General features: G+C 32.9%; 2 protein-coding genes across 4 annotated transcripts; both read right to left on the reverse strand.

Annotated features, from left to right (window-relative positions):
* Positions 1-8,428: 8,428 nt before the first annotated feature.
* Positions 8,429-84,836, reverse strand: LOC134697690 (uncharacterized). The gene is made up of 14 exons (XM_063559974.1): positions 84,758-84,836; positions 66,780-66,900; positions 49,077-49,346; positions 48,711-48,797; positions 31,530-31,604; positions 27,886-27,890; positions 26,977-27,070; positions 23,144-23,218; positions 21,747-21,821; positions 19,685-19,747; positions 17,269-17,349; positions 10,625-10,696; positions 9,972-10,127; positions 8,429-8,622 (listed from the first exon to the last, which is right to left on the reverse strand). Exons 2-12 carry the CDS (start codon positions 66,802-66,804, stop codon positions 10,644-10,646), a joined length of 903 nt encoding a protein of 300 aa, XP_063416044.1. The 5' UTR covers positions 66,805-66,900; positions 84,758-84,836; the 3' UTR covers positions 8,429-8,622; positions 9,972-10,127; positions 10,625-10,643.
* Positions 84,837-121,517: 36,681 nt separating this feature from the next.
* LOC134696391 (uncharacterized) lies at positions 121,518-132,518 on the reverse strand. Of its 3 annotated transcripts, none has more exons than XM_063558139.1 (3): positions 132,470-132,518; positions 123,774-124,149; positions 121,518-121,816 (listed from the first exon to the last, which is right to left on the reverse strand). In XM_063558139.1, the coding sequence occupies exons 2-3, from the start codon at positions 124,119-124,121 to the stop codon at positions 121,676-121,678; spliced, it is 489 nt and encodes a 162-aa protein (XP_063414209.1). In that variant the 5' UTR covers positions 124,122-124,149; positions 132,470-132,518; the 3' UTR covers positions 121,518-121,675. The 3 variants fall into 3 exon arrangements, with proteins under 3 accessions (XP_063414209.1, XP_063414210.1, XP_063414208.1); XM_063558140.1 differs by lacking the exon at positions 132,470-132,518 and adding an exon at positions 127,216-127,457; XM_063558138.1 differs by lacking the exon at positions 132,470-132,518 and adding an exon at positions 127,220-127,456.
* Between the last annotated feature and the right edge of the window lie 1,019 nt (positions 132,519-133,537).

Below are 133,537 nucleotides of genomic sequence, written 5' to 3' on the forward strand. Positions count from 1 at the left end.
TGTTTGGTGCTTGAACTACACAAAACTGAAGTAAAAGTTTAACATATTTATTAATGTTCTGTAAAAAATATATTACTACATTGCAGTAAAAGATTAACGTGTTTATTGACGTTGGATAAATTGCATGAATTCTATAAATTAATTGGTATGATTTCAAGATTATTGTAAAGATATGTTCTTAAACCTTTTGTCGTCTCTCTCGTTAAGTTCAGCAGATTCAAGAGTTCGTAATTGCTGCATCCAAAATCCCTCTCTATTTTGTCCTCCTTGTTAAACCCAATTTCGTTTTTTTCAATTATTTGAAATTTGACGTTTTCAAAATCATGCCCTGCTCTTATGCGGAGAGGCAATTGTAAGTGCTACAAAGACGCCAACATCGAATTCTTCATCACAGTCACAAACAACAAAATCACTATATTTATTACATCAAATTGCAAAACGCAAAATAGTATTTATGTTCTGACGTGTAGAACTTGCAAGTTGCATTACGTTGATAAAACAGAAACACCATGAAGCATCTGACTAAATAACCAACGGTCATTTTATACAAACAAAAGAATATACCCAAACAGAAGACATATTTTAAGAGTAGAACATGATATCGAAAACGCCACATTTCACATCATTGAGAATAACTTAAGTATTTTTTATATCTGGTATTGAGTTTACGCTATATATCCAGATTCATTTGCATTACTAGTTGAGTATACATATTTTGGAATGCAGTCCAGTCTAAACATTTCTCTGCATTTAATCTTTGTATCCAAATGTTTTGGTTGTTACTATTCATCTTTGTAAACATGATAAATTGATAATTTTAATCCCTATTTAATGTCATAACTTAGTACAGAGCGTTAACATTTTCCGTTTTGTTTTTTAATAAAAAAAATCATATTTCATTTTTTAAAACTAGTTTAAATACTCTTTGTCTATGATTGAGACAGATGCTTAAACTTTAATATTAGAAATAATTAATGATTTAGTAATTGTGATCTTCTCTATTATGATTTTAAAGGTTCTTTTTTTTCACCTAGGAATAGTTTTTGCTGATTTTTTAAAAATGTTTTCAGCATTTGATTTTTGACACTCTTTTTTTTATTATGACCAAAATAAACACCTCGGCTTTTTACAGGTTTAATAGTCGGATAAATGTTTTCAAAACTATCGTACCAGTTCCTTTTTTTTTCAATACGAAATAATTAGATATTAGTGCATTTGTATAAGCGTTGAGCATTGTTCGAATACCAAAAATGTCAATAGATTACTGTTTTTAGCATTTTAGCTGCATAATTTTATGTACAAAAATATTAAATTTACTGGCTATTTATTCATGATAATTATAATATACATGATGAAAAGTTCGAAGAATTATGAGTTATATGACTAGTGAAAAAGATAACGCAGTACAATCGGAAATATGGACAAACAAGTTTACAATATGCACTGCCCAGCGTAGATCAGCGTACTAGTATCCCTTTAATTAAGCAGTACACCCTGTTTGGTATTTTCATATCTATTCTGTTCTGATTGATATATACGTAAAACTTAATTAATATCAAATATTGTGACGATTCCTCATAAAAAAAGGCACCCATGTACACACTGATATTACTATATAATAAAACTATCCTTTCGGCTAGACAAATACCATCAATCTTTTTTTATTCTTAAACCTTCACCTTAGTCACACAAACACATACACACAGTTCTGTTCCGTTCATACTATTGTAACAAAATTCAAGAAATTCGTATGTCTTTATATCCTCTACTGTAAAATCCCTACCTGCTTAGGAATTTGGACAAAAAAAAACCAAATTTACAATAAATACAACAGGGAGCTAGGTCCTGTAATAGTTGTCGTCCAGGATGAAGGTCTGGAAATTTGAGAATGCAATGCATTTGAAAATGAGGGATTATTGGATAGAAGCAGACATTTTGCCTTTCAGTAGACCAACAACGAACTCTCAAAAGAGTGGCATTCTCTCTTCAACTAGGCATCGAATTTAATGTCCCCATTCTGACCTGAAGTATACTCTCTTAAACAAGACTCCATGTTTGCATTTCCATTGATGTTTGAATTTTTAATCAAAAATTTATAATAAAGCATTGTAACGCTTTTAGAATAAAACAAGAATGAGTCAAAAGTACATAGATGTCCCACTCGCACTATCATTTTCATTGCATAACGGACCTTGAAATTGGATAAAAAAAATCTAATTTGGCATTAACATTATGAAGATCATATTATAGGCAACACGTGTACTAAGTTTCAAGATGATTAGACTTCAACTTCATCAAAAACTACCTTGACCAAAAGCTTAAACCTGAAACTCCCAATTTAATTTTCTATGTTCAGTGAACAGTGAAATTGGTGTCAAAAACACAATTTGTTTTTAAAATTAGAAAGATCATATCGTAAGCAACAAGAGAACTAAGTTTTCAGTTGATTGAACTTTAGCTGCATCAACAACTAAGTTTACCAAAAACTTTAACCTGAAGAGGGACGAACGGATGGACACACAGACAAATGAACGGACGAAAAGACGGACGCACGGACCAGAAAACATATTGCCCCTATACTATCGTAGATGGGGCGTAATAATCTATAGTTGATAATATAGTTTTATAACAAATACAATTTTCCTCATATGACATTAAATATAAGGTTCTAAAAAGGTGGTTTGTTTGTTAACATTGGTGATCAAATTCACTTAAAAAACGTGGTCACATTTTACAAACCAACCCGAACAAATCACTCAAAAAAAATAAATAAAATACACGACTCCATCCAGATACTATACCAACCCTGTAATTGTTGATGACTGTTAACATTCACGTACTGCCGTGTCTTGGTGATAGTAGTATCAATACAAACGACAATCAAACCATATTTCCGTTTTTTTAATATTTAATCGAGCCTGTATATTCACTATAAACATGCTGATTAGCATTAACCATACCAATATATTTTTTATTGAACATTGATTAATTAAGGAATATTAGGAATCTCGGGCCATCAGTGCTTTAAACTTCGTTCTTTATTTGGCCTTTTTTTATACCATTTTCGATTCAGCATCAGTGATGAGTTTTTTGTAAACAACATGGGCGTCTAGCGTTCACAATTTGAATACTAAAATACTGAAGAAATTATTTACCTTAGATATGTTTTGTCTTAGTAAAATGTTTCATTTGTTCTACATTTATGTGTGTTTGTTCGAGGTTCCGGTGTCGAAAGAGAATCGTTCTAGCTGTGTACGAACGTAAACATCGAACTCTTTTCTTTTACTCCATCAATCACTGCCACCGGCTTTCGAAATTCGTTCCAAATTTTGGAACGAATATCTACGCAAATAGTTTCCTCAGAACCATTAGTTACCGGTTTAAAAAACGTCAATTTTTAAAAATTTAAACAACTTTTCCTAGATTTTATAAATGAGCATTAAATTGACGTCCACGACAGGACCTTTATTATGTGTGCATTCTTATCTAAGTTCTCCTCCCCAACCCTTTGGAAAGTAAACATGGGGGAAATGTTAGGCGTTTATTCCCTCCTATCTCCAAAGGGCAAACAAGCTCAAACGCTGCAACATTTAAATGAACAGGTACACATGTTTTTATTTGAATATGCCAATAGAGAAAGTTCGGTCTACAAAGTTATGCAAGCCTTTTCATGGCGTTTGCTTTTCTCACACAACATTATGAATATAAATGGAAATCGTTTATCCATTCATCAGCTCATATTCAGATCCAGGGTGGCCCAGCCCCCTCTCTAGAAAATGTTTGTTTTATATAGGGAATCTTTGAAGCATGACTTGAGCCCCCTCCCCCTTTTCATCTTTTTAGGTCAGTAAGTCCCTTCCTGTATTAATATAATACTTTGTAAGTTCATATCATTTAATTCAAGGTTTTACACTTATAGTAAAAAATATAAGATAGAAGTATGGTTCTCTGGGAAAAGTTTTTGCAAATAATATAGAAATATCCCATTGAAAGGCATTTTCACTCTTATTCTTTCTCATTAACAAGACATTCTCAGTATGAATTCAAGAGGTTGTCAGTTAGACTACAACCCTACATATATAAACCTTTAAGGTTGTATCATTGACAGATAGTGATACATATAGAGACCAATAAGCAGTCTTTTAACTTCACACATTTTATGACTAATTAACAAATGACCATTTAACTTTTCCTTCAATATGTTACCTAACTGGTGACGTAATACATTCTCGTTAACATGATTAATTACATAATATATTACCCTTTTGATTTTTACACAATTATTTGAACAGAACCTCTTCAGGTATGATTGCTAATGTGACTATCCACTAAAGTTCACATGATATTAATTTCAGCAACTAAATGTAGTATAATATAAACTGCATGTGCAGCATTCTGCAATAGCAAAGTAACATAGTTAGTAATCTCAGTCATTCTGTTATGTCAAGCCTTACAAAATGACAAATTTCCCCATTTCCAGATTTCTGTACAATAACAATTATAATGTTCATTCAATTTTATTTCATTTTTGAACATCCAGCCATCCAAGAGTTATTGCAGGCTTGAACTCTTTTATGACATCACCAAGTATGAATATTATGGTCTGTCTTTCATTTCATCAATCATGACACAGGTGTAATACAGTGTTTATTTACATTGTATCTATAACAATTTCAAAATTTTGATAAATGCTCTGTTGACATGGTTGGGTTGCAGCTAGGTACTAACCCATAGGGTGGAACCCTGAACAAAAATGGACACAACATTCAAGCATAGCACAGCACTTAATTTGGATTTCTGGCACATAAGGAATATGGACTAAGAACTTTGAATTTTAAAACTGAATATTTCTCTAATATGTACATGTACATGAGATATGGTATATAATATCCAAAATATAAATACATGCTGAGACTCAGCATATCAAAGAACCATGAGAAATTAACCCACGATTGATGAAAACTAATTAAGTTTAGTTTTTGACCCTCAGGACTTCAATTCAGACTAACTTTATAATGGGGCTAAAAACCTAAATTCATGGTTACTTAGATTAATATATTCAGCATAACAAAAAAATTCAATGTAAAAAATAGATAAAAAGTTTTATTTTGGACTGGTTGGACCATACTGTACAGATCCGTTAACTTATACTTTTAGTTATTGTATAGAAACTAAAGTTTCTTCAGAAGATGCCATCACCAGACAATTATACAGCCAAACATTTATAGCATTGTTTAAGCATTTTACCTAGACAGCTATAAATTCTCTGAAATTTTGAAACTTGCTGCATTAATTTTTATTATGTTTTGTATTACTGTTCATCACAACTAGAGGTTTCATGTGTAGCTCACCTGATATTATTAGTTATCTTTGTGTAATTAGGGGTGTACAGAATTTAGCATTGGGCCGGGTGAGATAAAAATTATCTTGACCCTTCTCTCTTACATATACTCTTCATTTTTACTGCACATTAAAATCAATTTTTTAATATACATTATTTGGGACTGGGTTTGAAGCTAACATATACCTTGGTAGCTGTTACACCCAATTTATATTCTGATACTCTTGGCATTAACAATAATTGTTATTGTAGTTGTGTGCCTTAAACCAGGGATGAATATATGTACTTTAAATCAAGTTGAAGAGGACTCTGGTCCAAGTGTCTGTGTCACTTCTAATTTTTTGTCTCACTAGCAACTTACACATCTCATAATGTTTATTCAGTAAGGAAACAAGAGCGCAGAAACTTAAATGTCTCACCTTCTTTACTTATAATTGATATTAATGATGTTTATAGTCCTTAATAGAAAGCTTTATTACAACTTACATTAACTTAACATTAACCAACAAAACTTAACATTGTCCAATGAACCATGATAATGAGGTCCAGGACAGATGAACCATGCCAGGCAGACATGTACAGCTGTCAATTGTTCAAATTTCATACAACAAAATAGTTGACCTATATAATTGCTTATATTTTAAGAAAAACAGACCAAAACAAAAAAAATTAAAACTCACCAATGAACTTTGAAAATGAGGTCAACGTCAAATTAAACCTGCAGGACTGACATACAGATCATAAAGTATTTTCATCATTGTCCATATACCTAAATTCAAAAACTTAACCTTGACGACTGAACATTGAAAATGAGGTCAAGGTCAGATGACACCTAAGGGCTAAACATGTACACCTTACAATAATTCCATACATCAAATATAGTAGACCTATTGATTATAGTATCTGATATATGAACTTGACCATCAAAACTTTATCTTGTTCACTGATCCATGCAATGATGTTAATGTCAAGTGAAAACTGTCTGACCACATAAGGACCTTGCAAGGTACGCAAATACCAAATTTAGTTATCCTATTATTACTTATAATAAGAGAGAATTTATCATTTCAAAAAATCTTTCTTTTTTTTAAGTAGTCTCTTTTAAATACCAAAAGACTGGAATAAAGGACTGATAGTTAAAATAGTTGAGAAAGGGAGATCGAACATGATGCGATAACTACAGAGGCATAACATTACTTTCAGTACCAAGTAAGGTTTTCACTAAGATCATCATCCAAAGAATACAAGAAGGAATAGATGAAAAACTGAGACAAGAACAGGCTGGCTTCAGAAAGGATAAAAGCACTACAGAACAACTTTTCACGTTAAGAAACATCATAGAACAATGTTCAGATTGGAATGTTCATGTATACGTCAACTTAGTAGACTTTGAAAAGGCGTTTGATTCCATCCACAGGAAAAGCTTATGGTCCATTTTAAAAGCTTACCACATCCCAAGCAAACTCATCACAGTTATAAAACTATTTTACAACTCATTTGAGTGTGCAGTCATAGCACTACTGTCTTCCAAATTCCAACACATACAACTGAAAACAGATAAACTTCAAGAGAATGCCAGAAAAATAGGACTTAAGATTAACACCTCTAAACAACAGTAATGCGGATGAACACCACAAATAACAACCCAGTGAAGTTGAATGAGAAAGACCTAAATGATGTCGATACCTTCACTTACCTAGGAGGAATAGTAACAACAAAAGGTGGCTGTGACAATGACATGGACAACAGGTTGAAGAAAGCTAAAGGCCAATTTAGCAGGCTAAAAAAAATATGGAGATCGTCGGTACTGTCATTTAAAACGAAGGTCCGGTTGTTTAACAGCTTAGTCACATCAGTCCTACTATATGGATGTGAAACCTGGAAAACAACAGAACAAGACAAGAAGAAATTAAACATCTTCCAAAAACAGATGTTTAAGACAGATACTGAAAATAAGATTGCCTGATACAATATCCAATGAAAACCTTCACATAAAAGCTGGAACCAAGAAGCTAAGTGATGATATCATAGAACGAAGATGGAGATGGATTGGCCACATACTCAGGATGGATACCAACAGAATATGCTCAGTTGCACTGACATGGAAACCTGAAGGACAGAGGAAAATTGGACGTCCCAAAACCACCTGGAGACGCACTGTAGAAACGGAAAGAACATCACTTGGATGGAACAACTGGGCTACAGCAAGAACAGTAGCTAAAGACCGTGTAAAATGGAAAGAGTGTATCAGGGCCTTAAATGCCGACCGGCATGAAGAGGATAGGTGAGGTGAGGTGAGTCACTGAACCACGAAAACTAGGTCAAGGACATTGGACATATGACTAACAAAGTAATAAGCATCCAGGTTTTCCATCTTCTTTAATATAAACCTTTTGAGAAGTTTGATATCCCTAGGTCATGCTTTCTGCGACACATGAAGCAGACTCGACAACAAAAACTGGAAGCTACATGGAGCTTGAGTTTCTCATATGGTAAGTTATGCCATATGTATTTTAACATCAAATTTAGGACAAAAATAAATGTCATTGTAGTAAAAACGTTTATAATACTGGATTATCTTATGCATAAATTCATCCACTGAACGTGGACATAGTGTAACAATTTTTAAAACTGGTTTTAACCCTGTTTGCACAATAATAATGCATTTGTAACTTGTAAGATAATTTTATGACTGTTTTGTTGTTGTTGTAAAACTTTATTTGTTGGGCTATACATTTTAATATATTCACCCTTTTTTAATTTTAATGAAAGACCATTTAAAAGTTTATACTAGTCTGATTTTGAAATATGTATTCAAATTAAGTCTTGTGTTTTGTGTTGTTGGGATGCTATCCAATGGACCTATACCCGACATCTCCAGTTATTCATATGCTTATATATTTGTAAATTAAACTATATTATTTCCATTCTACGTGGCAAAAACTAAGAAAATTTTCTTCTTTATTTCTGTTTTAATTATTAACAACAATATGTTCATGATATAATTATGAAGACACACAATTTTTAAAAAACAGCACTCAATAAAATGGAAATCAATATTTAAAAATGCACACACATTTTCATGTGCAGCTAGAATGCGCTCCAATGCACTGATTGATACAAGAATCATCCTGGTTTGAGAATACATTAGTCTTGTCTGAAAGTTTTTTTTAAAGTGTGAGTCTATTCCATTTGTGTAAACATGTAGAATCTCTGCAGGGATTCAATGCTTCTCATGTAACTTGGAAAACTTCCAATGATCAGATTGACATAATTGTGATCTGAAAATATAATAACACATTTTTTTTACTTTGAAACTTCTGGTACAGTAGTTAAGGGATGTTTATGGTATGCCATTGTTTGTCCAACCATCCTTTCAAAAGACAAGACTTTGTTCAATATCTCAAAGTAGAAGGGGCTAAATAAAAAAAGTTTGTATTTGGCCCAGATACTACTGATAGTTTAACAGTTATCCTAAATATTTCAAAATTTGTCCAAACTAGATTAAGGTTCACCATTTTCAGATTATTTTTTTTAACAATTCAAGAGTTACTATGGCAATAAACTTGGACAAAATTTCTTGATTTTCCTTGTTTTTTGTCAAATAAAAATATATTTTAGACTTTATGTGTACACCCAAGAAACATAATGTGTCTTTTAGAATAGTTGACAAACATTTTATATTCTTAGACCAAAATAGTCCTTAAAATATTATAAAATTGAGAATGGAAATGGGGAATGTGTCACAGTTTTCCTCTTTGCTTTGACCAATTTCTCATAAAATTTTAACACAAAATTTAGATTGAGTTCTCTTTTAATTTTGATTTTTTGGAATCTGTTGTTCAAAGTTGCAGGGCCGATCAGATTTAGGGTTATTTTTCACATCTCATATTAAGCTTGAGTTTGCTTAAAGTCAATAATCTCAGACCTTTTCTAAATGTCTTTCAGTGGTTTGTATACTTGAACCCGGCCATGTCCCCTTTTTTTTGGTTAAATGTATTTCTATTTGTATCCATCTGATGATTTAAGATTTTTTCAACTGATTTTTTTAATTTCTTCTTATTTTGTATTGTAACACCACTGTTTCGGGTGAGGGGAGGGTTGGGCACCAGCTTTCGTGTTTAACCCTGCCACATATCTATGTCTGTCCCAGTTCAGGAGGCTGTAATTCAGTGGTTGTTGTTTGATGTAACACATATTTGTTTTTTGGTCATTATTTTTTACATATTAAACTAGGCCCAATTTCTTGTTTCAATTGTTTTACATTTGTCATTTCAGGGTCTTTTATAGGTCTCTGTGTGGTGTGGGCTTTCCTCACTGTTTAAGGCTGTATGGTGTCCTACTTTAGGCTACAGTTGTTTATTGCTGTCATTTGGTCTGTCATTGGACGAGTTTTCTCATCCAATCTCCTCTGTTTTATAGTCACAGTGTAGTTGTATCTAACAATTTGATCATATAATTATTATCACCATAGGATATATTAGTAAATTTTAGGAAAACTTTTGTATTTGTTTTAATATATAGTTTGGTCTTGTATTTTATACACAAATTAAATAAATCTAGCATTTTTCTAGTAAAAACTAAATTTTGTAAACAACCAATTTATAACTTTCATAGAAAATAAACTTACGGCGTATTAGTTGATTTTCATTGAAGCTACATGTACACTGTATGTAAATTTTCTCACAGTTTCAATTTGTCTGGTTTCTAGTCTTAACAGTTACTGTAAAAATCTCCAAGGAAACTAATTCAATAATTGTGTTCAAAGTTCTTCTTGTTGACATAGCTGAAATTAATAAAGAGATAATAAAATAAGTTTAACCAAAATCAAATTGTTGCATTATTCATCAAACATATATAAACAGTTTGAAAAATATGGGGGAGGGAAGTATAATTGAAAATTAAAAACTGAACCCAACCTTTTTTTGAATTCATTCACCGGCATCAATCTGTACCAATGTATTATCTCACTATACTTATAAAAGAAAGTTATTGAGTGTTTAACTGTCACATACATTTGTAACTACAAAAAAAAATTTGTCTATGTCTATCGATTTAATAAAATATGGCTTCAGTTTTCATTTTAAGCATTAATTTTACACATTGAAGTATTTAAAATGTGAAGTCACCTTTTTTACAAACAGTTTTTTGATGATCAATGTATTGAGTAATATATTTATTCCATATGACTGCAGCAAGTCAGGATAATTGAACACTTTGTTTTATAATTTGATAAAGTAATTAAATAATAAATGCAAAAAAAATATAAAATTAAACCAACACCTTATATACACTTTTTGTTTTATTCATTCTGATTCAGTCTAAACATTGTGCTGTCATCTAGTTTATCACCATCTGTAAGATAAAAATATTTTTTTTTAGAACTGATTACTGGCATCCTAGAATTATAGTCAACAGTTCATTTTTTGCAGGAATAAAAGATTTATTAAGAGTACATGTATATATATATATATATATATATATATAAGTACGTCTGAGTCAGTGACAACCCTACAACAGATGTATCCATCGGATCGCCATCAATGATGGTGATACATGGCTGTGTACATAATGTATATACAACTCGTCTAAACATCAACCCAACAATGTTAGATCTGTAAATTTGCTTTCGCAAATTTTTGGTTCTTCCCTCGCCGGGATTCGAACCCATGCTACTGTGATATCGTGACACCAAATCGCCTGCACTGCAGCCGTCCCGCTAGACCACACGACCACCTGGGCTCTCAAAAAAAGAGCTTTCGGTGGCCATATGTTACCTTTCCACGTCAGTTTTAATCCAGCGGCGTACTACAGTACATGATATATAAGGCATGAAGATGTTATTGTTACAGATCAGCTAAATTATCTATAGTAAAGGATCCTACAAATTAATGTAAGATACAGTCACAGAAAATAATTATATTCATAAGTACGTCTGAGTCAGTGACAACCCTACAACAGATGTATCCATCGGATCGCCATCAATGATGGTGATACATGGCTGTGTACATAATGTATATACAACTCGTCTAAACATCAACCCAACAATGTTAGATCTGTAAATTTGCTTTCGCAAATTTTTGGTTCTTCCCTCGCCGGGATTCGAACCCATGCTACTGTGATATCGTGACACCAAATCGCCTGCACTGCAGCCGTCCCGCTAGACCACACGACCACCTGGGCTCTCAAAAAAAGAGCTTTCGGTGGCCATATGTTACCTTTCCACGTCAGTTTTAATCCAGCGGCGTACTACAGTACATGATATATAAGGCATGAAGATGTTATGATAATTTAGCTGATCTGTAACAATAACATCTTCATGCCTTATATATCATGTACTGTAGTACGCCGCTGGATTAAAACTGACGTGGAAAGGTAACATATGGCCACCGAAAGCTCTTTTTTTGAGAGCCCAGGTGGTCGTGTGGTCTAGCGGGACGGCTGCAGTGCAGGCGATTTGGTGTCACGATATCACAGTAGCATGGGTTCGAATCCCGGCGAGGGAAGAACCAAAAATTTGCGAAAGCAAATTTACAGATCTAACATTGTTGGGTTGATGTTTAGACGAGTTGTATATACATTATGTACACAGCCATGTATCACCATCATTGATGGCGATCCGATGGATACATCTGTTGTAGGGTTGTCACTGACTCAGACGTACTTATGAATATAATTATTTTCTGTGACTGTATCTTACATTAATTTGTAGGATCCTTTACTATAGATAATTTAGCTGATCTGTAACAATAACATCTTCATGCCTTATATATCATGTACTGTAGTACGCCGCTGGATTAAAACTGACGTGGAAAGGTAACATATGGCCACCGAAAGCTCTTTTTTTGAGAGCCCAGGTGGTCGTGTGGTCTAGCGGGACGACTGCAGTGCAGGCGATTTGGTGTCACGATATCACAGTAGCATGGGTTCGAATCCCGGCGAGGGAAGAACCAAAAATTTGCGAAAGCAAATTTACAGATCTAACATTGTTGGGTTGATGTTTAGACGAGTTGTATATATATATATATATATATATAATGACTGAATAAATAGTCAACGATCAATCTTACAGGGCGATGGATCATGTAATATGATTCTGTACACTACAAAATATAATATATAACAAGTCAAAAAGGGTACAACATCACCATAAAATAACTATAAAATATACAAATATTAGATATTTCGGATAACAGATATCCTTCTTCAATAATAGCACGATGTCAAATGAATCGTGTCAATTCAAATTGAGACTATCAAAATCTTGATTTATACAATTTAAGCGAACGCTGGAACAATTTTAAAATTTCCAAACACACCGCAAAGACTACAGAAATATGCCAAAAATAAAAATAGTTATTTACGATGTGAAATGGCACAACTTTAGATTTCCAAAGGATGTGACAGTTGAGATGTAATAACTGCATTGAGGGCAGTCCTCAAACAAAAAAATCTAAATAATAAAAAATGTCCTTACCGATCCAGGATGGTATAAATTAGACAACGGTAGGGCAATTACAACGGAAACTACATATTAAAGCCTTTCAAACGAATAGCAGTCTAATAGTGATTGAAAAAATAAGTTTTGTATATTGAGCGTAAATAGTTGAACGTGGCAACGTACTTATACATCATCCCGAATCAATGAAAACCTGTAATTTAAACGGTAATTTAAAAAATAATTTCGAACTGTAAAGCCAGTACTAAATCCGGCGTTGTTTGAAACAGGTGGTCACAGAAAATGAGGGACTCGTTCTATGTTTTTTCATTTATGCCCTCTGGGGAGACTGTCCGTAACTTTCTTATCCAAAATCTTTCCCGAGCGACTCTGTCGACCTTCGACCAACACTCGTTGTGGTCTATGATCGTGATGGTAAGGTTTTTGAGATCAGCTTGTGTGTGTCCAGGTGATCTCAAATGACGACTTACGGGTAGGTCGGGTTTGCAAGTGTAGTCACTTCGATGACCATTCATGCGTTTGTTAAATGGCTGCTCTGTCTCGCCAACATACTGCATGCCACATCGACACTGAAGGAGGTATACAACATTCTGGGTTTTGCAAGTTACATTGCAATATATAGTGTACACAGACCCAGTCGAGTGGCAAGTGAATGTTTGAGTATTCAGTATTTGTTGACAAGTCAGGCAACGTCTGTTACCACATGACCTGCACCATCCTGCAGTTGAACAGCTTTTATTTGAGGAAACGTCAGCTCTAACAAATAAGTCTTTCAGACTTGCTGGTCTCCGAAAAGCTAAGACAGGAGGATTGGGAAAGATCTTGGATAATTTAGGGTGTTTGGCAATAGTTTGCCAATTGGCACGGATCAAACGTGAAAGGTTATTAAAGGCTGGATTGTATGTAAGAACAAACGGGACTATTTTGCTGCGCCTCTTCCGTTTGTACTGTAAGAGGTCATTGCGGCTGTTATTGTTAGCGCGCGCAAACCCCTTATCTATGTCCAATTTCTTATAACCTCGTTTTGTCAAAAATCCGCGAAGTTCCTGTAACCGTTTCGTGACAGCCTCCTCAGAGGAGCAAATCCGCTTGACTCTGAGAGCTTGACTGTACGGGATACTTTTTGTACAGTGTTTTGGGTGACAGCTTTGGGGAGAAAGGTATTGATGTTTATCTGTGGGTTTACAGTAGAGGTCTGTTGATATGACACCGTCCTTTATAGATGTGGTTGTGTCTAAGAAAGATATCTTAGAGTCGGAAATTTCATACGTAAATTTAATTGAATGGTGGGCGTTGTTTGCATGTCTGATGAAATCATCCAGTTTTTGTTGAGATTCATTCCATTTCATGTCAACATCATCAATGAAACGGAACCAAGACAAAGGTTTGGATAAAGATGTTGAAATAATTTGTTTTTCTAATTTGCCCATGAAAATATTGGCGTAAGACGGTGCCATTTTCGTCCCCATCGCTGTCCCGTTAATTTGAAGATAATGCTCACCATTAAAGGTGAAATTGTTGCATTTCAGGACCAGAGTAAGCAGCTGGACTAAACATTCAGTAGGTGGTTCTAAAATGTGGCGCGAGTCCCATATTTCCCTACAAGATTGTATGCCGTCATCAACAGACCTCTACTGTAAACCCACAGATAAACATCAATACCTTTCTCCCCAAAGCTGTCACCCAAAACACTGTACAAAAAGTATCCCGTACAGTCAAGCTCTCAGAGTCAAGCGGATTTGCTCCTCTGAGGAGGCTGTCACGAAACGGTTACAGGAACTTCGCGGATTTTTGACAAAACGAGGTTATAAGAAATTGGACATAGATAAGGGGTTTGCGCGCGCTAACAATAACAGCCGCAATGACCTCTTACAGTACAAACGGAAGAGGCGCAGCAAAATAGTCCCGTTTGTTCTTACATACAATCCAGCCTTTAATAACCTTTCACGTTTGATCCGTGCCAATTGGCAAACTATTGCCAAACACCCTAAATTATCCAAGATCTTTCCCAATCCTCCTGTCTTAGCTTTTCGGAGACCAGCAAGTCTGAAAGACTTATTTGTTAGAGCTGACGTTTCCTCAAATAAAAGCTGTTCAACTGCAGGATGGTGCAGGTCATGTGGTAACAGACGTTGCCTGACTTGTCAACAAATACTGAATACTCAAACATTCACTTGCCACTCGACTGGGTCTGTGTACACTATATATTGCAATGTAACTTGCAAAACCCAGAATGTTGTATACCTCCTTCAGTGTCGATGTGGCATGCAGTATGTTGGCGAGACAGAGCAGCCATTTAACAAACGCATGAATGGTCATCGAAGTGACTACACTTGCAAACCCGACCTACCCGTAAGTCGTCATTTGAGATCACCTGGACACACACAAGCTGATCTCAAAAACCTTACCATCACGATCATAGACCACAACGAGTGTTGGTCGAAGGTCGACAGAGTCGCTCGGGAAAGATTTTGGATAAGAAAGTTACGGACAGTCTCCCCAGAGGGCATAAATGAAAAAACATAGAACGAGTCCCTCATTTTCTGTGACCACCTGTTTCAAACAACGCCGGATTTAGTACTGGCTTTACAGTTCGAAATTATTTTTTAAATTACCGTTTAAATTACAGGTTTTCATTGATTCGGGATGATGTATAAGTACGTTGCCACGTTCAACTATTTACGCTCAATATACAAAACTTATTTTTTCAATCACTATTAGACTGCTATTCGTTTGAAAGGCTTTAATATGTAGTTTCCGTTGTAATTGCCCTACCGTTGTCTAATTTATACCATCCTGGATCGGTAAGGACATTTTTTATTATTTAGATTTTTTTGTTTGAGGACTGCCCTCAATGCAGTTATTACATCTCAACTGTCACATCCTTTGGAAATCTAAAGTTGTGCCATTTCACATCGTAAATAACTATTTTTATTTTTGGCATATTTCTGTAGTCTTTGCGGTGTGTTTGGAAATTTTAAAATTGTTCCAGCGTTCGCTTAAATTGTATAAATCAAGATTTTGATAGTCTCAATTTGAATTGACACGATTCATTTGACATCGTGCTATTATTGAAGAAGGATATCTGTTATCCGAAATATCTAATATTTGTATATTTTATAGTTATTTTATGGTGATGTTGTACCCTTTTTGACTTGTTATATATATATATATATATATATATATATAAGGCCAAATAAAGTAATATCTATGCAAAAATATGATAGGGAATTTATTTTATTCAACATTATTTTTTTACATTGAGTCTATGTGAGAGATATTTTGACTTAAAAAATGCTTATTGAAAAGATGACAAAAAAAAACCGTTAAGGCAGGCAGTTATTTGTAACCTTAAAACATAGGGTAAATAGGAAACACATATTTTTTTATTTGGCCTAATTAATTTTACTTGGGGGAGGGTAATATTACATTGTATAAATTAACTAGATAATAATTCAATAAAATATTCTTGATTTCGAGCTCATCTAACGAAAGATATCGGACACTTTTTAAACACTTAAGAGTCTATTTCAATTAATTCAATAAGTTTAAAGGACAGATTTTAACTAATTTAATCATTGAAAACGTTCCAAACCAAGCTAAAAAAATAAAATCCATCAAATATGACAAAAAACGTCACTTTTCAGATGGTTTTTGTCAAAAATGAAAGTGGCCGCATCCGTTTTCATCCTCAACCCCTATATATTTTATGTATTTTCATAAAATACAACTTATTATACATTTCGAAATTATGAATGGACATGAATGCGGCAACTTTCATTTAAGACAGAAACCGTCAGCCCATATTTATGTAGCAGAAGCCTTCTACTTTCCAGTAAATATCTAAACGATTGCATTATCACAATTTTGTAAAACTGCTATATTTTGGGGCCAAAAAAAGGTCGTACTGAACCAAATCTTTTAACCACTCGCAAAACATTTTATGCAAAGTCGATACAGTTTTCAAGCCATAATTGATATTTTTTACCTAACGATACATAATTTTGCAAAGTTATTATTTTGTAAAAGTATTGGGATTGAGTGTATTTTTACTTACAGTTTTCTTTTTTATTCATATATACTGGTAAAGTTGGTAACAAATATCCTCATTCATTAATGTTCAGCCATATTTGATTCCGTAGCAACGAAAGGTCATCCCGGGTCAAATCACTTGAAGAGCGCGTAACGGGAAAAGCCGAAGACAGTGATTAGTGTAGAGTAGTATGAGCACCCGTATTCGGATCAGAACTGGAACTGCCGGGGAGTTTGCGTAAACATAGGTTGAACTCGTTTTGTAACCTTAAACGTTTACGTAACAGGGATTCTGTGCACTTGCATTGAAGTAAGCGAGCGTCGAATAGTATCAAACAAACAAAACTGTCAAAAAATTGACAGATGGGAAATTGAAATGTAAGCAAATTTTCATAATAGATACTTTGAAACACCAATGATTTTTAGATCATATTACCTGGATGTCTATACGGAACTTCAGGTACATTTACAGTTTCAGCATGATGTTCAAAAAATCGTTCAGGTTCGAGAAAATTGCCTGTAAATATAAATATATAAGTTTTTATTAACAGAACTAGGATTTAACGGTCGTCCCCCTATCGACATCCTTCTGCTCAGCTCTTTGTCAAATTGATCTTCACGGCTTTGTGACGTCAAATACGTTGACCTGTATGGAATGCCACAGCTGCCTAGAGATAACAATAACCATATCATTACGGGTAACGATATATCATAAAGAAAATTTTCTATACTATAACGACATTTGACTATAATGCAATTTGCTATATCACTAAAATACATTTATATACCATAAAGACACTGTGATACAACATGAAACTACCTTTTCATACTATTCTGTCATTTCACTTTGTTATGAAGATAATATTTCATACTATGAATACATCTTGATATAACATGGAGCTACATTTTCATACTGATTTGTCATTTAACTACACTATTATGTGATATTGCTATGTCATAAAGATACATTTTATACTATATATAAAGCTATCTTAATATAACATGAAGCAACTTGTTAATGCTATTTTGTCACCACAATATATCATAACGATTCATTTGTATGCTATATAATCATCTCGATCAAACATGGAACAATTTTGTCACACTTTTATGTCATATAACTATCTTATGAAGACATACTTTAATATCAAGCTAACAGTTCTTATATAACCAGGTATCATCTATATATCAGTATACTGTAGACTATTTGATTACACTATTAGACCATTTCGTCATACAATAATCATTTCACCATATTATAAGACCATTTCATCATACCATAAGACAAATCTATAAATAGCGGCGAAATTTCCCACGAAATTCTTCCGCAACATCGATTGTAATTGAAAAAAGTCCATGAAGGAAATCTTTTTTGCGAGCATTAGGGAACTGCTTTCAAGATGAATGAATTTATCGACAGAAAGGGTGCCGATGGGGTTCTTGTATATGAATGAATGAATATTTTAATATTTAAATGCAACCTGATTTATAACAAACAATGACATTCATATATATACAAGTAATGTTCAGCCAGTCAAATAGGCTTATGATGCACTGCATTGTGTATTATTATTGAAAATTTAGTTATATATTATATATAAATATACTAAATAAATAAATGATTTAGAAAATACGTAGAAGGTATAAAAAGTCATGAGAATTTCGAATGCAATAAGGTTCTTTCCAGGCACTCTGGTTCTAAACCTTGGTTCCATCTGAGTTGTTGGTTCTGAACCTTGGTAACTGGTTCAACATCCGGGTTGTTTGGTTTTAGCAATCCGATTTTTTTGGTCCATCTGGGTTCTATTTTAGATTATTCTAATGTTCCCGTTTAACTTGGAGAAAATAATCGCAAGTATCCGAATAAAACGATGAAGTAGGTCAAAGACGCTAAAATTCTTTTATTATATTAAAGATTTCAGCATCGACGGTAAAGGAAGCTGCGAGGTATTTATTTTCTCATTTTAATAGTTTTGATTAGGAAACTAGATAAAAAAAAGCACTGGCTTTATATATTATTGTCACATTGTAGACTAATAGCCGGAATGCAAAGTTGGGTAAGGAACTGATTAATTACGAATGGTACAATAATAATTGAGGCTACGGTTACATTGTGTTATTGTTACATGAAAAAACGGCAATGTACGATGGGACTAGTGGTTTTTGGAGCATTTCAAAGTCCCACACATTATTTTTATATAACCTCTCCAAACAATATTTGTGTATAGGTATATAGATTTAAAAAAAGGGAAAAAAGTTACCTTTGATTACGTCCTCCACGGAAACATGTATACAGACGTTCTCAGTTGGTGTCTTGTTATTAAATTAATTTTGTTTCAAACCAATCCAAAGTTTTAAATTTTTCACCCAACACTAAATTGGTATTAGGAATCTCTTCATCCTTTGTTAAAAGTATAATGACAGTTATGAGAGTAGGTGTGCAGTTAAATGCTGAGTTCTCAGCCGGACTCGGTTTCCAACAACAGACCACTTAATCCCGAAATATACACAAGAAACAAAAATTAAAAATCATACCAGACTAACAAAGGCCAGAGGCTCCTGACTTGGGACAGTATCTTTATGAATATCAAAACCATTACTACGTAAAACTATTCAAACACAATTTTTTGAATAATAATATTTATTATTTGTGATTATTACAAGTATTATTTGGTACATATGAAAGAATTAAGCAACACAACTATAGACGATTTAAAATGTTTAAATTTGATAAATCCAGCGTATATTGCTGTTTGCATGTAACAATAACGCAATGTAACCGTAGCCTCAATAATTATTGTTAAATTCGTAAATTAAACTTGTTAGTTACAAGAATAACTCGAATATATTACCTGGATATCCTGACTGATATTCAGGATGGAGAACAAGACGTCTTTCATGTTCGAGACGGCTGCCTGATGATATAAACACAAATTATAATTTTTGCATCATATGATTATGTATATGGCTTATCAAGATTGTAAAAGAAAATGATTAAATTTTACAATGACCAATAATTTTATGATAAACTTATCATGACTAACATGCTTAAGAAGCCTACGTGATCGATTGGTGTAAACCGCCGGGCATACATGTACTGCAAGTCTGAAAATGACAACCAACAGTTCTAGAATTAGGTTTTGCTGCTGACAAATGTTAGTCCGTACCTCATCGGGATTCGAACTCACACTTTTGATACACTGCAGCACCACTTCCTTGTCACATGTCCAGCGCACTAGTCAAAACAAGTGACAGCAATACACTATATATGCACACCGGATCTCAGTTTGTTTCAGATTGTGTCTTCCTTGTGTAACCCAATTTCGTTTTTTTCAATGATTTGAAATTTGACATTTTTAAATTCATGCCCTGCTTTTATGTGGGAGAGGCAGTTCTAAGTGCTGCAAAGACGCCAACAACGAATTCTTCAGTACAGTCACAAACAAAAAAATCACTGTGTTTACAACATCAAATTTCAAAACGCAAAATAGTATTTATGTCCTAACGTGTGAAACTTGCAAGTTGCATTACGTTGGTGAAACAGAAACACCATGAAGCATCTGACTAAATAACCAACGGTCATTTTAAACAAACAAAAGAATCTGTCCAAACAGAAGACATATTTTAAGAGCAGAACATGATTTTGAAAACGCCACATTCCAAATCATTGAGGAAAACTCAGCATTTTTTTTATATCTGGTATTGAATTTACGGTATATCCTGATTCATTCGTAATATTAGTTGAGTGTTTCCAAATTTGTTTAAATACATATTTTGGAATGAAGTCTAGTCTAAACATTTCTCTGCATTAAAGTTTTGTATCCAAACTTCTTTAATTGTTTTTAGGTATCTAAATTGATAATTTTAATCCCAAATTACTTTGTCATAACTTAGTACAGAGCGTTAACCTTTTCCGTTTTGTTTTTTGATAAAAAAAAATCATATTACATTTTTTATAACTAGTTTAAACACTCTTTGTCTATTATTGAGACAGATGCTTAAACTTTAATATTAGGAATAATTAATGATTTAGTAACTGTGATCTTCTCTATTTAATTCATAAGAAACATCAAATTAAAAAAAAATAGGCATATGTATTTTATAACTGAATGGATAGTTTTCATTATACAACTTATGTACATATACTTTTTTCTGAGGAAAATTCTTAAATTTGTCCACATTTAAAAGAAGTTTACTTATTTCTAATTGCTTTCTTCCAGGAAGCAATTCTCCAACATATTTTCCGTATGCATAGTGACCCGAGCGTAACCCTCCTCGTAAAAATCCGGTGACCACAATACGCATGGATCTGTCATTGAACTAATCAAATATCTGATTATACATGTTCAACACGTGCTAAATACCCATGCTTTTTGCGATTTGTTTACTATAAGGTGACAATCGGTAAAACTCGGCTTCAAAACACGGCATTTAATGAGCAGCCATATTTGTTAAAGCATAACAAACAGAGAGTAGCACAATTGACGATTATATGATATATATGCGAAAATAATGACAAAATCGTGTACAGAGGACTAAGTTTATGATGTATACATGCATTGGTTCAAGAATTGGACAAACATTATTTTCTCCACTCACTCGTTTCATATGAATTTAAGGTTAAGGTTCACTTTTTCCACCTAAGAATAATTTTTGCTGATTTTTTAAAAATGTTTTCAGCATTTGATTTTTGACACTCTTCTTTTAGTTATGACCAAAATATACACCTCGGCATTTTACAGGTTTATTAGTCGAGTAAATGTTTTCAAAACTATCGTCGTAGCAGTTCTTTGTTTTTTTCCAATACGGAATAATTAGAGATTAGTGCATTTGTATAATCGTTAAGCATTGTTCGAATACCAAAATGTCCATAGATTAGACTTGTTGGTAACAAGGGTAACTCGATGATATTACCTGGATATCTTGACTGATTTTCTGATACAGTTTCAGGGCGGAGATCAAGACGTCTTTCAGATTCGAGACGGCTGCCTAATGATATAAACAAAAATTATATTTTTTGTATCATATACATTATGTATATGACTTATCATGATTGTAAAAGAGAATGGTTTAATTTTACTATGAACGATACTTTTATGATAAACTTATCAGGACTAGCATACTTAAGAAGCAAACGTGATCGATTGGTGTAGACCGCCGGGCATACATGTACTGCAAGTCTGAAAATGACAACCAACAGTGTTAGAATTAGATTTTCCTGCTGACAAATGTTAGTCCGTACCTCATCGGGATTCGAACTCACACTTTTGATACACTGTAGCACCACTTCCTTGTCACATGTCCAGCGCACTAGTCTAAACAAGTGACAGCAATACACCATATATGCACACCGGATCTCAGTTTGTTTCAGATTGTGTCTTCCTTGCATTGTGTAACCCAATTTCGTTTTTTTCAATGATTTGAATTACAAAACAAAAAATAGTATTTATGTTCTAACGTGTGGAACTTGCAAGTTGCATTACGTTGGTGAAACAGAAACACCATGAAGCATCTGACTAAATAACCAACGGTCATTTTAAACAAACAAAAGAATCTGTCCAAACAGAGGACATATTTTAAGAGCAGAAGATGATTTTGAAAACGCCACATTTCAAATCATTGAGGAAAACTCCGGAATTTGTTTTTTTTTTATATCTCGTATTGAATTTACGGTATATCCTGATTCATTTGTAATATTAGTTGAGTGTTTCCAAATTTGTTTAAATACATATTTTGGAATGCAGTCCAGTCTAAAAATGTCTCTGCATTAAAGCTTTGTATCCAAACTTCTTTAATTGTTTCTATGTATCTTTATAAATTGATAATTTTAATCCCTATTTACTTTGTCATAACTTAGTACAGAGCGTTAACCTTTTCCGTTTTGTTTTTTAATAATAAAAAAATCATATTTCATTTTTTAAAAGTAGTTTAAATACTCTTTGTCTATTATTGAGACAGATGCTTAAACTTTCATATTAGGAATAATTAATAATTAAGTAACTGTGATCTTCTCTATTATGGTTAAGGTTCTCTTTTTCCACCTAAGAACAATTTTTGATGATTTTTTAAAAATGTTTTCAGCATTTGATTTTTGACCTTTTTTTTTTATTATGACCAATAAAATACACCTCGGCTTTTTACAGGTTTATAAGTCGACGAAATGTTTTCAAAACTATCGTAGCAGTTCTTTGTTTTTTCAATACGGAATAATTAGAGATTAGTGCATTTGTATAATCGTTAAGCATTGTTCGAATACCAAAAATGTCCATAGATTTGACTTGTTGGTAACAAGGGTAACTCGATGATATTACCTGGATATCTTGACTGATTTTCTGATACAGTTTCAGGGCGGAGATCAAGACGTCTTTCAGATTCGAGACGGCTGCCTGATGATATAAACAAAAATTATATTTTTTGTATTATATACATTATGTATATGACTTATCATGATTGTAAAAGAGAATGGTTTAATTTTACTATGAATGATACTTTTATGATAAACTTATCAGGACTAGCATACTTAAGAAGCAAACGTGATCGATTGGTGTAGACCGCCGGGCATACTGCAAGTCTGACAGTGTTAGAATAAGATTTTTCCTGCTGACAAATGTTAGTCCGTACCTCATCGGGATTCGAACTCACACTTTTGATACACTGCAGCACCACTTCCTTGTCACATGTCCAGCGCACTAGTCTAAACAAGTGACAGCAATACACCATATACTCACACTTGAAATCAGTTTGTTTTAGATACAGAGTTACAAACATTTATATGATATGAACAAGAAAATGTCGTATGCTTGCCAATGCGACAACGCTACACAAGAGACCTTAGGGACACAGAAATTAACATCTATAGATAACAGTACAGCCGACAACAATGCGCAAAGCAAATACCGCATTGTCAGCTATGTAAGGTCCAAAAATAACAATGTAAAACAATTTAAACGAGAAAACTTACAGCCTAATTTATGTACAAAAATTGAACGAAAAAATAAATATATTTAACACATAAACAAACGACAATCATTGAACTACATGCTCCTGACTTTGGACAGACACAAACTTACAGAATGTGGCGGGGTTAAACATGTTAGCGGGATTGAAACCCTCTCCTTACCTTGGACAGTGGTTTTACAGTACAACATAAGAACGAACTATAAAAATCAGTTGAAAAAGGCTTAGCTAATAAAAAGTACACAGAGTAAACGTGGAAGCGTACTTGTCTTATTCTAATGTGATCACAGGAAAATAATCAAACAGATGATGACAATGATAAAAACTAGTTACAATCACATTACTCAAGACTAAATAAATTAACCAAATAATTCACAATCTGGCGATCGAGTAAAACCCTTTATTCTCCTTGATGAAGATGTTTACGGCACGGCCAAGCCTGCCCGGTCTTTATGGCACACGAACGTCGAAATCTATAAAGCCATTTCTCTCAAAGTCCATGCTGGGTGTATCAAAGGTATCCAAAAAATCAAAAGGATGTGGAGAATATATATGGATAATGAGGAAGACAGACTGTCATTGTTGATTCAAAGTTTAAATATGCGTGGCAGGCAGATTTCCTTGTATCCGCAAAATCACCGTAATTCCTCTTATCTCCAACCAGATACAATACGAATAAAAGACAAAAATGTTCCCTTGTCAGCGGACGACGAGCAAAATACACGGAGCTCTTACATTAGCAGGCTGCAACATTCAGGATCACTCTAGGGAAAGACTGAGAGTAGATGGTAATGTCACAAACTGTAAAACTTGGGATAGATAAGTTATAAGTAAAATATAAGAAAAACCCAGACCATGAGATCTAAAAATTTGGAAAATGTTTTGCTAAAACATTTTATCCTGGGCAACCAGAATTTAGCCATTTCAATAATATCACAAGTTCTACAAGTTAAGATGAGAAAATATGCCATAAATGTTTGTTAAAAGAGCATATAATGCAACTTTGCCCTAATTATTTTGTGTGCAAGTCTTGTAATGTAACTGGAAATAGAATGATAGAGTGTACAAAAGGCTTCTTTAAAATTGAGGATGTACAAGAAAATGAAGTAAATAATGAACACACACATAGCAAAGCCCTTTCAACACAGGTACCTATACATAGTGATGTTAGTGATGTTAGATGTTTTAGGAAGGTGGATCACATTGTGAAAGAAAATGGTATTGAATCCCAATAATAGGGAGAGACTTTAATGAAAAATAAAACAATATTGGTAGAATAAGTCCAAGTAACAATCACAAAAACAATAAACCAGTATCTTGCTTCAATTCATTGTTAAGAGAATGTTGTGATGGTTCAGTTACGCTTAAGAAATGTTTTGAAGCGATACAAAAATGAAATTAAACAAGTCTTCTGAACTTGACGATCTAACCATGGAATTTTACAAAACGGTTTGGGAGAAGCTTAAATATTTATTTGTTAAATTATATTATAAGGGTCATGAAGATAATTTGTTGACTTACTCCCAGCGGTCTAGAGTTTTTCGTTAATATCAAAAAAGGGGACCCATTAAAATTAGAAAATTATAGACCAAATTCATTATTAAACGTCGATCTGAAAATCTTGTTCAATGTACTATCTCAACGCAAAACTATAGACAAAAATAGCAAATATTAACCGGACAGATAAATCGGCAAAAGCCTTTAGGGATTTATTTTGGAAATAATAATGAAGAATGTGAGAAATCAAATTTTAATATAGAATAGATAAAATGGATAAACTATTTAATCTTTGGAAAAAGCGAAATCTCACTTTTTAGGAAAATCTTGATCATCAAATTTTCGATTATAACAATGTTTACATTTTTAGCTAGCTCATGCGTATTTTCAGAAATATATAAAAAAAGAAACAGAAAGAAAATGATTCAAATTTATCTTGAATGACAAACCATAAAAAGTTAAAAGAAAAACGATGATTGGTAGTTATGAAACCGGAGGTTTGAATATAATTGACATTGGAAGTAACTTTGAATCACTAAAATCATTATGGATTGGTAGAATCTTAAATACAGATATGGTCAGATGGCAACTTATACCTTTAAATTATTTACAATGCTCAGGAAAAAATTACCTAGCAGTTTATATGAATATGGATTATAATAAAATTGATCAATATCCAACGAATATTCCAAAATTTTATAAAAAATGTATTAAAAAGCTGGATGAAATTAGGAGGAGGACAGACAGATATACCAAAAATCGTTTACTAAATCAGAAAACAAATTATTTGGGGGAATAAATACATTAAATTTAATAACAAATGTCTTGTTTTTCAAAAATTGAACAAAAGGTAAATTGATTTATATAAATGATAATTCAAACGAAAATGGTGAAATTTCACAAGATGAAAATTCTCAAAAAATTGAAAAATGTTCTTTTTTACACGATTTTTGGATCAAAACTCATAAATCATTGCAAAAAGTAAATGTAGAAAAGTTTTTTTTGAAAGATATTGTTATTGGTTATAAAATATCTGGTAAATTTTACTTTTACTTTAACTTTCTTATTATTATATTTGGGTTTTCAATTTCAAAATCCTACTATGATCAGATGAATATAATAATGTTTTTATACCATCTGACGTTTTTTTTAATATATCTGTTATTTAATTTACACTATCTAGATTAATTTGTAATATAAGTATATTGTTTCAAAATTTGTTTAAATAAAATATATCATTCGTTATCCGTTTTCAAGTTGTCATAACTTTATACGGAACGTTTCACTTTTTCCCTTTTGTTATTTCATTAAAATTCATATTTAATATTTTTTTAACTGGATTAAATATTCTTTACCTATGATCCATACAGATGCTAAAATGTAGTTTTAAAAATAATCTATGATTTAGTAACTGCAATCCTCCGTATTATCGTTAAATTTCTCTATTTCCAATTAAGAATACTTTTGATTTTTCACACGTTTTTAAGTCATGACCAAATTAAATACCTGGGCTTTTTACAGGTATATTTGTCCAGCTGATATTTTCCTATCTATCTTACCAGTTTTTTGTTTTCCCAATATGGAGTAATTAGATACTTGTGGATAGGTATAAGCGTTGAGCATTGTTCGAGTAACCAAACATGTCAATAGACCAGACTTGTTAGTTTCAAGGATAACTCGTTCATATTACCTGGATGTTTGTTCTGATTTTCAGATGCAAGTTCAGGACGGAGTTCAAGACGACTTTCAGGTTCGAAACGACTGTCTGAAAATATAAACAAAAACTAGAATTTAAGTATCATATACATTATGTTTATGACTAATCCTGATTGCAAAAGAGAATGATTTAATTTTACTATGACTAATAATTTTATGATAACCTTTTCAGGACTAACAAACTTAAGAAGCCTACGTGATCGATTGGTTTTGAGCGCCGGGCATACTGCAAGTCTGGAAACAAATTTTGTCCGTACCTCACCGAGATTCGAACTCATACCTATGATACACTACAGCACAAATTACTCGTCGTTTGTCAAGCGCTCTAGACCACTTGTCCAAATCCGCTATTGTAAAATTAAACTTCAATAGTCCTAGTGTTACCTTGTCACGAAAGGTAAATCTAGAGATAGATATAAGACATGTGTTTTAAGAATGTCTTGATGAGATATTATTATTTTATACATAATATATTTTTGTTTGTCAGCATCTAACTCTACAATATTTTTGTATTGTCACTCACTCATCCTCTTCGTGCATGTCAGCACGTAAGGACTCAGCCAGTGCTGTATTTGATAATAATTAAAACTCTATAAATTGTATCTACTGTAATGGATAATGATTGAGTTGATTATACAGTTGCAGGAAATAAGTAGATCACACAAACTAGTCTAAACAAGTGACAACAAACACTATATATGCCCACTGGATCTCAGTTTGTTTCAGATACATTTTCGTTTTTTTGTCAGGTAAGTAGTTAAAAATGTAGTTGAAACAATTTTCTAGTTTGAAGAAAAGGTTTTGTGCAAACAAGTTTCCCCACATTATGACTCCTATAGGTTTGTATGGCTTGTTTCAATTATGAAAAAAAATTGCTTTTTACCCACTCTTCAAAATATAAACTTTTTCTATTTAGTCTGATTAAATTATTTCCCCATATAAATTGTTTTCTTATTTGTAGAAATTATTTGGGTATGATGACCCACCTCCTTTAACACTTATCCAAGATTTAATTAATTCTTGGTAAAATTCTGGAACACTTTTGAAAATTGTTTTATTTAGATCATATATATTTTAAAGATTCATTACAGATATCATATTATTGCTAAATTTATTTAAATAAAATATTGGTATAACCGTCCAATTGTCCGTTTCTGGTATTAAATAATTTTGTTATCCAGTCTATGTGTGTGGATTTTTATAAAAATATCAATGTTTTTCATTTTATTGATTGATTGATTGTTGGTTGCTTAACGTCCAGTGGCAAATATTTCATGCATATTCAGGACGATAACAAATTCACAATAAATAGGTAGGTTGATACAATAGAGGCCATCTGGGATGATGGTCGGGATAATTTGGACTGCCACTGGGAAATGAGGGTATATTTGGTAGGGACAGAAATTTTGCCTTGGAACAGGCCACAGGACCCCTCAAAGAGTTGTTGCAAGGGTTCTTAACGTGCAAAGAGCGTGGCACTCTCTTTACACGAGGCATCGGATTTAACGTTCCCCTTCTTACCGGACGTGACTGCAAACTTGTTACATCCCGCACAGCCAAACGGACGCCCTACTTCGGCAAGCATTTTACTGCCGGTAGACAGAAGACCAAGCGATCATATTTCTATAGCCCAGTAACCCTTAGGGTTTCTTTCATTTTAAGTCCCCTTTTTGTACTCTGTTGTAAGAGTTGATCTTTTAATTTTATCTCTTTTACCATTCCATATAAAATTGTATATGAGGGTTTTAATTTTTGTAACGAATATTTTGGTATTACAGTATTTGATGCCATATATGTTAAGTTTGGTAGAATTAAAGATTTAGTTACTACTATTCTCCCTAATATACTCAGTTTTCTTTTCTTCCAGTTTGCTATTTTATTTTTTCACATTTCAATATTTGTTTTTCATTATTAAGATTTTGACATTCTAATTTATTGTGTCCAAAATAAATTCCCAAACTTTTGATAGGTTTATAACTTCGATTAATATTTTCATATTTTTCTTTGCAGTGTTATAATTTGCCAAACTATATTCATTCAGTTTAAGTTATATTAAGTTTAAGGCCAGAAAAGTTAACAAATGTTTCAATTAAATTTAATGCATCTGTAATTTCCTGTTTAGAAAGTAGGAACACAGTAGTATCGTCTGCTAGTTGACATATATTTAGGATATAAATGCTGATTTCTAGCTTAATTTCTAATCCTTTTATATTTCTATTCATTCTATTTCTTATTGCCATTTTTTCCACAGCAAGAAAAAAAGTAACGACGATAGCGGACAGCCTTGTTTAATACAACGGAATGCTTTAAACCGACTTGAAACCCAGCCATTATTAGTTATACATCCCTTAATATCTGAATACATTAGTTGAATCTATTTAAAAAAAAAAACTTTCTTTAAAACCATTATTTTAGTGTTTCAAACATGAAGATAATTTCTAAAGAGTCAAAAGCTTTGCTAAAATCTAAAATAAGACAGCTCCATCTATTTTTATATTTTCTGCAAAGTCAATAGCAATTTGTATGTGTCTAATGCTGAAAACAATATATCTATTTGTTATGTATCCTTTTTGATCTGAATGTACCAGTTTATGAAGTAGTGGTTTAAGTCTTTGCGTTAAGGCATATGCAAGAAATTTAACATCATTATTCAAAATTGTTATAGATCGATAATTATCAATTCAAGCGACAATGGGTCATTTTTTTGGGGAAATGAGTGATATAACGACTATTTTTTGTGCCTCATATCTTGGCAAACATCTAGAATTGACAAATTCCGTCGGTTCAGAAAATTCTTTACGACAAAAAAGGTGTCAGGTTCCCAAATGTGAATTGTCTATTTTAATTTAGAAACGTTCCAACAATGCCTGCATATGGAGTAGATATATCATTAGTGAAGGATATCTGACCACATGGAAGTTATTTAAGATATGATAAAATCAGAGCTCCAAGTTATGAAGTAAATCCATTCATTCGATCATTTTACATCTGAAAATTGAAGCACATCCGTACTGCCCTCATACTTATGTTAAACATTGGAACATTAAAAATGTGCCTGTCCTAATTCAGGCTTATTTATTGAGCGGTTATGTTTGGTTCATGTCTACTTGTTTTAGCGAATTGTTTTGAGCCTAAATCTTGTTTATGATAACATTTTTGAAATGTTCAATTCAACATGACAGTGTAATAATAGATTAAAACACCACATGAATTATGCTTAAGTAACATGTCCGGCCGAGAAAGTGAATTTGTGAGTGTAGAATATTTTTGTCGAGGTATATTAAGTGTGATATCAACGATGTTTAGTCATATTCGTTACCGTTGGTTTTTGTCTACATGTAATACATGTCTTTGAAATCAAACGCCGTACAGTTTCTTTGTAGATCACTAAAACTCAAAAATTGATTGACATTTTGAACTTACTTGTTTGTTCGTTTTATTGAAACATTGTTGTTTATATAATTAATTGCTTGAATACATTAATTATTTGGCATTATGACTGGTCAAATAATAACTCTAATGATATTTCATGCATTGGCGACACGCTTACTATTAGTTCAAATTGTTGATCTAAATAACTGTCGTTTTTCGTATGTACATAATTCTAACATTATCTGTACGTGGTTTCTAAAGTCAAAAGGCCATGGTACCCGTAGCGCATCGTTCTCGAAGGGTACGTACTTCGAAATATATAATCGCTCGTTTTGTAAACTTTTTTCTGCTACACGGAAAGTATGTAATACTCTGTATTTGGGAAATATGTATCTTTTTATTCAACAACAGCATTGCTCGCTGTTAACAATTACTCCACTGTCACATATATACCACTGAAGTTCCCTGCTTCCTTAGTACCAGCAGTTCATGGATGATCAGGTAGATACACCATTAGTATATCAATAGATTAATAAAGCTATTATATTATAAAACTGTTTTTATATCATCTGGCGTTTTTTTTTATCTGTTTTTAAATTTACACTATCCGAATTCATTTGAAATATAAGTATATTGTTTCCAAGTTTGTTTAAATATAATAAATCATGCATTATCCCTATTTAAGTTGTCATAACTCAATACGGAACGTTTCACTTTTTCTGTTTTGTATTTTCATTATAATTCATATGTCATTTTTTTTTAAAACTGTTCTAAATATTCTTTACCTATGATCGAGACAGATGCTAAAAATGTAGTTTTTTTTAAAGAATAATCAATGATTTAGTAACTGCAATCCTCCGTATTATCGTTAAATTTCTCTTTTTCAAATCAAGAATACTTTTTGATGATTTTTCTAAAAGGTTTTCAGCATTTAATTTTTCACACTTTTTAAAATCATGACCAAAATATATACCTAGACTTTTTACAAATATATTTGTCCAGTTAATATTTTCATATCTATCATAGCAGTGTTTTTTTTCACAATATAGAAAAGTTAGAAATTTGTGGATTTGTATGAGCGTTGGGCATTGTTCGAATAGAAAAAATGTCAATAGATCAGACTTGTTAGTTACAAGGATAACTCGATCATATTACCTGGATATCTGACCTGATTGTCAGATACAGGTCCAGGACGGAGATCAAGACGTCTTTCAGGTTCGAGAAGGCTTCCTGAAAATACAAACACAAACTAGATTTTGTTAGTATCATTTACATTATGTATATGACTAATTATGATTGCAAAGGAGAATGATTCAATTTTACTATGACCAATAATTTTATGATAACCTTATCAGGACTAACATACTTAAAAAGCCTACATAATGGATTGTTTTATGATACACTACAGCAACAATTCCCCGTCTTTTGTCCAGCGCTCTAGACCACCTGACTAAATCCGCTATATATAAAATAAAACTTCAATAGTCCTAGTGTTACCTTGTCACGGAAGCATGTCTTGATGAAATATTATTATTTTATACATAATATATTTTTTGTTTGTCAGCAATCTTACTCTACAATACTTATATATTGTCACTCACTCATCCTCATCGTGCCAGTCCTAGTGTTACCTTGTCACGGTAGGCAAATCTAGAGATAGATATGAGACATGTGTTTTAACATGTCTTGATGAAATATTTTTATTTTATAAATAATGTATTTTTGTTTGTCAGCAATCTAACTCTACTGTAAGTGATAATGATTGAGTTCAATATACAGTCGCTGGAAATAAGAGTATCATACGAACTAGTATTAACAAGTGACAACAATACACTATATATTCCCACTGGATTTCTTGGTCTTTTTCATATACAGTTACAAATATGTATATGATCATAAAAGAAGATGTGGTATGCTTGCGAATGAAACAATTTTACACAAGAGACCAAAATGACACAGACATTTACAACTATAGATCACTGTACGGCCTTCAACAATGAGCGTAGCACATACCGCATAGGCAGCTATAAAAAGTCCCAAAATGACAATGTAAAAAATTCGAAAAAGAAAACTAACAGCATAATATGTAAAAAAATTGAACGAAAAACAAACATGTAACACATACACAAAATGTAAACAAACGACAACCATTGAACTACATGCTCCTGACTTTGTACAGACATATACATATATATTGTGGCGAGTTTAAACATGTTGGCGGGATCCAAACCCTCCCCCAACCTGGGACAGTGGTGTAACATTACAATATAAGAACCAACTATAAAAATCAGTTGAAAAAGGCTCAACTCACCAAATGGATACAAATAAAGTACATAGAATGGACGATGAAGCGTACGTGTGCATCCTAATAACGAAAAGACACTAAATTGATACCTGAGAGTATTCGCAGTAACTGAGAGCAAGTTGAAAGCCACTTACTAATAATTAAACAAAGCTTGCATCTAAGACAACATTTTGGTCAGAACGTATCCAACATTCAATGTATTATTAAATAAATATGAAAATTATACCTAACAGTGATGGAATAAGATTTTTTTTCTTGATATAAAATCCCGTTTTTTTTATATAAACATTTTCCTGTTTAACAGATACGAAAAAAAAGGAAACATCAAGGTTAAATATTAATCTCTATTTTAAATAAGGCAAATAACAATTCAAAGACCATTTTTTCTTAGCACTTCAACCAAGAAAATTAGATCAAAATTAAAAACAAATTCTTCAAAGAACATTTAAAGGTTTTTTTACCTCGATAAAAAGAAAGAAATTAAAAAAATGATGTTTGAAAATGTCTTTCCGTGTTGATGTTATGTGGTAAATCAAACTATATGAAAAATAGGATTAATAGGTTGACGCGTGTCAATCACTTGTAGGGTTGTTGAGAAATGCTAATTTCAAATACATAAGGGGAGAAAACTCCTATAAGGGTTTACCAAAACTCTAAAGGCTTAAATAGGTTGAAGCTGCGCCTTATTGTCAACATTTTTTTTGGCAAACACATCATATCATTTACTGTTATAAAATTAACGGTACCAATTTTTCTTGCACCAGATGCGCATTTCGACAATACATGTCTCTTCAGTGATGCTCGTGGCCAAAATATTTGAAATCCAAAGCTTATATAAAAGATGTAACAGTTTCTTTTGAATAACGTTTACAAGCAAATTCAAACATTACCTTGACCTTTAACCTTGACCTCAATTTCCTTCAAATGGACCAAGGACTTCATATCAAAAGACTGTAGGACTCTACGACTTATAACTTATGAATTTATCCAACATATCGCCTGTCTTAGATTTTCAAAGGGAATTAACTCCCATAAGATATCTTCCGATCATTCTAGTCAAATAAACCAAATCATTCTTAAGAGGATACGAACAATGTGGTGAAAACAGTTTGTAATAATATTTTATGGTTTAAGAGATATAGCTAAACTAAACAAGAGGCTCTCAAGAGCCTGAATCGCTCACCTGAATTTTTTTGGTTTAATCTCTCATCAATGATTATTTTGGCTTTTCAATTTATTTAAATGTTCTTTAAATCGTCCTATTCTGTTCAAAGGCCAAAAAAAATTCATTTTCTCCTATGTTCTATTTTAGCCATAGGAGCTATGTTTCTTGACATACAAGGAAATGAAATATAAAATTTATACTAGATACTCTGAAACTCTGAAACTCATTTAGCCTAAGTTTGGCTGAAATTGATACAGCAGTTTCAAAGGAGAAGATTTTTTAAAGTTAGCAAATATGATGAACAAATTGTGAAAAATTGCCATTAAAGGACAATAACCCCTTAAGGGGTCAATTGACAATTTTGGTCATATTTACTTATTTGTAGATCTTACTTTGCTGATCATTTTGCTGTTTACAGTTTATCTTTATCTATAATAATATTCAAGATAATGACCAAAAACTGCAAAATTTCCTTAAAATTACCAATTAAATGGCAGCAACCCAACAATGGTTTGTTTGATTCATCTGAAAATTTCAGGGCTGATAGATCTTGACCTAATGAACTTTTTTTTCCCATTTCAGATTTGCTCTAAATGCTTTCGTTTTTGAGATATAAGCCAAAAACTGCATTTGACCCCTATGTTCTATTTTAAGTAACGGCGGCCATGTTTTTTGACGGATCAAAAATCGAAGCGCACACTTTGTGCAGGATACTCTAAGGAACAATCATGCTAAGTTTCATTCAAATCCATTCAGTAGTTTCAGAGGAGAAGATGTTTGAAAAATTGTTAACAACGACAGACGACGACGACGACGACGACGGACGCCAAGTGATAAGAAAAGCTCACATGGCCTTTTAGGCCAGGTGAGCTATAAAGGAGATGCGGGGGATGGGGGGGGGGGGGGGTAACTCCTATAAGAATTAGTGTTCGATCACACAGGGTGTGTTTTGACACCTTATTACTGTACAACATCATTGGCCAAAAAATCCATTTGATATGTTGTAAGACAAAAAAGCATCTCAGACGGCAAAAGAAAACAATAATCAGAAGAAAAATAAAAGGTCTTTCCACGAAAAGTGAAAAGACCTTACAAACAACTACAGGTGACTCCAAAAGTTAACAAGTAGTGTAAGGTAAGCGGCGACATATAATAAGTGCTGACCATGTTACTTAAACTAGCTTCAGCTGCAATACTAAAAAAAAAGAAAATGGCAAGCCATGAAAGTTTCTGACGAGTTTGGCTCGCGTTAACGGATAACAGATGCTGACTTCAATTTTGGGGAGCACGGAGGAACTTGGTACCCTTTTGTATTTTATTTTTCTAAATTAAAGTAACGGAACATTGAAAATCATAAATCTGCTACTGCTACTGCATAAATCCTGCATCTAAATAGCTTTCGCACATACCAACTTCGGTTAAATACTTTTTCAAAACAAAAAGATACATTGTAGCGGACAAAAGAACGGAAGACAATTGAAAAGGGCAATATCTTATTTGAGCTAAGAAGCAGGGATAAGATTTATGGAACTGTATATTTAAAGTAAAAGGAATGTAAAAAAAATAAACAGTAGAAAAATCTTATTTGATTAAATAGATCGATGTGTAAAATTTTGTTTAACGGTTACCTTAAAAAGCTTTTAAATTAGTTCATTCTTTTGGAAGACCCCCTTGATCAGGTTCATTTTAGAGTCGGTGTCAACAGTCGGTACCTGTAAACTGTATTCAACGAATTTTCCCCACAGAATTTTATGTAAAATATACAACTGATACGGGTAATTCTGCCACATATCTTGACAAACATCTCGAATTGACATATTCCGTCGGTTTAGAACAATATTTTACGATTAAAATGAAGTCATGTTCCCAAATGTAAATTTTCTTTTTTAATGAAGAAACGTTCTAACAGTGCCTGCATATTGTTATGCCTAAGGGTATGAATTTAGAATGATAGGTTTATTTGTATCATGTTTCATTTTTTTCACGTGTTGCTCAGAGAGTTCATTTCTACTTTTACTTTTATTTTCATTTTAAGCTATTCTGAGCTGCACTGTTTGTACTTTGCCATGTTCCTATCTTAAGTTTGAACTGTATATAACTTGTCCCATTTGCCCACCTGTTTAAGTCAATCACGTTAAGTGTCTAAATATTGTAACCAGTATACGTTCCCATTAGTGGTTTGTCTTGATAACGCCATATCTCACTTTTTCCATCGACAGTTGTGTATTCTTATTTGTGTTGCGCCGTCATCTATTTTATTGCCGTGGGAACTTCTGGTTTTAAAGACCAATCGGCAAAGATAGTTTCTAGAACCCTGTATTACGTATATTTAATATTACAATCAAGCATTACGTTAATTTACCGGACACACTTATCGTTAAAGTAACGGACACACTTCCTGTGTCCGCAGGCTTCAGGGCCGTATGCATAAAACTTTTTAACTTAAGTATTCCTTAAACTTAGATTTCACTAAGATTTGCCTTAGTTAAGTAAAATTCTTAAGTGGTATGCATAATTTTACTTAAGTCTTCACTCAACTAAGGCATACTTAAATCGGAACCTTTCTCTAGTCACCGTATGATATATATAAGCTCATCACATCTACTCATTCGTGTAAAAGTTTGTTATGATTATTTAAATTCATTGATAATGCATACTTTTATTTTAATGAGCTGGGATTAAATTGATATTGGTATGTAAAACAGCTCAATGGAACGTAACATAGTATATTGATGAACAATTGGGGCCTAACACAACGCTTTTTTAAGGTAAATGTTTTGATGAGCATTGGAAGAAAAATATTTCGGTAATCCAAAACCACTTTATCTTTAATCATCTTTCATTGATGTACAATTTTCTGGAGACTGGACTATGCTATAAACTCTAACAAAACATGATCAAGGTTTCAATGGCGTAACACAAGACTCAGTATAGCATTGTAAGCATGTGCTAACAAATAACTTTCAAACTCTTTTCTAAAAAAAATGTTTACTAATCGTTCAGCTTATTATGCGCTGCCAGCTTCCTTTCCAGACCCCTTGCTTACATTTACTTATAGTTTAAAAATATATTTGATGTGAAATTACATTATTTATCAAGGGGGAGAGTAGATTTTTCTTCTTCTAGGAATCCATTTACAAACTAGAGCATTTTTCAAATGTCCTACAATCTATACTAAAACAAATTAACACAGTAAGAACATTATCCACACCATAACGTACTTAGCAATATTTTCGAAACCGCAATATATCTCACTGAATTCAGGAAATATGATAAAAATAATTTAATACGAGTAAGGTATAATAATCGATTTCCATTGGGTGTGGACTTCTGACTGCATAACAGTGATTCCATAAACAATCAACCTAATTGTAACAACAAAATGGAGGTCCATGCCCCTTAATTATTAATCCACCTCTGGATATAGGTCTTTTAAGAAAAAACGTTTCGATTTTGTCCCTGTAAGTGAAACAAATTTAGGGTATGCCCTAAATCTTTAGAATAAAACTTAATTGACCCCTCCCCCCACTAAAAAAAACCCAAAAAAAACAAAAACAAAACCAACACATAAATAGAAGATGTGGTTTAGCATGCCCTCTCTTCATTCCTTAATTCTGTTTTAACTAACGATTACAATTGATACCGCGCGATGTATTTTAACAATTAAAAAAAACCGTGCACTTACAGAGTTAACATTAGAAAAATAGTATACCATGAATTACATGAGTTTAAAAACTGAGTACTTCTCAGTATACATAACAACGAGATTGGGAATAGTATAATATATCTACCCACTGTTATCTCGTGATTTTTTTTTGCTTGAATTTTTAAGGAAATGATCGTTAATATTTAGCAATAAATAAACGAATAATTAGTATTTTATTACTGATATATTTATTAATCAATTAAATTGTAGATAACCTTTCAATGTTCTGCAAAAAACGCATATTTTCGACTGATTTTTTTACTATTTATGAAAATTTGAGGTAGCTCTATAGATAGTTTTGTGGGTGTGACTTAAAGCAACTAAGATTTTACGTAGGAAATACTTAGTTTAAGATTTTTTATGCATACCTCTTAGAGAAAAAGGGCGGAGTTTCCTTAACTTAAGTGTTTACTAAGGAAAATCTTAACTTAAGTAGCTTTATGCATACGGGCCCAGGGTCTTAGGCTACTCAGCTATCAAGTTTTCCAAGTCACCATTGTAGTTTCACAATTACCAGTGAATGTCTTTAAAAGGCCTGCTACCAAGGTTGATTTATATCTTGTGGTAAATAAGTAATATACACACACATACACATGAAAAATAAAGCTCCGTAAAGTTATAACAGAGACGTTACAACATTGAAATGGTATGTGCCAACATGGAAGCCATTTAAAATATGATGAGATTAGAGCTTCAATTGATGAAGCTATAACCATCGATTCGATCATTTTACAGACACCACCACGAGGGTTGACCCTTAAGAAAAATATGTTTCGCATAGGACGACAGATATTATCCAAATGTCTTAATTGTTGTTTAAGTGAAGTTTGCCTTGTTTATCTGAAAAGTCAAGCTTTTTCGTACTCACCTCTTATACTTATGTTAAACCCTGGAACATAAAAAATGTGCCTGTTCTAATACAGGCTTTGTTATTGAGCGGTTACATTTGGTTCATGTCTGCTTATTTTGGTGTATTGTTTTAAGCCTTAATCCTTTTACAATTTTGCAAAGCAGTGTTTTTAAAAACTTATGGGTTTTGCTAATACACGGCACATAAATTGTCCACTAAAGACAGTGTTTTTTTCGAGTGGATACTATTTTTTTTCGAGGGATATAAGGTGTGATATCAACGATGTATAGTTATATTCGTTATCGTTGGTCTTTGTCTGAATGCTATACATGTTTTGAGAACAAACGACTCACAGTTTCTGAGTTAATCACGGACATTAAGTAATCTATTAACAGATTATACGTTCTACGTATGTTTGTTTTGTTCACACAAAATTTGGAATTTGAGGTGACTGTCATACACGTTAGAGATTTAGCTAGCAATAAAAAACAGATTTAGTCTACCATTTTCTACATTAGAATATAGATGTACATGTACGAAGACAGGAATATGAGAGATGCTATTTTTTCATTTGTTTGTTGTGTTAGAGCTTGTGATATTATCATTTCAGTTACACATTGTACAAGTGTCCTAAAAGAAGATTTTTTCGGGTCAATAACATTCATATCGGGTTTTGTGTAACGTAACGAATTGATCCAGATTTTATAATATTAAAAATTTTCGCTGTTTTACGATTTTTATTGGCAAATGAAGATGAACGAAAAAGATAAACGAAAGACCGCATTTGCTACTTACAAAGGACTTTTCCAATCTACATGTATGCAATTTGGTCTTGCTTATTATAACAGCCCTGCAAGGTTTGGATGTCTTATGGAAATAGTACTGAGCGGAATGCAATGGAAGAGATGCCTTGTGTATCTTGTTGATGTAATTGTCTTTGGGAAATCTTTTGATCAATCTTTACAAACTCAACTACTGTTTTCCAACCATTTCAATCAGCAAACCTAAAACTTAAACCAAAGAATGTGCCCTCTTTGAAGAAGAAGGGTCCTAATTCAATTGGATCACGTCGTTTCCAAGAAAGGAGTTAAGTGTAACCCTGAAAAATTAAACATTATCAAACACTTGCAAGCTCTGGAAAATGGTCTGATGTTCGGTCTTTTCTAGGCATAGTATCCTACTACCGCAAGTTTATAGGACATTGTTCAACAATATCTTTTCATTTACACAGTAAACGAGAAAAAAAACAGAAATGTGTCTGATCTGACAAGTGTGCAAACGCTTTTCTTACTTTTAAGAATGCGCTTACTTCCGCTAAAGTTTTGGCTTATCCTACCCGCAACAATCAGTTTATTTTAGACACGGACGCAAGTGCCAATGCCATTCGCGCTGTCCTATCGCAAGTTCAAGATGGAGAGGAAAAAGATATTGCGTACGGTAGCAAAACTTTTCTAGGTCAAAAATGAGATATTGCACAACTTTTGCCAGTCGTGGTATTCGTAAAACAAATCAAACATTTCCTATACGGACGTAACTCTCTTATAATTACTGACCATTCATCCCTCACATGGTGGAAAAACTTTGAAGAACAAGAAGGAATGATGGCACGCTGGATATCCGCCCTTGACACGTATAATTTTGACGCACCGAAAAGGGGTATTACATGTCAATTCTGACACCCTGTATCGGTGCCCACGACGACGATGTCAACGGAGTACTTGTTTATAGTGAAGCGCGAACATTAATGCTGACAACTGTACTGTATCAGCCATCTCTCAGTACGACAACACGCTAAATAATTTCATCCAAAAAGAACATGTATCTGATGACTCTGATGTCAGCATTTTAGACGCAACAATGGAGTACAACAGAATAAAAATAATAGCAATATGAAGCCAAAACAATCAGTTCGATGCTATCGCATCGGCAAGTACATAATAGATATAGAAAGATATGATGTGAGTGCCAATGCAACTCTCCATCCAAATAACAATTTACAAACGTAAACCATTATAGGTCAATGAAAGGCCTTCAACACGGAGCCATGGCTCACACCGAATAATAAGTTATAAAGGGCCCCAAAATTACTAGCGTAAAACCATTCAAACGAGAAAACCAACGATATAATCAATAAAAAAACAAAAAACGAAAAACACGTATAAATTGCAAAAAAAAAAAATGACAATCACTGTACATCAGATTCCTCACTTAGGACAGATGCAAATATTTGCAGCGGGGTTAAGCACACCTGATCAAGATCTTAGTACTTTATTAAAACAATTGGATTTACTCGATGTTATTGATGACATTCTGTACAAAATAGTGATGGAACATTGTATCAGCAACTGGTTGGGTTAAAAAGAATTCGAGGTGACATTTTGCGTCTTCTACATGACTGCAGAACAGCAGGGCACTTCAGTCGCGATAGAACTCTAGCGAAAGTCATAGCAAAGATTTATTGGCCATAACACGATGGTGTCATACATGTCTCTTTTGATAGCAAAGAAAACCATGTTCTGGTATAGGCAAATCTCCCATGCAATAAATAAATGTTTTACAGACTGATTGAATGCATCGCAATAGACTAAATGGGTCCAATGCCAATTCTAGACCGTTCCAACGAGTATATCATGATAGTTTTCGATTACTTTACTAAGTGGACTCAGACATACCATCTGAAGGACCACTGTGCTCATACAATGGCCGAGAGGCTCGTAACAGAGTTCATTTCTCGGTTCTGGGAGCCATGCCGTATACATACTTACCAGGGACGAACTATTCGATAGTATGTGCGATCTTTTGAAAATTGAGAAAACTAGAACCACTACCTATCACTGACAGTTAAACAGTATGGTAAAGCTTATAGGACCCTACAGAAAATTATATCAATGATGTTTTAAAATGATAATAAAGATTATTCCAGTTGTTCAGATTGTCAATGCCCTAATGACTCTCCAACTACTGGTAAATCTCCTGACTCAGTCAATGAAAGACAACAATCGAATACAGGTATAACACAAAGTTCTAATATTTGGCCTATAACTAGTGGTAATGATCATGATAAACTATGTTTAAATGCCTCACAAAACTCAGGACAAAATGATTAATGGTGAATATGAAGATATATTGCTTACAAATTCAGGCACAGCGCAATCAAATTCCTAACTGTAGATTCAAATTGACAGCTGATTATCCAAATTAAACCAAGTAAAAAGATTACTGATATAAACACATTGATAGATGCTTTCCTTATTTACACAAGTATTTATGTTGAAGATACACAAAATATATTAACATATATGTATTCCGTTAAGTTGGATGCAAGTCGTTCAATTTTGGCCTAAGTTCGAAGGACTACGATCAACAGTTTCGTCTAAAGAAAGCTAGAAATCCAGCTATGTCATGGGCTACTGTTGACCAAGAACTTTGGCTGTTATATATTCATATGTTTTAAGTCTTTAAGATTTGAATAAGTAAACATTGTTATGACACAGTGTCTGCAAATTGTGTCTTTTAATGATAATTCAGTTTGTATCAAATAGATCCATTGTTAGAACAAAGTGTCTGTAAATTGTGTCTTTTAAGGATAATTTAGTTTTTTTCTGGTAAATATGTTGATAGGACACAGTGTCTGTAAAATTGTGTCTTTTAATGATAATTTAGTTTGTATCAAGTAGATACATTGATAGGACACAGTGTCTGTAAATTGTATCTTTTAAGGAAAATTTCGTTTGTATCAAGTAGATACATTGATAGGATACAGTGTCTGTGAATTGTTTCTTTCAAGGATAATTTAGTTTGTATCAAGTAGATACATTAATAGGACACAATGTCTGTAAATTGTGTCCCCAAGGGTATCACCAGCTCAGTAGCCAGTACTTTGGTACTTACATGAAAATACGTTGTTGTTTTGTGTTATTAAAATTCGCTGTTACAAAGTAGGAGAAAGTATTATAAATTAAGGAATGTATCTCCCTCTTGCAAAGCTCTGGTTCCTTTCACGGATTTGGCTATACTTTTTTGACCTTTTGGATTGAAGCTCTTCATCTTTTATATAAGCTTTGGATTTCAAATATTTTGGCCAAGAGCATCACTGAAGACATGTGTTGTCAAAATGCGCATCTGGTGCAAGAAAATTGGTACCGTTAATTAATTGTATTATTGGAATATATTTATTAGTCCAGTCGATTTGTGCAGATTTTTGACAAAATTGCTCAGATTGTGGTAAAAGCATGAAATTTGGCATAGTAGTAGTATATGTCATGGACAACATTTTGAGCTATGAACCCACTCTGAAAGTCGAAATTTGTGGACAAGGCGGCCATTTTAAAATGGCGGCCAATATGATCTCTGTAGATTAATAAAAAGAATCATGAAAATGATTTTAGAGAAGATATTGACATGAAACCTGGTTAATAGAACAACAGCGCTGATTTCAATAGTCTTGTTAAACAAAAGTTTTGGAAATATTACCCATGTTGAATGGCGGCCATCTTGAAAAATCTTTGATTTTTTTAAGCCAAAAGGCATTTTTCGATAAAAATTTAAAGAAATGCATTGTCGAAGATATACAAATGTATTTGTTTGAGCTATATAAACAGGAAAAAAAGTGAGGATACCCCCCTCCCCAAGTTATTCTTCTGTTTCGTATCTGGTATAACAGCATTAAAACGCAGACCACGAAGAGGATCATAAAATGAACTATTACTCTAAAAGCAATATTTGTTCCACCGCTTGTTCAACCTAGAAAAACGGGAGAATTTTATTTCACAAGTACAAATAAAGCAAGAAAATATGTGTATTCCTGTCGTTTATAATAATTGTCTGATGCCAGCATAATTCGTTTTGTTGATATTGTTCATTTGAAACAACTTTCAAAAACCTTAATTGCAGACATAATGAATTTCATATCTTGCAAGTAATGTTAAAAGAGCATCAATTACTCAAAGGTTTTCAATCGACGTTAAAAATATCTAACAGTAAATGAAATGTCCATGTTTTGTCAAACCACACTCTATCTATCCCGCATACTGAAGGAAATTATTATATAGTCATATGGTATATTCATAACAGATGACAAGGCCTGTCATCTGAGAACTTCATATATATATATATTGATTTTTTTGGGGGTAGCCATCTTGAATGATGGCCATTTTGAAAACATGATTTTCCAATATATCATTACTAGCTAATCTTATTAATTCACTGTTTGCATTCATACATTTACAAAATAAAGATATCAGTATTATAATTTTTGTTACTTACATGTTTGCCTAGGTAACTTGTTAAAACAGAAATTACGTATATATGGTATAATTTATGACCGAAAGTTTAGTTGGAAAAGATTAAAATTGTAGATTTCGAAAACACTGGGGCTAGATATCAGAAGAACATTATGGGCGATTAGACTGGAGAAATGTGTTCAACGGCAAGAGAGGACATGTGAGGGTTTGCAAGGTCAAGCAAATACAAACAGAACAAACATAGGCATTTGAGCTAGCGATCATTCTTTTGATGCAAACATATGAAGATGTTGGGTTTTGAAATGCTTTTCCTTTCGCTCAATTCGAAACAGTTGAATGAGGGCTATGGAACTGCAGAAGCACTCCAGAATCACAAGGCATTATGGCACAAATCATGTCAAACAAATGTTTAGATCTTAAAATATTTCATCTGTGAAAGGGAAAAGATACTAGATAAGTTGCCAATTGAAAGAAAGCAATAAGGAACCAGACACTGTAAGGTGGTACTGGATCAACAAAAACAATGACTGCAGAGTATTTTTTTCTGTGGTGATGTATCTGAAGATCCATGATACATCGACATTTTCAAATCGACAAAAATGGGGCATGACTGTGCACCTGTACTACAAGACATATTCCGCTAGTCAAAGTAAGAGCTGAAGATGTCAACTCATTAACATCCTGCTTCATTATTGGTAAAACTTGACAACATAGCCAATCAGAGAATATAATACACAGAAAGAAAGCCAGGAATCTGTTATCCTTGGAGCTGTGCTTTCCAACAATATAAAATATATTCATGACACACGGTCTGGAAGAGGTATATTACTAATCTACAAGCTTGCAGATCACGCTTAATTGTACAGTTAACGCCTGGAACAACTTGGAGTTATCATGGAATGAAGAACTGATACAACACTGTGAACAAAATTGGAATAAAGCTGCCATAGCAAGCGTACAAGCAATATTAATTAGTTCTCTTGATTTTCAACAAAGGTATTCATGACGCAGACCTCATAACAAAATGGTAAAAATAAAGGCATCACCATAGCTATAGCAGCCAAAATATATATGCTTGTTACTAAAAATAGCTTTACAGGGACACTCAGTAAACGCTGTTGACACGAATCATTTCAAAAGACATACGTTTTCTCTGTCAGTAAGAATGATACATGATGGCTAAACATAGCGACACATTCCAGTTATATCGTTGAATGGTAGACACACATACCATTTCTCAGCTGTAATAGTTCAATTGTGCAACTCGTAGTCGAAAGGATATAAGTGCAACTCATCAGTCCTCAGATAGAGAGTAAGATGTCTCAAAGATTGTGGAACTGATTCATTTGAAAGCCTACATAGAATGTCCCTGTAAACCTTTTTACAATAGCAAGCCTAACTCTTCAAACTATTCTAGTTACTTTGACTATGAAGAGGCTTTCACCATCACGACTAAAAGACATGGCCTGTTTCAGAACTTCCCAAACATAATAGTTGAGAATCCGGAGAAAGACCCAACCATTCATGTGTGCTTGCATATCATCTATGGCGGTTAGTGTTCTATTTTAGAAGTGTTGTATTAATCATTCCTTTCATGACAACTCATATTTACTAAGAACATTTACTGTTCAATTTACAGATATCATCATTTTCAAATATTAAAACAATCACAAACTGTGAGCCGTCACCGTTTTCTATCATTTAGGCGAGGTCAATTCCATGGATAACAGGTTCTTGACTTTCTATCTGTGTCTAGAATTCTGTCTAATTGTTTTGTCGTGCAGTTTTAACAAACATTTAGCATGTTATCTGCTCCTGAAATATGAATCTCCAGCACTGTGTCTGGCTGAACAATGGTATGTAGTTCAAGTGACAGTAATGTACACTTTTGTCGATCATAATTGTCGATGCTTCATGATGAGTGATAGTCAGATATCTCATCAAAAGGAAAGAAAAACAAAACACCCTGCAGTCATTGTTCTTTATGATTCATCACAACTGTGGCTGGTTATTTTACTGGTTTTTTTTTCAATCCGTGACTCATCTTAGACTTTTTTCGTTTTTCCTGACAAAATATATTTTGATCTTAAGATTTGCCTTGAAAAAAGTAAAATCACAAAAATACTGAACTCAGAGGAAAATCAATTTGGAAAGTCCATAATCACATGGCAAAATCAAAAAACAAAACGCATCAAAAACGAATGGACAAGAACTGTCATATTGAAAGGATTATTACCATTTGCCTTGTGATTCTCCCATTACATGGCCTTCATCAACTTGGGAACAGTTGTATGCTCACAACAAATGACTGATTACCAGCTCAAATGTTTATGTCTACTCTTTTTGTATTTGCCTGGCATTATAAATCCTCATGTGTCCTCTCTTTTCGTTACGGAATTCTTTCCAGTCAATTTTTTTATTATTATTTTCAGCTCCAGGTATTTTAAGAGCTACGCAGTTTCCTTTTCAACATACAGTGGTCATAACTCATATTGTATATACACATTTTTTATGGTGGTAAAAAAGTAACCAAGCCCTATATGCTTAATTGCAATTAAAAGAATTTACGTATTTCTTTACATACATTTATTTGTTAACCATGTTTACGTACACATGGCTTATTTGAGCACTGGGTGAATATCCTATTTTAACAGTCATAAATAAATGATTACCAAAACTAGTTGAAAATGCAAAAAAAACTTAGTATTAATTTGAAAAACAATTTAGGATAGCACATAAAGACATATTGGAAATTTATGTTTCCAAAATGGCCACCATTCAAGATGGCCACTAAATACTTCATTAGTCCTCAGTTGATAGTCTGTGTCATAAGAAATATGAAAGTTTATCAAAATTGGTAAATATATTTTTAATATTTTTTCTAATTATTTTTATTATTTTTTTTTACATGATTTCAAAATGGCCGCCCAGAGCCGCCATTTTGATTTAGTGAATTGGGTCCATAGCTAAAAATGTTAGTTATGACCTCAACTAACACTCTGCGAAGTTTGTTGCTTTTATCACAACCTTAGCAATTGTTTCACAATTCGACTGGACTATATTGCTTATATGTCACTTGAAACAAATCAAAAGGGTTTATAGGACAGATAACTGTTATCCGTAAAAAAAGATTAAAATAAGGAATGGACTATAATGTTTGATTATATATACTAGGGACCTGCCAATTATGTTTCTCGACAGTCCCATTCTTTGTCAAGCCGTTGCCGTACAATTTTGTACTTTTGCCAAATAAAATATTTCCTACTTTCTATTTAAAATTGAGAATGGAAATGGGGAATGTGCAAAAGAGACAACAACCCGACCAAAGAAAAAAACCACAGCAGAAGGTCACCAGCAGGTCTTCAATGCAGCGAACAATTCCCGCATCCGGAGGCGTCCTTCGGCTAGCCCCTAATCAAATATATACTAGTTCAGTGATAATGACCGCCATACTAATTTCCAAATTGTACACAAGAAACTTAAAATGAAATAACAAGAATAACAAAGGCCAGAGGCTCGTGACTTGGGACAGGCGCAAAAATGCGGCGGGGTTGAACATGTTTGTGACATCTCAACCCTCCCCCTATACCTCAAAGCAATGTAGAAAAGTAAACGCATAACAATACGCACATTAAATTTCAGTTCAAGAGAAGTCCGAGTCTGATGTCAGAAGAAAAGAAAATAAACAAAAGGACAATAATACATAAATAACAACAGACTACTAGCAGTTAACTGACATGCCAGCGCCAGACTTCAATTAAACTGACTGAAAGATTTTGATTTCATAATATGAGCATCAGGCACAGTCCTTCCCGTTAGGGGTTTAGTATCATACCATCATAACATATATGAGAAGAACATAACCCGTGTCATGCCAACAACTGGATTTAAAATAAATGTGTTTAGGTCCGATGCAAAGACCCTATAAGAGAATCAAATTGATATTAACGCCAAAATATGCAATCTTTAATGATCTGACAACAGTAATATAACTATATCCCTTCTTAATAAGTATATTCAAAGGTTTTGTTAGTTTCTGAGGTGAATACTGACACCTTTGTGCTTTATAAAGAATATTTCCATAAAAAATGGATGTGAAATACCTGAACGTATAAGAAGTCTGCATGTTGAGTTATATTTACGAATGATGTCCTTATACCGATGATAAAATTTAGTAAATGTTTTGACTAGTTTGTGATATCGAAAACCCTGGTGAAATAACTTTTCGGTAACACATAAATTTCTCTCGTTAAAATCTAAAACATTGTTACGTACAATCGTGCCATCTTTTATCATAATTTTTTGTATTCAGCTTTCCATTAGCGATATAGATATCATGATCGAGGAAAGGGCAGTGGTCATTGTTAGTATTAGCTTTATTTAAAGTAAGGTTAACAGGATATATTTCTTTAGTATAAATACTGAAGTCGTCATTATTGAGAGCCAAAAAATCATCCAAATATCTAAAAGAATTATTAAATTTGTTTATCAGATGTGTTTCGATGGGTCTTTGCTGATTTTTGTCATAAATTGAAACTCATATCAATACACAAAAAAATCCGAAATAAGTGGTGCACAGTTAGTCCACATTGGAATTCAGATAACCTGACGATATACGGAATCTCCAAAACGAACAAACATGTTATCTAGTAAATATTCAAGGGCATATATAGTATCCAAGCATGTCCAATTGACATATTTTTTTGTTTATTACCACTTAAAAATGACATAAAGAGTTTGAACATATATATTCACATTCTGACTTTTTACATGCCAATTTATTTAGATGTGTGATTTTTTTCTTAACGAGAATGTGAGGAAATGTGGTATACAGGGTAGAAAAATCTAAACTTTGAACAGATTCAAAATAACCAATATATGCATGCAATTTATCACTTACTTCCAACGAGTTCTTGACAAACTACATTACTTTCATATTTTATGTGACAAATATGTCCCGTAGTATATAAAACCGAAAGATGGTGTTTTGTCCTATACGATTTAAATCCTGTAGAATTATTGCACAGTATTTCGTTTAGATCGAGAAAAAAGAAATAAAAAAAATACCTTGAACGCTCGAATCAGCACTGAAAATGCTCGGACTCTCTCGGTGTTGCAGTTCATCGAATATTCTTCCAAAATCGACCTGTTTATCTGCAATAAGATTGTAAGAAAATATGAACTGAAAGTATGAAAAACGACATCTTTATTATAACATGTATAACAAAATTCGTACTGCTGTCTACTGCACTGCAGTTTTCTATTTCCAGAACAGGATTTCATTTAATATTTTCATTGTCCTTGTCATTATACATCGTTGAACGAATCATATTTTGATTGTAAACTTGACCTTTACAATCAGTAATAAGAAATGTCTACAAATAAAGGTATCGTACTTTATATTAATTTTAAAATGATCTTTCAATTCTTTACCTAGTTTAACTTTTATACTTTCAACAATATCTCTTCGTCCATTGTCTTCTAAGGCCTTTAAAAGGGTCGAAATATTCCTTGGGTTACGTCCAACTTTGTTTCTCCATATCTGTAATACCCTAGTTTTAATCATACTGAGAGATTCGTTAGAATATTCCTCCATGGTCTGGTCGATTTGCCCAACTCTTAATCCTAAACTAACAGCTACATCTTTCCATTCAGTTGACAGTTTGTTAGCTACATATTGAAGCTGTTTGTCGGTTATATAGTCTAAAACAAAAAACAGGTTTCTTTGCAAAAACATTGAAGCTGTTTTTGTCATACATATGTCGTTAAAAATTTAAATCAATATTAAAAGTCAATTCTGCAGAGAACAATTGAAGGTTTTTCCACCTTGTTAGAAAATGTCACTTCGTGTTGATGTGATGTGGTAAATCAAAACTGATGTAAAAACAATTAAGATTAATAGGTTTATGCAGAAGACTTACTTGTTTTATAATGAACCATCAAGAATTTTTAGCAAAGGTCAAAATCTAGAACGTCTAATTGATCTTTGACCGTGACCTCGATTTTGAGGTCATATGTGATCTCAATCAAAAGACACCTGGCCTTGCGGTCATAAAACTTTCGAGTCAGTTTTTTGTACTCGTACTCGAAAATCAACCAATCAAAATGCTGTATCTCATGTTTCGAGCATGATTTTTGTGCTCCAAGCACTGAGCAAAGTTTTATGACTTCAACCCCAGCTCCATTACAATGTACTTATATGGTTGGAGAGAAATACTGATTTCAAATACATAAGGGGAGAAAACTCCTATAAGGGTTAACTAAAACTCATGAAAGTTTCGTTTCCGAGGGTATCACAAGCCCAGTAGTCAGCACTTCGGTGTTGACATGATTATCAATTATGTGGTATTTTTTATAAATTTCCTGAATATAAAACTTTGAATTTTCGAAAAAATAAGGATTTTCTTATCCCAGGAATAGATTACTTATAGTGGAATATATTAGCAAGCAAAATCAAGGAAATTGTGCAAATGATGATTCAAGCATGACAATTAGCACGAAGAATCATTATTATAAACTTTTTAAGAACAAACTGCTGGCCATAAAAAAAATTCATTTTTTCAAGATGGCCACCACTTTTTCTAAAATGGCTGATTTTTTCCAGATTGAAATAAATATTTTTTCTGGAAAACGTTTTCTTTGACCTTCTCTGTTACAAAATCCACTCACAAACATTTGAATTATTTATTACATGCTTATTGCTTTTGAATTTTAATGATGTTATGAATTTGTTTGATGACATTTCTTAAGGTTATGATACACAAGCGTCTAACAATTATCCGCATGCGCAAACTATTTATTAATAAAGACAGATTTACACGCACTGCAAGGGCACAATGATGAAAATCGTAGTTCATCTAACAGATGAGGATTTGAATTTCTTAAACATATCTTGATCGTCATTTATACCTCTAAACATCTAGGTTATGTTCGAGTATAAAGTGTTGCTTTTGATGCCACTGTTTGAAAACAAGACCTTTCAGTTGCAAAGATCAAACATTCGATGGATAAGATGAAAAAGGTGGTTAACTTTCTTAATATTGGACAAATAGTTGAAATAATACGATATCGTCATGTGTGATGGATTGTACATAACAATGGCTTGTTTGGCGTTATAAATTATAATCCTGGTGCTCTTGGTGACTTTTATACACCATTGGGCCGATGTCCCTGCTGGGGGAAGTAGTCAGCTCTTCGGTGTTGACATGAACACCCATTATATGGTCATTTAAATAATTTCTTGTTTACAAACTTAAGGATTTTCTTATCCCAGGAGTAGATTACTTTATCCGTATTTGGCACAACTTTTTTTAATCTTGGTTCCTCAATGTTCTTTAACTTTTTACTTGTTAAACTTTTATAGCTGTTTTGATATGAGCGTCACTGATTAGACTTATGTAGACGAAACGCGTGGCTGGCGCATTAAATTATAATCCTGGTGTCTTTGGTGACTATTTTAAAATTCTGAGTGATATATTGCGTGAAAGTGGATGAACATGTGCTTCACTGAAGCCGCTATTGCAACACCTAGAATAGCAGATGCTTTTCATGTATGTTCAAATGTTATTAGAAATAGACACGCGCATCAGATAACTGCATTATATGGTTTGCTTGAATTGATAATGGCAGCCGTTAAGAAAGCGTTAACACAGAACATATAGTTCATGACTCTGTGACGTTCAAGTATGACTGTGATCAACCGGTGTAAGGAAAGAGAGTCATATCGAAACAGTTTAATTTCTGGCGTTCAATTATGATTGAGATACTTCTGGTTCCTTCGGTAAGACGTACGCTCATTTCACGAGTCAGACATCGTACTTTTCAAACAGTAATGATACCAATGTTGTTCTTGATCGTGTAAATCATGCTAGATGGTTACCCAACCATCTCCAAGATACGGCTTCCCTTCAACAACATCACCCGCACGTGGCAATGTAATTTGCAAATGGTAATTTTTACTGTACGTAAGACCAGCAAGTTGATTTCTTTAATTATAATTGATCTGACACCAAACGTAGAATAATAAGTCGTGAACGGTGATGTTGGTACCATACATTTAATCGAATATCCTTTCGAGACGATAGATGGTAGCTGGATATGAAGTCAGTCGACTGGTAGATAAATTAGAAAGATTTAGTGGTTTGAGTAATTCTACAATAGAATAACGCTGTCCTGGAGACTCTTCGAAAACACAATAGGATTTCCTCGAAAAACTTTAAAGGCTTTCTGAAGTGATGAACAAGTTTGATAATCCATTTTGAGAATAGTCGTCAGATTTGTACAAAGTCTTCTCTTTTAAGGACATTTTTGATCCAGAAGTAGGTAATATATGTACATAAACTCCACGATATTGGGTCCAAACAGCACAATCTTTTCAAGTAAATGCGAAACGAAACAGAATCTGCCTTTTTTAACCAGATGAAAAAGAACCTTTCATTTAATGAAATTGGAAACTTCTTTGTCAAAATACAAAGCTGGAGAACCTGAACACTGATTGCAATTGTATTTCTTCTTTAGCCTTTATACCAAACTGCTCCCCCATCTATGTGTCAGAATGTGGTATTAAATCGCAGCAAATTGGTATACTTGAAACATTCTGCGATTTGCCATCAACTCATCCAAATTCTGACGCATTTATCATTAGTGGGGCAGCAATGGTTAATTTTTTTTTCTCACTCCAATTGATTCTTTATTGCACATATTGCTGTTTAACAATTAAACTTAGTGTACAGCATTTCATCAAGTTTCCCTGCTAGATTACAACTGAACACCCAGGGATAATATTCAGTAAAATTAACTAATAAATTACATTGTTTTAATTCACACATTAAACTATTATTATATTTGTTACAAATAGTCTTTTCTACATCACTTAAAGTATTTTCAGATATATTCATATAAAAAATATCTACACAATAATTGTTTTACGGAATTTGATCATTCATCCGTAATGACTTTTTGGGTTCTTTTATTATTTAATCATAAATAAATTGCGGTCAAGTGACCTCACACGACTTTTCTTATCCTCGTGTTTGGACAATATTTTTTGAAGTGTTTCGTGAATTTGGATTATTAATTTCGACGTGGTTTTAAAAGCTTGGAATAATATTGCGTAAAGGTAAGTTGGAGTGTAAATATATTTTTCACAGTTGCACTTTCAATCTTTATTAAATTTGTTATTGATTTGACCTAGATATCGTGTCGTGACCTTTAGTTTACCTGTCTAAGTTTGTAAACAATACACACATGTTTAGTGTAAACGTGTCGAAGTACCTAAATATTGACAAAGACACACACACACTCACTTCACACTAATATATATCTGATTTACCTTCATTATCATTCATACATTATAGTAATAATAACTGTACACACAAACTTCTGCGCTTACAGTCATTCTTGTTCATTGCCACATGATAAATTTTACAAACAAATTTCTTTCCATACCTTTCACACATACTCATACTTTAGGCATAGCACTTACAGATAATTACTTGCATAGTACATTTATAATAAAGGAAGAAAAAAACACACATACAATCACACATAATCTAGATCTATAACATCTGTTTTTTTTCTATACATGTAGCTTAAGTTAAAGTCTATAAAATGACTTCATTTTTATACTTCAAAATATTCAACACCTTTGTAAATAAACAACTGATCTCTGTATTGGTCATACTATATAATTCTACAGTATTTTCTACCTCATATTCAAAAATTTTTAAGGTGTCTACTGCTTTTTTTTTTTTTATTGGAAACATAATGTGATTTATAGACTGAAAAGAACATTAAGCTAAGCAAATGATTTAGCGCTTAGTATACATTGTCATGAATTTTGTATCCTATAACCAGCGAATGAAGACTTATCACATGTTCGCCTATGAAGACTTTTTTAAGTAAAACTTTCATTGATTTCCAAAATGTTTTATGATATGAACATGTAATGAAAAAATGATTATAATTATCTACTTCATTGCAATATGAACACAAATTGTTTTGTGAAATTTTCCACTGAAAAAGCAACACCTCATTTGGCAAAATAAAGTGCATTAATTTCCACCTAAACATTTTTATTTTAGTATCTTTAAGATATTCAAAATTAAATTTAATAGAGTCTTTAAATTCATTTATTAATCTCCCTTTGTTTAAGACTCTTTCCCATTTCAAAAATCCTACTGGTATTTCTGTTTTTGACAATACTAATTTGTATATGTTTTTAGCATTAATAGTTAGAACATCATTGCAATCTCTAAGTTTAGTTTTTGTTCGGTTGATATAGACTTTTGTTTTGATTGATTCTTCTGATTTTAATTTGTCGGACAATTGCTTTGGTATGGATTTTTTTAGTTTTGAGAATTCTGAAATCCAATTCCTTTGATTTCTTAATTTTGAAATAATCATTTCTTCTGATATATGTCCTCTTTTATCTATTATGTCGTTTATATATAGTATGTTACTATCACTCCAGTTATCAAAGAACAGACATTTTCCTTCAAATTTTATGAATTTGTTTCCCCATATAACTTGTTTTCTTATTTCTAAATAATTATTGATTTGATCATGATGATTGTTTTCACAATTATTTACATTTATCCATGTTTTTATCATCTCTTGATAGAAGGTTGGTGTACTTTTCCATATGTTTTTATCTAGCAATTTTGTGTCATTCACATTCATCTTAAAAATAAGAAGGTTTTTTCCAAATTTGTTAAGGTATAGTTTTGATAATACAGACCAATTTGCACTCTCTGATTCTAATATTTTTATAATCCATTTCAAGTGTATAGATTTTGTATAGGATTCTATATCAATCATTTTTAACCCCCCTTCTGCGAAGTTTTTTGTTATTATTGACCTTTTTATTTTATCTTTTCCTCCGTTTTAAATGAATTTATGTAAGATTTGATTTATATTTTGTAGATTTTCTTTAGTAATGATACTGTTAGTCGCAATGTAGGTTATATTTGGTAGAAGAAGAGCTTTTACTACTAATATTTTTCCAAGTATTGTTAACTTTCTTTTTGCCCATCTTTCTACAAGTTTCGTTAATTTGTTCAACACTTTTTCAATATTTAATGTTTGACATTCTTTTTTGTCATACCCAAAATATATTCCAAGGCTTTTGATTGGTTTGTCGGTCCAATTTCTATTTTCATATTTATGTTTTGAACTTTTAGTCGTCCTAACCATACCCCTTCAGTTTTATTTCTATTTAGCTTAAGCCCTGAAAAACTTCCAAATTTTTCAATTATACTGAGAGCTAAACTTATTTCTTTCCTTGACTGAAGAAAAAGTGTTGTATCATCAGCTAATTGACAAATATTTAAATTACAAGATTTTCCATCTAATGTAATTTTTATACCTTTAAAATCTTTATTACTTCTAAGTCTTATTGCCATTAATTCTACTGTTATAACAAAAAGTAACGCTGAAATCGGACACCCTTGTCGTATCTCTCGAAATATTTTAAACGGACCTGAGACCCACCCATTATTTAAGATACATCCCTTAATGTCGTTATACATAGTTTCCACCCATCTGATAAAGCTACTTTTAAATCCAAAACCGTTTCAGTGTTTCCGTCATAAAAGTCCATTCTAGTGAGTCAAAAGCTTTACTAAAATCTAAGAAAAGGATTGCTCCTTCTATATTAAATTTCTCAGAATAATCTATTATATCTTGAATTTGTCTGATGTTAAAACCAATATATCTATTTTTAACATATCCTGTTTGATCTAGACTAATAATAGATGGTAGTACTTTTTTAAGTCTCTGAGCTAATACATAAGCTAATAGTTTAGTATCAATGTTTAATAAAGTTATGGGACGATAATTATCTAATGAAAGAGGATCATTTTTTTAAATTAGTGAAATTGCACCTTTCTTTTGTGAGTTTGTAAGTTCTTTTTTTTCATAATTATAATTAAATACTTTGACAACAATATGTTTAAGGCTTCTCTAAAATTGCCTATAAAATTCCACTGTCAGTCCATCAAGACCAGGGGATTTATTAAGCTTTATTTTAAAAATTGCATTAGTGCATTCAATTTCTGTTACTTTCCCTTCACATTGATTACTATCGGAAGCGTTTTTGTTAATTTTGTTTCATTAATATATGTTTTAACTTCATTTTCACAAGGATTAGTAGACTCATTAAGTTTTTTGTAATATTTCACTTGTAGATTTAGAATTTTATCTTGATCAGTTGTTGGGATCCCATTTTCATCATAAAGTTCAGTTATAATCTTCTTTGTTTGACGACTTTTTTCTAGTCCCAAAAAGTATGCACTATTTTTCCCCTTCTTCGAACCACTTTACCCTTGATCTTATTTTTTGTCCTTTAATTTTGTCTTTATATAAACAATCTAGATCATTTTCCAATTTCTCAATTTCTTTTTGTAATATATGATATACATCTGTACCATTATTTGCTTTATTATTGAGATCATTTAGTTGTTTTTCTAGGATATTTATTTTATCTTTTTTAAATTTGGCTTTTCTTTTACAATAGTCTAAACTTGCATCTCTTACCTCTATTTTCAAATTGTCCCATAGTATCCATAAATCATCACAGTTAATTGATTCGTTTTCATATCTGTTTATTAATTTGTTTATTTCATTTACATAGTCATCATTATTTAGAACACTGGAGTTTAATTTCCAGTAGCCACGCCCCTTATTTCCTCTTTCAGTATTAATTTTCAATGATACTGCATTATGGTCAGTTATTTTCTGTACTAAAGGTCTAATATCGCAGCTTTTACAATTTTTTTGTACTTCTTTTGAAATCAGAAAGTAATCAATTCTGGTGGCTTCTGATCTATCTTTTCTACACCACGTGAATTAGTTTAGATTTTTATTTCTACTTCTCCAAATGTCTATCAATTTACATGATTTTATAAGCCCTTTTAAACCTGTTACTGGTTTATCAAATTTTTTGGAGGATTTAGTTTTATTTTTTGTATCAATTAATGACCAGATGTCGTTAAAATCTCCCCCATGAATTGTTTGACCTAATCCATATTTATTTATATTTGACAAGTTTGATCGTTTATATCAATATACAATGTTATTTCCATTGTTTTATGCAATGAAGGTCTACATATAATAGTAATGCTGCAGCTGATTTAATAAGTTTATGTAAATAAATCGAGAAAAAAAAATTCGGTTTCTTTATAGTACAATCTGAATAAAATTTGGATCTATTATAATTTTCATTCGTATAGTTCTGGACAAAATATTCAATTTCATGATGTTTGATGTATAGGGAAAACGGTAGTATTACATTTTCCCAGCATTAGGTTGGCCTTTTGTCTACCCAAGACAGGGCGTAGGAAGTCAACTAAAGAACGCTGTGATTGGATGTATTAAAGGGTACAAGATATTATTTTATTTATCTATTAATAACTACCGTGTGTATAAATTTTAGAACCTATTAAAATATTTTCTAGAGAATTATTCGAAAATGTTGCATAATTAGTAAAGGTTGAATCAAGTGCATTTGGTTACTATGCAATTATTCTAAAAATAGTAAAATCACGTGAAGGCCGCGTGGAGTCTGCATGCACAAAGCGTGATAGATATTGTTCGGAACCAAATTGCGTTCTGAAATTCTCTTGACTTTTTATTACTTTAACGTATTCCCAATCATTTATTTATTTAGTATATTGATATATAATAAAGCCTGACGAAAGTTCATTCGGTTGTTTCGGGATTGTTCTTAAATTACTCGGATACATCGGGATTTTTCAATCTCAAAATTCTGAAAATCAAGTGAAGGCTGCATGGAGTTTGCATGCAGCAAAAAAAGTGAAACCTTTGGGGGAACAACGTAAAAGTAGCATGTTCTGACAGAATATTAGACTTAAGTGAAATGCTTAAAGACTGTTTCGATGGAAGTCGCGCATTTCTGTTTGCTTCCCATTATCATGTCATTGGTCTGTATTCTTTATTTTTGTTCTATTTTTTATATTGGGGTATAACAGCGTATAGTATGCATTTACAGTTTAAGATGCCATAAATAAATAAATATAAATTAACTTCTGACACTACAAATTCTGTTAATAAGATATTTATTTAGGCGCTCCATATAAATAACATGATAAGAATCAATCAAGTTCATATGGACAGGTTACTCTGACATTTTTCTATAAATAGAGAATCAGGTGAAAGCTGCATGGGTTCTTATTATATGACATTAATCACGACCAGGTCAAAAATGTTGCATTATTAGTAAAGGTTGAATCAAGTGCATTTGGTTACTATACAATTATTCTAAAAATAGTAAAATCACGTGAAGACCGCGTGGAGTCTGCATGCACAAAGCGTGATAGATATTGTTCGGAACCAAATTGCGTTCTGAAATTCTCTTGACTTTTTATTACTTTAACGTATTCCCAATCATTTATTTATTTAGTATATTGATATATAATTTAACTGTTTTGAAAAAACTATTTCTTTCTCTTGATCTATTTGGAGCATAGATATTTACTAGTGTGTAAATGTTTTAATTTATTTCAATATTAATCAAAATAAATCTACCATCAGAATCTTTGTGCTCATCAATTATTTTAAAATTAATTCTATCTTTTATCCATATTGCTACTCCACGTGAATTACTGGTACCATCACTTCTGAAAATGTTTTTACCAAGTTCTTTAGACAAAGTATCTTGCATTTGTTTAGTAAAATGAGTTTCCTGTATAAAAGTTATATCTCATTTTTGTTGATTTGCCCAACTTACTATTTTAGTTATTTTTTCAGGTTGCTGTAGGCCATTAGCATTGACCGTACAGATGTGCAAATAGTTTATGGGGAAAGACGGCTTCAAGCCGTCAATCCCCTATGGGATTGACCAGAGTGACACTCCCTCACATCATTCATTTTGTTTTTATACATGTTATAGTGTGGGAAACCCCCCAACAAATCTTACTTAGATTGAAGAGAAGGAGACTCAGAAATTAATAGTTTGACTTTAAACACTTTTTTACACATTTCCCTTGTTTCTCACGAAATTATCGTATCTTGAACTCTCCTTTACACTATTTACGTTTATTTTACAATCCGGAAAAATAAGTATGACGAGATATTCTAAATATATCCAACCTTCATTGTATTTTATAGTGACGTCATACTTGGAAGAAGCAGGGATATCCGTCAACAGTTAACTGGTTATTTAAATCATTCTTAGAGATCGTGCACTAATTACAAATTCGTATTTGTTAAATCTATTATAACATGATATTGTTTACTGTAGATGATTTAAACATCAACATGCAGTACTTTAATTTGTAGGTCAACAACTTTCAAAATAAACAAAGATCGTGGGTTTACATGAGACAGGGGAAAGAAACGATTTTATTACTTTTTTCAGGTCTCACTAATTAGAGACAAGAAGCGTCAAAAAGCGACACGAAGTGTCAAGAAGACTATTTAGCGACCAGAAAAAAATATTCTTCTTGTCGCTTCTTGACGCTAAAATTTTTCTTGTCGCTAATTAGTGAGACCACTTTTTCTGTAAAAATTCTGAGAATCTTCCTCCAATTCAGGAGCACCTCAATTGATGAGTAATCATCCACCAAAATAAAAGTTAATGTATTTAAACACTTCAAATGTGACATTTCATTGGATTAGTAGTCTTCTATTAAAACTAAATTTTTGTGTACCTACATAATCATTGTAATAGTTAAAAAAAATAATAAAAATTTGCATTTTGTAGTTTAAACATATTTATTATTTACACATATTTCAAAATTAAGATTTGGAAACAAGCTTCACACAGTTTACATCACTCATATTGTTTTTTTATTAGTACCTGTTTCCCTGCGATGAGAGTTGTAACTCAGAACTTTAACAATGGAAATTTAAAACTGAATAGATTATTCAGTCCACACTTTCTAAAGAAAAAACTTTAAAACCCAAGAGTACTGTCACAAAAAATGGAAAATGGCCCTAGCCTGCAGTTCAGTGGTACACAATCAAGATTTCAAAAAATAGTGAAGTTGTTGTGAAATGACAGAATTCAGTTGAGTTTTAGATAATTCGCTATCAACTTTAATCAAATGTTTAGATTTAGAAGATGCAGATCTCTTCCATTGGTCCAAATTGAATCCTAAACTAAGGAAATGAAATTACATAAACAACAATTGATTTCAATTTTGTCAACCTTTTTACATGTTCTAGCTGTTCTCTTTTTCATTCTTCATATGAAAACTATCAAAAGATACCCCCCCCCCCCCCTTTTCCAAAAACATTACCATTATTAATGAGACAATTGGTATTGGTTTTATTTATTATTATTTTGTTATTTCTTTTGACTGACTTAAAACTAAATTCTTTTAGTCTTGTTTCTTTCCAAGAAGACTTATTTATAGGACAGTTTACATACTGATTTAACATTTGTTTTACCTGAGAAACACCGTTATACGCCTCACTGATTGCGATTGGTTTTTCAGATCGTGGGTTCTTAAACGATGAATTTCGGTCTGTGTTTGTTTTTTTCTCAAATAATACCGCTTTGTTTACTATCCCTATGTTTATAGTCGGTGTATTCCTGAACAATATTTTTAGCAGTTTATTTTCCCGTACCGTAAAATGTATTATGTTATCGATCTTTTCCATAATTAGCATTGATAACTTATTCTCATGATGATTATATTCGTCAAGCATATGCTGTTTGTTTTTCAATAGTTTTTGACTTTCGCTGTCCAGGTGCTCTCTACTTTTAGTTGTGTACGTTCTATATTTTGACCTCAACGTTAAAGTATTTATAGAATTTCTGGTCAAGGTTATTTCATCCGTTTTTGATGGAGACGTTTCAAGATGGATTAATATGTTTTCTGGCTCAGGATATTTAGTAGCAGATGGTAAATACTTAAATTTAATATTATAGTAACATGCCATAACTATTATCATCCACATATCTAGATTCTCTAGTACACAATAAAAAAAAATTGCGACTTTATTAAATACACATACATTAATGTACTTTTTATTTTTATTTGTCTTTTTCTTTTTCAGGATAAAACTTTCATGAAGAACAGACCATTTATAATCTTCATTATTGAAATTGATTAGACTATCTGTCAGTCTGAATATTTTAAGTGGACAACCTTCATCAGCTGTGTCACATAACAACAAACATTTTGAGACATATCTCGAATAATATATACAGTTAAAAATAAATATAATCAGTGCTATACATACTGTTTTGTGAAAAATATGATTGACAAAATGCATTTTTTTTAGTTTTTTTTATAATTTTAAATAAAAGAGTTCTAGTCTAATATTTTGTATTTTGATTTAATAACAGATATTAAATTAGCGTCTCTTTTTTGGCTTCTTAGCAGCCTCATCTCGTGTTGCGTCGTGCAGATTCTCTGCTGGGGTTACTGGAGATTTTTCAATGTTCTTTGTTTTTGACTGTTTAGGTGTGCTATTTGTAGTGTCACTCTGATCATGACTAGGTCTTGTTGTCAAATACCTCGAGATACCTGGTCTTCTGTCAACCCTTTTATTGATTTTTATGTTTTTTCTTATGCTGTTGGGAATTGTCTTTTCCAGCGGACTTACTTTCCTGAGTACCAAGGTTCAAATGCGAATGTTCCGTGTCACTCTCTGACCTACTTCTACCCTTGGTATTCAGGAGAGGTTTTGTCGTGCATTTGGAATCGACATCACTATCCTGGAATGACTCGTCGTTATCTTCAGTTTGTTGATTGGTCTGTTCATCATTTTCACTTGCATGGAAAATGTCTGGATTGCAGACACCCTCCATGTTGGTCATATATGTATTGCCTTCTTCCTCAACTTCAACATCAGAATGCTCGTCACACTCATATTGTCTATGTCCTAGCTGACCACATTTTTTACACTTCCATCCGTTTGGACAATTGTTTGCTGTGTGCCCTTCATCTAGATAATTGCTACATTTCATATTTGGTCTGCTTGTAGATGCTTGGCCAAAATGGCTAATAGTAGCCCAATAATTGCCTATTTTCATCGACCTAAAGCGGCGGATCAAAAGGTTTGCATATGACTATCCTATCACCTGTTCTGCAGTTTGTTAAAAGATTGTCAATTCTCAATCTTTCCCTAGAGTGAGTGATTATCTCACACTTGCTAACTGAGGTTTCAAGAGTTCTTAGGATTTGATCGTCATCTGCTGATAGAGGAACATTTTTGACTCGTACCTTTATAGCATTTGGTTCTTCATTCATGCTTACTTTTGGGTTTCTCAAGTACAGGGTTATTGATTTTCTTCTGATGGTTAACCCCAATGACAGTAGTTCTTTTTTGTTTTGTTCATTGTCGAAATATATTCGCCAGATGCCTCGAACTCTCTGTAACCCAATTAAAGCTCTAAGTGGTACCTGCTCTTCTATTGCTCGAAATACCTCTATATTTAGTAGGAATGGGCGTTGACCTAAATGATTCATATCATGTTCACAAAATACGTCTGTTTCGAGAAGAAATATTGGTTTGACATTACCAATCTTGCTGTCATCATTTTTGTTTTTGTATCTGTTTTCATCTCTAGCTGCTTCGGCATAAGAGGTGGCCATTTTGTTTTCTTCGTTTGGATTTTTTTTGTCTTTACACATCGATAAATACTAAACTATTTGTCCGTTTTTTAATGTTTTAGTCTCAAAAGGAATGTAAACATGTATTGCATACAGTTTTCAACAATTCATACCATACTATTAGCTGCAATCTTTCAAAAATTCACTTTTTTGCGGAGCTATGAAACACTAATCACCTTGGTTCAAGGGCCATAACTCATCTTGGTTAATTTGTTGCCACGATTTGGAGCAAACATATTTCATGATTATGTAAATGATTTCATACTGCTTTACATAAATCCTCCTTCGATAAGTATCGACGAGTAGATATCGATTTGTTGTTTACTAAATTAATTATTCAAAGGCTGGGACGAAAACAAAAGGCATAGTACTGGTGCTAGACGGAAAGTTGTTGATTCTGGTAGAACGCCAAGGGTTTGTAGTAGTTTTCCCTGTGTAGATGATAACAACACCGAATAATTCAAATTTCTAGCCGACATAATTGCTTCTCAGGAGACTAATGAAATGCTTATGCTACTCAAGTTGAAAATGTACTTTGCAATTTCAGTACGGATACTTGCCAGCTGTCTCCTTGTAACCGTGAAAAAGCAGATACACGAAAGATTGTCCATGAAAAACATGCTGTTGAAAATTGTTGTAAAAAGTAATTTTGAGTAGTACTGACATAAATGTAGTAGTATAAGGAATTGCAGTCCTCGCAAGATTCGGTGTCGACAAATTGTGGATTTTTGAAGGAGTAAATACTTTCGACTGCTTCCTATACATATCATATCAAACGCGTTTGGTCCTCGTGTAGCAGCTTTTCCTTTCTTCCATGCATGTAGTGGTAGTGACACTGAGTCGGCATTTCATTGGAAAGTGAAAAGGTCAGCTTGGCAGACATTGTCCCAAGTCAGGAGCCTCTGGCCTTTGTTAGTCTTGTATTATTTTAATTTTAGTTTCTTGTGTACAATTTGGAAATTAGTATGGCGTTCATTATCACTGAACTAGTATATATTTGTTTAGGGACCAGCTGAAGGACGCCTCCGGGTGCTGGAATTTCTCGCTACATTGAAGACCTGTTGGCGACCTTCTGCTGTTGTTTTTTTATTTGGTCGGGTTGTTGTCTCTTTGACACATTCCCCATTTCCATTCTCAATTTTATTTATTGGAAGTATTCTCGAATGTAACGGATATTTTTGACCGATTTTGTATGAAGAGACATACATGGACATCATAGAAGTATTTGCTTGCATCATGTACGGAAACATTACAGTTTGAGGATAAGGAGGAACGATTAAAATAGTTTGCAAGGAAGCAGCGGACTTATTATGCACTGCCTACCACAAAATCATTATGATAACCTGTGGTAGGCTGAATGACATCATAAGTCCGCTGCTTCCTTGAAAACGATTTTAATCTTCTGGAGCACATCAATGGAGGAGCATATATCAAGATGGACATGTTTGAGATCGTCTTGCTTTATGCATTCGACAGGTTCCTGTACCAAGTCATGACCTTTAACAGCTGGGTTAAAGACAAAACAACCACAAAGATAATTGGAAACCAAAATGCACTTGTTTGCTGGACGCTGATCCACGATTTTTTTAAATGCGGATGCCAGATATTCAGCTGTGTTGGTAACTGTAAATGCTACCGTTCGGGCCTTCCGTGTAAATGCTTGTGTATTGGTAAATGTTAGATAATTATAAGATAATCATCCTGTCTTCCTAAACAAACTATATATGCATTTGAACTTTTAAAAAAGTCAGTAATATCTCTTGTTAAGTTGATAGAAATGATAAAATTAACATTTTCCGCATTTTGCCGTCATTTTTATGACCGAAAGTCACTCTTTTTCTTCATGTAGGTATTGTTTTTTCGTACTTTAGGAACTGTACTTTAAATTTTATTAAAAATGACATTCTGTTATACCCATTACACAGGTATCAAATTATTTACGAAATGTAACCAATTAGATATAACGCCATTTGCAAAATGAGGGGTGGCCATCTTGAAAAAATTTTAAAAAAAATTATGGCCAGCAGCCAAATTTTTTAACTATCATTTTGTCCACCCACATACCAAATTTCATGCATTTATCACGATTTGCACAATTATGTCCATAATATCTCTCTCTTATATTTGCATTGGTATTATTTGGATCTCAAAACAAAAGAAAGAAAATCAAGAATCTTCTAAATTTGGTAAATGACCTTTCAGGAGCTATTTTGTCTAATATGAAAAAATAAATGGGTGTTATGGGCCAAAATATTTTACATTGTATTGTATGGAAAAACACCAAGGAATTCGAAGATTTGACACAAATTCCAAAACTTCACCTAAGTACATCCTTAACATGCGATCAACATCTGGCAGAAAATCATTAGAAATTGAGGCTGGGTTCCTATCAATAGACATGATATATAGATTGCTATAAGGGAAATATCTAACATCAAATTAAATATAATAAAGAAATCCTTTAAGGTTTATGTACCCTTCTGTAGCCATTTTTGTACGAATATTTCAAACTTCAATTGTTTCAAAACTACAGATATAATAAATAATAGAAAGAGGCCATTTAGTACATATTCCAAGGGGAAACTTGATGCAAAGCATTATTTTTTACTGTTTCATTGCATTTGATAGAAAAAGAGGACTTTGTGGCAAATAAATCAAGATTTTTATGAAAAAATCCACAGCCTTTAATACAGAGATTTTTGTTATAAAATTTGAAACATAAATTACTCACTTGATTTTCTATGACGTGCTAGTGTTTATTTTTTACAAAAAGTCTTAACCAACCTGTAAATTCCAACACACCTCGTGCTGAGTCACTAAAGTCGAGCGCACCCTTAAAGGTGTACATGATTTTGGCCATATTTATATTTGTCTTAACCAATAACTACATTTATAAACTTGTTTTAAGGAAATCAATGCTAGCACTGCATGCAACAATCCTATATCTAGCAGTCGTCAAATTGTCAAATATGAGAGTACAAGGACAAAGGCTGTGGATTTTCTATAAAAATCTTGATTTATTTGCCACAAAGTCTTCTTTTTCTATTAAATGCAATGGAACAGTACAAAATAATGCTTTGCATCAAGTTTCCCCTGTGAATATGTACAAAACGGCCTTTCTCTGTTATTCATTATATCTGTAGTTTTGATACAATTGAAGTTTGAAAAGTTTGTACAAAAATGGCTACAGAAGGGTACATAAACCTTACACAACAACTGATAAATTTCAAGAAGAAACATGGCATATAACACCAATGGGCAAAGCAAAGTCATTAAGTTGAGAATGGAAAAGTATGACCAAGAAACTGCTTTCAATGATGAGTCATGCGTGGGAAAATCAGGACCTTGTGGAGCTGGTCAAAACAGGATGTAATGCACAAAAAAATCTTTAAATGAAAACTTAATTAATCACATGATATGATTTTTTTAACAGTGGCACCCTATTTCTTTTAAAATAATAAAAAAGATGACAACTTTTTTATAGGATTCTCAATTAGGGCTTTTGTAAAATGTATATTATAAATCATCATCAAAAAAAAGTAGGGTTTAGCGGTAAAAATTTTGTAATGGCACTACATGGATAAAACCAGAGAATTCCCACATTTGGGAAAAAATCAAAAACAAAAAGGGATTTTTTTTTTGTGCATTACATCCTGTTCAAATTGTAGTATGTCCATCATAAATACTGAATCATTAACCAATATTCAATTTTGCAATATTATAAATGTTATCTTTCTTTAATGTTTCAGCTGTATTTTATGGTAACTGTAGAATTTTCAACACTAATTTATTGATTAACTAATTAATAGTCATATTAAAATCTAATAAGAAATGACTGTCTTTGATCATCTTGTTTTTATTTTAAAGGTGATTTACACTGTATTTATCTGAAATATCTTCATATAAGTCAACGGTCTTTCTTACGAAAGCGATAGATCGGTACTAGTATAGTAGAGATACATACAGAAAAAATATTACAAACACGCCATAAAAGTCCTATACAAACACAAATAATAAAAAAGAATCCCTCGATTTAAACTGGTATAATTCAAGAACTTGATAGTGAAGGATGTTCGCTTCTCTTGTTTTTGAATTTTTACCAAATGTGGGAACCCTCTGGTTTTATCCAAATAGTGTCATTACAAAATTTTTACCGCTAAACCCTACTTTTCTTTTTATGATTTATAACATACAGTTTAAAAAAAAAAACTCTAATTGAGAATCCTATAAAAAAATTGTTATCTATTTTATTATTTTAAAAGAAATAGGGTGCCACTGTTAAATATTTAAAAAGTCTAGAGAGAAATATTTTCCACCAAATTTTAAATTGTTATACAATGTAATCTCGAAGACAGGCACACGAGTCGGTCATTTTTTGCTGGTTTTTTTTGGTTCCTTTATTTTTATTATGACAATTTAATAGTCTTATAAAAAGCTTGTTATTTTGAAACAGAGAAGCAATTAAACGTCCTTAACAAAGGTAAAGAGTAACGTATGTTTGCGAGTCAGAAGAAAAAAAAATCACAAGAATACACGACCATCAAATACTCACCTAAATTAGATGTCTTGTTACCCATTATTTGCTTACGATGCAGGCTTTATTTTTATGGTTATGAGTTTTATTCTTTCCACTTATTATGTCATATGTGTGTATGGTAATGCACTCTGTTCTCCTAAAATATAAAGAAAATGAGCGTAAGAGTGGAGCTATCATACATAACTCGTATCTGCAAATTTAGCTTTTTTAATTGGATTTTGTATAGTTAAATATAGTATATACACAGAGCAGGAGGCTTTTAAAATTACTTCATATCGACAATGTATGTACATGTACGGTTTGATTCGTTTAAATTTGAAACTAGTAAACTTTAGAACAAATTGCTTCCAGAAAAAAACCATGTGGCGTTTCAATTGGAGCAAACCAGGATGTACATGTACCTGTCTTTCCTTTGTTTAAACCTTTTGAGGATATTTTTGGAATATAAAAGAGTTATTTCAACACAACAACAAATACATATTTTGATATAAGAATAAATATTCCTTATGTCAAGTTAGTTTGGTCTTCATATCTTCACTCACTTTTCACAAATTAGAAAAACTGGGATTTTTTTTTATTAAATGTGCCGGTCAATTTTACAATACACATCTGTTAATTTCGAATGTCACACACGTGTTTCACTAACGAAAAACTTATCAGAAGATTTCGGAACAAATGTTAATAGGCCACATCAAGTATGAATATAATGTGCAATGAGGAAACACACTATTAAAAAAAATTATGAAATATAGATACTTGAAATAATTCCTAGGTTTCACAAACCTTAGTATTTCGAGAATAAAATATTATGAATATTTAATTTAAAATTGATATAATAATTGTTTTAATACTTGTATTTGTTTGATTTAAATATTCTGTATATTTTCATAAAACGATCTATCTTACATATTGCTGTGATTTACTGTTCAACTTTTAAGATTATTTGGTGCTATTATTTCACCAGAATTAAATTGTTGCATATTGTCATTACAAATTACATTTTTAAGCATCAAGAAGACATGATATGAATAAATACAAAAATAACTGAGAATGGGAATTGGGAATGTGCCAAAGAGACAACAACCCGACCAAAGCACAGAAAATTACACAATTTGACAGTGACTATTTTATCTTATAACATTAAAAAAAATGTATTCGTTCTTCCCGAATGAAAGCTTTCCAATTTCTATCAATTGTATAGTTTAACAAACGTTCATTTTAATGCCGACTTTGACTCATCCGAAAAATAATTTATGCAATTCAAGTTTGTAGAAAATTTTAAAAAATAAGAAAATTCTATGGCATGTGGTACCTTTGTTAAAATGTCACCTGTTTAAATGTACAATACAAGGGGTAGAACAGGCATCTATTTTGCAATACAAACTGACAAAACGAAACATGAAGTTCGATGCGATTTGAGTTTGTCTTAAAGTTACTAAGCCTGGTTTTCGAAAGTATCTCATGACGAAGACATATCGTATGATAGTCGTAAGACAACCCATAGTCGTAAGACATGTTTTCGAAAGTGTCTCAGGTTATGATATGTCATAACTTTTATCATAAACTTAAGACACCTCTCGCTATGTCGTATAGTGATCTGATGATTATCAAATAAAATCAAATAACTTTCATATATAAATTCTTGTCCATTACACTAAGAATAATACATTTGAACTTGAGATGCATCTTTGCGTAATCTGCTTATTATTCAAGATTTGTTCTTCTCCACTTCGACAATCACAATATCCTGCGACGTAAAATTTTGACTTCTTTTCTTACATTTTGTATAATAAATATATATTTTTTTCAATTTCCATATATAGTATCATATAAATGTATTTTCAACGGTGTTTCGTAAAATAGGTACTCGATGAACCGAATCTTGAAGGTATTAACAATTACATTACATTGCAGAAGAAATGCATGTAGTAGTTAAACAACCGGTAAATCCTGCGGATGTATATTAGGGTTATACGGTAATGTTTTGAAAATTGTCTTCAACCTATTCTTAAAAGAGGGACGAAATATACACAATAGTACACATTACACAACATAGAACACTAAGGAATAAACAACACGAACCTCCAAAAACTAGGAGTGATTTCAGATGCTTCCTGAAGTTATATTATGATGTGTTTTACCTGTTTTTAAATTACATAAAACATTTGTTTCTGATACGCCCTTCTTAACGAAGACATTATGTTACCTCTTTGATTCTTATATGTTCTCATAAGTTTATTTTCTATTCACTTTTGTTTCTGTTGGCTTATTTTAAGCTGAGTCTATTTTCATTGGACCGGTACTTATTAATAAATCAAAGTGCTTGTTTGTTAAAAAAATATAAGTTTGAGTTCATCTGTTTCTCGAAGCTATCTAAGGATTATGATGTGTCATAAATCTATCTTATAACAAGTCTTTGTCGTAAGTCGTGTTCTCGAAGCTCTCGTAACTTATGATATATCTCAATTTTCGTCCTTACTTTAGGACACCCAATAAGGTGTCTTAAGAGCATCATATCTTCATCCTAGCATAACAAAACTTGAATTTCGCTATTTGCTCTTTATTTTACGTGAAAATTAACATGAAATAAAACACACCATCGGTTATTAACTCGTATATACATAATTGGTGCATGATTTTAAACTTTGAACTTCGTGTTTCACGATACGATTACACTTCAAATTTAATTCTCATTTCAAAACAAATTGTTTTTCTAGTTTAAATTACAATCCTTTTTGATAATTGTGCCTTTTATTCTTCACATGATATTATAAAATTCGTAAACAATTTTATTTAATATTTTCGTCATTAATGATTTTTTTATAAATAAAAATACTTAAACGATTTAAAATTTCGACTTGGGATATGTTTAGGACATCCTAACATAAGATTCGTCTGAGAGAGCATCGAGACACAACTGAAGAGGGTCCTAAGATGATCTTAAGTCCATCCTAAAATTGGTGTAAGATGTGTCTTAGAACGAATCTTAGGAGAACACTACCCCAGTGCTTAACCGTCAATCCATTGTACGTAGAGCACAGGATTTAATCTTTAAATTTTGTTTTTGTATACAGTTCAAAAATATCAGTCAAATGTTGATTCAATTTATCCACGCAGATATTGGTGTCACATATTATTAATATTCGTCAACATATCCTCAAACTGCTTGGCGTCACACGACACACTTGTTTTTACTTCATCTTAGCATTCATTTCTCCCTTTAAAAGTATTATAAACGTACTACTACAATGAACATTGATCTTTAATCAAATTTACGATATTGTGCCTGAGGTAAGATTGAAATGACGATGGAGCGTGAAATCGAAAACTAGTAAATATTCGTACGTTAAGACCCCTTACAATAATAAACATATTATTCCCGAATGTTAATAAATAGTCAATAACACTCTAACAATTTTTATCATTTAAAGTTTATTTACCACTATCTTATCAAAGACATCCGTTACGGATACGTAACCAGAAGGATTTATTCTTTTCCGAAACTGTTGGACGCTTTCGTAATGTCTCTGTACAAATCTTGCCTATCGTTTACATAATCAATAAATAATGAAATATTGTCTTGCAATAAGTCTGGTTTCAAATCAACACCACCATTTAAATTTCCTTTAACAGATACCGTACCAATATTATTGAAATTGATGATACTGACATATAAGTGAGGGATTTGGCTACATTGTACCTATAAAACCAGGTTAATCCCACTATTTTCTACTTAAGAAAATGCCTTTACCAAGTCAGGAATATGACAGTTGTTATCCATTCGTTTGATGTATTTGAGCTTTTGATTTTGCCATTTGATTAGGGACTCTCAGTTTTGACTTTTCCTCGGATTTCAGTATTTTTGGGGATTTTGCTTCATACATATATATATATATATTCTATTTGTTCTTGCAAAATATCAAATACAATAATTGACATGACAATTAAATTAACGATAAAAACAATTTTATATGGAGACATATTTATACAGTATTTATCTAAATTATCAGGTGTTGAACTTTATCAATTTAAAACCAAATCATACCATCAACACAATATTTCACAATTTCAATAAATGAGCTAACCCATTTTCTATATAACACTACTATTCCACCCCGGTTACATTTCTCTCTATATAATGACTTTTTGTCGTAAACCTTTAGATCGAAAGCATCAGGGAAATTGACACAGCACTTATCGAAACATTACATAACATAATTCTTTATAATCTGTAAAGGCCGTACATTGACCTATAATGGTTTACTTTTTCAAATAGTTATTTGGATGGAGAGTTGTCTCATTGGCACTCACACCACATCTTCCTATATCTATGTATAAACTTCCCACCTTTCAGCCTTCGTCATATTCCTATCAAAATATTCCAAGAACACGCAAGAAAACACTTATGATCTTCTATCTTAAATTACATCCCTTTTGTTTAAATACTCCGCTGATTCCTAATTAATCCACTGTTAACCGTTAACAAAAAGCTCAATGCTCTTCAACTTTTTACTTGTTTGGCTTTATAAATATTTTTATATGAGCGTCAATGATGAGTCTTATGTAGACGAAACACGCGTCTAGCGTACTAAATTATAATCATGTTACCTTTGATAACTATTAACACCACTGGGTCGATGCCACTGCTAGTGGACGTTTCGTCCCTGAGGGTATTACCAAGCCCAGTAGTCAACATTTCGGCGTTGACATGAATATCAATAATGTGGTCATTTTTATGAATTTTCTGTTTACCAAACTTTGAAACTTTAAAAAACTAAGGATTTTCTTATCCCAGGCGTATTTGGCACAACATTTTGGAATTTTGGATCCTCAACGCTCTTTTTAACTTTGTACTTTTTTTGCTTTATAAATATTTTGAAATGAGCGTCACTGATGAGTCTTATGTAGACGCGCGTCTGGCGTACTAAATTATAATCCTGGTACCTTTGATAACTAATTATCCCCGATAATATCAGCTTTCTTTTGATTTTCCGCTGATGGATCATTTAAGGAAAAAGCTTTTTCCGTTTTTCATGCACCACCTTTGAATATTGAGGCGATTCGATGCACTGCATGCAGACCTACTTCCTATCAGACATATCCCTGACTTAACACACGATAATTATATGCTTTTACGTGCCAGTATTTGGTTTTCCTAATCGATATGCTTTTTCAATATCATTTTTTTTTCTAGCGTTTTCAATGTTGCGAAACTTTTTCACAAAGATTTAGTACTGTGATGACACAGTTTTCACTTATTTGTACCGGCAAAATCTTCATATCCTTTGTCCTTGTTGCACCCCTGTATTTTTATTATTTGTTTCAACATGTTCAGACCTTTCTTCCAACGCGAAGAGCAGAAGGGTTTGTTTTAGGGTCTCTTTTTTCTATGTCTATTAGTTTGTCTTGAACAGAATTAGGTCTGCTTTTGCCGACTCCATACATTTGCCGATTTAATTTGCTCTCTTTTTAATGGTTATGATTCAATTTTTGATGTCAGATAAGAGTTATGCATTTTTTTTCCAAAACTTGGTTATTTTTTTTTCCATTGGTGCATTTAGTTATCAGTTTTTTTTGCTTTTTGTCCTTCGTTTCTAAACGACCTTCAATTAACTGTATATTGTTTAGTTTTGTCTCGACTCTTTCCAAACAATGCTTAAAGCTTGATACACGAAAATGAAAAACGTTAATCTTGGTACTTTTGATAACTATATAATCATCAGCTCTTCAATTTTTTTTCTTTTATTAAAAGCCAATTGTTTAGAGCACAATTGAAGTTTTTTTCCAACAGTAAAGATCTTTTTGTATATTAAAATATTAAGAATCAGTCCAAATCAGTGTAAAAATATGAATTGAGAGGAAACTTCAAATCAAGAACCTCCTAATAATCTATGACATTGACCTCAATTGCAAGATCATTAACCAAGGACCTTAAAACAAAGTACCATAGATCCTTTATATGTATTGTTAATGAGGTATATTACTTTAAGCATAATTCTAAATGTAAGAGGGGCGAAAACTCTCATTTATTGTCTACGCACCTTTTCAAAGTTATGACATGTCGCAACTCAGAATTTAGTAAAACTAATTTGTCGATATATTATATAGTTTTACAAATAAGTCGAAATAAAAAAGCATTTATAATAATTGACCTTATTTTCAGTTTTTGGACCAAGGACCTTAAATCAAAAGAACCTAGGTCTATATCACTTAGGGTTTACCAGTCCGAAATGCATATTACTATATCAAAGGCATAAGGGGACAAAACTCTCATATGGAGTCTTCGGACAGCTTCTGTCTAAATAGATATTCCTTTCCTGAAAATGTAACGATCAATTTGGTATAATAGATTTGTCGAAATCTTTTACGGTTGTGAAGGAGTAGTGGTCACGAGATAAAAAGTGTTTGGGGAGATAACTCTTACAAAGTAAAGTGTTCGATTTAGCAGTTGTCAAATTTTAAAGCGCATAAACTATACGATATCATATTCCAAATATCTAAGCGACATTTTATGAACAATAATACTACGCAAGAAGAAAAATTATACTAGGCGGAAGCAAAAAAAATATTAATCGGAACAAAATCAATAACTATCAGTAAAATTCAAAAAGTCTTTCTAAGGAAAGTTAATGCAAATTTGACGCTTCAAAATACTTCCGAACGTAATGAATATAGTCTCGATTTTTGTCAAGATAAGCACATTTGCAAATTAAAATCAAACATCATATAGACATTACTTCTTTTTATAATTGTTGAAATGACAAATTTTTAAGCTTATGTCCTCTTTGATATTGTGCATTTTGGATTGGTATATTAATTTCTTCTCGCAAAAACCTGCGCTTTCAAAATGTTAGTTTTAAAGTAAGTCCTTTTTTCCCCATGAAAAATACTTCCAATTTGCGTTCTTTCTCAAGAAGTGCGTGTATGAAGTTATCCTCGAACAAATAAAGTAATATGTTGAAAAGAAGAGTAGCATGGTTGGTTTCCATGGAAACACTTACGCTTTATTGTTTGAATATTTATATTGTCATCTGATAAAGTCATGATGATTAAAAGGTGCCTGATTTAAAAAATATTTCTGTTTGAACCAGTCCCGGTTGTACTACTGTTGTTAAGAAAGGTTAACATTTTGGTAGTAATATCCTTAAAATAGGTAGGAAAATGCCTATATCAAATTTGTACCGACACAGTGTGTGAAATGTTTCTTTTAACCGAAAGCAATGGTGGTTATCATTTGAAAGGAGGGACAAACAGATATTTAAAAAAGATGTGGTATGATTGACAATGAGACAACGCTCCACAAGAGACCACATGACACAGAAATTAACAATTATAGGTCACCGTACGGCCGTCATTAATTATCAAAGCCCATACTGCAGAGTCAACTATAGAAGGTCCCGAAACTAAAATGAAATTAAAACGAGAAAAATAACGGCCTAATGTATGTACAAAAATTAACAAAAAAACAAATATGTAACACATAAAAAACCTACAACTACAGAATTACAGGCTCCTGACTAGGGACAGTCACTTGCATACAGAATATGGCGGGGTTAAACATTAGCGGGATCCCAATCCTCCCCTAACCTGGGACAGTGGTAAAACAGAACAACATAAGAACGAACTATAAAACTCAGTTTAAACATACATGCATGCAACTGGAAACTTTATATGACATTGACTGTTGGTATAAGTATCGGAATCGACCCGGATCTTGGTAATTGTTTCAAATATACATTACGTGGGAAACAAAGTCTTGAATGGTGTTAAATCTATCAATACCATTGTCCTACATTAGTTTTAAAACAATGAAATTCTTTGATCGTTTTTACATCATGACGCCTAACAAAAAAGACCTCATAATTTTAATGTTATAAATGTTGGCAATAAAAAGATCAAGTTTGTGAAAAATGTCAGATTCAGAAAAAAGATGTTTTAGAGTACAATGTATCACAACCCTAAATACAAAAATCTTGTATCTAAATATGTCATTCGTTTTTATAAAACACAGTGTTTTACAGTGTATAAAAGGAAAGGATTTAAACAGCTTTAACTGCGATAGCAACAACATATTTGTCATGGAGGGGGGACTGTGTTTGCAACATTTTGGTCTTCAAAGTTTAGTGTAGTATATAGGTGTAATACCACCAAATCATGGTACATCACATCCAGTTGTATACGAAAATAGGCCTAAATAATATTCCTTCGAATTTGACAGTTGTAGAAAATTAACCCTGCAATTCAATGCGCTTTAATTTTTCTGAGGCATAAACATGTATGTTGGGTGTCTGAAAGCATCATTCTTTTTTTATTTGATGGTCTTATAAAATATTATGGAAAGTTAAGGTTTAATAGTTACCAAAGCAGGTAACCAGTAAATAACAGTGTAAAAATTAGGTTGTTTACCTCCGGTGATGGTTACTTTCTTATATGCAATGACATTTAGTGTGAAATTTTCATTGAAGCACTGGAAAGGAATAAACTTTATTCATGCAAAGTATTTCTTTTGTTAAAAATAAAGGTAAATACTATACAATTAAACAAAGACTAACAGGGGAAATCAATGGTGGTATGACACCTATATTTATAGCCGGTATTGATAGACCCATTCAGTTTCATTAATTCTGATTTGCATCAACGACCTCATAGCCTTTGTTCACGCGCAAAGAATAACTACATCTTCTTTACGACGCTTAACCAATTGCCTTGCATAATCCTCGAATGATTCCATTAGTATTTTGAAGTTGTATTAATTTCCAGTTTGATTTAGGCTCCCTATATTTGGGGATTTGGGAGAGCACATTTCAGAGAAAAGTGTTATTGACAATGTTAAAGTCACCAGTTATAATGTTGACTGTCGTCTTATATTAATACGGAACTAACACATATGCAATCTGGAGGTATAGACATCATGTCCTCAATATACAGATCATGCAACGCAGGTTTGTAATTCTTTGTAATTGGTTTTATATTGATACTGATAAAAGTAATGAAATATATTAGCACGGTGACCAGACCCAATATTTGTTAGATTTAATCGTCAAACATACTATATGGCCTTATTATACATCATTGGATTCGGGAAAATTAGTACTTTTGAAATAACGATGTCGACAACAAGAAATGGGTAACAGATCAAATTTTATTTTTATTTTTTTGTTCTTCATCAATAAATTTGAAATTTGAAGATATAATTGAGGTAAAATTTCAGAAACAGAAATTGTTTTTAAATCATTAAACAATGAATTATCTCGAAAATGAAAAAAAAAATGAATAAGGAAATAGATTTATTCAGGAAATTGTTTTTTTTCAATCACTTGATCTATTATGCAAATATTCTAATAATAATAGTTACCTTATCTGCCTATGATATTCAACATTATCAATAAATGATAAATATTATTATTTTAACTGAAGCCTGCTATCCTGGAGGCGTATTTTGCATAAGCTTATTCATGTAATTCATGAAAACTTTAAAGCACCCAATTCCACGAAAACAGTTATAATTCAAAATTCCAACCAAATAGATCCTCACAACAGAATTATGCCAGGAGTATCTTCTGGTTCATCTGTCACGGGATATGATTTGCAATTTCTATATAATTCTGACCCTTTACAGGAGTAAATCTCTGGACATGTAGGGTTTTGTTGTGAATAAACACATGACTTTTTTACATGGACATTTCCCTTCAATTAAAGCACAAGATCCTGCAAGAATTCTGGTGACATATGCCCATTTAAATACACGGGGTGTAATGAATCATTTTAATCTCTCCAACCGTATTGTAAAATTGACGAAATAAGGGGATTAGCAATGTGTAATTCGCTCCAAATTTTTATTTTGAAACACAGTACGTAAAACATGCTGTTTCAGTGCTGCCTCACAGGGAGGTAACCTGACTAAACTTGCATCTTTACTGGTGGCACGCTTGAAGTGCATTGCATACTTATTATGATGGAATGGTTTTAAAGAGATATTTCTGATCATAAAGCTTTGAAATTAACTTCAATGCCCAAGCTAGGGCTTCATCTTTGTGAATATTACCGAAACACTAAAAAAAAACGAAATAGTCGTGTGTTTCCTTCAAAGTCTTGTAGACAGTTCTTTTGCCTACTCCAAACAGAGACAGTTATATCGCATCCGGTTAGTGTATGTACAACAGGCAATAATTTACAAATTGTTGGGGAAAGACAGACGCATAGTTAGTGAATGGGGAAAGTCTTCGCCTATCTTTCACACTGCTAATGTTCCTCACATGCACCCACAACTCCCTCGTATGTGTCATATTTTTATGGTAGTGAACGCACACAACACTCATATCTGTATTTAAGGTCCGTATGATTGTCCTTCCACTATTTCACATTTCTCTGAACTTGGTGTCAAAGATAAAGACATCGAGTATTGAACTCCTCTTGAGTGCTTAACAAATTACGACAGCCATTAACAGTGCTGGTATAATTCGACAATTTCGGAATTTTCAAACTACTGGTTATGTTAAGCTCACATCAGATGGAATGATTGGGGATTTGTGAAAGTTTGTAGTCAGGAATAATCTGATACACTTTGATGGAAGCTATAGTCTTTGAGTGGCGTTCCCTTTCGACAGACTTTATACAGTTGTTCATGACGTAGCGGTCAAACACATCTGCTACTGTTTTTGCTATAAAAACTCGTTGGGACATATTTTTTAATAGTCAGCTGCAATGTCACCGAATGTTTTAGGTTACCTTTCTAAACATCAATACATTGAACCAATGCCTTACCAACTGTAAGTTGGAAGTGATGGTAAAAAGGAAGGTACAAAAAGGGCTCAAGGATCTTCAGATTCTAATTACTTCAACAAATAAGACTTACATGATTTTCTCATGGTGCCGTCATCCTGTTAACATGTTCTATGGTACATCATCTATGTATTTTGCCACATTCAGTGCACATCTAAATACAAGTTATGGATGTATGTGACCTAAAAGTATTTCCACCGATTTATCTTTGAAATTTCGTTTTTGTGGTCATGTTTCAACGTTTTTAGTTTTGACTTTGATATTGGACTATAAACCCCTTGAAGGACCTACAGAAAGTGAACTAGTGATACAATGTTTAGACATGTTCAATCCTTCCGCTACAGCTTTGAGCAAAAAATCTCGAATATCTCTTCTAGCATGCTTTTTCTAGAAGATAAGACATTGAGAATGAAATCAACATCAAAGGGATCAGTCATAGATAGTTCAGATGGTTCACAATACACAATAGCAATAACATGTTCTTCGTCTCTTTAAATTGCTGTTGTTCTTGTTTCCTCTTGTCAATGCGCATCATTTGACAGTAGAATGTCTCCTGCTTCAAGGAACACATCCCAGTATTTGAATTTTAGTGATACAGCCCTCATTGCTTATATGTATTTATAAGAGGCTTTATATGTGCTTCGAATAGCTCCGTAATATGAGAGTATGGACTTGTGTTTGACTTGAATTTATTAATAAGTGCTTCTGGGATAAATAAATTTAAAAAAATTGATTCATAAAGGTATTAAAATACCATATAAATGTTAATTAATGTACATTTTACGTTAAATATGATGAAATTGATTTGAAACGTACTCTTTATAAATCACAAAGGTGTCAGTATTCACCCCATAAACTTACAAATCTTTGAATATACTTGTTAAGAAGGGATATAATTACGATACTGTTGTCAAGTCATTAAAGATTGCATATTTTGGCGTCAATATTGAGTCACTGATAAGGTCTTTGCATCGGAACTAAACACATTTATTCTAAAAAACAGTTGTTGGCATGACACGGGTTATGTTCTTCTTATATATGTTATGATGGTATGATACTAAACCCCTAACGGGAAGTATTGTGCCTGATATTCATATGATGAATTCATAATCTTTCAGTCAGTTTAATTGAAGTCTGGAGCTGGCATGTCAGTTAACTGCTAGTAGTCTGTTGTTATTTATGTATTATTGTCATTTTGTTTATTTTCTTTGGTTACATCTTCTGACATCAGACTCGGACTTCTCTTGAACTGAATTTTAATGTGCGAATTGTTATGCGTTTACTTTTCTACATTGGTTGGAGGTATAGGGGGAGGGTTGAGATCTCACAAACATGTTTAACCCCGCCGCATTTTTGCGCCTGTCCCAAGTCAGGAGCCTCTGGCACTTGTTAGTCTTGTATTATTTTAATTTTAGTTTCTTGTGTACAACTTGGAAATTAGTATGGCGTTCATTATCACTCAACTAGTATATATTTGTTTAGGGGCCAGCTGAAGGACGCCTCCGGGTGCGGGAATTTATCGCTACATTGAAGACCTGTTGATGACCTTTTGCTGTTGTTTTTATATTTGGTCGTGTTGTTGTCTCTTTGACACATTCCTCATTTCCATTCTCAATTTTATCTATTCAATGCAAAATATTCGTAGTGTCATTTTTTTACATAAACTCTTTAATAATGGATTAATTTTGCTAAACTTTAAATCGTTAATAAGGTGTAGCAACAATGTTGTTATAACAGAAATCAATGCACGGACGTTATTTTACAATGTAGACCTTAAAATTTTTCTAAGTTGATTTTTCGTTTAAATTATGTTACGTACTTCAAAGGCCATTTTACAAAAAATGCACCGTTCGAATTTTTGACCACACGTCAAAATGTTAAGTTTTATATTTGATCTACCACTACTGTGATTTATAGCCGTATAGTCCGAATGACGATTAAACTCCTTAAATAAGCGACTTTTCTTTACTCGTTCACCGTATATATATTATATAGACTGATTCTTTAATTAGAGACAAGCAATTTTCGATTGAATTGATTTATTACTGAGGATATTGCCAAAGTTTATAGCAAATTACAATGAAGCTATTGACGATACAAGAAAGAATATGAAAATTTCCTTAAGAAACCGCCAATTCTGGCAACTTTTAGGATAAAGGTTGTCATCCTGATATTGAATTTAAAGGTAAGCTTGTGTATCGTATTATGGGCCTAGCTCATAGCTGATGTTCTAAATTAATACTTGAGAGAAACTTTAGAATACTGTTAAATTTCTATTAAAACATATGTAAATAAAAATGTATGAATAGTTAAGTGAGACATTAAAACGACGAAGATGAGTCGGCTCATTATTGATTAATTTTCATGTGTCGGATTCCTTATCAGATGAAAAAATCTGCCTTCTTGATCAAGTGCGATTCCCCTTAAAATACATTTTGTTTGTTCGAAAAGAAATAGCAAAGATTCATCTTTAAAAGATACAGATATTAATTTCTGTCAATATTCTTTTGGAAAACTGGAGAAGGTTTTATTTAAAAAACAACTTAAGACTGAGACTGATTGTTAGTCTTGAACAAATCAGTATACTTACGATCAATCTGAGTCCCAAGTTGTTTTGTGAAACCGACTTCAGGTCCACAACAAATTTTGCGGGAAATCATTTGATGCCCTTTCGTATATTACACAAAGTTGGTCTTGAAACACAAAGGTTGGGAACAAACCCCCTGTATGGTGATTATACCTGTTTAAATTATCCCTCTATAGAGGAGTATTGTTGTTTTCACAGGATTTAAAGCAAATTAGGGCAGAATGGCATTTTCTAGTTATATTGGCTATAATCTCTACCATTTTATGCATCAGCATTTGCACTTTACTGAAAAAAAATGGAATAACCAGTTTTCTGCTAAATTGACAAAGCTTGCAATCTATTGCATTCCTATTTGAACACCTGATTATAACAACAAAAGGAATAGTTGACTCTTACAATAGAAATACTGTTCAGTGAGGCATAAGTGAGTAGAATTTACCTGATCACCACAGCTTTCAATCATGGTGAACAATATATTTTATATTTAGTCAGATAAGCAGCAAACTGGGCATTTGCATATTAAATTTAGTACATCAACTGGTGCATCAGGTTACTGCCATAATATGTAGAAAATGCCAGTCTGCCCTATTTTGATTTAAATCCAGTCTTACCAAAAATACCCCTATGTAGAGGGATAATTTTATCCCTCTATAGAAGGAATATCCCTCTATACCTTGTCGTTTGTTTATGTGTTACAAATATGTTTTTCGTTCATTTTTTACATAAATGTTAGTTATCTCGTTTGAATTGTTTTACATTGTCTTAACGGGGCCTTTTATAGCTGACTATGCGGTATGGGCTTTGCTCATTGTTGAAGACCGTACGGTGACCTACAGTTGTTAATGTTTGTGTCATTTTGGTCTTTTGTGGATAGTTGTCTCATTGACAATCATACCATATCTTCTTTTTATATAATAACCATATAGAGGGTTTGTTCCCAACCTGACTAACGCAAAACAACTACCGGAAAATTTAATAAAACACGAGATTACAGAGGTCGAACCTTGAATAGCTGAGCAAGTATGGACACAACACTTAAAAGCTCAAAACAGCTCTGATTGTGTTATTTCCCCTTGATCAGAAATTGATAAGCCAACAAAGTAAACATAGTTTTCTGAAATAAGTCTGAATTTAACCACAAAATTTACATATGATATAACACAATGTATATTTTTTGTCAAATTGAAATCAAATATAGTAATATTTCCAAATCATTTTTGTTCATTTGTTTTAAACAAATATAGATCTCGAATTTATCTACGAATGTTAACAACTATATCTACCAAATGGAATGTTATGAACTATTTCCTTTAATAATTGTGAAATAGATAAATTATATATCTTATTAAAAGAGTTCAATTCATAAAAAAAACTTAACTTTAAAGCAATGAGATAATTGGTTAATATAGAATAACAAACAATATATCATAAAGTTCTTACACAATTTACCAAAGACTAATTTAAACAGGCCGCCCAGCCGCCGTACATCCACAAGTCAATTATGAATGATTTTTTTGTTTAAAATCCAGTTCAAAAAGTAATTGAAAAAGAATGTTTTTAGATTTAAACATGACCCGAACAAAACACATATGGATAAATACCTGCCATCCTAGCTACTTATTCCCTGTAAAATATTTGTAAATGTACTAGTCATTATATCTATATATTTCCCCTTTGTGATTCAGTGAGTGTTTATAAATGGTGATAGTTATCATGGTTATTAAGTCATGTGTATTAAGATAATTATTTTAAATTTGATAAAGTGCCAACATAAATATGTATTGAATTTATTATTTTCTATAATAAAAAAATCGATTTGTGAAAAGATTTAAATAGCATATCGTAGAGATAGAGACGTATAACAATATTAGACTAAAAGTAACAAATACACTTTTAAAACATGGATGAATGGTGTGTTTCTGCGATTTACCTTCGTGTCTGTTCATGTAACAATATCAAAACATCAACAAATATGTTGATATCAGGTGCATTTGCTTGTTAAATAACAGAAGTATACACTACAAACAAGTAAAAGTCTGAAATGGCCTATATTTGCATGAACTAGACTGTACTGATTTTTACTCGACCATTCTGAATTGATCTGATATTTACTGGATCATACTCGACGGAAGTCTGAACCATATTTAATAATCTGAACTTGTACTTTTTAACAAATTTTAACAAGTCTGAATAGTATTCGGAGGGTGTCCATAAAAGTTGCCAAGTGTCATTTTTAATCTTCAAACTCTACTTTAATTAACACGCGATAAAATCGAAAAAAATAGCTGTTATAACATATCTTCCGCGTATTATAAATCCAAACCAATCGTAATACGTGTGCAAACGGTTTAATCTTTTTTGCTGTAAAATAGCAATAACAAACACAACAGAGCTCTCATCATCATGCTTATCCATTTACGATTTAGACTTCAGAAAAAAATACAAAATTAAAATAAAATTAAAGGGGCAGGGCCATTTTCCTGTGATATTTTTCATCAAATAAGACTTTAATTAGGTTAACGTTTTATATCGTAGCGGCTATGAAGTGCTACGTAGATTTGTGTCTAATGAACGAGTAGCTTGTCTAGCTGCTACCAATATCTATGTAGCAACTAGGCTAACTACACGTTCAATAGTCAAAAATCTCTTTAGCCCTATGTAGCCGCTACGTTATTAAATGTAACCCGAGTAAATCGTGTTTTAAATAATCTGATAGGTGCTAATTATAGAACCAACAATATGTAACATCATCTTTTTCATACTTTGAAAGGGCTTTAATGAACAAGGCCACGATTTTTTTTAGTTATATGAAAACCTATATTGATTTCGTTTTGTTAACGCCCCTGAGGAGCATGATATCATAAATTTTCAACTGATATAAAACTTGACTCAAGTAACGAACAATTAGTCAGCAAATAGGAGGTGTAACGTAACTAAAACTACCAAATTCACCTAAAACAATCACTTTTTTTTCAATCAAGCGAACACTTACAGGGACCTAACTTATAATAGACCTTTTTCATATTACTACTTTTTGACCCCTGGTTCTTGAATTAAAAACACAGAAAATGGTAAAATGAGATAAGGGATGTGATAGAACCATTTAATTTAATTTTGCACCCATTTATAGAGATTTTTATGGGCAACGACTGTGTAGGTGTTGTAGGGAAAACATTTGCACATTGTTTGTGAAAATAAGTCGAATTTTTAACATAAACCACTCTAGTTATTTTCTTAAACAATGCACCAATGTCTCCTCTACAACACTTATATAGTCGTTGCCCGTCACAATCTCTATAAATTGGTCCAATGATAACTTTAATTGGTCTATCCACTATTTTCATTTTGTCAATTCCACAAATTCCGATTTCTTACCGTAACTTCAGATTTTTTAACATAAATCATTCTGGAATGTCCATAAACGATGCACCAATATGTCCTTTACAACAACTGTGGTCGTTTTCCAGCACAAACTTTTTACATTTGTTCAAAATTGACTTAAATTATTCTACTCTCATCTCATGTTGTAATTTTTTTTTTTTATTGAAGAACCGGGGGTCAAAAAACGGTAACATGAAAAAGGTCTAATGTTCGTTAGGTATCTGTGACTTTTCGCTAGATCGAAAAAAGATTCTTTTTTAAACGATACAGATATTTATTTTCTGACAATGTTATTTTGGTAATTTGGAGTCGTTTTTATAAAAACAACTTACGACTAAGACTGGTCGTAGGTCATGAACAAATCAGTATACCTACGATCAATCTTAGTGGTAAGTTGGTTTGTGAACAGAGTCCAGGTTCACAACAAATTTTGCGGAAATATCATTCGATGCCCTTTTGTATATTAACACATAGTCGGTCTTGAAAAAAACGAAAAACAATTACCGGAAAACATTAATGCGAAAAAGCGGAGAGAAGAATTTAATTAAACAATGTTGAACTTTTATATTGATGTTTTTATTGAATTTTCAACATTAAAATATCATAAAACGAGAGGTTGCAGAGGTCGAACATTAGACAGTTGAGCAAGAATGGACACAATATTTAAGCTAAAAACAGCTCTGATTAATTTATTTTTCCTTTGAACAGGAATTGAAAAACTAACAAAGTAAACATAATACTCTGAAATAAGATATGACATAACCACTTAAATTACAAATGATATTACACAATTAATATTTTTTTTTCAAATTATAATAAAATATAATAGATAGTTCCAAATGAACTTTTTTCATTTGTTACACACTAATGTAGATTTGGAACTTATCTACCAAGGTCAACAACTATATCTACAAATGGAATGTTATGAAGCCTATCCCTTCATAATTATTAAATATGTTTTTTATCTAACTTAAGGAGATCACCTTATATTTATTTTTAAATGTATAGCATTCAGAAAACTGTTTAATATAAAAAAAAATAAAAAAAATACCACAAACTTCTTTTCACCGTTTACCAAAGATAAAAGAAATCCAAACTTTCATCTTAGCCGTCCACCTGCCGTACATCCACAAGTCATTAACGAAAGGCTTTTTTTCAGAACTCCAGTTCAAAAAGTAATTGAAAAAGAATGTTTTAAGATCTGAACATGAATCAAACAAAAACACATATAATAGATAAATACCTGCCATCCTTTAGCTACTTATTTCCTGTGAATTATTTGTAAATGTACAAGTCATTATATCTATATATTTCCCCTTTCTTGATTCAGTGAGTGTTTATAAATTGTGATAGTTATTAAGTGATGTGTATCAAGATAATTATTTTAGATTTGATAAAGTGCCAACATAAATATGTATTGAATTTATTATTTTCTATAATATTTTTTTTTTGATTTGTGAAAAGATTTAAATTGGATATCGTAAAGATAGAGACGTTTAACAAAATGACACTCAAACTAACAAATATACTTTTTAAAAACAGAGATGAATGGTGGTTCCCGTCATCTATATTCGTGTCTGTTCATTTGACGATATTCAAACATTCAACGAATATGTTTATATGAGGTGCATTTGTAATGTAAATAACAGTAGAATACACTACAAACTAGTAAAAGTCTGAAATGGCATATATCTGCATGTACTCGACTGTACTGAGCTTTACTCGACCAGTCTGAATTGATCTGAAATTTACCTGATCATACTCGACTGTAGTCTGAACAATACTTAATAGTGTGAACTTGTTCTTTACCATTTTAAACGCGTTTGAACCATGCTTGACCTAGTCGGAACCATGATTGACTTAGTCTGAAGCAAACTCGACCAAGCCTGAACCATACACCACCTAGTCTGAACCATACTTGACCAAGTCTTAATCTCCCGTGACCTATTTTTCATTATCTATACGTTGTATTCCATCTATATGAAAAATGAAAATTTAAAATTAGATTTTTAGAATTAAAATTTAGTTTTGTAAATTAAATACTCACCTTCATAAATTAAGATATCAGTCCACCCGCTGCATTATTCAACCGGAAACCATCCAGAAAAAGAACCATGACCCCGTGACAACCTCTCTCACCTGACACCTGTGTGTCCTAAAACTTCATAATTTATTCCGTAAAATGCTAGGCACTAAAGGGGGATGAAGGGGAGGGGGCGGACCTCTGATTTATGAAGGTTAGTATTTAATTTACAAAACTAAATTTTAATTCGAAAAATTTAATTTGTATTACATTCAATACCTCACCCTCATAAATTTAGATAACAGAATTTAACGAAGCGCTGAATCCCCATCACTAGGAGGAGGAAAAACAACCTGTTGAGCAGCAACTAAATGCCCTTAAGTATAGAGGTTGTCACAATGAAGAGGCATGGACCGTAAATAATGGTTATAAAAGGCACTATCAGACCTCCAAAAACCAGCTGATATGATTTCCGACATAGAGGAGGAATTAAAAATGTTCCAAATAGAGGCTAAGGCTCTTACTTTATGTGCTTGAACTTGATATTTAACTAAAACTTCAGAAGAAGCAGACTTATAGGCCAAAATGACAGTATTGCAAATCCAGGTAGAAATGGTTTGAGCAGATATGTCAGAAATTCCTTTTTCAATAGGAATAAATAACCTAGAAGAACCAGCAGATCTGAATTTCCTGAAGAAGCTAGGTAAACAAGCGAAACCAGAACCTTTATCAGGTAAAATATGGATCAGTGAGAAGAGTAACTAAAGACTTATCAGCCGCAAAGCGGAGACAAGACTCATAAATTGACTAGGCATGAATCTCACTCCTTCTGCGACCAGTAGCCAAAGCTATCTGAAAACAACAATTATAAGATAAAAAGGAGACTGAATCTAAAGATTCAAAAGGAAGAAACTAAAGAACCTTCAAAACTAATACTAAGTCCCAAGAAGGAACCAAACGCCTTTGACGAGGTCTACTAAGGCAAAAGTTTTTATTATCAATAATGACAAAAAATTCATTATCCCCAAAATCAGAGCTTCCTGAAAGTGATATTGTTCTGGCTATGGCAGATTTATATCCCTTTATAGTAGAAGGAGAATAACCTTTCTCCTCAAAAAGGTAAAGGAAGAAATCCGCTAACTGTGACAGAGAGTGGATTAATCTGCTTCGATAGACACCAAGTACAGAAGATCATTTGGAGTCAAAAACTGCTCCTGTAGATTATGCGACTGATCCTGAGATACGCTTGGTTGCTCCCTTAGAAAAGCCTCCCTTTCTGAGGGAATTCCTGACAACAACCAATCGTGCAGATGGAGTTTCTCCAGGCCTTGATGCAGTTTTCATCATTTGAATTTAGACAGTAGATCCTCTCTTAGAGGCAGACAAAGGAGCTTCGCACAACACAGGAATAGTAGTTCTGGGAACCAAGACCGTCTTGGCCAAGCCGCAGCAATAAGAATGGTCTTGCAAAGATCCTTCTGAATCTTGTGCAAGATCTTTGGAAGAAGACGAAAAGGAGGGAACATGTTACTGAACATTCCCTTTCAAGATAGGGTCATAGCATCTACTGCCCAAGCTTTCTCGTCTGGAATGGGAGAAACGTAAGTCTCCAACTTGTGATTCAGACTGGTGGCAAAAAAGATCTATATATATGAGAACGATTCCAACGAAGAATGATCTCCTGAAACACTGATGAACGAATTTCCCGTTCTGTGTTCACTGGAACACGGGATTGTGAGAGAGCATCCGTCAGAAGATTTTGACTGCCTGGAACATGTCTCACTGACAGAAATATTTTGAGACTGTGACACAGAGGAAGAAGTTCCTTGCTCAGATGATACAGAGAAAAGGAATGCTCTCCCTCCCCTTGATTCTGAAGATTAGCCACTAGTGTTGAGTTGTCCGTGGCAACCAGTAGTGACTGAACCTGAATCACAGCCTGAAACTGACGGGGAGAAAGAAACACAGCTCTCATCTCTAGAAGATTGATGTGTTCCTCCAACTCAGCACCTGACCAAAGGCCTGATGCTGTCCTGCCCTACAGATAAACTCCCCAACCCATTAGACTCGCATCTGTGAAAAAAGTTAGGCTTGGGTCTGGAGGATCCAACATACTACCTTCTGAAGATGTTTTTCATGAAGCCACAATTGAAGATGAGGTAATAACCGAGGAAGGTTTGGAACAGGTGCCTCCCACAACTGAGAAATTGGAAGCCAAAACTCCGACAGATCCAACTGGATTGGACGAATGTGTAGACGTCCTAGTGGAATGACGTCTATGATCGAAATCAAGAAACCCACCAGCTGAAGCAATTGACGAGCTGGGACAGATGAAAACTGAGTCAGAGCATTGACTAATCAAAATACACAGTCTCAGGAGTAAATGGATAGCCAAATTGGTGTGTTCCTCAAGAGAGATCGGCAATGATTCTTGATGAGAAAATCTACTAGGTAGGAGTGAATGAGAACTGCCTGAGTATGAAGATAAGACACAACTGTCTGAAAAATTCTGGTGAAAACTAGGAATGCAATTGCCAGGCCGAAAGGCATAGCCCTTAAACTGTAAACCTTATCTGCCAACAACAGTCTCAGGAAATGACAAAACTTGTTAGAAATAGGGATGTGAAAATAGTCGTCAAAACGTAATACTAAAAATAAATTAAAGACTGAAAGTATAATTATATACATAATATCTTAAATTATGTTATATGAATTTAAGGCGCAATTACTATATAAGTAAGCCGCCTTCCAAAACCAATAACAACAAAATAGGCGTCCATCAAATCTAGAGAGGTTGTCCAAGTTCCAAAATGAATTGTCGACCTGATAGACCTGTTGGTCTCCATTTTGAAATGTGGGACCACCAGATACTGATTGAGAACAGAAAGATCTAGAAGCAGTGTGATTTTCCCGTTCTTCTTGGGAACCAAGAACAGCCGGGAATAAAACCCTAGATGAAAAGGAGGATTTGCCTCCTCCATCACACCCTTCTGAATAAGAATGTTCACTTCGTTTTGTAACATCTTATTCTTTTGAGAATCCTTTGTCACTGACAGATTGATTGGACCAGGATAAAGAGGAGGCTGTTCCAGAAACTGAAGTTCCAATCCCCTCCGTAAAATTGAAAGTACCCACTTGTCTGAAGTTATCAGAGCCCATTGATCTAGAAAGTGGGACAGCCTGTCCCCTCTGGAGGATGAGGAAGAGAAGTATAATTTTCCTCTCTCAGTGGGAAACGATTCAACGGAGGGGACAACACATCACTTACCCTGCTTCGTTCCCTTAACCACTTTAGCTTTCTTCCCACTTGAATAGTTGGGACGAGAAAAAGCTGGCCTCTTTGTAGACTGTGGAGAAGAAGAGGTAGAAGTCTTGGGTTGATGAGAAGAAGAAGAAGGATTGTTAACCTGAGTAGTTTTGACAAATCTATTCCCATCAGTGACCTTCACATCCACCTTGACTTGGCCTTATTAACTCCTCCTGTAACTGCTCTTTGGAAACAGAGAACAACTTGTTCTTAGACAAAGGAGAACTGACAAGTCTCTGCTGAAAAGCTTCAGAGACAGTGGATTTTTCAAGAATCTCCTGTCTCTAAGCAAGAGTAAAGTTGGCCACAGTACCAAGAAGAAGGAATTAAGACATTCCAAGACTCTTGTCTAACTGAAGCAGCATAGACCTCAAATCTGAAAATTCCTCCCCTTTGTCCTTTAACAGAGACCCAGCTGCTGACAAAAAGTGCTCAGCCGTCTGAAGAAAAAAAGTCAAACACCTCAGATTATTCTCTGACTTGACATAAGAAGCTTGAGATGGTCTGAGGCCATCCAAAGGGTTCGAACCAAGCAAACTAGAAAAAAGCCGGTCTCAAGCAGGAGCCGACATACCCATGGAAGATCTATGGATATCAAAGTACTTAGATCTACATCTCCCTGGGACGAAAGATACCAAAAGGGAAAGTCAAACTCAAAAAATCTAAAACAAACTGACAACGCCATGGCTAAAAATGAAAAAGTCAAACAGAAAAGCAATAGTACACATGACACAACATAGAAAACTAAAGAATAAACAACACGAACCCCACCAAAACCTAGGGGTGATCTCAGGTGCTCCGGAAGAGTAAGCAGATTCTGCTCCACATGTGGCACCCGTCGTGTTGCTTATGTGATTACATATCCGGTAAATAGTCTAATTCTGTAGGTCACATTCATGAAAGGGAAGGGGGTTGTAGTTACGACGTAAGGAACATATCCGATATCATTTGTGAAACGGTTATCCGATAACGGACAACCAACTCGTGATGGGGTCCGTAAAATTTACTAAGGGATAACTAAGTGCCCAAACTCTGGGAAAGATTGATACCCCTAAAACTCTGGCTTGACTATACCTGAGCAAGCCATGAAATCCGAAGGAGTAGAAGAACCCTAGGTGGAGACGACATGGACATATCTGACATATCCCTACGAATAGAATAGACCAGACTCCTTATGCAATCTGAGTTGCCTGAAGACGGCTCCTTAGGAACGAAAGCATCTCCCTCTGTGCTCACTAAAATGTCAACATCAGAAATACCATCTTGGTCATTCAAAAAGTTACCTTCCTAACTTCTAGGGACCAAAGAAACTGAGTCGTCTTCTAACAACTGTCTAAGAGGTCTGGGAGGGTCCTGTGCAGGATCCTGAGACAGACCCCTATACTCCATAAGATCAAGCCTGTTACCAAATTCCAAGAACTTAGCATTACCAGTAGCTTGTATCTTGTGTATGGAGGTGGTAAGACTCCTCATCTCATCCTTAAAGGAGGATGACTCTGAAGAGGGTCTACCACCAAACCCCTGACCAGACCAAAAATTATTGAGCCGAATAAGGATCAAAGGGCTGGGGATAAGTCGGCAAGTTGGGTATACCCATAGGCATAGGAGGGTATGTAAAATTCATGGGCCATCTAGTCCGAGAAAAGGGGTCACTCCTGATGCCAGCTGGTAGAGTCTCCTGTCTGCTTGTCGTGCAAGCAATAGGAGACGTTGGTGTCTCTGCAGGTCTAGTTACGGTATGTGATACCTTGCGAGGCCCAGATAGCCTCAACTGACTAGCACCAGGAGTGAAAGACAGGAACAGGTTCGCAGTCCTGTTCCATACCGACACCAGAAAAACCTGGAATTAATTCCAAACTTCTATCCCAAAGCAATCAGAATGGGTGGCCGAACGCCAAGGGGACAACAAATTACCATTGGAAGTGTATGGATTTGACTGTCACTTATCTCTTTGGTACCTGAAGCTGGAATTTTATCCATATTATTCAGATAAAATTATTATAAAATTATCCAAATATACTATAATTATTAACAAAAATATCAATATCAATTTCTAAATATATAAATTATCAACTTGTTAAACTGTTTGCAAAAAATAAACTTCATTATAGCATTTAATAAACCAAAATTTCACAATATACATAACATAATTACTTCAATACCATAGCTATCAACAGTTAAACATGTATAATATATATATATATAACCTTTGAAATCTAAGAAAATAAGCTGATCAAATTATCTCAAAACTGAATTGTGACTATTCAGTCAGGATACTTCTTTGTCAAAATTATCTTCCTATTACGCCAGTTCATTTTCACAATCGTAGAAATTGAGGCCATTGTAGGAATCACGCCCTGCCAATCTTACTCCTAAAATCTGATAAACTAATCCACTATAACGATCTTTATATGTCAGTTATATTTTAAAAGACAAATGTATCTACTACAATGTATCTAATGAGCATCAATAAACGATCTTGTCTGCATTGATTCAACCTCAAACTTTTGTCTGATCATTTTTTCTCGATGAAATGCATTTTTATAATTCAACTAAAAAGACTGCCGTCAAATACTTTTGGTAAAAAATAGCTATTCAAACACACTTACTCTGTTTTTGTGATGCATTGGATAGGTATATCACTTGACCCATATATTTTATCTTTTCGTACTGTGATTGTTTCATGTTATAACGTAATCTGTAGCTTTGATATATAAAAATGATAGAACATGAAGCGAGATAATACTCTTGTTTTGTAGGTTTTGAAGACAAAATATACACCTCAAATACAAAGGTGCACTGGCTTTTCTCTTTTCAATAAAATTGTTACCTTTTTTTCGATTTTTTTCTTGAGTCACATAGTGGCAGAGCAAACAATATATTTATGTGCGGTTCGCGTATGATTTTTGAAGTATGTAATTTACTCTATTGTGTTTTCACAATAGTTGTAAACCGGTTTTGTCGGTCAGTATATAATGAAAGTTTGCACGAGATTTAACTATCGAGGTTTGGGCAGTGACCATTATCGTACGTTTCATTTGTATTGAAGTTTAATTTTCATTAAGAAATCTGTTTTTTGATGTATTGAAGTTTTATGTAAGGAATTAATGTGTTTTGTATATATTTTGTAGATGTTTGATTGCTGTCTTTTACCGGTATTGTTGATTGTGTGATGTTTATAAACCGGGATTTGTTTTCATAGATGCATGGTTGCCGTATTCAAATCATGAACTGTTAATGGTGTGATATTAGAAATATTGTGATCTTTGATCTATAGTAATTTTAATTGAGATGGTCATTGCGCCTAACAGTACCTAAATATGTATTTAGTTTTCTATTATGCCATTATCATATAAAGGTTCATATCTGAATGTGCTCAGATATGTATGCTTTACAAAAATCTAGAGAGATTTAGCACATAAATACTTTATGTTCGTTTGAACAGAGTGAATTTAGAACATAACGAAAATTACTGAACAAATAGATTAATACGTTTTCCGTCCGTGGTATTTTTTTGTTAATTTGGAGGTAAATCATTTTCTTCATCCAACTTGATAAATACACATGTCGTCGACTTGATATCTAATTGGTTACTTTTAAAATGTGTGTAACTATAGTGAACATTACAGTAAGCATGTATTAACTTCTTTAGTTCTATTTCAACTTGGTCCACCTGTAATATTTTCAATGTTATTCAAAACATTTGACTCTCTCAGATATATTTTATGATATCCGGACACTTTTAACCTTTTAACCTTAAGCCTTGTATATATCTAAGGTGTCAGGTGAGGTTAGTAAATAATGGAGCGATTTTTATCTAATAAAATACATATACATGTAAAATAGTATATAAAACAAACCTAATTACTTTAAAAAAAATGACACCTTTGTTTTGTAAAACCATGATTTTTAGAATCATTATAATTTAACTTCCTTTAAAGCAATCCTTGATAACCTTTTAAAAAAAATGTGTTTCAAAGTTGCAGAAATTAACAAAAACAAATCATTTCATTCAAATAATTTTTTGGTCAAAATCAAAGACATGGCATATGCAAGAAGCACTTAATAAGATTTGAATACACCAGTACTTTTGTTTTTTATAGGTAGAAAAAGAACCCTACTTTTCGTAAACTCGTATTTTGCTTTTCTAGCGAATTAAAAATGCCTTGCGAATTAAGTTGTACAGTATGTTGCAAATTTGAATGAATGTGATTTAGAATTTAATACTCTCACCACGTTGGATCTGTTTAAACGGGGTTTACCCCAAGCAGGAAGTATTTATTTATACACTTATCAGGAGAACAATTTTATTAATATTATTTAATTCTTTATCTCTTTTTTCTTTTTCAATTTGATATATTTTTCATATAATGTATCCCATATTATAATAAAAGATAACTTTCTAATATAAGGTTGATAAATTTAAGTGATTTTGTTGGCTGTTGATACAAGTACATCATTACTCTTCAGGGTACATAATAGAAAACCCTGGGCGTTTTTGGCACAGCTTTTTTGAACTTTTGGTCCTCAATGCTGTTCAAGTTTGTACTTGTTTTGGCTTTCAAATCTTTGTATTTGGGCGTCACAAGTAAGTCTTGTGCGGTCAAAACGCACTTCTGGCGTATTAAATTTCAAACCTGGTGCCTTTTGTTACCAATTATTTGTGTGTTTCTTTGTCAATTGTGTTTTCCTATATATTTGTAATGTAGTCCTGTAATTTTGTGTTGTCATTTTAATGTTATATTTAACATGGCCATAAAAGAGGGATGTTTGACGTGCCACAAAACCAGGTTCAACCCACCATTTTTTCATTTAAAAATGTCCTGTTCCAAGTCAGGAATTCGAATATGGTCATTGTTTTTCTATAGTTCGTTTCTGTGTGAGTTAAATTTTAACGATGTGGTTTTTTTTTGTGTCGTTTGTTTCCTCTTACATGTATATTTGAGTGTGAGTTCACATATTATAAGACGTGTCACGGTACTTTTTTTATCCCAAATTCATGTTTTTAGTTTTAATATTATATTTGTTATTCTCATCAGATTGTGTATAATGCTTAGTTCGTTTCTGTGTGTGTTACATTTTAGAATTGTGTCGTCATTCTATATATTCAATGCGTTTCCCTCGGTTTTAGTTTTTGACCCGGATCTGTTTTCTATCGCTTTGTGAGTTTAGAACATCGGTATACTATTATTGCCTTTATTTAAACTTTAAAACTAATCTTTAAATAGATTATTAATTATATAAGATAATCTGATTAAACCTTCTCTATCTGAGAATCATATAAGGATGTAAAAATCTGATTATATAAAATTGATTATGGGCCTGGGTATATGCATATCTTGCCTAAAATACACCGATTAAATAAATCGGAATAAGTAAACATCAATAAATATTGGTTTAAAGTTTATAACATAATGCCGCCATGTTTCGAAACAACCTAACTCTTTCACAGAGGTCCGGCATTTCTTCTCTGTTAAATAGTGAATCATTAATCATTAAGAATGCCGATTTACACTAAAAATAAATACGTTAGTATTGTATCAGAGATCCTTGTTTAATTCCTAATTAATTCAAGAAAGTAACACCTCCCGAAACGAAAGCTTACTTTTATAAGCTATATATAACGAGAGTTAGAGAAGGGGATAAGGTCTCTGTGCAATGCTAGGCGGTGTTGTCGTAAAAGTTAGAATAAAAAAGTACACATTCTAGACCCGGCGCAAAGGTGGAAAGGGGGGGCGAGTTTCGAATCAAATCTACTCTTTGCACCTGTCCAAAGGCAGCAATCTGATGTACAGTAGTTGTCGTTTTTTTATGTAATAAACACGTGTTTCTCGTTTCTCGTTTTTTTTTATAAAGATTAGACCGTTGGTTTTCCCGTTTGAATTGTTTTACACTAGTATTTTTTGGGGGTGCCCTTTATAGCTTGTTGTTCGTTGTGAGACAAGGCTCCGTGTTGAAGGCCGAACATTGACCTATAATGGTTTACTTTTTTTTTTAAATTGTTATTGGCATTCACAAAACATCTTCTTTTATCTATAAGGTTGATTTTCTAAGCACTTTATATATATATGATCCGTTCATCCTGAGACTCTTAAAACTCAGGAGTCTATCTAAAACTGAGGGTAAATTATATATGGCCTTCCAAATACTGTTTCGATACCTAACATCCCGGGAGAGACATTAATTGTCAAAATCCGGATCTGGTGTACAAAAATTATTGACACCTTATGTTTGTTGCATAACATCTTGGCCACTAATTTATTGTTTTCTATTTAGTATTTAACTTAATATAAATGCACTTTAGGTCATGTGCTGATCTTGTGTGTGAAGCTTGTTTGAAATAATGATACATACTTTAAACGTAATTTTTAAAACTTGGTCGTTTTATTTACAAATTAGAATAGATAAACCATGCATGCTCATTTTTATTATATATTGCCATTTTTTTTGTTGACTACTCCCTATCTGAATGTCCACATCGATCTGCACAATTTATGTGAAATGATAGATTGATAATGATAACACAAAACACATTTATGTAAAAAAAAGTTAATAATAATAAAACACTTTTTATATAATTATCTGTTCTAATTAACTAAATGATTTTTTTCGCAGAAGAGATGGATTATGATGGATACGATGACTCCTGGTTGAAAATGAAAGTAACGGTTGATTTATCTATGCTAAAAAACATGAATCACGTAAGGATAATATTAATGGCTTTATTGGAAACATGCATGCAACGGGAGATATAATAAATAATACCTGATAAAATATTGACACCTTATGTTTGTGGCATAACATCCTAGCCACAAGTTTAGTGTTTTCTGTTTAGTATTAAAGTTAATATATTAAGATTCATTGTGTTACATCTTGTGATCAGTTTTATTTGGCAATGGCTAATGGCAGTCACTGAAGAGACGTTTATTGTCGAAATCTGGATCTGGTGTACTAAAAAAAATATTTACACCTTATGTTTGTGGCATAACATCTTGGCCACATGTTTATTGTTTTCTGATTAGCATTAGATTTTGATTAAGATCCATTTAGTTAAGTCTTGTGATCAATTTTATTTGACAATCGCAAATGGCAGTCAGCATGGTTATAGAACATCAGTTGTTCGACCTGTTAGTCAAATGCGTTTTGTTCAAATATACTTTTTCAGTTTTTGGTCTTTTGGAAAATGTTGTTTGTTTTGTATTTAGAACCTTCTAGAACGAAATTTGTTTTACATGCACACGTATACAAATTGCGGTTTTTATCCAACGCAATCATAGGTTTGAACGTAGTTTTCAATTTAGACTCGTATACATTTTTCGTTTGGGCTTGTATCATATTTTCCCTCCGGTTTATATGATCCGTTCATCCTAAAATGACTCTTAAACTGCAAGAGTCTATATTAAATTGATAGTAAATTCAATGGCCTTCCAAATACTGTTTCGATCCCTAACATCACTGAAGAGAGATTAATTGTCGAAATCTGGATCTGGTGTACTCAACAAATATTGACACCTTATCTTTGTGGCATAACATCTTGGAAGCAATTTTAGTGTTTTCTGTTAAGAATTAAATTTATATTAATATCCATTTTTTTACATCTTGTGATCGATTTTGTTTGGCAATCGCCAATGGCAGTCAGCAGGGTATTAGAACATCAGTTGTTCGACCTTTTAGTGAAATGCGTTTAGTTCAAATATACTTTTTCACTTTTTTGGTCTTTTGGAAAATGTTGGTTGGTTGGACTATTCTACAACGAAATTTGTTATAGGCGAGCGCCAAAACAAGGATTCGGAGGTTTTTAATGCACCTACCTAACACACGGCTATATGATATATCATTTGAAAGGTCTTTTATTGTACATTCAGAATTGCCTGGTCGTCAAATTGGGAAATGGTCACATTTTTCAAAAAACGGCAAAAAAGGGGGAAAAAATATAAGTCATAATTTGACGATATTGTTCGAAAAATGCAGTTTAAGAACAAATTCATCTGCAATATAATATGAAATATATCATTTGACAAACTATAGTCTATCTAATTTTTGTTTCTGAAATAATTTTTTTTTAAAAAGTGTTTAAAATGAAAATATCTCGTATTTTTGTGAAAATCATAGTTTTTACGGATATTGACGCAAAACGCTCGGTAATATTTAATTTTGCATCTAAACACAAACAAATTCTATTGGTTTTATATTAGTGACATACATGACTAGTTTTTTAAGTTCTAAGGTCTCGCCTAGCTTGTTTATTATACCGACAACATATTGATAAAACTATATGAAAACATATCGTAAAACTGCTTTAAAGCGCATATTTACCATGTTTACAGCACACTTAAAAATATATGTTATTTTGGTCTCCTGTTAGTTCGACAGTTATAAATACAATATGATTTAATTGTCTTAAGCTTGCCGACCACGTCAAGGACGGAGATCACTAGCAAGGTGTTGTTTTTTTGCTGTGTTTTGTTTTGTTTAGATCACTAGCAAGGTGTTGATTCTTTTTGGGTTTTTTTCTTAACTACAACTATCATCGCATACGGAACTTAAAGCCTCGGTCACACCTTACCGGATAGCTCGAACGAACGTCTAACGGATAACTTTTTTTCAATCCGTTCATGTCCGTTAGACGTCCGTTCTTATCCGTTAGGCGTCCGTCCATATCCGTTGCATGTCCGTTAAGCGTCCGTTTTATCCGTTGACGTCCGTTCTGTCCGGTGGAAAATTTTGAGCATGTTCAAAACTTTGAACGGACGTCCAACGGATAAAATGTCCGTTAAACGTTCGTTAGGCGTCCGGTAGCCGTCCGTTTTGTACGGTACTCGTCCGTTTTGTATCCGTTACGTGTCCGTTATGCATCCGTTGGAGATCTGGTAGACCAATTCACCAACGGACGTCTACCGGACGCCCAACGGACGCCTAACGGATAAAACGGATGTGAAACGTACATTAACGGAAGGATAACGGATAAAACGGATGCCTACCGGATGTAAAACGGACAAATGCCAATTGAAATTTCTCATGGTTTATTGCCTGTAATTTTTAGATGGTTTATAGCCTTTAATTTTCAGATTATTTTGTTCATCCGTTTTATCCGTTACGCTTCCGTTAGGTGTCCGTTTTATTCGGTACTCGTCCGTTGGATGTTCGTTCGACGCCCATTCTGTCCGTTACGTATCCGTTTCACGTACGTTCAAGGTCCGTTGTGTGTCCGTTAGGCGTTCGTTACATGTCCGTTAGTACCCCAACGACCTCCCAACGGATAAAAAATTTGTAAACGGATAACTTTTTTTAATCCGTTAGGCGTCCGTTAGAGCTATCCGGTAAGGTGTGACCGAGGCTTTAGTACACAACCATTTGGTAGAGTTATTACAAAACACAAAATTACTAATAATATACATATTTACATTGAATAACAGTGAGGCAACTTAAACTTTATGTTGCCCCTTTGATCAAATGCTCTTTCGCTATTAGTCAATGGTATCGTTTTCATTTTCATCATCGTCATTCATTTGATCTTCTTTAGAGGTTGATGTCCTCTTTAGAATTAATATTTTGGCAAGTATCACTGCCCTGACATGAACAAAGCTCAGTGCAAGACATTTGCGGCTCTCGGCAAATACATTTCTTGCTACATGTGTATTCCCTCTTGCAAGAACATATTAAATCTTGCAGGAAATCAAACGTCATCATGCCTAAAAAGTAGACTGGATCTGGGCCATGTGAACTCTTTTTCCATCCGTATTCATAAGGAGACAAAGGATTTGGATGATCGAGATGTGAGGACATCCAAATTTTCGTTTGTAGAAATGACCGAAAAATATGTTCTTTGAATGCCGGTTTCACTTGAGTCTTTGCATGTTACAAGTTTAACACGTAACTTGTTTAAGTCAACATGTGATGAAGCGAATTTGTCTTGTGGTTCATACAAGCTTGACATAAGCTCTCTGGCTGCTGACAACGATGTGGAAAAAGCAACTTGAATCTTGTCAAAGTTTTGGAGATTTGTAAACTTACTCGGAGATTTTCTTATCAACTTGAAAACAGTCTTTTTGCCAAACCCAATTATAGCAGAAGTGGTATCACAACCATTTCAAACATAAACTACAGGGAGAATGACTAGCTAGTAAAGTAGAAAAAGATTTACTTAACTCATGGATTGGTATGTACCTTCTACAGTCCTTAAGAGAATTAGTTGACCCCGTCAAAAACCACATTTGTTCAGTCGACACAAGAATCTTGAAATAATGAACACAGAGCACAAGAACATCTGTATTGGAACACTTGACTATAATTCGTCGCCTTGTATTTAACTGCTAAAAGATTATCAGAGTATATAAAATGAAGGAAGAGTCTTGTGTCTGGGTCTTCGTACGAACAGGACATATCTGGAGATCGATTACATGATGCTCTCATTGAGAGTTGTCGCTCTATTTCTGGATTGGAAAATGCGCCGGCAAGAACTAAACATTTATTTTCCTCCTGGAAAATATCAGACAATTTGCTGCTCAGATAATCTCCAAGGAAAGTTGTCAGAGTTTGCTTGATTTTGTTGCTTGATAGACATTTTTCCAGTCTGGAACAGTTCGGTTCAGCGATATAAAATTTTTTCCTAGTTGCTGTTGCCGATCGTCTATGTCGCTCTGCTGATTTTATGGAATGTTCAGTGTCATAGCGATCAAAGACATCAACAACCTTGTCTGTGAATCGGAAGCATGATTGTAAAAAATGGACGAAAGATACCAAAGGGACAGTCAAACTCATAAATCGAAAATAAACTGACAACGCCATGGCTAAAAATGAGTGCCTGCATAATGCAAGATTTAGCCAAGACTCCAAGCGTGGCCATCCTTTTAACATCAAATGACTAAACTCATGCCATTTCTTATTGGTACAGTAGCACTGTGCTCGATTGGAGGAATGTTAGGGACTGATCCTACTAAATTTTCAAATTCATGGGAAGCTCAGACTTATTTATCTTCCTCATAATTCCATCGTCATAAAATAATGCAGTGGGAATGGGACAAATTAGATAGGACGAAACAGTTTCCACAGATACGTCATCTCTACATTTACAAATGATTTAGTTAGAGATAGTGCACGGGTAAACACAAGCTCGGGATTCAAATGACCTTTTACAACTTGCCAAGATTTGCATTTTAGTTGTACTTTGGGGTTCATATCTTCAAATGTCTTCAGTCCTGATCTTTGTCTGTTGATAGTGATGACTCAACAAATATCTTCATTTTTGTTTTTCAAGTTTCAACTGATTTTAACAGTGAATCTTCAATGTCGTGACTTGCATGGAGACCAGTTGAAATGTTCATAATGATATGCTGACGGGGATGATTATCAACGTCAAATGGATATGTCATATTTTCTGTTATATAAACAGTTAGATCGTCTACATATTTTTTATCCGTTTTCATTGCAGCTGGTTTTGCTTCATCGTGACATTAGTCACCACTGGACAAGAAACGCACGTGCTCTCATTGCCGATGTTATCTGACTAAGCACATCCCTTGTAAGATTCTATCTTATCAATGAAGCATTCTTCTTTGTTAAACCAACAATGCCTCTAATGTATCAACCTCACTCAAAAACAACATTAACACATCATCTTGTCTTTGCTTTAAGCTAACAGCATTCATTAAGGTTGTGATACCTCTATTAGTTGTCATACTGAGAGTCTCTTGTGTGATATTTCGACATATTATACAGCGTTGATAATTTATGGACATGCGACCGCGCTTCATTGGAAGTGGGGCACATTTCACAATGATGAGTAATTATGATAATATTCAAGAATATGGCAGCAGTCCTTTTACGCCATTTACTGTTTTTTATGGGTATCATTTGCGCCAAATTTTGTTTTCTAAAATGTATCAATTGCGCCAATATTCGGAACTCATTTGCGCCAATTTACCTGTACACATATCTACCATAAATATTAATATTTATTTTTATCTTTGGCTTAAAAATGTTCATTTGTTCGAAGATATGAAGATGAGCATCTGGGGAGAAATGAAATGACTTGAAATTAATTATACAGTCCATGTACAGCGAAGAAAACTTATTGCTTTGCTGAATATTTATAACAAGATATGCCATAAGAGAAGAAAAAAAAAGCTTTTGCTGATTATGTTTTATCCCCATATGTTGACACAGTGCTTTGTTCCCACCATCTGTATGGGCTGAAACTCTATCTACCGCAAGGCGTACCATTAATGGAACAGAAGCAGTCCACGGGCATTATAATGAACTGTTTTATGCATTTCATCCTTCGATGTTTGTCTTTCTGGCAATACAATGAAGTAACAAGCTACTACATACGTTAAATTTGGAAAAAACCCATGCAACAGCAGTAAGAAGAAAGTATGTTTCTGAAAAAGAAACAAACAGTTGCCGTGTTAACTGCTGGTTCCAAGTCCGAATAAAGGAGGAGGGAAGTCATTTTTTTTGCAATTGGCGCAATCGTATGTTTTATTTTTGGCGCAAATGATACCATGCAATTTTAAAAACAGGTGGCGCAAACGTAGCATTGGAGAACAAATGTTGTGGCGCAAAAGGACGCATTTTTTGGCGCAAACGGATCTCTCCCAAGAATATACTATTCTACAAAATGCAGTCTGCTGCTTACATAACACATGCCGATATCGTTAGTAATGGTTAAAGTGGTCTTGTGGTTACACATGTACGAATATTTATCTAGTAATATGTTTTAAAAGCACGACTTGTGTTTTGGAAACTCAAGTGTTACCTATGCATATTAGATACTAGATTTATATAAATTTTTAGCGTCTGGGATAAACACGATACAGATACGGAATACCGTTTAATAATGCAAATTTTAGAAAAGTCGTCAAACATTTATTATCCATCGTTGAGCTTCGATGTGTGTCGCAATCTATTCAGGGTATATTGAATTTATAAAAACAAAACATACAAGAGTTTTAATATGTCATTGACACTGACAATCAAAAAAAAAATATGCTTTTTTTTTTACATTTTAGGGTTGCACTTAAAGATGCCTCAGAATCAACTAATTTTTCATAAAATCTTCTTTTTTGGGGGATTCTATGTCTTTTTCGAATGTATTCAAAGCTATCTTAGATAAAAACGACTAATATATTTACAACAATTCCGATATATGCAATGTTAAATGTCACCGTATAATCCAAAGTAATTCGACATGTCTGTGTTCTCGTGAGATTTGCAAGAAACGTGACCATAGGGATCTTTGACGACCACCCAAATCATATGCTCTAGAAGTTTTTCTTTCGATTGATACCAAAATTAGCTATGTGTTCGATAGGTGCATTAAAAACCTTAACGAGAGGCTTTTTCTCAAATCGGCGCTCGCCTATTATACATGCACACGTATAAAAATTGCTATTTTTATCCAACGGAATCATGGTTTTGAACGTAATTTCAATTGAGACTTGTATATATATATTTTCGTTTAGGCGTGTATCATATTTTCCCTCCGGTTTATATGATCCGTTCATCCTAATTTGACTCTTAAAATTCACGAGTCTATATTAAATTGATGGTAAATTTAATCGCCTTCAAAATACTGTTTCGATCCCTAACATCACTGAAGAGACATTTATTGTCGTAATCCGGACCTAGTACTAAAACAAATATTGACACCTTATGTTTGTGAATAACATCTTGGCCAAAAGTTTTGTGTTTTCTGTTTAGTATTAAATTTATATTAAGATTCCTTTTTTACCTCTTGTGATCAATTTTATTTGGCAATTGTCACTGGCAGTCAGCAGAGTTATAGAGCCTCAGTTGTTCGGCCTGTTAGTCAAATGCGTTTTGTTTAAATATACTTTTTCACTTTTTTGGTCTTTATGAAAATTTTGTTTATGCTGTATTTAGACCCTTCTACAACGAAATTTGTTTTACATGCACACGTATAAACAAATTGGTTTTTATTCATTGCAATCATAAGTTTGAACCTAGTTTCAATTTATACTCGTGTATATATGGATAGATGGAATATTATTCTCAACAGCAGTTCTGTGAAATTGATGGATCTATTACACGCTGACGCGTCTCATAAACATTCAAATTTACAACGTAGTTATAACAACATTTACTACAAATCATGTCAAGAACATTTCGGTCCTTAATTGCTCAACATCAACGAGCGCATTGAATCCCGAAAATTACACAAAAAACAAATTAATAAATTTAAACGAGACGGCGTACTTTTGGACACTGTTGCTAGAGAGCAGACCACCTAAACTCTCAATCGTATCATCACAACCGGTACAAAACCCCGGATTCGCCGATTCAGGAGAAAAAGTTGCATGAACTCTACAAACACTGTAGTCAATTTTTCTTCAGTTGTTTTGTCGTAGACCGTGACTAAGGTATTGTCAAAAGGTCTCAATTTTTGTCCCACGCAGGGCAAAATAGATTCTATACTTTTGGAAGATGACATAGACAAGCCAGCAAGATCTATCAGAATCAAGGAATATTTTTCTAAGGATACCACAAAAAGTACCGTTGAAAGTGACACAAGTGATCTCGACTCAGATGACGATCAAGAAGATGTCGATATTCGCAGATTCAGGAAAAAAATTATGGATTCCGAAACCCAGTAAATGTGCAACTTTGGAACATATAATTGACAAAATTAAATGTGATTTAACACATCTGTTCACTGCCACTTCCCAAACTTTCAGCAATTTATTGTCTGAAAAAAGTGAAGCTGTGTGGAGACTTAAGAACAGAGACGATATTATAATTAAACCAGCTGATAAAGGTAGATCTGTTATCGTCATTGACAAATGTGACTACATTCAAGAGGCAGAACGTCAACTCTCTGATGAGAGATTTTATAAGAAATTAGACACTGACCCAACTCCCACGACCACCACAAACCTGAAAAACACGTGTGAACGGAGGCATATTGATGAAGACACATTTAAATACATAAAACCTGAAAACCAAAGCCTGGGCGTTTCTATCTTCTGCCTTAAATACATAAAGTCAATAATCCAGGTAGACCAATTGTTTCCACCAATGACCACCCTACGGAGAAAATATTAGAATTTATTGACTTTCATCTGAAGCCACATGTATAAAATTTACTGTCCTATATACAAGACACCGCACTCTATCTTAACCAAATGGAACGCAATGAGGGATGGACACATACTTACAGTTCTGTATTGCAAGCCCACAGACACACATCAAACTGTCTCCTCTGAGTTGTCATCCCATATACTGCACCAAGAGCATTCCATACAGCCAGGCCATACGAATACAAAGGGTTTGCTCCACTAACTATATTGCAAAAAAACGTTTTTCTTTTGTTAACAACATCAGCCGATATGAGCATTTTACAATATAAAGACAAATTGGTCCACAAGTGGAAGCCTTTTGTGTTGACTTACCATTCAAATTTGACAATTTTCTCACCGAATACGCGAAAATTGGAAAGAGATCGAAAAACATTCTGAACTATCCAAGATCTTTCCCGAGCCAACTGTACTGGCTTTTCGTAAACCCAAAAGCCTCAAACACTTGCTGGTGAGAGATGATTTATCCTCTCAAGCAGGCTCTTCGTCTATAGGCTCTCGCAAGGGTTGCGGAAACAAACGATGTCTGACTTGCAAACAAATACTGGATACCCAGACTTTTAACAGTCACTCCACGTTCAGAGAATACACCATATTTTGCAATGTTTATTGCAAGACTTCAAAGTTGTGTATCTACAAATTAATGCAAGATACAGTCACAGAAAATAATTATATTTATAAGTACGTCTGAGTCAGTGTCACTAAAGAGGGAAGAACAAAAAATTTGCGAAAGCAATATCATAGAGAGAAATAATTGTGTATAATTCACTGCCTTGTTATGTTTTTTGTGTTAATAATATATTTGCCAATTGTTTTTTGATTTCTTTAGTTACACACTTGCTGCTGAGATTGTCAAATTAAACAATTTAGAACTAGAGATAGCATAAATTACGAACAGAAACATTCAGTTTTCTAACTCAATAAATTTTGCATCGTCAATGAAAAGTAATGTCCCTCCAAAAGAAATCAACTCCTACAAAGTCAGAATTGATGAACTGCCTGCCAAATTTAGAAGACAACACAACATTAGTTTAAAGCTAACAAGTGACATAAAACAACAGAGGGTTAAATACTTAAATAAGCGCTTAACAAAAATAAATTGATAGTTACCTACATGTAAGCCTAAATATTTTCGGTTAAGAATCCAAAGTAAGTATTGTTAACATTTAAAGGGCTTATAATATTTTTCTCATCACAATTATAAATGGAAAATACTCAAATATCATAAGTATGAAGCTGTTTCGTAATGTAGTTTAGAAATAAACATTTAAAGTACTTAATTTACAGCGCTCTTTTTTCAAATTTGATCTATTATAAGTGAAAAAATAGTAGACACGCTGAGAAGAGATCAACTAAGAGTCTATAAGGCAGTTTAGAACAAAACATCAGTTGTTTCTGCTTCGTGGATCCAAATGTAAGTCTTTTGCAATGAACATTGTTATTTCCCAACCATTCACAGTTTCGACTTCCAAATTTGAAAATAGACATTGCTCAGATTTTAAGGAAATTATAATTATACAATATCGTTAATAGTTGTCAAAGGTACCAGGATTATAATTTAATACGCCAGACGTGCGTTTCTACATAAGACCTATCAGTGCCGCTCATATCAAAATATTCATCAAGCAAAACAAGTACGAAGTTGAAGAGCATTGAGGATCCAAAATTCAAACAAGTTTTGACAAATACGGCTAAGGTAATCTATTCCTGTGAGAAGCAAATCCTGAGGTTTTCGATAAATACAAAGTTTTGTAAACAGGCAAATTTATAACAATGACCACATACTTGATACTCATGTCAACACCGAAAGGCTGACTACTGGTCTGGTGATTCCCTTTGTGACAAAACGTCCACCAGCAGTTGCATCGAACCAGTGGTGTAAATAGTTATCAAAGTTACCAGGATTATAATTTACCACGCCAGACGCGCGTTTCCTCTACATAAGACTCCTCAGTGACGCTCATATCAAAATATGTATCAAGCCAAACAAGTACGAAGTTGAACAGCATTGAGGATCCAAAATTCAAACAAGTTTTAACAAATACGGCTAGGGTAATCTATTCCTGTGAGAAGCGAATCCTGAGTTTTTCGAATAATACAAAGTTTTGTAAACAGGCAAATTTATAACAATGACCACATACTTGATACTCATGTCAACACCGAAGTGCTGACTACTGGTCTGGTGATTCCCTTTGGGACGAAACGTCCACCAGCAGTTGCATCGAACCAGTGGTGTAAATAGTTATCAAAGGTACCAGGATTATAATTTACCACGCCAGACGCGCGTTTCGTCTACATAAGACTACTCAGTGACGCTCATATCAAAATATTTATCAAACCAAACAAGAACGAAGTTGAAGAGCATTGAGGATCCAAAATTAAAACAAGTTTTGACAAATACGGCTAAGGTAATCTATTCCTTGGGTAAGAACATCCTTAGTTTTTCGATAAATTTAAAGTTTTGTAAACAGTCAAATTTATAACAATAGCCACATAATTGATATTCGTGTCCGAAGTCCTGACTACTGGGTTGGTGATACCTCGGGGACAAAACGTCCACCAGCAGTGGCATCGACTAAGTGGTGTTAATAGTTATCAAAGGTGCCAGGATTATAATTTAGTACGCCAGACGCGCGTTTCATCTACATAATACTCATCTGTGACGTTCATATCAAAATATTTAAAAGCCAAACAAGTACAAAGTTAAAGAGCATTAAGGATCCAAAATTCTAAAAAGTTGTGACATATACGGCTAATGTTATCTATTCCTTGGGTAAGAACATCCTTAGTTTTTCGATAAATTTAAAGTTTTGTAAACAGGAAAATTATAGCAATGACCACATAATTGACATTCATGTCAACACCAAACTACCAGGCTGGTGATACCCTCGGGGACGAAACGTGCAACAGCATTTTCATCGACCCAGTATTGTAAATAGTTATCAAAGGTACCAGGATTACAATTTAAATGATATAGGGAGTATACATCTTGAATATTTGAACGTGTTGACCGTTTGATATTATGAAATTGACTTACTGCAGTGTCAGTGATGATGATAAAGGTTATAAAACTTCAGTAAAATGTTATCACTTGACAGGCAAGTCAAATTATGAAAAGAAAAAATAAGAATATATTTAATTTATTTTAGAGATAATTGTAAATGTAAATCAGGGAATCAACTTGTCCTAATTTTGAATTAAGAAGAAGGCTTATAAAAGAGGGACGAGAGATACTATAGGGACAGTCAAACTTATAAATCGAAAAAAAAACTGACAACGCCATGATAAAAAATGAAAAAGACAAACACACAAACAATAGTACACATGACACAACATAGAAAACTAAAGAATAAAGTGGAAAATACATAAATAATAGCATTGCAGTTAAACTATTTGTTACTATTTGTGCATTCTTTAAAAAAAAACTAGTGTATATCGTCAAAAGGCACATTTGACCACAAATAATAATAGCCAAATTATAGATCCGCTTTAATGAATTATTCTAATGGTACATGCCTTTATATTTCCATTTTTTTCAATTCCTTCGATTGCGATCAACATTTAACTGCACTAATAATTTGGATACGTTCTGTTTTATTTTGTTTGAATTGAAATCATACCTTCCAATTCCAGTATTTTCTCCAGAGCACATATGTATTTCTCTCGTATCTCCTTTTCTGGATCCAATGATTGATGAGAGAGTATTCCATCCTCAAATTTGTGTGTTGTTTCCTTTACATAGCAACCGACAACGCAGGCATATTAAGCGTCTCGTTAAGGGCATACGATACAGTTACAGGGGAGGTAATGACGTTGCTAACGTAAAATGTTATTTTCGCGACGTCAAATTGTGACATATCGGAATAAGATGCACTTTTCGACTGATTTTTATCATTCAAACTGATTTAATTTGAAAACGAGTTCATGGACCCCTATTTTTCAAAACAGCAATTTGTTTCATTTTGCAGGGATATTATGTGACCCAAATTTTATAAAACTGTAAATAGAGTATTTTTTTAAATTTTGATAAACATACAGCAAATAATGACGTATTTTCCACAATTCATGAACATTTGATAAATATGAGTTATTTCTGAATAAAAAATGCAAAATTTTTTAGAATACTTTTAAAGTACAGAAATTACCGATTATTTAACAAAAAAGTTATGTCTTTCTTTCGAAAAAGAAATTACGGCCACAAATCTGAATTTTGAGCAAATATACAAAATTTTGACCTCATTTTACTAAAAAAAGTAGCACATGAAGGTATGTTTTGTATTACATATTTGATTTAATCAGGTAAAAAATAGCCTATATACAAATTTTCACGAACTTGTAAATACATGATCAAAACTGTATCGTATGCCCTTAAACACTCTCTGTTCTTTTCGCGTATCATATTTAGCATTTGGTCTAAGCACACAGCTGTTTCTTATGCGACGCAATCCTTCGACAGCATCTCCAGTGGTTCTTAAGCCAAAAACTGTCTTTCCCCATCCATTGGCTGGTAACAGGTACAAAATTAAAATTACGAATCACCATATAAAGAAGGGACAAATCGCATGCTAGAAATGTTTGCTCTGTTGACAATTTTGATACAATATCTTTACCAAATCTCTGGGTTTATTGATATATTGTCATGTAACCTATGTGGTTTCATACCTTTAAGTGACAATTTCTGTAGTATTTTGCGAAATAAATCAAGTTTAAGGTACGAAATTAGAGCTGCGCACTTTCTGTCTCCACTAGTCATTGAAAACCTATGTGGTTCTGCCCTTCAAATAACAATTTCCGTATTATTTTGGGAAATGAATCAAGTCTAAGGTACGAAATTGGAGCTGCTCACTTTCTGTCTTCACTCGTCATTTTAATGTCTATCTTTGGTAAAAAAAAATAAAAAAAATAAAGAGAATAAAACTTTAGTAACATATGCGTATGTAATAATATTTGAAAATTTATGAATGAGAATTAAAGAAAACGTGTATTATAGATGTTAAAATTTAAATGAGATATACATCAATTCAAACTGAAACCGTCGGCATGAATCATAAATTTATGTGAAACAATTTAAACAAGAAAAAATGGGAAAACAAAATGTTTAATAATTTATTGCGATCGAAGCGCTTTGCTTGATTTACCTTCATCAGGAACGCTCAATGCCACACATTTGAAATCCGGTCATGAATAAGTACCGAAAACCGTTGAAGAGCTATACGTCAAAAATACCTAGAATAAATAGCCAAATTCTTCTAAAGCCAACTTTTCCTGAGGGAGTTGAAACCTTAGTTTTATAATAATTTAAAAATTTATAAACGGACAATTTTGTAAAGTTTGTTAAATCATGTCAGTACCGAAGCTCTGACTTTTGAGCTGATGATACCCTCGGGGACTGATAGTCCACCAGCAGAGGTATCGACCCTGTGATGTAAAAAATGGAAAACAATAATTTGTTGTGTTCGAAGCGATTTTCTTGATTTACCTTCATCAGGAACGCTCAAAACGAAACATTTGAAATTCGAAGATGGATAAGTACCAAAAATCGTCGAAGAGCTACACGTCAAAAATACCTAAAATAAATAGCCAAATTAATATAAAGCCAACTTTGCCTGAGGGAGGTGAACCTTAGTTTTATTACTAATATGGAAAAAAAGATGTGGTATTGTTGCAAATGAGACAACTATCCACAAACGACCAAAGTGACACAAACATTAACAACTATAGGTCACCGTATATATATGATGTATGAACATAACCATTCTATGGAAGGTGCGATACGATAAAAACTTTTCTTATATCAATGAGCGATATTGTCTTATATCAACGAGTTGCATCGTGGGAAATTGCAGACGAATTTTAGCATTTGTACGAAGAAAGACAGATTTCTCGGTATAAACTAATGACTCTTTTCTTAAAACAGGGTATTATTTAACACGACATACGTCTGGTGTATAATTTTCATGAGTTATTCTATGTAATAACAAGCAAGGTGTATTTAAACGAGAAAACTGAATTATTGAATAAATGAAACATAAATGCACGATTTATCAATTGTAAATGTACACATTCAATAAATATCATGTAGCAAATTCAGTGGAATGCAATTGAGATGAATTCAATTGTTTTCTACGCCAAAATCACCTATAAGTCAACGATACTGCTATATTTTAAAATATCAATGCGATATTTGTCTTATATCATAGCCATGATTTTTTAATATCAAAAATTTATGAATGCGATACTTTTCTAATATAACTGCTTTAGTTTTCTAATATAAAATGAATACGATGACACGTCACAATGCTTGTCAAGAAAACTGCAAACATAAGTCACAAACTTTGATCATGACCAGTTTAATGTTTTAGGATTAATATCACTAAAATTTCGTAACTGTAACAAAATTAACGCTTAGATAAACTTATCATTTCAAAAATGTTTCTTGACCCTATTGGTAGTTGAAAGTGTTAATAATCTGTTCAGTCTATTGTTTTCAATCACATTGTTTAACCGACTAACTAACATGTTTAACCCCGCCACATTATTTATGTATGTGCCTGTCCGAAGTCAGGAGCCTGTAATTCAGCTGGTCGTTTGTTTATGTGTTACATATGTGTTTTTCTTTCATTTTTTTTTTATATAAATAAGGCCGTTTGTTTTTCTCGTTTCAATTGTTTTACATTGTATTATCGTGCCTTTTATAGCTGACTATGCGGTATGGGCTTTGTTCATTGTTGAAGGCCGTACAGTGACCTATAGTTGTTAATGTCTGTGTTATGTTGGTCACTTGTGGACAGTTGTCTCATTAACAATCATACCACATCTTATTTTTTAAATTCTATTTGAAGTTATAAAGCAATGGCGGTATTTAAATGCGGTTGCAAATACGTCTACCGACCTATTAGATTATAATATACTGGTCACACTGCTATAGCCTATCCACCTTGGTAATATCGAAATAGACAAAAATATCATTACTTAAAAGAAACATTCATTCAAACAATCCAATCCAATACAGTTCTAAATTACAATAAATAGTCAAATGATAAAATCAATAATCCAAACAAATTAAAATGTACAAATGCTGATGTCCCGAACTTTTAAAATACCAGCTGAGTAGCCTCAGACTATAAATTGGACAACTTCAGAAACAACGAAAATTAAAATTTTGTCAGACAGAACATGTATATGTTATTAACATGGAAGAAAATATTGAGAAGGAAAACAGTTCTTTTTGGATATCAAAGACTTTTCCCGTTGGTAAATCGATATCTCTATGAACATAATCAGCTCGCCGCGTGGACGCTCTTTTAAATCGCGATGACCGCGAGGGTAATTCGATGTATTGTTGCTACGAAATTTGACTTTCGTTTTTGTCTAGTAACCGATCGTATAAATTAGTGTACTTTTCTAAGTGCAAAATAAAAATCCGTATCGCTTGTTATAAATTCATTTCTTCAATGAGTACTAAAACAAATGTTTAGAACACAAATGAATAAGATGTTAATGTCTTTTGCCGTAATAAATGTGTATATATCTTTTCTATATTCATACACTTAGATCGTTCAGTTGGAGGATTTGAAAGCAGTTATTTATAAAGGGAAATCTTAAAGACTTATCGATATAAGAGGATGGTGCATGAGTTCGAGTGAGACACACGGAGACTTGGCCCACAGCAAACAGATAACAACTGTCTTATTTCTGACTCAGTACCGGCATTTTCAAGTTTTGAACCTGATTTATAGCGCTTAACCTCTCATGTGTATGACAGTCACATCAAATTCTGTCATATTTACAAATATGCGTGAACAAAACAGGCATTATAGGAAAGATTGTCAAAATATGGTTACAACAGTCTAATATTTATACTAATCGGTACTAATATTGATATAACAAAAACACCACTATGATATTTTAAAAGTATCGCATTGATATTTTAAAAGCATCGCATTTCAAATTTTACACGGACATAAACTTTAGCTTCTAACTAACTTTTGAATGTATATTTAGACTCAATTGTAGTTTATATTTGAACTATAAGTTATAAAGTTAGTATTTTCTTAATTTTTCGTTGCCGAAAACAACATTTTCCGCATGGAATGTCTGCATATTTACAGTTTGATATTAGACAATATCGCTCATTGATATAAGAAAAGTTTTTATCGATACGCTTCTTCCATAGACTGATAACAATGAACAAGATACACATATGTTAAACAGCATCACATGACCTTGACTAATATCAGTTCATTTAGACACAAACTGTACGTTTCTTCAATTACACGTTTCTTAAAAATTAATTATATTTGCTTATATTCAATTATAATATCTGATCCTTTTTCATTAGCCATCATCGCGTGTCAAAATATACTTTTTAGTTGTTGTCGCTTTGACAATGTTTGACACATTCCCCATTTCCTTTCTCAATTTTATTTAGTTATCACCGTGTACACGCGCGAGTAAAAAATCTGACTCAGAACACCCCCCCCTTTTTTTTGGGGGGGGGAGTAAAGTGGTTTCTCCTTTTGGATGATTTGCAGTAGTTTAAAGATGTCTCGATTACGCATTAAAACGTAGGATCGCCATTAGCGTGCTTACAGACGAAGAATAAGAATTGTGGTGTTAAGGATCACTACATTTCTATCTCTTCTGTTTGTTTAAAATGGTTTTTTGTCTCCAAGGAGTATTTGGTAAAGGGAGGGGGCAATGTTTTTTTTAATTATTTCTTATTGTATTTTAACGGGTCTCGTGTACTACACAAACACACAATAAACCTCATCCTTTTTTCAGTAATGCATTTATAAGTGAATCATTGTTTGAGTATACAGACCAGTGGCAAATGTTTCTGTCAGTGTGTCTAATCGATTCGGGAAGACCTTTTCAAATGAATGATGTGTTCGGCAATGATGATGGATGAGTCTTGATTAGGGGTCAAAAAGGCAACGTAAAGTGTTTTTATAACAAATAAATATATCAAGTTTAGACAAATATTTCGGTAAAGAACTTGACTAATAAGTGTTGTAAGTATCAATTTTATATAAACAAAAATCTTTTTTAAATAAACAAAGGGAAATTAAAGTTCTGAATGCCTATTTTTGTGTACACTTAACCTACACACGGCCTACATCGAATATCGACTGCATGTAGACAAAATATGATTTGAACTGCATGTTAACATTGAGTTTTATCAATGGGAACGCAATTATGTTTAGTTTACGTGTGAGTTACACTAACACAACACAGAGTTTAGGCCAATGTGAACACGGCCTAATGTCTTCTTATCTATTAAATTTACTAAGTTTGGACTGTTTGAAAATGAGCTCATTTTCATTGCAAGTTCATACACAAACTTTAGATTCTTTTTTATACTAATAGTAAAAGCTATCCCATTATATTTAAAACATATTATAATTCATAAAATTAGTTACTTGTAAAAGTTTGAGAACCTTAACATGAAAAAGCCTGGAAAAATCAACTGAAAAAATTCAATATCAACACGGAACTTAAACCCCTCTCTGCCACCACATTTTGTGCATTATGAAACCTTATGATTAACACTCTGATATATTGAATAACTACACATTTCGCTATATATATTTTTTCAATCAAGTGCACTAATAAAATGTATATTTTTCTGCTTTTCGTAGTATAGTAGAAAAATAATGTTTTGCACGGTTCATTAAGACTTAGTGTAGTCATGTGTTCAGAATGATCAAGGTTTTTTATGGTTTGGCGCCAAATGTATTGTCTGTGTTAATGTCTTTTTTCTAGCCGTGGACGTTCGAAAGTAAACCACACAATGGACGAGACGGCGATTAAACAGTTAATAGCAAACGAGGTGCATAACAGTTCTCAGAATTCCATGCTTTCAAGAATCGACAATCTGTATTAACAAATTAGGTTCTTTTGAAAGTTCCATGAAAAAATCCCAGAGGCAGCTGTCCGATAGTCAAATTGCAAAGATAAAAGAATTGACAACAGACAATTCCGAGTTCAAGCGGAAGGGTAATAAAGAACAGCACAATATCAACCAATATCATCAAGAAGATAAAAGAAGCCCATTCTAACCTTCAAGACAGTCCAATGCGGAACGATCAGATAGATTCAGCAATCCAAAGAATTGGTGAAGGTTTTGATTTTCTAACACATAGGCAAAACCTTGTAAATATGGCTGATCAATCAGAAAGCGGGTGGAAGACGGTAGAAGAATACCAGACGAACAGTCTAGCAGATAATTCTGAAGACGAGAAAAGAAAGAGCTGATGTTAGAGCTGCACAGAAGTGAAGGGAAAGAGAAATACAATGAAGAGTAGATTTCCCCCTATTTCGCATCCCACATCAACCAGATCGAGTGCACCCATACCTGATCAGTACCTGTACACATACCAGGAAAATGCTACGAAAATCAGGTCATTGGCGTAAAGATCATGCTGCAATTAAGCAGAACTTTGATAAGATAAGTAATGACTTTGAATATTTATCAGGTTCCCAAGATTTTGAAGAATTCGGTATTTCCGATTCTGAAAATATAAAGTATGATTGTTTAAACAAGTCTAGTTTTCTTAACAATAACAACATGTCGAAAAACAAACAAGTAGATGCTAATGATCAAGTATTAGACGTGATCAGGAACGGGTATAAACTACTTTTTGACACTGTACCAATCATTTTGTTCATTAAAAAACAACAGATCGGCATTAGATTATCCTGAATTTGTACAGAGCGAGATAGAAAAATTAATTAGTTTAGGTTGTGTGTCAAAAGTTTATCTCATACCAAAAGTAGTAAATCCTTTGACAGTAGCTAAAAATAAGGATAAGTTGATATTAGTTTTAGACGCCAGGCATGTAAATCTGCACTAAGTCTTGCATAAACTTAGATTTAAGTATGAAGATGCAAGTGACGCAGCAAATTTGTTTAACAAGCAAGATTATCTGTTTTCATATGATTTAAAATCTGCATACCATCATATTGCAATATTTTCTGAACATAAAACATATCTTGGCGTGGGAAATTTCAGGAAAGATTTCCTATTATGTTTTTAATGTATTGTCATTTTGGTATTTCAACAGCCGGTTGCATTTTCACTAAAGTTACTAGACCGATAGTACAGACGTATTTAAAACAAAAGGGTATAAAAATCATAATGTATTTAGACGATGGCATAAGTGGAGCGGAAAATTATGAGAAAGCATTAGAGATAAGTAATCAAGTGCACACAGAATTGCAAATGTTTGGGTTTCTTATAGGGGTAAATTCAGTAAAAAATCTCCCATTGACTTTAATGCTAATCTATGTGTGGAAATAAATTTATACCTGATTTACCTTTAGAAATTAAAATCTTTCATATATCATTCATGAAAGTACAAATGTAGCCCTATCTTTTGCAACAATAAAAACATAGGGTCATGCGGCATTTTTGGGCATTCACATGGCCTTGTTCACAAACAATGTAGATTCGCACTGAATTCCCATACTGACCCTCATTACTTTTCAACCCTGAAGGGAAAAAAAATAGTACATTCAGCATTTATTTTTTATTTTTTTTCAACTCTAGTTTTGATCCATCTACCAAAAAATATTTATTACAAACATTATCTGCCAATCAGAAGACCATATTACTTCAGTGTTATACAGAAAGCTCTCCCCTAAATGGGCGGTCCCTGATGACGTATATTTATTTACTGAATTTACCCCTATAAGCGACTTCTTTACTTCTTTTCCATCTTTTTTTGTAATAAACATGTAATGTATCCAATTTTCAAGTTCCAGTTTCAATACAACCTTCAAAAATGCTGAATTTGTAAAGATAGAGCAAAATTTATACTACAGCCCATACTGCGGCCAATGTATATTTGGTATATACAGTTGGGCATTGACTGTTTTTGAAAGAATGGTGTAAAATACTATGTTTAATAAATATGAATTGTTTTCTGTGTTTGCTTTGAGTAGTATTGCAAGTACATCTAGAAACTAAAGTCTTGGTGTACTCTTAGTTAGTTTTTTTCCTTATATGGAAGTGTTTGGTTAAATACCATGAAAAGACCACAAAAAGACTTTCCAAAGGCTTTTTCAAGCAGTTTCATACCAAATAAAACAACAATTATGTTTCATTATACTAAATCTGTGTTTTAATTACTTGTAAATTTCACAAAATGTCATGGACAATCACTCTGCAGAAATTCCTGTTACCCGGACATCAGGATGGGTTCTTCGCCAAAACTAGACAGCTGGAACTGAAGTAGAAAAAAGTGCCAAATATGAAAAAATAAGATTAGGTATGACCAAAATTTACATTTGGGAGATTGAAGTGACAATTTAGAGTATTTAAAAGCAATAATTTAACTTTAAAATCCAATTACAAACAATTTAACACTTGTTTCATAGATGAAGGACCTGTAATCATGAAAACTTTTCTAGTATATTCTAGGATGACCGTGAATGCAGTTACGGTCATCAGCTTTACCCCAGTGGTTATGCTAGTGCTTGGTTACTCTGGGTTTTTTTACGATTTAGTGAAATCAGTAATATAAAGTACAAAGACGTTAAATTTTGTGAATCACATATTGATATTACTTTAGATCAATACATATAAGGTGACTAGATAGTTATTGCTAAAGTTCAATCCACCGCATGTCCTTTTATTTTACTCAAAAAGTATTTAAATTTAGCTAAGATCATGGACGTTTAGTTGGTTACTTTTTCCTTATTCCTTAATCGTTACCTATTCGTTTCTTATTCCTTATTTGTTACTTATTCGATTTTTAGTATTCTTCCACCTTTTTTAAATGATCTTAGCACCTGAGATCACCCCTAGCTTTTGGTTGGGTTCGTGTTGTTTATTCTTTAGTTTTCTATGGTGTGTTTCGGTACTATTGCTTTTCTGTTTGTCTTTTTTATTTTTAGCCATGGCGTTGTCAGTTTATTTTAGATTTATAAGTTTGACTGTCCCTTTGGTATCTTTCGTCCCTCTTTTTCTTATTTTTTATGATAAATTATATTCTGATAATATCCTGGAAATAGTTCTTAATTTGTTGAGGTAAAGTGAGCTTTTAATGGCCTATTTATACGTGTTTGTGCTCAACCGATCATGTTACTAAATGTTCGATACGTATTTGCTATTTATTTGATTTTTATACGTTCTTCCTTCAAAATGCTTTATATTCGTAAGTTTGAAGATTGTTCTTGGTTTGAAGTGTTGAAATCAACCTTTTAGTGCTTGCATAAAAAAAGAAGATATGGTATGACTGCCAATGAGACAACTCCCCCAAAATAGACCAAAATGACAAAGAAATCAACAACTAAAGGTCACGGTACGGCCTTCAGCAATGAGCAAAGCCTAAACCGTATAGTCAGTTATAAAAGGCCCAGACATGACAATGGAAAACAATTCAAAGAACGAAACTAACGGCCTTATTTCATATACAAAAAATAAATGAAAAACAAGTATGAAACACAAAACTAAACGACAACCACTTAATTTCAGGCTCTTGACTTGGGACAGGGTCATATTTACATGATGTGGCGGGGTTAAACATGCTAGCTGGGTGTACATCGTTTCGGAGATAGACTAATACCTTGTTTAATTTGTTCCATTACTCGCTTATAATACGTGTATTATATGTTGCACCTTTTAAAAAACGATTTTCAGTGTTCGACTGATACCCTGTTTCTTATTCGTTCCTTATTCGCCTATAATACGTTTGTATTAACGTTGCACTTTTAGAAAAGGATGATTTTCTATTGTGTTCATGTCTCTTGTGGTAACTATTGGATCTTAGAGATGAAATAACCCTATTATCGCGTATGTACCAGTTCCAACACTCGATTAATACCCTGTTACTTATTCGTTACTTATTCGCTGATAATACGTGTGTTATACGTTACACTTATTAGAAAAGGATTTCAGTTGTCTTCATGTCTCTGGTGGTAACAATGTGTTCTTAGAGATAGAATAACCCTATTATCGCGTATGTACCTGTTTCAGCTCTCGGCTAGTACCCTGTTACTCTTTCCTTATTCGCTTATAAAACATTTTTATTTAAAGTATTATTCAAAATTGTCGAAAGCAAAGTTTCATATGTGTTCGTACAAGAACTAAATAATAGACGGACCGTGACGGATACACGAAAAAAAATATACTGAAACGGTTATAATATGCAAAAGCTATCATATCAATGCTAAGTATATGATAAATAGCCTTAGCATTTGAACATATCTATGAAAAAAACGGCAATGGTTTGTTTCTTCTTTTTAATATAACGATAGTTGATTTATCACTGCCATTTATTGGCTGTTGTCTCTTTCGATATAATAAAACACTTACTGACTGGACATTCGTGGAATGGAAAGTTTATTGTCCCTCTGATACAACTATTCCACTCATACCCAGTCAATAAGTATACACTATTGAAATGATCTGGTCAGCTGATATATGGCTTTAGTATAAATTCTTGCGTCCTACTTCCATATGTTAAGGATTGGACATTTTAGATACGTTTCCATTCAGGAAATTGCTTACCCTTTAAGGATGGACAAATCAAATGCATTGCCTGTCCCGTGCATTTACCAGATCCTACACTGTGTCATTGTTCGCGGTAGAAGTAGAATGGGATTGCATTTAATTATGTTACTTCTAGCATTCGTCATTATCGAAGTCCAGGCAAGTTTGCGAGAGAATGATCCTACTTACATATATTATTATTTGGTGGATAGTTCGTATTTGCAATCGAACAACATGTCTTTATTTTCATTTTGTTTGCAAGGTTTGTTTTTGTGCTGATTGGATGCTTTCGAATGTATCCCTGTAATGTATATGCTTGCCTTATATTTTACAGCTACTTTTGTTTGTTTGTGAGAGAGCTGTCTACTAATAGTTTTTTAACTTTGATGGTTGTTACATTACCAATATTATCAATGTTTTAATAAGGACTATGAATGTCGAAACCATTATGTCATGAATCGAACGATGCAATAATTTGATGTTTGATCGAACTCACGAGGCATGAAATCAGCTTTTCAGTTTCAAAAAAGTAAGTACATTGAAGGGATTTCGCCAAAAAATCATCCGTTATTTTCTAACACACCAAACCGTGATTATACTTATCAAGGTGTTAAAGTGCAGAAGATGTCTCGATTTGGCACAAAAGAATTGGCTTGCCCTTCCTGAAAACCTGAGAACACTCCCAGTGTTTGTCTGGCTGGGTGTTGCTTTTTTTATTGTTTTTGTGTACTATTATTTGAGTTTAAATCACGGATTTTGTCAGTTTACTTTCGACTTATGAGTCTAAATGTCCCCTAGTAACTGTCGCCTTGCATGTTCTTGCCCAAATTCATGTTGTTGGATAAGGACAAAACGATCAATTGCAACCGTTCTATATGAATTTATCAGTTGTACCATAGTCATGTCAATATTTAATTTACTGTGGTCGCGAATTTGATGTTGTGATCGTTGCAGGTGTGCAACAGTCTGTCCTCCCATGTACAGTACTGTTGATTCTAAATGACGTCTTACAATTTGTTTACTTCACAATATACCCTATCAGTTAATTAATTCTGTTTGATGGAACATACATTGTTTGTACTGAATAAACATAATGTATTTCGTCCTTAAATTATGTTTAAGTGATCTGTTTGACTGGAAATGACAAGATTCTGAATAAAATGTCCTGAGTTTTTGAAGGATATTATACTTTTTATTGAATCATGTTTACACAATAATATTTAGGTTACTCAAGCTACAGATTGTGAAAAATGAATAACAATATTCAGTTATCAAATGTCCGCCATTTTGATGATAAAACCGGAAGTTGATAAAATTTACCTTGCCTTCATATCTATTTTTGTTCATCATGTTCATAATGGTTCACATTAGCCTTTTTTCAAAATTTCCTGCTTTTGACCCAAAGTGCACAATTATTCACCTATCTGTTAGACTATAACACCAATGTCATAATTATATTGTTACGTATTAAAGTGGTATTCGTCCATAAAGCAATGCAAGAATTAATCACAATACTAAAATAATCATATGCATACATGGAACACTTCTGAAAGCCTCCATCTCTCAACTAAGACGCATGTTGATTTTAATAATACATGTTGTATGCAAATACATAAAGAAGTGCTAATATATAAAACAAAAAATATGTTCATGTTCATGAGCATGTCTTTTAGGGCATTGCATACTTTTCGTGGACTTTTTCAACCTGGAAAAGACATAAAGATTAATTATTGATTCACACTTGGTTAATTTGAAAGCACAGACCGTGATGATAACCACCGAAATACTCACTACGCGGTGAAAACACTTAAACGGATGTGTTGTGATATTAATATAAATTGAGTTAGAAAGTGCTTGCAATGACAATTGAATTGAAGAAATTGAATAGGGCATGCAAAAATTATAAAAAAAATGTAAACTCCCATGCATCAAACCTAAAATCAAATGTAAACGCGGCATGCATCAAACAAAAAAAACTTAATGTAAATGTGGCTTGCAACATTACAAATAAATTAAAAGTATCTCATGCAGTGGCAGGTTCTTGACTGGCACAAGATTCTAGTCTTCTTATGGTATGGCTTAATTGATTCCAGCAAAAGCATCAATGACTTAAAATTTACATAAAGTATATTAGATGTTGAATACCATATGCTTTCTATCAACCAGAGGTACACGATTAAAATAGAATGTAAATCATTTACAGAATTCATATATCCATTATTAAGTTATTCTATACAAATGATTTATCGTTATTATAAAGTACAGTTATTATTGATATATTCCATTTAAAAGTTGTTTTATTCCTTTCTATGATTGTATGTGATTGTATTTTGTATGTATTTACCTGTCCCCACATGTGAATGTGATGGAATGTTTTTGAATAAAGCATATTTGTATGGTTGTTAGTACTTACGGTATGTAGTTCGCTTTCCAAGTTACGAGTGTACATTTCTAGTTTAGCAATGACATTTAACAACGAAGTACTGTCGGTTCTTCATCTGCAAAGAGGTTATCGAATTTGAGTTTATATTTTGCGTCATATTGCATTACATTGTTATATTTTATAGTTATTTCAAAAACAATTGTCATGCTTAAAAACAAGATATGGCAATTACAAAAAAATGCTATTAAGATAAAATTTACAACACAAAATGTTTGACTTCTAAAATTAATAAATTATATATCCTTTTTTTTTAAATGTTTTAACTTAATTTATGGTTCAACATGTGTATATATATCACGCATTTACAAGTTATTGATTGATACTGCATGAATGCATGACTGTTATTGTATACCATTGTTGATCATTCCATACTATCACTGAGTCATAATCATATATTTCAATCCTACCTGGTTGCATTAGGTAGCAGAAAATGTGTCATTTAGACAGTAGTTAAATGATACAAATAACAAAAGGATATTTTTTAATGAAAAACAGCTGTTTAAAATACTTTTTGCCTTTTTGGCTGTCTATTTTTGAAAGTAGATATTAAAAAAGAAACTTTAACATTTACCAGCAGAACGTTTTAACACAGATTATGTTTTATTGTGTTATGATATTAGACATTTGGTTACCTGCAGTTTTCTTTTCTAGTTCTTTCCCGAGTCCAACCATATCCCCAGGTGTTCTAATTATAAATAAGGACGGGTCTATTTCAATTCCTCCCTCCCGAAGAGCCTGTACAACTGCATGACAACAATTGTTCAACGCAAAATGGTATCCTCCCTTATCTTTGATGTTATTCCACCATTTCTGTATTTTTTCTAAAACCTTTAGCACCAATCCTTATATAGAACTGATGAGTAAATTCTCTACCTGTGAAATCATTTCTGTCATCCTCATAATCAACTGGTAAACACTTTTTGGTTCTTCCCTCCGACTGAAAAATTAAAAAAATCTAAATCATATACCAGCAAAATTGTAATGATCGCCTATACAAGAGACATTGAAACTAACGGCATAAAACCTAAACGCTTCTACAAACCAACCTCAAAGGTAAGTTCAGAATCTTATATGCTAAATGAGATGTCTTCAACACTTTTTGAGATATCTTATAAATACAAAATAGTTATCAAAAGTACCAGGATTATATTTTATACGCCAGACGCGCGTTTCGTCTACATAAGACTCACCAGTGACGCTCAGATCAAAATAGTTAAAAAAGCCAAATAAATGCAAAGTTGAAGAGCATTGAGGACCCAAAATTCCAAAAAGTTGTGCTAAATACGGCTAGGGTAATCTACTCCTGGGGTAAGAAAATCCTTAGTTTTTCGAAAAATTCAAAGTTTTATAAACAGAAAATTTATAAAAATGACCATATAATTGATATATATGTCAACACCGAAGTGCTGACTACAGGGCTGGTGATACCCTCGGGGACGAAACGTCCACCAGCAGTGGCATCGACCCAGTGGTGTAAATAGTTATCAAAAGTACCAGGATTATAATTTTATACGTTTTATCAAGTAAATCAACACATTTTATCAAGTAAATAAGATATATTTTATTCTTTAAGATATATCTTATTTAATTTGAAGTTAATAACATAGCTAAAATACGTATAAGATTATATTATATAACAGTTAAGATCATCTTATATAAAAAAATAAGATAATTTATAAACCAATTAAGATATCTAATAAATCAATCTGATAAGATATCTTGACAAGCTAATAAGATACTTTATAGAGTTAAACAGATTTCTAATAAAAAAAAATAAGATATCTTGTATATATTAGTTTATCTTATCAAGTATATAAGATATCTTGAATACGTCTTTATCATATCTTAATAACTTTATTAGAGATCTTGTATTCTTTATCATATCTTGTATTCTTTATTATATCTTGTATTCTTTATTATATCTTGTATTCTTTATCATATCTTAATAACTTTATTAGATATCTTGTATTCTTTATCATATCTTAATAACTTTATTAGATATCTTATTAACTTTATAAAATATCCTAATGCAAAAGATCCCAAGGCTTTATCATGTATACATATGAATCTACAGCAAATTGCCCTAAGTCTCCACTATGTAAGGTAAATGAGTTATATCCCAATACAGCTTATTTTGAGTTTTAGAGGGGAGGAAACTGCCATCAAATGTTCACACCTTTTTAACCAAAATATGTATGTTACGACATGTAACAGATATCAGTTTATTAAAAATGTTTTATTTTAAATTTTCATTTTGAGTTTCAAGACAGCCTCGGTCAAAATTATTCTTAACATCCTGTGGATGGATAGATCAAATTGGAGAAATAATCTTGTCGTAATCTCTTACGGTTGCTAAGGAGATGCGAACACTAGAAAACCAGTGTTTTGGGAGATAACTCTACAATAAAAAGTTTTTCGGTTAAACAGGTTTAGTTTCAAAAGCTCAATAAAAGAGGGTCGAAAGATACCAAAGGGACAGTCAAACTCATGAATCGAAAATAAACGGACAAGGCCATGGCTAAAAATGAAAAAAAGACAAACAGACAAACAATGGTACACATGACACAACATAGAAAACTAAAGAATATTAAGCAACACGAACCCCACCAAAAACATGGGGTGAACTCAGGTGCTCCTGAACGGTAAGCAGTTACTGCTTCACATGTGGCACCCGTTCAACTGTTCAAAATAATATGCAGAAAATCTAAGTGACGTCTTTCGAAACCACTATAAACCGCAAGACATAAATGTGGCGGAAGACAGTCAAGAAAAATAATAAGAACAAAATCAGTAGGTCTTTCCACAGAAAAGTATAAAAACATAGTTATCAGATCAAAATCAATAGGTATTTCCACAGAACAGTGAAAAGACCTAATAAATGTGAAATTGTTTACCTTTTTCTTTTTCATACTATTTTTAGATTTATCTTCAGTCGGCCACCAACTTATATAGAAACTCTTCATGGGCGGATCTGGCAATTTCAAAACGGGGGGATTCCAAAGCCAGGATACTTTGCTAAACATTTGTTCCCATTCAAAAATATTATTCGTCCCAGAAAAAGGAGATTTCCAACCCTGGGAACCTCCTCTGCTAGATTTTGTTGTTCTTCTTCTTCTTTTTCCAGGTAAGGAACCGGATTCAAAGCTGAATGGTAATGATTTGCCACTGCTATTGTCATTAAAGGACAACGACGCATGTCCATAGCTGTCCTTGTCTTTTGTCCATACATACATAACTGCCATATTGGATTCCCAACGGTATATAATTCAACTGTAACAATAAGTTTGAATTACTTATAATTCTATGCATTGGTAGATGGGAGTAGAACTGATTGCAATTCAAAGTAAGTACTTTTTGAACTAATTCTATCATACGTTTGTTTGTGTTCCTTTTTTTATTTAATTGATCGAGGTTATCCTTGCCACATTTTCAGGTGCCTGCCCAAAATTCAGAACCCGAATATTATTATCTGTTGTTAAATTTTGATGTTGTTGGATTTTTGTTGTTGTTGCTATTTTGAAAATTCAAAATTCCGTGTCCGAAATTTAGAAAGATCCTGGTAAACTTATCCTTTCTTTAAATAAACTTGTTCTAAATGGTTACCAATTCAACACTGTAATAAGATCAATGAATATTGTTTTTGTTAGAATAATTATTGATTTTGTTATCAGTAAATTAAAAGCAAATTGAATATTACTAGTTTATTATAAACATATAGACATTCATAAACCTACAATCTGTCGATACGTGTATCTTGACATTGCACAGGTTCATGTTTTTCTCTGACTGTTAATGACGGCTTTACCCTATATCCATTGGATGATGGTTGTGTACAGATTGACAATTTAGTCTTTAATGCATGATTTTTTTAATTTGTTGTTAGGGGCTTTGAAATAGATGTCAGTTCACCGCGAGTCCTCTCAGATCTGTTTCTAGTGTATTTTTGTTGTTGGGATGTACAAGTACCCCGCCATGTCTACTTGTTGTTTTTTTTGTCACTGATGAGTTAAGCCTTTTTCAACTGATTTTTATAGTTCGTTCTTATGTTGTACCGTTATACCACTGTCCTAGTTTAGGGAGAGGGTTTGGATCCCACTAATATGTTAAACCCCGCTCCATTATGTATGTATGTGCATGTCCAAAGTCAGGAGCCTGTAGTTTAGTGGTTGTCGTTTGTTTATGTGTGACATAATTGTGTTTCGTTCATTTTTTATTTTATAAATAAGGACGTTTGTTTCTCGTTTGAATTGGTTTACATTGTCATTTCGGGTCCTTTTATAGCTGACTATGCAGTTCGGGCTTTGCGCGATGTTGAAGACCGTACGGTTACTATAATTTTCAATTTCCGTGTCATTTTGGTTTTTTATGTCATGTATGTAGAGTTGTATCATAGGCAATCATACCACATCTTCTTTTTTATATTTAACGTGAAAAATAAAAGATTGATTACTAGTATTCAGATTTGAATGTCCAACGTGCGGATGTGCTTCTTATTTAATTCACCCAGTCGACATAATAAGCAAGTACTTAGATATTTTATAGGCAAGATATGCTTTTCCTTCCGAAGCACATGATAGTTGTTCCAACTGGACGCAAGTAAAACTTTTAATTACAGTTTGTTTTAAATGCAGCCTTTTGTAACTATTGTCTTTACAGTTAATATCCGTATTGAAATTTCTCAAACATTTAATAAATTACCTAAATTCACATATTAAACTGAGAATTCATTTATTTTTTGGGTTTTAATATTCGTGGATTGAGGAAAGTTGTATCTTCGTGGATTTTTGATTTTGTAGCTTCGGAAAAGTCTTTTTGAACATCGAACACGTAAATTCGTGGTTTAACCATTCCCACAAAATCCATAAAAATTGATACCACACGAATGTGTTAATCATAGCAATGTTTTTCACTAGGCATCTTGAAGACATTGTTGAATTGAGTACCTTATTATATAGGGACGACATCAAAAGTTCAATGAAGGATAAAAAAAAACTTAATTCACATATTTTTTTTGCACTGCCCTCCCCCCTCTTAATTTGATTTGGAAGGAAATGATTGTCCAATATGGCTATATTATTACACTAGTAATTTTGGGGCTCTTTATAGCTAGTTGTTCGGTGTGAGCCAAGGCTCCGTGTTGAAGGCCGTACATTAATTGACCTATAATGGTTTACCTTTTTTTAAATTGTTATTTGGATGGAGAGTTGTCTCATTGGCACTCACACCACATCTTCCTAAATCCTATAAACCCCACCCCAAACTATTTAATTTAATTTTTTATCCTACAATGGTCTTTTGATGTTGTCCCTAACGACGTTCGAAATTCGATAGAATTTTAAGTTTAGTTAAGAATATCCTTCGTATAAGTGTATCCCTCGGATTTTAGTTTGTTTCCCCCATTTTGTTTTTTGTCTATGGATTTATGAGTTTTGAACAGCGGTATACTATTGTTGCCTTTATTTAAAACTTCACAATATAGTCTTTATAATTATACAAATAATAAGATGTGGTACGATTGTCAATAACATGCATAAGACAATTCTCTAACAGAAACTAACTAATTTATAAGTTTAAACCATTACGCTATATAAAGCGTCGAAACAAAACAGTAAAGCGATTCAGACGAGAATAAACAAATAGCCTGATTATGTAAAAAAACAATGAAGAAAAGAAAATATTCGGCAACAAACGACAGCCATTGTTTTCATGCTCCTGACTTGAAGTTGGTACTGACACATACCGAGTGTTGCGGGATTAATCATGTTTAGAGGCATCTAAACTGGAACAATGGTACAACAGCGCAGCACAAGAACATACAAATACAAATATTTTATTGGCACAAACACAATTACAATAATTTGCAAAGGCCCATATTACAGTGCATTACAACAATGAATACAGTTTACAGTTACTAGTATTTAAATATGTTATAATTAAGAAGCTAAAATCTCATTTCTATACATCAGACATTTATATATATAAAAATTAGTCACTTTCAGGACTTTGAAAGAATTACTATTAATACAACTATTAATATTTAGCTGATTTTCACTACAACATGTAGGAAGTATATTTAATATCTTATTTTTAAAGTTAAATCTATTGTTGGAAAAAATTTCACATTTCAGTAAAAAGTGATTTTCATCTTCTACCACATGTAAATGTACTAAATTACAAACCATTCGTGCAACATAGCAGGTTTGAAAAAAGAAAGAAGATAACAATATAAAACGAACGCAGGGACATAAATTATGTTGAACTACAGAAATGTTTATATTTTTACAGTTGCAAGAATATTTTAAGTCCTTAATTCGTCAATTAATGAATAAAACATACTTACGTTTATGAATCCTTATAACATGTACAACATGAGCGAGATGATAAACTTTATTTATAAATAGATTCACCGTCTGTCAAAGTACTTTCAGTTTCCTTAATTCTATCTCTACTTGGATCTTACAGATATTTGAAATAGGCATTTCATCATGCAATTATATTTTTAACAAATTTTGCCAGGCTTCAGAATAATGGCGAGATTCGACATTTAATATCTGGATGCTATGTGAAAAAGAGACAATGCGCATGTCTTAAAAATAAAACTTTTGCAATATTTGCATTAAAATAATTTTAAAATAAATAGTTTTGAAATAAATATCATAATAACATTATGTTTATAAATATCTATGAGCGTATGTTGCTCTTTATTAGTTTGTATACGGTTCGTATAGTTTTTGTAATATTTCTATATTGACATTGTTTACATCTGTCTATCTGAGATTAAACACATGTTTTAGTAATCTCGGTCGCTAATATACTTGATTTTGTCGTCCGCATTTATTAAATACAGATACAGAGCTTGCAGTAAGTAATTTTAACTAGGTGCGTCACTTTGTTTAAAGTTTGTGTAAACATGAGGCACTATATGGGTTAAATATAGAATTCAATAAATGTCGGATGTTTATAATTTTGTTGAAACGCTAGTATGTTGTTTGATGATATAATAAGAAAATAAAAAAAGTCATGTTTGATTTAGTTGATGTCTGTTAATTATGATTACGAATGCGTTGATTTATTTCTTTATTACATTTTATGGGGTCGTTTAGGGGTTAGTGGTTGTACATTCCTGTGAACACTCTACAGTCAATATCCTTTAAATTTAGACCAAACTTGATACATTGCAAATAAAAATCAAGATCTGGACAATTAGCGATTTTCAAGGCAAAGGTTAAAGTCACATTAGCACTTAGGCAATTTAGAGGTTGTACGTTCATGTGAAAACACTATAGTCCATATGCTTACATGTATATTGAATTTGTCCTTACTTTGTACATAGAAAATAAATGTAGAGAATTGGACACTTATTGATATTCAAGATCACAATTGGACTTCCAAGTTTTTATACTGTCGTAATGTGCATATGTTAAGGGGATTTACTGAATTGCACTTTGCATCATGCTTAACTACTTACAAAAACGCCTTTTGGTAGTGTTTTTTTTTCAATTAAGATTTTACACAAAGGAAAGCATTGTATAAATATGAACTAAAAAAATATAATGATGGTATGGCTGCAAAGAGAGATAATTGGACTGATACCGTGACCTTGTAAGAGCAACTCTAACAAAGCATGACACTTCATACATATGTATTTGTTTCTAGCAGCTTAACGTTTACTAAACGATAGTCATCGATGACAAAATTTCGGGTTAGAAACAAATGCACTTATAAATTACTATTCAGAATAAAATACCTTTAAAGGGAGAAATTTGAACTAAAATTTTCTGATGAACGCATCTAAATGACTTCATGGATTTTAAATGATGTGAATAAAGAAGAAAGAACTCAATAATCTCTTAAGGGAAAAAAAAGGACTTGTGTCTCCAGCTTTATGTCTATAACAAACTTCATTGCCTGATAGCAGAAAAAGCTGTTTCAGGTAATTTTTTTTGAAAGAAAGCAACTTGTTTCTGATTCTGAAAAGAAATTTGTCCAAATCCTATATACTAGTTCATCTCCTCATAAATATATTTAAAGAAGAAAGATCGCGAAGATATAAACAAAGAGACAAAAAGTTAGCAAATTAATATATTTTTTTAATATTTTTCTGTATACGGATATTGAGAGTAAACTGCACATTGTTAGAAAACAAAGACAAATTGATGCCAACGTTCAAACGTGTTAATGCAATGTAATACTAAAAGACAGCAAATACGAAATAAAGATTTGAAAAAAAAAACATTGATCAAAATAAAATTAATCTGCTGGTATCAAAATGACATAGTACACACTTAAAAATAGATTGCAAACTGACAACGGTAAAAACAAACATGACAAAGCGACAAAAGGAAAAAAACGACAGTTGACAAAACACAGCATTGAAAAATAAACATCACGAATCCAACCAAAAACTAGGGGTTAAACAAGTAGTTTAGGGAATGTGTACAGATCGTGCTTCAACCGAGGCACCTGTCACGTTGCACATGTAAGGGAACGAACATTTAATTTCAAAAGAGGGTTATGTTATTTTTTACTAAAAAATATTCTCATCCCCAATTTGTTAGGAACAAATATTCTAGTTAAGCAGACGACAAAAAGAAATATTCTTTTGATCTAAATCCAGATTCTCCCTTTAACTTATAGTGTTAAATATTGAAAAAAATATAATCTGATTGATACTGTTGAAAAAAACAAATAAAATGTTTAACTCAGAAGAAAAAAAACACACTAACTAATAACCTCTCTTTTGAAGTTTACAAACCCGTTGATAAATGAAATTCGGCATATCACGCTCGAGGAGAAGAGGACAGCATTGTGATTAGTTTAGTCAAGGATTTGTATAGTCTCACTTGTTTTAGCAGATATTGCATAACGGTCAACCAACTTATTTGAGCCTTGGTCGCACCTTACCGGATAGCACGAATAGACGCCTAATGGATAAACAATAAAAGTTGTCCGATGACAAAATTGTTATCCGTTGGGAGGTCCGTTGATGTACTAACCGAATAAAACGGACGTGTAACGAATATTGAACGGACATACACCGGACATGCAACGTACGAGAAACGGAAACGTAACGGACAGAACGGATGTCGACTGATGTACATCCAACGGATGAGTACCGCATGAAACGGACACCTAACGAACGCGTATCGGATCAAACGGATGGATGAACAAGGAATACGGGACAAATAAAAGCAAGAATAATAATACATGTAAATCGCGTAAATATTCAAAATGTGTCTGTGTAGGTGGTTTTGGTAAAATGTCGCCAAAGGGCAATGTCTTGCCTGAATTCATGAACCTTAAGAAATCTGACAAACCAATAATTGACATTTCTGACGCGAAATTTTCAATTGGCATTTACCCGTTTCAGATCCGTACATCATCCGTTTTATCCGTTATACGTCCGATAGAAGTCCGTTTTATCCGTTATACGTCCGTTTTATCCGTTCAACGTCCGGTAGATGTCTGTTGGTGAATTTATCTGCCAGACCTCAAACGGATGTATAACGGACATGTAACAGAAACAAAAGGGAAACGAAACGGACGCCTACAGGACGTTCAACGGACGTTTCATCCATTGGACGTCCGTTCAAAGTTTCGAACATGCTCAAATTTTTCCACGGATAGAACGGACGTCAACGGACAAAACGTACACTAAACGGACATGCAACGGATATGGACGGACGTCTAACGGACATGAACGGATTGAAAAAAATGTTATCCGTATGGCAATCCGTTGGCGCTATCCGTACGCCTTAAGTTGTGACAGAGGCTTTTAAAATTTACGAAGGAAAGATTTGTAAGGATATTTATGAAATTCATGTATCGAGTCCAATGAAGAAAAAAAAATCCTTACCTTTATTGTTGGACTAACAAATCTCAAACTTTATTAAATTAAAAAGCATTTTATGTCATGTGTTTTACATAAACACGATATGAACGTACATTTTAGTTCGGAGCTTTATCTGCGAGGAAAACAACATACTTATATTTTGACTTTTTTAATGTTTCCAAAGGGAACATATACCATTGTAAGCATGGAAATCATGATTTTCGTCATTTTTTATCATCTTAGAAATACTTGATGTTAATTAAATTTTGTATGAATAGGTTTCATAGTTTAGGAATACTTAGTTAAAACTTGAGTGAGGCACTTAACTAGAATTAATTGGTTAGTAATAACCGGTCCCGTTACGTGCGTACGTCGAGTTAGGTACGTATGTCATTTTATTGGAAATCTCTATCACGACATTCTATGTCGTTATTACTACATGCTATGTCGTAATTACGACATAGATTTTTTTTTGAATAACCCTTATAAGTACTTTGTATCATATTCTAGGCATTATATGCTTTTCCTTCCAACACATGATAGTTCTTCCAACTTGGCGCAAGAAAAACATTGAAGGTGGGACCTTACACTACAGGGAGATAACTCTGTAAAATCAGCTTAATGTTTTAATTACGTTGTGTTGTAAAGGGAATAATAAGCTTCTCAATAATCAAAATTGGTGTTTGTGAAACTACTATATAACCAGTGTAATTTTTCTGACAAAACGGTTGGTTCAAAATTTTTTAAATCTTTATAGTTTTGTTCAAGGGTCAAAGTAAATACTTTGTCAAAATTTTATGAAAATTAAACGAGCCAAATTTATTTTAGTGAAAGTGTTGGGTACCACCTTAATTACACAGTTTGATTTAAATGCAGCTTTTTATAATTCTAGTCTGTAAATACAGTCAATTTCCTTTTATATAGTTTATAACATTTCATTTATTTTTGTGGGTATCAATATTCGTCGATAGAGCTTCCTCTATCGACGAATATTGATACCCACAAAAAAATTTTGATAACGTAGTTTCGGCAAAGTCTACAAACATGCTTTTTAACATATTTTCCTCATTGAACATTTAAATTCGTAGTTTAACAAATACCACAAAATCCACAAAAAAATCGACAGAATTTTTAAGAATATCCTTCTTCTAACTGTTTAAAAAAAATATATCATGTAATATAGTCCTTATAACTTAAAAAAAATAGAAGATGTGGCATAATTGTAAATTAGACATCTCTCTATCAGGGTACAACTAATATATAAATCAATAACTAAGTTCAACAATGAGCAAAACAAATAACGAATCGTCAGATATAGAAGCCACCAAAAAAATGTAAAGCGATTCATGCGAGAACACAAATAGCCTGATTTATGTCCAAACAATGACGAATAACAAATATACGTCAATAAACGACAACCTCTGAACTACAGCCTCCTGGCTTGAAATAGGCACATACAACCTGGCTTGAAAAAGGCACATACAAAATGGTGCGGGATTAATCATGTTTGAAAGCACTTTCCTTTTCATAAACTGGAACAAGAGCGCAACACAAGAACAAAGTACATGTGAATATACTACAATACAAACCATTCGAGCATCATGTGCAACATAGAAGGTTTGAAAAAAGAAAGAAGATAAAAATATAAAAAGAACGCAGGGAAATAAACTATGTTGAACTACAGAAATGTTTATATTTTCACAGTTGCAAGATTATTTTAAGTCCTTAATTCGTCAATAATGAATAAAACATACTTACGTTTATGAATCCTTATTACAACATGAGCTCAGGGCGATGATAACCTATATTTATAAATAGATTCACCGTCTTTACAAGTAATTTCGGTTTTCTTAAATCTATCTCTTCTTGGAAGTTACAGATATTAAAAATAGATATTAATGTTTAATGATACAATCATACTTTTACAATTTTTCAGATATATAAAAAAAATTATATTGAGAAGGAATTTGTCCAAATCCTATATACTAGTTCATCTTCTCATAAAAATATTTAAAGAAGAAATATTGCGAAGATATAAACAAAGAGACTAGGTTAGCAGATTAATATTTATTTTTTTAAATATTTATTTTAGAATAGTATTAAACTGCACATTTTTAGAAAACAAAGACACATTGCTCGAAAACACATTGATGTCCTTTGAAGACAACGTTAAAAAGTGTTAATGCAATGTAATACAAAACGCCAGCTAATACGAAAAAAAGATTTTAAAATCATTTATTAAGGTTCATCATAACAAATGGATAAATATGGCCGTATTTTTACCTCTAAAACTACTCCGTGTACAGACTTGCCTGTGAAAGTTTGGAAAGTGTTTTGGCCTGGCATCCACTAGATATATTTAAACTATTTAATAATATTAATCTGCTGGTATCAAAGGGACATAATTCAAACTTATAACTTGATTGCAAACTGACAACGGTAGACGAAACGACAAAAGGACAAAACAACAGTTGATACCAGTAGTTCAGGAAGTGTACAGTAGGCAGATCGTCCTTCATACGAGGCACATTTGATGTTGCACATGTAAAGGAACGAACATTTTCCTTTTTTCCTTCTTAGAATATAAAAAAACATTCTAGTTAAGCAGATTACAAAAAGAAATACTCTTTTGATCTAAATCCAGATTCTCCCTATACTTTATAGTGTTTTAAATTATCAAAAAAACAATCTGTTTGATACCGTTGAAAAAACAAATAAATTGTTTGACTCAGAAGACAAAAATCCCAACTTATAACCCCCTTTTGAAGTTAACGAACCCGGGGATAAATGTAATTCGGCATATCACACTCGTCAATTTCTCTTTGA

Source organism: Mytilus trossulus, chromosome 14 (assembly GCF_036588685.1).
Source record: "Mytilus trossulus isolate FHL-02 chromosome 14, PNRI_Mtr1.1.1.hap1, whole genome shotgun sequence".
In the NCBI taxonomy this organism is placed as follows: domain Eukaryota; kingdom Metazoa; phylum Mollusca; class Bivalvia; order Mytilida; family Mytilidae; genus Mytilus; species Mytilus trossulus.

Coding starts and splice junctions, on each gene's coding strand:
- LOC134697690 (XM_063559974.1), bottom strand. CDS start 66,804: ATGGGTAACAAGACATCTAATTTAG. Junction 21,822..23,143: donor AAATCAGTCAAGATATCCAG/GTAATATCATCG, acceptor TTATATCATTAG/GCAGCCGTCTCGAATCTGAA. Junction 17,350..19,684: donor ATATCAGTCAGGATATCCAG/GTAATATATTCG, acceptor TTATATTTACAG/GCAATTTTCTCGAACCTGAA.
- LOC134696391 (XM_063558139.1), bottom strand. CDS start 124,121: ATGGCAGTTATGTATGTATGGACAAAAGACAAGGACAGCTATGGACAT. Junction 121,817..123,773: donor ATAGTATGAAAAAGAAAAAG/GTAAACAATTTC, acceptor TTAATTTTTCAG/TCGGAGGGAAGAACCAAAAA.